This window comes from Papilio xuthus, unplaced genomic scaffold, assembly GCF_000836235.2.
Source record: "Papilio xuthus unplaced genomic scaffold, Pxut_1.1 DF825946.1, whole genome shotgun sequence".
NCBI classification, from domain to species: Eukaryota; Metazoa; Arthropoda; class Insecta; order Lepidoptera; family Papilionidae; genus Papilio; species Papilio xuthus.
Genome location: NW_013532703.1, coordinates 6,229,661 through 6,351,997, shown reverse-complemented (window position 1 = coordinate 6,351,997; position 122,337 = coordinate 6,229,661). Strand labels below are relative to the sequence as shown.

The following is a 122,337-nucleotide window of genomic DNA, read 5'->3' as shown; positions in this document are numbered from 1 at the left end:
TGCAGTTTATTGAAACAATATATACTAGTGTAAAAATAAAACAATATAAATATTAAAATATTTATTAATTGATAGCAACACTATATCACAAGTACAGCGACAATAGGACAATACAATATTTTATAATAATTTCTCTTAGTACCCTCCTTTTTATCGCCTAACATAGTAACTATATTTTACTAAACAAATAATTATATATATTTATAATTGACACTATGATTACAAATTCGCTAAACAAATGCCTCGGGCAAATCACTGATGTGGACATAATATAAAAAGGGCCGATTCAAAAAAATACACACGACAAAATCGACATAAATGCTTCTCTGTAAATTAAAGTATATAATGCTATATCTTATCAATTTTATTATATTTGTATTGAATCGCCAATATTTTTTAAGTTAGCCGATTCGAAAAAATTGTGCCTATACAAGCAAAAATATAGCCGATTAAGTACATTTGCCCAATCAAATATGTCCATGATCTCTAAATTATAATCAATCAAATTAAATTGCTTTTAAAAGCGATCACCAAAAAAAATACTGGCAAATAATATATCACAATTTTACTTAAGAACAAATTAAGTCGTCACCGAATAAAGAAAAAAAAAATAAGTACAAACATAAAAAAATCAAAGGTCTTTTAAATGTATATTCGAGTGTGGATTGCAAAAAAAGATTCTTTTAAAAAGATCTGTTGAAGGACTAAAAAAAAATTGCATAGATTGTTAAAATTATTAGACATGTCAAAAACAATTATTGTATATACATTTATACATATGCTACAAAAATAAAATAAAAACTTGACAACGTTGCATACAATTAATACGTAGTGAATTTATTATTTAACTATTTTTTTTCTAGTTTAGTCATTTTTCTATGAGAATTCTGAACACATAAATCATTGGTAATTTATATAAGTACAATAATTTTATTCAAAAATATACTAAATTGTGAACACTTAAAGTCGATTTTAGCTCAGCAGTTCTTGTTTTAGAAAATTTAAAAATAACAAAAAAATTAGCACCTTTCCAACGTACAGTTTCCACTGACGATACATTCATATAAAAAAGAGACAAAAATATGCTTATATTCAAAAGCCCGCAGTTATAAATTCACAATTTTAATTTCAAGCAAAATATCACAATGTTAAAATCCTTCATATTCTTTCAATTGACAAATCTCAATGAAATGTAACAATTTAAATTTTCATATTAACTCGAGTAGTCATTTTTAACATGAAATTAGTTTTTTACTTGTTTGCTGCGATAATAGTTTTTAATTTAAAATATATATTTAAGTATATAATACAGTTTATTAAACGTATGTGACAAAGTTTAAGTCTTAGCAAGGCAAGTTATACTAATTTGATATACAGGATGTTCCAAAATAACGTGTAAACATGACACATGTATAATAAATATATATATAGTGTTAAGGTCCAGCCTTATACTTATATCTCACAATATAAACAACTCCTCTCTCTACTCACTCGAAGGAACATTGTTAAAAGCACTTGGTGATGTTTTTCAATAGGTTAAGTTTTTGTTTTGTTTTTAAAACGTTTAGGACGTCTTCTTTTTTTCTTGTAGTTTTTTATAGCTCTGAAATAAAAATGTTTACATTTAAAGCTTTATTTTTTTACTTAGTTTTTCGTTTACTATCCGGTCTTAATATTGGTTGAATACGAACCAAATCCTTCAAAATATTAAAAACAACCTGGATAAACAAAAACGTTTTCCTATCGAATATTGATTAAGGGCGTCAGTTATAATAATAAGTCATAAATGGTGTTACCTCCTCGGCCATGCGGTGCAGCATGGCGGACGTCTCGGGGCCGGTCTGCTCCACCAGGGATTTGAAGTAACCTGTCTCCTGGTCGTTCGCCTCGGACCTGCGGCCCACAATAGAACTGAACAGAAGATATATTAAACTGCCAACATAAACCATTATAGAGTGACGAGACTAAACGGGTACCCGTTGCTGAGTTGGTACGTCAGTCACGAGAGCACTCGAGCTGTCGACGTGCCAACTCAAATGTCGGGTATGACGCGTGTAACAATGGCTTGTACCTGTTGGAATAGGTCCTGATCCTGTCGCGGGAGAGCACGAAGGTCTCGTTGAGGTCTGTGTCCGCGGGCCGCTCCGCCTCGAACGGGAAGTTCTCGGGTATCGCGAGCGGCGCCTGCAACATTACCACATCACTCGGTGCTCGCTCTCCTCCTCTCCTGTTACTTAATCTAACATGCAGAGTACCGACTTGGCTCTTAGTCAGCAGCGTCCTTCGGGGCGGCAGCTCTGGCCGGCCCGCCGCGCTCGTCAGCAGCTCGAACGGATGCCCCGACTCCACCACGCGCCCCCTGTACATACAAATATGGTATATTTTATATTTACTTTTTCTCACGTACAAAAAAATGTGTTCGTCACGTAGACGACTATAATAAATAAGTTGATGTCGCATAAAAGTGAATGTATTGTCCTAACTTGTCCATAACGATGACGCGGTCGTAGTCCATGACGGTGTTGAGGCGGTGCGCGATGGTGAGCACCGTGGCCTGCGCGAAGGTGGTGCGCAGCGTCGCCTGGATGTGCTCGTCCGTCCTGCAAGAGCGCGAGCGCGGTGTGAGTGCGGGTTCGGGTGAGCGTGCGCGTGCTCGAGCGCGACTAGACTCACTCCGTGTCCACGTTGGCCGTGGCCTCGTCCAGCACGAGCACCTTGCGGCCGGCGAGCGCGGCGCGCGCCAGGCACAGCAGCTGGCGCTGGCCGGCCGAGAGCGTGCCGCCCGCGTCGCCCACGCGCGCCGCCAGCCCGCCCGGCAGGCCCGCGGCCGCCGCGCGCAGCCGCACGCGCTCCAGCGCCGCCCACAGCTGCGCGTCGCCGTACCGCCGCTCGGGGTCGAGGTTGTCGCGCAGCGTGGCGGCGAACAGCGCGGCCCGCTGCGGCAGCGCGCACAGCCGCGACCGCCACGCGCGCAGCCCGCACGCCTCCGCGCGCACGCCGTCCACCGTCACGCGCCCCGACACCCGCGCCAGCCGGAACAGCGCCGCCACCAGCGAGCTCTTGCCGGCGCCGGTGCGCCCCACCACCGCCACCTTCTCGCCCGCCGCCACTGAGAAGCTCACGCCGCGCACCGCGTACTGCACCTCCTCCGCCACCTCCCCCACAACACCCACACCACCCGCACCCCCTTCCTTTCTGGGCGGCTTCTCGTACTCCACCGACACGTCCTCGAATACTATTTCACCTGAGGAAAGAGGTGATTTTTAAATTCCTTCGACGAGACGAGATCAAATTAGATTTACATCTTCCTATTTTTACCTTTGTTCGGCCACGTATCAAAATCTAGATTAGGATTTTCTGCCTTCAATAAGTTTTCGTCGACATCTACGGGATGTTCCGCCGGCAGGTTCGTGTATTCCAATATTCTTTCCACCTTAAAAACGTTTCAAATTGAATTGATTTATTGAAAGCGATTAAAAATATCGCAAGTCGTATAGAGAACTCACCGATGTCATCTGGTTCTCGACCTCGGCTGTCTGTCGCATGCCGTACTGGCACATGCCCACCAGGCCGATCACCTGCGTGATGGCCAGCCCCACGTTGCCGCCCATCGCGTCTGCAACCACACACCGCACTCCTCATTATACGCGCCACACTCTATTCTATTGCTCTTTTACAAATCAGTAAAAGAACAAAACAAGAATACTTGCACACGTGCGACTCACCGCCTCCAACAAACAGGAAGAAACTGAAGGTGACGAAGGCGAGGTAGAGGCAGCAGACCATGTCCATCCAGAAGCCGAAGGCGCGGTTGGTGTTGAGGACGAGGGTCCAGGCGCAGCTGTGCAGGTCCTGTAGTTTGTCGAACTCCCGCGCCAGCACCCTCTGCCGCGACCCGCACGACCTGATCGTCGTCAGCCCCGACACCGTCGCCGCCGCCTGGTTCAAGCTCTGACTGCGAGCTGCCGGACCACAAACATTTATAACACCTGTCCTCGGAAAAAAACCTAAATTTGGCAATCATAACCGAAACTCACCGATTGCCTCTATCCTCTTGAGCTCTCGACTGGTGTTGAGGAAGAGGTTCCTCAGCAGATGCAGGAGGAAGGCCACCACCGCGGTGGGCAGCAGCAGCCACCAGTTCACCAGACAAACCACCACCAAGATCGACACCACTTCTAAGAAGAACTGACGACAGAAAACACCTCGTTAAGTGAAATCCGATAAAGTTACCTCATGTTAGAAATTTTCATCACAGACTTACCCCGAGACAGTCGACCAGCGCGACTGGCAGCAGGGTATCCACCTGACCCATGTCCTTGGAGAAGCGGTTCAGGATTCGGCCCGAGGGGTTGTGGTGGAAGAACCACATCGGGGCGTTGGTAACTCCTCTGAAAACAAATGTATCTTTAAAAGTAAGAACAAACTGTTAATTGTGTCATAATTTTGTGGTAATGTGTAACTTCTCCACCTGAACATATTGTCGTGCAGAGTGATGGAGGCCTTTATGCAGGTGTTGTAGAAGACGATGAGCTTGTTGCCAGTGAAGAAGATGCAGATGGCGATCAGACTGCCGTAGATGTACACGCACTCGTTGCGCGTCAGGTGGAAGTAGTTGTCAGGTATATCCTGGAAATCTACAATAAACACATAAGACAGAGTTAAAACACTAAAAGAGAAGACAAGCAGATATTTAATAAGTGTTCAAAAGCAAAACATGTTTACCTGGAGGCGGTGCGGCGGAGGAGGCGTTCGTGTAATTCCTTCTCACGGAGTTATACGCGCTGTTTTTTTCTTCCAAATTTACCCTGAAATGTTATCTTACTATAAAACTTAAGACTAATATTATAAATACGAATGTATGGATGTTTGTTAGAAGGTATCTCCAGAACGGCTGTATGGATCTCGCTAAAATTTGTCATAGAACATAGTTTGGAAGAACACATAGGCTACTAATTAAGCCTTTCTTTTAATTCCGCGCAGACAAAGTCGAGGTTAACAGCTAGTAAAAATATATAACTGAGAATTTGAAATGTTACCATTACTATTTCTGATTAATCTTATCTTTTCGTAGTTAATTCAAGGGTTTTATATTGAACAATATGAACACTGACCACTCTTTGAGCCAGACGTCGCAGGAGGAGTAGAAGACCTGGGCCAGCAGGAAGAGAGCGAACAGCAGCAGCATGGAGGCGACGCTGCCGCCGCTCTTGATGTACGCCAGGTACACGCTGCTGTCCACTGAACCCTTGTTCTGACTCTCACCTGAAAAACACAACTAGATATTGAATGACTGAATGAAATTATAACCAATCATTCTTATACCGTTCAATTAGTTCAATGAATGAACTATTTCAGTCTTTCGTTTATTCATTAATTGTTAAATTCATTTGTTAATTGGTTGTTTATTAAACGAGTTATTTTGACGTCAAAATGAAGGAGTATATTATTATTAATACGTCTGTCTTGTTTTTATTATCCTTTTTTCCATTGAACGAATGAACGAATGAAAGATAGAATGACACAGTAAAAATGATCTCTCAGTCAAGTTCGTAGTAATTCTATAAACAGTAAATACTGACCTTCATACTTGGGGTCCATGTGGTTGTCGAGGTCCATGTTGAAGGAGAGTTGTGATGCTTCGGACATAGATCTCTGGGAGCGCAGCTTGTGGATGTTGTCCTGGTAACAAATAAAACAACATAGTAAAAAATATATAATTGAAAAGGTTTTTAATCGAATATACTACTTAATTTAGCAAAAGACAAATTTAATTTATATCTTTAACAAGTAAAAACTAATGGTACAACAAAACATTTTTATTTAATTTATCTATCCTAAACACAAACTACATGCAACATTAAAACAACGCAACAAAAAACATAAACCAAATTAGTAAATCTCCTAACTAATATAATTAATTACGATTTTGAACTAAAATATTGTGTACATTTTTACTTATATCCACTTGCTCGACTATCGCTGCAGCTGGGTACACCTAAAATATATAAACATATAAAATCTCTGTCTCAAAGTCATTCATTCACTCATTCACTATCGCAAAGATTTTTATTCAATCATTCATGTATACAGTTTCCCATCACTAAGCTAGTAGTAACTCTGTGACAGTAATCGTGTACATTAATAAATTATAGTTATCTCTATTTTTTCAAAGTGAGTGAAAGAGATAGCAAGTGTATTGTCTGTCTGTTAAATGCTCAATATAATTATTGTACATGTTTGCAGTAAAACTTACAATGCTTTCGTGCTTCTCGTACCCAGCCTTCTGCTTCTGTTTCTGTTCTTCGACGCGCTCCCCCATCTCTTTCAGCTTCTCAAACTCTGCTACACCAGATTTCAGTTCTTGGTACGTCCCTTGTGCTACTATCTGTTCCACATAAAAATCAAATTATTTAATCGTATATAATTAAAAAATAAACAGTACATTTTGTTAATATTTTTGTTTCGACGAAGCAAAATAAGCGGATAATTCAGGAGTGACAATTACTCTCTTAACTACTCTTAATACATAGTAATATACTTGTGACATTTCACTTAAGGTTGCCATTATCGATTATGAAGTGAGACAGCATCATATCGGTGTCTCGCTCAGTCCTACGTGTACGTACCCTGGCGTCGCGCATGACGCACACGTTGTCAGCGTGTCGTGCGTACTGCACGTGATGCGTCACCAGCACCACCGCCCGGTCCCGCAGGAACCCGCGCACGCACTCCTCGTAGATCGCCTGCGCCACCTACACAACACAAACAAAATTCATTATAGTACATTTTCATACTAAACATTTGGTGATATATGTGTGAAAGAAAATGCAAATTATTTAATTACCTTTGCATCTACAGCCGCCAGCGGGTCGTCCAGTAGATAGAGATCAGCCTGCTGGTAGACGCAGCGAGCCAGCGACACGCGCGCCCTCTGCCCGCCTGACAGGGTCGAACCTATGACAAGTCATTTAACTTGTAAACTTACTGTAATATTATAAACTGGAACTTTAGAAGATTATCTGCTAATTCTAATTACGTAGACAGTGTGAGAAAGAGATAACGCTCTACAAATTATATTTTAATATAATAACAATGTATTCAGTGACCTCTCTCGCCGACGACGGTCTTGTCCCCGTGCGGCAGGATGTCGAGGTCACTCTTCAGCTGGCAGCACTTGATCACCTGCTTGTAGCGGCGCAGGTCCAGCTCCTGACCGAACAGTATGTTCTGCCGTACCTGAAACACCGACACAATACTAGTATTAAAGCGTACAGTACAAATTTTTATTACTACTTGAACACTGTAATTAAACATCTTATCTACCAATATTATGAAGAGAAAACATTTTCGTATGTTTGTTACTAGAAAACTCAAAAACTATTGGACCAATTACAAAAATTCTTTGGACATTAGAATTCCACATTATTTATAAGTATGGTATAGCCACGATATTCAGAGTTAAGGAGCGTCTAAGTGAAACATACGGAAGCATCGAAGAGCCAGGGATCCTGTGCGGCGTAGGCGATGTTGGCGCGCACGTGCAGAGTGCCGGAGCTGGGCACCAGCTCGCGCAGCATCGCCTGCAGCAGCGTAGACTTGCCCGCGCCCACCACACCCACCACCGTCGTCAGGCTCTCCGGCTTTATCTATAGAGCGGGATACGTGATCATCGTCAAAAATATCAGGATATTATTTAAAATACGTTACTATGGTAACCGATATAATTGGATGGATTATATCCATTTTCATGCTTAGTATCCCTTTTTATCCCTTTATATCTATTGCTTTGTCCATTTTGATGTGTTCACTTACGTCCAAGTCGATATCGGCGAGGGCGAGTTGCTTGCCATCGGCCGTCTCATCGTCGACGTTCCTCCAGTGCGCCGTGTACTGCTTGAAGCTGACCAACACGTTCGCCTTCACGTGCTCCAGGTTCGATTCAGACTTTATGTACGTTTGCCCGCTGGATATATACATTTTCCAAATTATAATCAACATTTTACATTAAAAAGTGTAAAAAAACGTATTTCAAGTAGGTCTACTGATCATTGGACGCTCTTCTTTTTATAATTACGAATATTTTCATATCGTAGACAATAGATAACAAAAAGGAATAAAAAGTCACAAACGAATTATCATACAAGTAAAAAAGACTCACCCATTGCCAATCTTCTCAAAAACTCCATTGCTAAGAGCGGGAACCTTACTCTCTTCTATATTTATCAGATTAACATTATCCTGATTATCAACTTCTGGCAGCAGCAGGAACTCCTGCATCCTTTTCACGCTGACGTACGCCTCCAGGGTGAAGGTAATAGCCAGCGGCAGGAAGTCGACCAGAGTATACTTGAGGATGTCGTAGTAGGAGAAGATGACGAACACCTTGGAGGCGGTCAACTCGTTTTGGAAGGAGAGGAAGGAGATGATGCTGAGGAATATTGCGACTTTCGTGTTCAGCTTGACGCAGGATATCATCACGGCGCGCAGCCACGACATCTTCTTTATTACATTCATCTCTTTCCTGTGGAACAAAAACTTGCATAAAAAATAACAGAAAAATTTTACATGGATATTTAAGCATAAAGACAAAATTTGACAAAAAAAAGCCTGGGTACATCTTCTTGGTTACTCTTGATCTTCTATAGTAAGAAAAATCGTGTGTCTTTTGTAATGAACCGTTCTGTATATAACTTACTTCCTCGCCTGTCCAATGATCCTGACGAAGGCGTTCTCCCAGGCGTACATCTTGATAGCCTCAATGCTCTGTATCACCTCGTTCATCAGACGGATGCGGTTGTCTGTCCGCACGGCAGTTTGTCGTCGCAACTTGCTCGAGATCTTGCCTAGGTAACCTGCGAACGGCATACGGCGATATATACACATCCCTTTCCTTCGGTAAAAAGAAAAGAATAGAAGATCTGCTTTTTCAAACCAAACTAGTAAATCTTCGGAAATTTTGTTAGTGTAGCAGCCTTTTTGCAACAAACAAAAGTTGAAATAAACTACATATATAGGCAAAGTTGCACACGGATTAGAAATCCTTTAATTACAAATATCATGTTATCGTGCACGCATAGTACCTTGCAGTGGTATAAACAACAGGAGGAAGGAAACTCCGATGAGCGTGGCGACACCTATCTGCCGGTACATGAGGTAGATGATGAGTACGCTCTCTATGGGTGTGCGCACCAGGTCCACCATGAACAGGCTGGCCATGTCGAAGCGCTGCGCGTCAGTAGTCAGCAAGTTGACCACGTGACCAGCTAGACCCTCGGAAGCTTTGCCCCCGGTCGTTAAATCTAATCGTAGTAGCTGAAAGAGTTTTACTGTTAGCCTAACGAAAGAGGGCGCTGTAACCAATTATCAAAATATACGTGTTTCCAGGTCCAGCGTTAGGGTATGGCGCTGGTAGGCGACCGCCCAGGGCGCTAGGCAGAAAGGGGCGCCATGGGTCATTCTCACATAAATGAATTCACACCCCTTAGCATGGTAAAAAAGGGGGCGTTATAGAAGCGCCCAGGGCGCTAGTAAAGTTAAAGCCGCTGATGCATGTTTGTGTTACCTACCTTTCTGTATATGAGTGAGCAGCAGGCGACCCTGATCTTCATGCTCATGGTGAGTAACCACAGCAGCATGGGGTGAATCATGCTGGCGCTCATCGCCATGAACCTGCAACACACAATTCATAGAGTTCTACAATACTTGATTTGTACTACGGATTCACGCCTGATTATATGAATTAAAAAGTACAAGTTAATTTGCAAAAATATGTAATAATTTAACTATGTTGTCTTATTCCAATATCCGATCCAGAAAACATACACCTTATTATTTTGTTTATTACAAAAATGTTTCAATAGATTAGTCACGAAACATCGCTACAACCGTGCCTATTGTAAATGAAAAGAACAAATCGTGTAAATCTTTATTCAAATTCAAATGTTTTGTATAGATTTCCCAAAGCAACATGCTTCAAATTAAATTCAACTTTACTGTAAGGGAATAAAGTCGAGTTTTTATTGAAAAAGATAATAGAAAATATTTCCATTTTATGTTTTTACTCGATTCTGCGAAATTTTCTGTCTCTACACTCATTTATAAAATAACCAAGCGGAATTTTGATGTTGTTTTCGTATACTTTCCGGAACTTTTGTTTAATTCAGACATTCTTTGAGATTCGGTTTTTAGTCATGTTTGTTGAAGCTACTCACCCCACAACACCTAGGGCGTACAGATACGCTTCATTGGTGGTGACGCCCGCGTGCGACGGCGAAAAGTAATTAATAAGCCCCTCCAGGCACATTGGTATTGATAACCTGAAAACATTACCTGGAAACTTAATTACTAACCTAACCTAACAAATTCTATTAACTAATTCAGAATTAGCCGACAAATAATAGAGAGTAGAGTTAAAACCTCAATTTAGTTCTAATTTCTATCAACAGTAACGCCTTATACCGCTTCAAAATAGTGAAAATCAAATACGCACAAAATAGCACAACTTATAGCCTGTCCAGTGAAATATAGAGGTCAGGAGTTACGCAACAAGCTCCAGTTCCAAGTCTAATGTAAGAATATCCTTCAAGAATTTCAAAATAGCTATTTATGATTACATTCATACGTAAACTGTATTCAGGTTTACTTTTGAACACTGAGAACTAAGTGTAGATTTAGTTAAAGGATTCTCGATTAAGGTCTTAGTGACCAATTAATGGTTCTGCGTGAGGAATTAAAAATTAATTTATAAATAAAATTACTTACCTAATACTAGCATCTATAAATGCAAATATTAAATTTCCTATGATGAACTTTGTACCGTATATTTTCACTATAGTTCTTAGCAACGACGGCTTTTTATTTTTATCTGAAAATGTATAATAAAATATTATTTATCTTACTATAGTATTATCTAGCTAATGTTTGAATAGATGGATGGATAGTTTAGAAGGTATCTTCAAAACGGCTGCATGAATTTCATTGAAATTTGGCATAGACGTAGAATATAAGAACACATTTATTTATTTTATTTTAACAGTGGTAGAGCCTGCTTTAACATCTTCGCACGAATTGGCCCGGCTCGCCCGGTGAAATACCACGACCACGCAGAAGACAGGAGTGAAGTGGAAGCAGGTCCGCGTTTCGTCTGATGAGTGTGCGTCCCGGAGGCCTAATTTAGTCCTCTTTCTCTTCCCACCGTTTTTCTTATAAGGAAACGATGGGAAGTGGAAGTGGACTTTCCGGATGAGAGGATGCATGGAAAGGGAAAATATTTTCTTTCTGTGCATCGTCTCCTTCGTCGATTAAAGGTAGGCAACGCATATGCAATTGCGTGTGTCTATGGGCAGCGGTCACTTCGCTATTTTAGCGATTTCAGGTGGCCTGTCGCTCGTTTGCCACCTTATATAATAATATAAAAAAACATAGTTTATTAATTAAGTTAAACAGCTAGTTAATAAATAAATAGGAAAAAATTACACTGTACGTTACATAATAATTACTATGATTCATTACATCTATTACAATTAGATACTATCACACTATGACAATGCAAACATCTGCCCACTACTAAGAGACAGATGTAATTTCAATTGCAGTTACCTTGTTTTTGTTTTTCGTGTTTCCATTGCTCCGCCATAACATCCCCCCGCGGCGCCGCTCTGTGCCCTGGTGTACATCTAATAACCATATATTAATTAAATTGCTACATAATTAAAGCTCCGTAAATTAATCTCAAATAATAAATTGAAGTTATTACCTATAAAGGTCTGATATGCTTAATTGTCCTTTACGGCCCTTTTCAAATACAGGTCGAGTGTACCTGGAATTATATATATATTAATGTATTACTATCATATTATAAATATGAGGAAATATTGAGTAAGTAAAGTGTCAAAAATGTCTTGAATGCATGGATAACATAGGGTGACGTGTCATTGCTATTCAACAAACCTTCAGATGCTCTAATTGTAAAAAGTAACAAACTCGGCTCACCAGTAACATAGTTTAGAGAAGATGTTAGCAGTTTCCCTCGGGTTTTGCTTCCTCTCTATATCAAAATATCCGGGATCCATTTTGGTATCTTATAATTAAGTACAGTTACTGTGTGTTCACGGTTCGATTCGAATATTCAATTGATTTCTTGCTAACTCGCTGACATTTCAATCTGAAAAAATATTAAATAAAATTAGGAAAATTTAAACATAATTAAAATTTAGAAACTTCCTGTACAACTCAATATGTATTACTATAATACGTTATATAGAAATTGCAATACTTAAAATAAGACACATTAAATAAAAAAATAATTATTAGTTTTTTTTTTATTTATTACAAAACATCTCCTCTATCTATCTCTTTCTTTACGATATTATCTCGCTCATGTAACGAAATATTTCAGTATTAATTAGTTCCACTATAACGTGTATTTAAATTATAAAATCAATAAAATGTACTCTAAAACCCAATATAACCTTATAATCTTAAAATAATGCGACCTTAAATATACGATTGAATATTAATTGCCTCAGACTAGTGTGAGAAAGTAAGGATAAAAACATGTTTCTAAGAAAAAAAACATACAGACGAATTGAGAACTCCTTTTTCGAAGTTGGTTAAAAAGCGACGCATCACAATATGAATAGTAATTGAATGAATAATAAAACTATTCAGTTAATATATACGCAATTAAAAATTATTTGATGTGTTTTGGACAAATAAATGTGTAAAATTCACTAACACTGGCAATTTATGATAAAAAAAGGTTGTGGAAAAATTTCAGTTTTTATTTATCCGATGCCGGAATAAAGGTCAATCAACTTTAGTAAAGATTAATATCTCATGAAATGCTGCTAATGAAAAAAAGAAATTTAAAAAAATCTAGTTCATTAAGCCAACCGGTCTTATACAATTTACATAACCGTATTTTTTATCTACATTTTGTACTCTTGACCCTATAATAAGTGTAACAATTGTAAATGTCAATACACGCAAAGGTCATCATTTCATACAGGTAGGACGAGACCAAGGTTATGTTGAAATGTCAAAACTACGTTATAAAATTCAGACATGCAAAGGGACTGAATGGATCATCGCGTCCCATTCCAGAGACTACAGCTCACCCACACTAGAGCGGGCTACACTTTACATAATTTCAATATTGTATTAAATAAATTAATCATTAATTAAAAACTATGTTATATACTATCTAGAGAGACTAAAATTCCCGATTAAAACATAGTTATCTCTGTATTGTCGAAGATAATGACGGGGATGACAATATATTATATTTTATACAAAGATGTTGGTCTCAGAAACCCATTAGTTGGATATAAGCAGCTTTTGTACAAAAGAACATAGAACTTGGTTAAAATTATAAAGCTAATTCTAATCAAACAAAAGATAAGCGACACATGCAAACCTAAAGTCATTGACCTATATGTAACAAATGACCAGTTTACCCTGACCCATTATACAAAGACATTATCTCAGTGTATAGGATCAGGTGCACTGGATGGCTGTTAATCAGGCAATTAACCAGTACTTTGAGAATTGATAACGTTGAGAGATCGTAATGGATCTGAACGAGCACTTACATATGTAAACAAATTAATTGACCATACATTAAACACATTATAGGGGCTAAAGAACAATTAGTTATTTTATCTTTTAGCTTTTAAAAAGATACATCGAAAGCTTCACGGCTATTTGGCAAAAAATTACTTAAATTATATTAAAAGTTTAAATCTAATTATAATCTGTATAATATTTTCATACTATTTTAAATTATAGTATGCATACAAAAGTATTATTAAATTTTATGTAACGATTAAAGAAAATGTTGAGTATTAGCTATGGTCTTGTCTGTCTTAAGCGCCAAAGTCATGTGTCATTCGTGACAGCTGTCACTTGACAGCGCGCGAAGCAGTTGTGTGATACGATTGTATACGGGGTGTGGTGTTGGTGAACCGTAAAACTTACCAAAGACTGGGACGTTACACTATCTTCATTAAATTAATTGTTTAATCATTAACAAATAATATATATCATATCTTTATTTCGTAGCACAGTTGCATGAAACATATACACAGTACACTATCATTAAATCATTTGTAAACTAGCAACAATTTACTCTTTGATTGTAGCAAATCCTTACATTTTCCTCTTGCACAAAATAATAAAATGGTTTTCCCCTCTGTGGTTACCACATATTACCACGTTGTACTCAAGGTTCATAGTAAATGTTGACATAAACATTTGGTGGTTAAGTTACCATTTTTAGAACAACAATTTCTAGAGGTAGCTTTACTCTTGCTTACATTGTACATTTGTATGTAAACCTAGCTGTCGCACGCGGCTCCTTACAGAAAAGAGAAACATCGTGACGCAATCTGCATATATTTGCGAAGTAATTCAAAGATATTTGTGAAGTCAACTCGGTCTTGACCAGCGTAGTTGACTATGGCCTAGTTACTTCTAATTTTAGGTAAGCTCAGATCCCCTCAGCATTGATCTATTTGCAAGAATAAGGTGTTATTCGAATTGTATATGTCCTTATAAGTATTTTTTTTTATTTATTATTGTTTGGTTACTTAAATGAGAGATATGGTACCATACGAAGTAAATATCATAAATGTTTTTATCTCTTATCTCAATAAAGGTATCGTCTGTTATTCAAACTTGAAGTTATTTTAGTTATAACAAATTCCTTGAATTCACGGCGCTCATTTTCCTCTTTCTTAATATGTTTCACAAATTTCCATGTTATTTTGTTAAATAACATGGAAATTATTGAATAACTAAAAATAACTTCGAGTTTGAGTAACAGAAGATACCTTTATGCATATAAATAATGAATAATCGCTTCCAAAAAAAAAACAAGAAGGGCGCGTTATAATAGCAAGCGTCATGCAAACACGTCATGACGGAAATTGTGACGTCAGAGATGGATTGAGCAGAAAGTGAAATTTGACATAAAATCGTTCTACTCTAGTAAATGACCCTGCGTACGGATTAATACGTCAGAATTGAAATAATTTTATGTATCTTGCCTCTTATCTCAATCTTACTAATATTATAAAAAGAATGTATGTATGTATCTTGCTGAATTTTGGCATAGATGTAGAACATAGCCTGGAACACATAGGCTACTTATTAAGTTTTTTTTTCAATTCAACGCGGACGGAGTCTCGGGCGCCAGTAGTACTAAATATTTATAATGTAGAAATGTACAGATATTTATTTTACAGTATGTATGTACGTATAGTATCGAGCAAATGTTTGTCTAATGGAAGGTCTATAGGTCGTTTGGCGAAGCTTACCCTTGGGGTGCGGTCTCATTTCACCCCACGAGGCGACTCTTAGTTTACGACACTTGATATTTTTAGCGAAACTAGGTTTTGCAAACATAAGACTAAGCTTACAACATAATGTAAATAATGACATACCAAGTCATATATATTTTCAATTCTATAAATAGAACGAATTATAATTTTGCACGACAAAACAATACATAAAAAAGTATATAAGAAGGTAACAGTAACAACAATTATGTACATAGGTACATTATAGAACTTCGATGATTTCCGCGTACACATTGACACGGATTTCCCCGAGCACGCGTGCCTTTGATAGTAACAACCTTCCCAATAACTACACCTAGTAACACAACTAACGTCTAATAATGTGACGTCATCAATGCACAGTTTAATTGCCAGTTAGTGGTCAGGAAATTAAATGGCACATGCAATGAAAATTAAGACGAATCAGACATGTCCTACCTCGAATCGATAAGGGGGGAAGGAAATAAATTTCCTTGACTGCACGAACAGCTTTGAACGTTTCTATTAAAAGCAGCTGTTGCCTTTCTTTGCTTTAATTATTTACGGTTTAATTAACTTTCTATAAGTACGAGTGTTAAGTACACACAGACCTACCTACAAAGGGAAAGTTATTCTCACAATAAAAACGTGAACAATGTATCAAAGATTACACACAATATAAACGCTATTACGACCTCGGCTGTCAATACTTATCTCTAATATGAACTATCCTTATCGTATTGATTTTGAATAGCATCTCATATGAGGACCCTACACTGATATTATCAAATATGTTAATATTAGGACTAAAATTAAACCAAATCACAAAACCGGAACTTTCCCGTCTCTCCTAATTATATTATATTAGCAGTCGCCTGCTACTCGACTAAAAATAAAAAAGAACTTAATTAGTAGCCTACGTGTCCTTCCAGTCTATGTTCTACATGTACTAAATTTCAACGTGTTCCATGCAAGAAATCTGTAGATACCTTCTAATCAGTGGGGCGTCGCGGTGGTAAGTTAACACGATCCCGTGGCGTCCCACATTATGACTATGAGGGAACAGAGGGGTTTAGTGGGTATGCTCCCATTCGGGGAGAGATACCTTCTAACAAACATCCATACATCTACATTTATAATATTAATAAGAAGTAAGGTACTAAATACAGTTTAGTCTAAAACTCAAACAAATAAAAAAGTTCCTACTTAAAATAAAACAAAGTTTGACGACCTTATAAACAAAACAAACGCAAAAACAATTTTATATGAATGCATTGAAATTATTAATTGTTTTATAATTTTGCTGTTTTGCTTATTTTACCCACGGCTAACAATATACATACTGAACCCTTCGATTACACGTACTTTTTAATTAATATAATATAATAATTACAACATAATTTAAATATCACAATTTATCATGATATTATATAATAACGTGGACCCTCGGAGCGAAAACATAATCACTATTACATAAGTAACCAGCTATTTGTACATGGCTTCAACGTAAATAGTAAAATTATAAACAAAATAACTGTCGCCCGCGACTCCGTACGCGCGGAATTAATCATAATTAGCAGCCTATGTATTATTCCAGTCTATGCTCTATATGTATGCCAAATTCATTGAGATTCCTTCAGCAGTTCTGTAGATACCTTTAAACAAACATCCATCCATCAAAACATTCGCATTTATAATATTATGACCTACAAAGCTCTCAAAAGGTTAAGAAAATAACCAAGTCCAGCTATGTCGATCATTTAAAAAAAAACTTTCCTCGTCAGTATAAAGTTGTAAATTAACTTGACGTCAAATATTTCCTTGGATACGCCAATGTCACAATAAAACATCATTTCTATTTACGTACAGCCATTGTCTCCTAAACTGTTAATTTCTCAGCAAACATTATGCTACTTATTTGAGAACGATTAAACAAATGTTTGATCAAACATGTGAGTGTTGGGTAAACATATTTATCGTACGATTACATTATGTTACGAAGCACAACTATTTCTTATATTGTGCAATCTTCCAGTACACGAGTATGGAGCCATAGAACAAGCAATTTGTCGTTTTCATCTTATAATATTATATAATTATTGTAAAATTTCTTAGGTTATTATTAGGTTAAATATGTCTCATTACAAAAATGTGTTTTTTACACATTGTATAATCTTCTACGCTACCCAAAATAAAGAAGCTCATATGCTTTTCTTCTTTCTTTTTGCTTTTCATGTGCGCTTCAAATAATAACTACCAATGTCTTGGGTAATTACTAGAACGGAAAATAAATTCATACTAATGATTACTTTATAAGCCGTGTATCGAATATTTAAGATATTTAACATATCAGTAAGGTAGGTTCGTCATGGCCATCGCCCAATTAACCTGGTAATAACACGCCGCTATTTTCGTGGCCACACACGATCGATCAATGGAAACAAACTACTAGCTTCAATAAATTTGTGATTCATCTCACGACACGTCACGACATTTCGACATGTTACGTGATACCAATTGACATATTTCAGGGACTTCCGGCTATGATAATAACTTCTATATATTATACGCAACTATTAAATTATTTTAAGTAATAGTGAATTTAAAAAATCGAAAAATTTGACTAACTTATGAGTTATAGTTAGGTTAACAGCAAACCTAATTGAAATTTGATTGTTGCAGTTACCTAAGTTTACATGGGGACCGTCAATATTATAGACTACTAGCTGTCGCTCTCGACACCGTCCACGCGGAATCACAAAAAAATAATTAGTACTCTATGTGTTCTTCCAGACTATTTTCTATGTATGTCAAATTTCATCCAGATCCGTGCAGGCGTTCTGGAGATACCTTCAAACAAACATATATCCATCTAAATATTCGCATTTATACTATTAGCAAGATAGATGCAATGTAACACACATCCGTACCCTATCGTCAGCAAAAGATCATGTACAGCATAACATGTATGTAGCTATATGTGCTTCTAAACATGTGGGCAAATTCATGATGAAATTGTAGTAAAAACATTGATATCACGCGGATAAAACGAGTGTTTCAGAGAAATGTAATCGATAGCATAACATACGCACAACGGACGGTGGGGGTCGTGCAAACATCGTATAGGATAGCAGCTCGTCAGCTCGCCAACTACCAGGATGTTAGAAGTGACGTACGTTTGTTGTGACTTAACCGTGGAAGTGCGTTGTACATGGTTTATGAAACACGATTACATAGCAACAGTATGTTGGAGACAATTGAACAGTCGTACTTTGATTTGTCTGATTTAAAAGGTTACGGAAAATTCCATCGGCTTTAAAAAGCGTTTGATACCATCTTGTGAGCGAAATTTGGATTTTTTTATTTAGCTCAAGTACATTCGTGATGCCGATGCGGGAATGACAAGGTTTTTGCTGCAATTTGTATTTTGTAAGTGCTTTCTTATTAACATTTAAACAAGTAAATCTTTGAAATATTAAAGAAAAATACAGACATAAATTGTCGGTTTTTTATTTATTATAACCCAGGATAAAGCACAGACTACGTGATAATTATTGAATATCAGGAAACATGGAAATACTACAGTATCTATATTGAACAACATTGTATAATATAAGAACTCGAAACAAAGGCGAGTGATTCACCAAATAAGATGCTTGCCAGAAGTGACATGCACGAGGTACAAACATGTACAATCTTCGTTAGTAACAATAACATTGTCACCTAAAGAGATGAACAGAGAACGTGAAAGTTTGTGAAAAATGTTTTCAGTATGTACACATTATACCGAGTAAAGTGTCATGAATCACAATGATCTATGCACTTTTGTTATTAAATCGTACTAATATTATAAATGCGACTGTTTGAATGTATGGATGAAAGTATATTAGGTGATATCTCTAGAATGGCTAAAAAAATCTCGGTAAAATTTAGTATAGATGTGGAAGACATTCTAGAAGAACACATAGACGATTTTTTTTTAATGCCGCGTGGAGGGGTCGTGTGCGACAGCCAGTTCTACATAGAAACGCTTTGCAGCACGCATGATATATATCGTATCAACATATAAACGGCAAAACGATTTAAAACATCACCAGTACGTACAGACATAAAAGTTGCGGTTTATTTTATAAATGCATTAAATGTTTTCATTTCCACTTTCGTTGCGCTGTTTATTATGGTTGCGGTGATGACGTCAGAGACAGATATACTTGAGTCATGGAAATGTGGAAACGCAAAATCTTTCCCAAAGATGAGGATAAAGAAAAAATAAATCAAGTTTGGTTATCACAATATAAAAAAATGTATAAGGTTGTAAAACGAAATAAGGAATCAACGTAGTTTCTACTAACGGTAATCTTGTTTCTATAAATACATATTGTCATCTCTGTTATTCTCTTTAAAAAGATAGAGATAACCAAACGGTTTTAATACAAGTATTAGGACAGTGGAGTTCGAAACACAATTATAAATTCTACATGTAAATTACATTGATTTATTACAATAACTTTAAGGAGAAGCAGTATATTGGTACTCCAAAATAATTACCTTATAAAACACGAACCTCGTTGTGTCAATCACATATCACAAGGTCATTTAAGAGGCAAATATTTACTCGATGTTTATAACAATTCAATGTTCTCATTTAACTATTTAATTGTAGTTAATAATTGTTAATACCCCAAGGTCTTGTGTAATTATATTCTGTTTATCTTGTACTTTCATTTAGTTTCTATCAGACATCGCAGATATAAATATATTTATAAGAAACGTTCGAGAAGTTTTGCAAGTTTACCTGTGTTTTTTTTTCTAACCCGAAAATGTCTTGTGGCCAGGATTAGAGCTACCTTTTGGCTTCTATTGTGTAAGGGTAAGAGACATAGCACTAGGCCTCCAGCAAACACTCTTAGGACGAAACGCGCTATTACTTATACTTTACGCCCGTCTTCTATTTGTCGTAGTATTGCGTCGGGATAACTGTTCATGCGTGCAACTAATGCTGCTACGGACTTTACCACAAAGTTGATAAATAAAATAGAATTTGCGAGGACATTATTAAAACGAACAGTAGTCTTTACACATAATGTAGTTTGATATTTCAACGAGTTCGTAACACACAATGAAGACAATGCGCTGCCAATTGTAAGATAATTGACCGCCATACTATTGTCTTTTACTAGGAACCGACAAGAATAACTTAGAAGTTTATTATGTCATTTTACATTTTCGCTACAAACATATTTTAACATGTTAATAATAGTGAAAACGAAGTCGCATGTGGATAAAAATCCCTAATATCTGCTTAAAACTTTGATGAGTGTGCGTCCCGGAGGCCTAATTTAGTCCACTTTCCTTTCCCACCCTTTTTCTTATAAGGAAAGGATGGGTGGTAGAAGTGGACTTTCCGGATGAGAGGATGCATGGAAAGGGAAAAAATTTTGGCCGCTCGCTCGTTTGCCCCCTTATGACATAAAAAAAAGACCTGGTGTTTGTGACTTCAAATTGGAGTTCTATACACTTTAACATAATCTAAGTTGGAGAAAAATCTAGGTCAGAAATTTCTGTTACTAAAGCGCGCAAGTTGTCGAGTGACCGTTAAAAGCGTCTGCAACAGACTAATGTGCAGTTGTGCAACTATGCCAAATTGACCTTTTGCGCTTATTTGAATTGTTTGATGGATATCATGATTAAACGATTTTGACAAACAATCTATAACTTTAAACTTTCATGGTTTTAACTATAATAAGTGATTATGGCGCATGCAAGTGTGCCGAAATATCGGGATCTCAAACAACTTAATCGTGGTAAGAATCCCGTTTCTTACGAATGTTAACAATATGATAATTTACTGGACGTTTAAGAAATACAATTAACATCTTTTCTAATATATATTAATACGAAATATGGTTCCCTTTATACTGGTTTATGTTTTTAAGAGATTCCTTACTATGTGGTATCCCTTATAAAAATAGACATAAACAAAACAAGTCGTGTAGTGTGAAATCGCGTACGGTGGTCAGGTCGATTAAAACAGGTATTCACGTCACAACACAAGTTATTCACCTTAAGTTCCTTTTAAGTATGGAGCTGTACAGTCGAGGACATTCATTTCCTACCCATTCAGGTGAAATGTTATTTGACCATCATTGTAATTAGATCGAAAACTTTCCGTGGCATGAAGAATTAAGTGGCAGTTTTCTCATAAATAGAATATCGCCATTCGAGTTTTCTAATAAAGATATAAAACCAAGGAAATTCATTATTCTCTATAAAAAAAATTGCTATAATTCGCGAACAATAGTATTCTTTGTGATGAGAAAATGAAATGGATTCCTAGAAATCTATCCCAGTCGCACCTAAAATATTAATATAATAAAACCTTTGTAAAATTACTTTAGTATTTCGTAAGCATATATAATAATGTGACTTTAATCATGTGAACGGATACGAGATGGTAATTAAACAAAAAAAAAAACTATAAAATATTCAAGAAATTTGTACAAATGTCAATGACATCTCAGAAACTGGGAGTTTTGTTATTTCCCTCTTCTTTTCTATAATAATTACCTTATAATATATTCAAAGGTTGAGTGCAAAACGTAAAGTAGGGACTATAAAATTAAGAAAGATTAAGAACATAATTACAATTTATATCAACGCTTTCTTTTTAAAGAATACGATGTAAGTTTTGTTTTTTTTTTTCTTAATTCCTCGCAGGATCACAAAGGGAAAACTTAAGAAATCGATTGTAGGTACTCGTACCACGATAAAATTGCATGCATTTTCTTTTAAATAAAAAGGTTTCGTTGCGGAAACTTCTTAATGTGTTCTATAGGCACATGTTGAATACAATCGCGGTAAAATCACAGGAAAATCTGAATATAGTAAGTAAATAACGGAGTTTACAAGGGCGAAACCTTACAATACATTTAATAAAGGTTACCGTAAACTATATATTGGAAGCAGAATATTTAAATATAAATTGAACTTACCGAAAACAATTTTATTTTTTAACGGACGATCAAATCAGCTGATCAGAAAATCACAATATTATCACAACACAAAACTTCACAACGATTGGAAACGAATATTTAGGAAATATTGTATTTAATTCGGCTATATTTGTTAGTAAAGATCATTTAAAATCACCCGCACATTCATAAATTCAAATAAATTGTCAATAATTTGACACTATTTACAGATGTGACTGAACCGTGTACGAAGAATGGAATTCTGACAATGATACGCGAGATGTTATAAATTGACAGATGAATGATCAGGCTTGGTGATACCAACGTTAAAAAAATGCTTCTTTGGTAAAAAAGTTCTACAATTAAACTTTGTCTTAAATTGTTAACTTGATATTTCAATGTAAGTGGTAGGATCATATTTATTTTTCTTGTACAACATAATTTGACTTGCCCAAGTTTTCAAAGTTGGTTAGAAGGAACTGTAACTTATGGTAGCATCATTTATTTATTGTTGCTTCGATAATCAAATTAAGAACTTAGCAAACACTAAATTGTTAAATTCAATAATAGATATATTTCTTATTTCTGTAAAGCAAAATTGTAGTAACCTACCAAAGTGTGCAAATCACGAGTTGCATATTGCAACATTTATACAGTGTCACTGACCTCTATAAATGGACTGGATAAGGGACGTAGTATTTTGTGTCTATTTGATTTTCACAATTTGTCGCTTTTCTACCATAAGTGTTTGTGGTAGTGGCGTGGATGCATTAGAATTTGGAATTTACTACCACGTAATAAATCGTAAATGGAAATGAATATTATTAAATCAAAACGAAGCAAGAGCTGTCATTTCAAGGCGATCGCCTATCCATTTAAAGTGAATATTGCACTGACATTGCTCGAGGTTTTGGATTTACACCGTCATGTGAATGGTGTCGCCACTATCGCTAATGTATTTGAATGTTGTTGTTTTGGCTGTTGTGACACAATGTTTGAGATATTCGGTAAAAAGAACTTTCAAATAGTCCCAGTGAGTTAAGAATGGGATTTTCGTAATTCCTGGTCATAGGTTTAAACCCACTTTTCAACATTAAAGATGTTGAAATGCATTAAGCAAAATCAGTTAAATCAAATGTATTTTATCGTAAATCATATTTATTATCATTACAATAATTGGTTATAATATAAAATACAGCAACGCATAAACATTAAAAACTATTTACAAAAGAATAACTAGCAATTGTTCGCATCTAGCAAACATTGTCTTATATAGAACATTCACATAATTTTTCATTCTTTGCACATACAAAAATAAACACGAATATATTAAAATGAAATATGCAATTTATAGAATACAAATTAAATAGAAAATAATCAAAAGAAAAGAAAATAATCAAGAGAAAGACTAACACTAAGCTTTTTTGGATACTACAGGATGTTTCAATTTGTGCCAAAGTATACAGCGGCGGCTCTAGGGTACAGCAAAAGCACCATAGAAAAAAGGTGTTAAAATGCCAAGTAAAATTAAATTTTATCAGATCTTAAAGAATACAGCCCTACAATTAATGAAAATGACAAATTAAGTGTCATTTTTTTAAAGATTATGTGACTTATAGTGTAGGAAAAAGGCACTAAAAGAAAATATCGCTCTACCTAAGCTAGAGCCGTCGCTGACACTGTTACGTGTTGTTTATGGTGTTCCATTGAGTTGGTCGTTGGGCACGAAGACCACAGGATGTCCCAGGTTCGAAGCCTGACTGATTGTGGTGCACTCCTGCAGCGGCGTGCGCCTCGCGCTGCCGTAGTGCATGCTTAGCCGCGCGCTGCGACGCACCGGAGTCACCATGTACTTGGCCGGCTCAGGATTTGATGAATTACGACTGAAAACAATGTAAAAATAACAAATTATATGATAAATTACATTTAAATTATTGTCGGCGTATAAAATTACAGTAATAAGGAACGTATAAATGGGTTAACTTACATCTTCGCTTTGTGCACCGCGAATCTAATGATGGTACTCTTCAAGACATTTTTTACGTCCACCATCTTGGGGTCCACCTTGGGCTCGTGGCGATTGCTGGGGCTGATCTTCAGTTGCATAAACTTATCTAGCAGTTGGTCCAAGTTCTCCTCCACTACGGATCTCTGTAGATATGTAAAGGTTGCACAATTATAGTAGATGTTTCTGTCACATTATCCTACGTTTCTACTGCCCAAACCCTCATACAACAATACATTGTTATTTTTCAGTTTAAACAAGTAAATTTTGCAAACACGTTTTACAGTGCATAGTATGTATTTAGGCAGTGGAAATTCATGATAAGTATAGTATTTAATGTTATGATTTTTTTGAATACATTAGATAAAATTGAAACAGGCTGACTGAATTGAAATCTTTTATTCTTACAAAGTAATTAACCACTCCTGTGCCATTTTGAAATTGATAATGTAACAACATACCTCGGTGCCCATAACGATAGCCTCCTCCCAGCACTGCATGGATGCGGGCAGGTCGCCGCGGCGCTCCTCCAGCGCGGCGCGGCACTCCCAGTAGGCCGCCGTCTGCGTCACCGCGGGGAACCGCCCGCGGATGGAGCGCAGCCAGCACGCACACTGGCCCCACTCGAAACCCTGCATCACAACACATACGCTCATAATTATAATTTCCTGATACACCAAGGAAAATAAAAAATACAAATTTATTAGCATGTCAGTTTTAATTTATGGTCATACTTAATTTTTAAGTGTCTTTTTCATGGTTAGGTAGAATAAAATTAAATAGCGAATACAAAAGTTGCTTATAAAATAGTGAGAAAGTTTACCTCTCGTAGCAACTCAGTAAGGTCAGTAAGAGCGCCGTGCAGCAACACGTCCAGATGATTAAAGTCCACAGAAGGTGTCAACGTTGTATCATTTATCTCATTCATACTGACGCTTTCACTGACAAAACTCGCACTACGCCACTGGTCCTTGCCGAAATCCTCTTTGCCTTTAGGGAAGTCAGTATCATGGTGATTCAAATTATCAGTATAAGATTGATTGTCACTGTCTGTCTCTGCGGCAACATTTTCTTTGTTTTCATCCTCATCATCAAATAATGGCAAACTTGGCAATTCTAATGGTTTCTTAGATAAGTGACGTATACCAAAGCATTGCAGATGATGATAGGAGTCCATAGATTTGCCACGTTTCTGTAACCACTTCTGCAATCTTGACTGCAATTCTTCTGTACTAGGAGTGTTGTACTTCATTGTAACAGGGGTCATAAATTTCACTTTCTTCCTTTCACTTTTAACAGCAGACACAACTTTCTCATAACTAATGCAATCATCTTCATCTATTTCATTAACATTTACTTTATCGAGCTTCTCCCCAACAGATGCCCAGTTTTGGATACATTTTGCTTGCTCACTTTTACTAATTCTCCTTAAATGCACAGCCGATATCGACCTTCTGACCGGTTTAGTTTGTGGAATTGGGCGCTTCACACCTGTAGTCAGTTGTGAATCTTCAATTACTTTTTTCAAATAGCTAGGATCTGTCCTCAATCTTTGTGCATCATCAACAACACGTTTAGTAACTGTTTTGGGTTTATATAATCGTTCAAACACACTTTCCCGTCTCGGAGAGAATTTTTTTATGTCTTTAGTTTTAAAAGCAGGTAGGCTTTTCCGGCTATCAGTTTTGGTAGTTGTAAATAATTTTAACGCAACCCTGGGCTTCGTAGAAATTGGCGCCAGAGTTTCACGGTGGTTGGTAACAGTGGCTTTGGTATTCATAGTAATTGTTTTTGTGTTAGCATTTTGTTCCGTACTATTACTTGTATGGGGCAAGTTATCAGAAATATTTTCCACTGGCTCCTGTTTTACATCATTTGCTTTATTTAATGGTTGATCACTTTCAGTACAGTTATTAAGTGCATTATCCTTTGAATCAACTGTGTTATTATTCTGATTAAGAGCAGCAGTGGTTGATTGACCATTATTGGACACTGGAGGTTTTTTTATAGGTTTTGGAACCGTAGAAAGTCTTGCATTTAAGTTTTTAACATGTACATTATTAGATTTAGCCTTTTGTTTAGTTTCAAAATGGTTTCCACTGCTTGTGCTGTTTTTTGGTTTAATTTCAGTACTTTTTTGTCGTGTTATATTCAATGCTTCTTGTCTATGTAAAGTCACATATTTACTAGTGGAAGGTTTACTTGCCAGACTTGAAACAGATCCTCTAGCTGCAGATAAAACACGGGGTTTATTCTTAACTGAATTAGACACACCATTTTTAGTCTCCGAATCTGAATTCAAGTCAAAATTGTTATATTTCTTCAAATTAAGCTCCCTTAGCTGAAATTAAATTAAAAAGAAAAATTATTAAATTCCAAACTAAAGTTAACTACCAACAAAAACACTTATTGTAGCATGTTGGAGATATGAACCATTATATCAGGTCACAGGTCAATTAATATGGTGTTACAAGTACATAGTATGTACCATGTGTGCCACCAGTGTTCCACCAATAAAAAGATACTTACCTTCCTTATTCTCTCCTCCTCTCTTGCTTTTCTCTCCTCCCTCAATTTGGCAAGTCTTTCATTAACCGAAGACATGTCTTCCTGTAACATTTCAATAAAAACTGTATGAAACATTGTCCCACATGAGAACGGTCAGTTGAAATAGCAAGATGCATTCAACAAAGTTAAAAATGTTAAAGCCACTGAAATTTAAATTAGTTAAGATTTTGAAAATATCTAAAATTACAGAATTACAACTTAAACATTATTTATTTATTGCAATGTTATCCACAGAATATCACTAGAAAAGTACTATAAACTGATGAGATTATATCTTAAATTCCGTAGAAAATTAAATAAATTGCAACGAACAAAACATTGTTTGGTGATGCAGTTTGGCGCCAAAAGTCACGGGATGGTAAAGGACAGGCAATCTGGCTAAGGTTGTTGCTAGGTTGATCTTAAAATCTTGGTGGCAGCGTTGGGAAGTTTTTTGTTAAGCAGATTTACAATTGGCTTGTTAATTTAAATGAGATTGTGTACTCATTGTACTACGCATGAAGTGTTGAAGTTAAAAGCAGAATAAAATCGTATTATAAACAAATGTTATTAGAAATCTAATCAGAGTTATATAAAAATAAGTGCAATATATGTCATCATGCTAAACAAAATCAGTGTTTTATTCCAACGCTAGTGCACAATGAAATATATTTGAGGAAGTATTCAAATTTAAAGTAAAATATCAGTAGCTATACTTACGGTAAATAATATTCACAATAAATATCAAGATAATATCGCTGTACACTATGCACATAAAATATCAATCCATCGAATAACGTTTTCTTTCTTATCCAATATTTTATTGCGTACAAATTCAGCACAATTGCAGTTAAATTAATCAGCCAAGAGCAACGGTTAAAAAATAAAACGGCTGAATTTTAAATGCAATGAGCGTACCATCTACAGGGATGCCATATAAAAACCAAAGATTATTATGTCGAACTGTAAACAGTAGTGCCACAAGCGCCACCAGGCAAGGATCTTATGACAGATTTTTGACATTGACATGGGTGCGCTGACAATTTAAAGGGTTACCATGAAGTAATAATTTCCTAACTTCTTCCGAAAGTCGCCCGTGTTGCAGCTCCAAACAATTAATTAATTTGTATTTTACGACCTGAGTTCTCGTAATGGCTCCTTACTATTTAAATTGATACAACCTAATACATCAGCAAATTAACCTAAATGTTGTAAAACCATGCATGTTATAATATTTTTGCGGAATTTAAAAATTGAGAACGGAAACATTAAACCTTTCTGCTACCACTCCCGCGTTTGTTAAAATATGATGATGTTACGATGATATTAGTAGTTCACATATTTTCCGACAGCCAAAGATCCTTGTCGTCGAAATATGTGGGATTGGAAAAATCACTTTAATCAATGATTTTAAACGGCTTACCTTATTGTGAAGCTAAACTTAATAGATCGAAAACTTTTATATTTTTTATTAAAGTGTTCAGTTTTTTTATTATAGTTACACAAGTTACAAATTAAATAAAAGATTTTTAGAACTCTTGGGGAAAAAATTATGTTTGAGGAAAAAGTTGAAAAAGGTAAAAGTTGCACTGCAACACTTTACAGCATACCAACATTCTACCAACAATCAACTACACCGACACATATTTTTAGGCGCTGGAAGGCATCGGCCACCGCCACCAACATTGGTAATCCAATCTCCAATCCAAGATCGGTTCATTGGTTGGCTGTTGGCTGCACTGCGAGTGCTAATGCCCGCTAGGTCACGAGTGCGCTAGCGAATCGTGTGTTCAAATTGCTGTGAATTTAAACAGAGATTAGTAAATTTGTGTCATTGAATTGCGTACAGGTGAGTGGCGTAAATTTTTGTAATTACTGTAATTCTTAATTAGTCTAGAATAAGATTATAGTGCTCTTTCGTGTTGAATGAAGAATAAAAAAGTTGCATTGCCGGCCGCGCGAAATCGTGAAATTTTTACAAACAGGTTTGCTTTGATGCTTTTGTTTTTTATTTTTAAGTTTTTGATTTTTAGTGCATCATTGTTTGCTTAACTTATTATAAATGCGTCTTTTGAATCCGGTCTCGAATAAGAAATCTATATTTGCTTAATTTCATATAACAGTTACCTATTTATAAAAACGACATTTATTATTTTATTATGATTCAAGTAAATTATTTCAATTAATTTGTGCCGCAACACAAATTAAAAGTAGGGTTAAGTAGGTAGTTTTACAATAAATTTTATTGACATACAATATTATTTAGTAATCGTTAAAAACTTGTTATTCAAGGTGTAGTGTACGCCTTATGGATATTTTTATACGTGATTGCACAGCAGTACATTAAGTTGGATTTATTTACACTAATATTATTTTGGTTGTGATAACGATAGAAGATTTAATTTTTAATCAATGTTTATTTCACACCGCAACTTTGATTTTTGATATGTAATTACTAAAATTGTACGAAATCTTCCTAAAATCGAAATATATAAATTTAAATTCTACGTGTGAGATTGTACATATTCCTTGTGTATTATCCAATGAGTAAATTCGACTTGACCAAGTGCCTATATTTCTATAAATTCTTAATCTTAATTTGCAACAAGCCCCAGGGTGTAAAAATTATTTCAGCAGTGTATCCGAAACAATCTATTCTCCTCCTCCTCACTGCAGTTAGTTTTATGTTTTTATTAAAATTAAATTCTCGCAACTATGGCGCCTTGTTCAAACTCGTTTTGTGCCTCCACTTGACCGACATTCTTGATATAAGTGAATCCTGCTGAAAAAACATGTTTAATTACGGTTATTAGAACAATATGGCATATTTATTGTTACAATTTTAATCATATACGTTTACAAAAATATTGTTATTTCAGTTTTTTGAAGCTGAATGAGAGGGACGTATGTAGTCACAAGATGCCTAAACGATTTTCTAATTAAGTTGTCGTTAAAAAGACATACAACCTTTTAGGGATTAGATAAGATAATTCTCACTTATGTAGTAGTTTGTTAATACCTAGTTAACATTATTAGTGTTTATCGATGTAATGTTTAGGGTTCTAGGAGTTATTTGGAGTCAAAGGAGTGAAAGAACATATCTCCTACCTATATCTTCCTTTTCAAAAAAGATGAGAGAGATGACTGCTTTATATTTGTTTCGGTATGTATGGGTGCGTATGGGAAAATTCATGACGTCATTCAATATTGACCTTGACATCGCCCGACGCACAGGTCATTACACCAGTTGTCTGCAATCTTTTTAACCGACTTCAAATAGGAGGAGGTTCTCAATTCGTCTGTATGTTTTTTTTACGTAACTCCGCTCCTGGTTGTTCGATTTTTACAATTATTTTATCATTCGAAAGGTATTGCGCGTCATTAAAACCCATTTTTTGAAAAATTAAAAATTGTGCAGTAGTTTTTCAACAGTGTTGCCAACAGTAAAAGTTGATGCTTGAATAGTACTGCGGCTAACCTACCAATAGATTGTCGTATGTTCCGTTTATGACTTTTCTACGTACGAAATACCTAATAAAGAGAGCATTTCCCCAAATATTTTTCTTATGATTTTCTTTATGATCTATGGTGTAAATATTAAGTAAATTTATAATTATTAAGTAACTTTCTCATTCCAAACACTTGCAAATTTGGATGGATGGATAGATCTTTGCTTAAAGGCATCTCGAGAACGGCTGTATGGATCTCACTGAAATTTAGCATAGATATAGAACATAGCCTAAAAGGACACGTAGCCTGATATATAAGTTTTTAGATCCAAGCGGACGGAATCGCGGGCGTCAGCTTGTATAAACATACAAACAGGCGTTCATTTGGTGAGATCCGCCATTGAAATGTGATTGCTACGTACCACAAATAAGATTAATATTATATGACTTCATGTGTTCCCACTATAGCTGGAACATGTTATATGCCAATATTGCCATATATAATATACTAACTCTTGTCCCTGACTTCGTCTGTACGGAATTAGATATTTCGCGTAGGTCAATCAAAACAATGACAATTAATATGATAAATAGAAACTGTCTGGTAACTTTTTCATTTTAATTTAATATGATATTTATTTTAATATTTTCTCAATCATGTTTATTTAACATATTAAGATATTATCTAAAATACAATTGTGTCTCATCTTTATATATTTTTATAATTTTACGTATGTATTATTATTATTCATTTCAATTGTATAACCGACTTTAAAACTTTCCTTTGTGCAATTTAATTTCGTCGCGTAACATTTTGTTTTCACTTTTAAAACTTGCACTGTGATATTAAAAATAGTAGGGTTATAAATTAAAATGTACGTTAATCAATGAAGATTTGGCGTCTGTATTAAATACTGTAGTATGTATGTATGGATGAATATGGGGGTCTTTTAAGTTAAATTTGTATCCAGCATTCCTCCCACGTTTATCGACTAGAGGAATTATGTTAGTCCAGACTAGACGTCCTTGAAACTCAGACACGTTTACTATGTTTTCTTTAACTTAATATCAATGTGAAACGTATTAAAATATAGTGTTCTCTTTCTTTACAAAGATAATGAGAGAGATGGTTAGAATTGTAAGATAAGAGTAAAGAACTCCTTTACCGAGAGTAATTTTGTAACTAGCTAGTCTGAGCGGAATTAAAAAACCTAATTAGTATCCTATATATGTTTCAGCGAGATCCATGCTGCCGTTGTGGTGAAACATCCATCCATCCAAACATTTGCATTTATTATATTAGTAATATTTTTGAAGACGTATTTGAGTTTGTAGCAAGAGGAATGCGCGGAGTATTGTTCCCAGTATGACGTCATCGGGGTGATAAATCGCTGGCAGATAGGCAGAGCGATCCGCTGCAAAGCCTTTACTTATCTCAAGGTCTGCCTCTCTACAAATAATTCACTCTCATACTATCAACAAGAAAACATAGTGTAAATGGAACGCAGTTGCTCTATGTTATATTCGGTTTCGCGTAATGAGCCTGTCTGAAAAACTTCACTTCGCTTCGGTTTCGGTTCGTTTTGTTGTCACGCGGTAAATAGGCTTTACAGGAAACTAAACGGACTAATTGATAACTTTTTTTTATGTCGGCTAAAAATGACAGAGAAAGGAATCTTGCAACTACAATTAGCAATGTGGCCAGTAAACCATACAGGCAAAAGTTCGGCTTTTTGCACTTTTGTCTGTATTTGTGGTATTCCCTGTCCGCCAAGTTATTGGATTAGTTGATGGAAAGAAAATATTTGTTTAATTATTGTATAAGATATTAGCATCATGCAGCAGCATCAGCTCACTATATGTCCCCACCAAGGGGCTCGGAGCCTACCCTAAGTTAAGGGTGATTAGGCCATAGTCAACCACGCGGCCAAGTGCGGGTTGGTTGACTTCACACATATCTTTGAATTTCATCTAAGATATGTGCAGGCTGCATCACGATGTTTTCCTTCATCGTAAGAACGTGGGATAAATGTACATATGTAAATCGGAAATGGAAAAACTCATTGGTACATGGCGGGATTCGAACCCAGGACCTGCAGATTGCAAGTCAAGTGCTTAACCCCTGAGCCACCGACGCTCTGTATAAGATATAAAATTCTAAATTTAAACGGTAGGGCGATGTATTCAATAATACAATGATTCACATAAATGACGCAATGCTAAGTTTTTGTATTAAATGTCATACACTTGACAAATCAAATAAGTTACTGTGTTACAAATAATATGGTTGTTATATTTCAATTGGTATGTAGCGTGTTTATCTAATTCCCCATTTTCCTGGTAAGCTTTAGTTAATACACGACTATTTATTCTTCCTGTTATTTGTGTTTATAACCATTATACCAAATATCAAGGAATGGATGAATTACCAGCGTGGAACATTTATTTTGCGTAGCACAACACTGACGACCAACTTCCATTAAATGGAGAGGAACTTTGTGAGAGAGACGAATTATAGTACAATTCTTAAATAAGTTTAATTAAAATTTGAGTCGTTGAACAAAAGTTAAACTACGATTTAACCAAATGAATTCCAGCTTGATGCCTTCACGCGTTTTTGATAAAAAGGGTCTTGACAGTAGACCTAACAATACTGTTCACTCTTCATGTCATTCAAAATAGTGAATATTATAAGGATAAGTATGAATTAAATTAATAACGATCGTGTGACTAACTTATATTTACATAATGTCTCTGTGAAAAATGTGTGAAATTGTACTGTACTGGAAATATGCAAAACAAAATTGCATGACTGCATAACTCTTGTATCAAGGTCGTTCAGACTATTTACGCGTTTGTTCTATTAGGTACTTATTTATTAATTATATTTACACACTAGCTGTCGTCAGCGACTCCGTCTGCGTGAAATTAAAAAAAATCTTAATAAGTAGTCTATGTGTTTCAGAATATGTTCAACATCAAATTTTCATCCATGTAAACTTTCGCATTGATAATATTAGTAGAATTATCGTGTCAAGTAATCAAATATCTCTAGAACAGTTTAACTGTAAAAATCTAGCCGATGTGTTAGTCTAGATTTAATCTAAATATCTTACGCGTTATGAAATTGGCTAAGTGTCAAGGAGGTATCGATTGCGCGTGCCCTCCGCAAGGTGAAGCCTCTCAGTCTTTCAACCTTGCTCCCTTCAAAGGACTAATGTACCCTTGCCCTTGTAGCATCTCACCTGCCGTGACTCACACTTGCTTAAATACAGTCGAGGGCGTTAATTCCCTACCCGTACACAAGTATGAAATTTTTACTGCAAGCAAAATTCTTTGTATCGATACATAGAAATGTGACTCATAGATTTTTATGTCGACTATACTAACGTGACTACCCTTGAATACTATGCTTTTTGAATATATTATTATAGTATTGTATACATTTCATGTTTATCCTCCATTATAATAAACCTTAGTAGTTGTCGGTGTCAATGTTTCCGTCCGGTTAAAACATTAACTTTGAGATGAGTCAAAAGTTACTCACTACTTTGATTATAGTGATAAAGTTTTCATTATAAGTTAAACTTTTTACATCTTATATATAAAATTCTCGTGTCACAATTTTCGTTTCCATACTACTCCGAAACGGCTTGACCGTATCTCATGAAATTTAGTGAGCATATTAAGCAGGTCTGAGAATCGGCCAACATGTATTTTTAATCCCGCGCGGATGGAGTCGCGGGCGACAGCTAGTAGTACTGTAAACATTAAGATTCATTCGTCAGACTGTCACTTAGCTACACAATATACAAATATGTATAACATCAAGTTACTATTTATATGTCGATAACAATACGACGGAAGTCGTTGACTTTCCTTTAGTTTATTAGTTAGCAATTTAATATTATAAAGATAAGGTTTCCTAACTAATAGTAATATCAAGCAATCACACCCACGCAACAAATTACCACCAAACATTTAAGTTTTTCTGTCCATGATGTACCATATAATTCATCTATGGAGGTTGACATTAGAAAATGAGCGCCAAGAATCGAATCCGAAACCAAACTCCCCATATAGAACATATTGTTATCTCTGTTTTTATCAAAGATAATGACAGGGATGACGATATGTTATATACAGAAATTTTTATGCCAGAAACTCACGGTTAGAAATATATTAGCAGAAATGATGCTAAACATAGTGACAAGACATGTCAGTAACTTGAGTCACAGGCCATACCGCCTTCCTCCGATTGTTTTGAATAAGGTAACACGCGACCATTGTCGACCACTCCTGACGTGCAACACTCGTAAAAACATCGCTTTATTGAAGAATGAACGGACCAAAGTGCATGCATGGTACAACAGGTTTTCGAAGACCTTAAAATTATTTCGAGGCCTAAAAATTATGTCGATGCTCATCAAAACTTGTTAACGAAATTTTGGTTGCTGTAGTTTTCTGTAGAACCTTTGGATTGGTAGAACCTCAGCTTAAGATAAAAGTTAACGGCATAAACATAAAGTTTGTAATTTAGTATTCGTTTTTTAAATGTCCCAAAAAATACAATCCTAACCTTGGGTTTCTTAGACCAAAATCCCTGTTTAAAACATATTGTTCTCTGTTTTGTCAAAGATATATTTTAACCAGACATTTTGGTCTCAGAAACCAACAGTAAATGACTCTTAACATAGCTTGGACATACAGACCGTTTCATATAAAACACCATAAATTAATAAAGTCACAGTTTAGTTAAGGCACAGTTTAGTACACAATTAAGTTAAACACGTCATTAAGTGAGCGGTATTCGTGAAGGTGTGTCCTTCACGAAATACTGACCAGATATAATTTATGTTAAACAAAAGTTAATCCACATTCAAACTTTATATAGAAAATAACTTTACAGTTACAACATTTATATTATGTGATTCTTTTATGCAATTTCGTCTTATATTTCCTTTACATTTCTTTTAAGACAAACAGCTTGCCTCCGATTTAGTTTGTAGGAGTGGTTTTTTGATGCAGAGATATAATAATATACAACAATTCCGCTTTGAAAGCGTATATACTTTCCATTTCTTTCGTTTGAGACAGTCGACCACTATACGTCCCCGCATACATTTATAGTTACCAGATGTCATCAATCCTCATAAAATACTTGTTCGGTGTAGCATGAGTCAGCGTCAAACCATTCCACTTTGGCGACTGTCATAATTAACATGCTCCCATCTGGTCGTCATTAAGAGACGTTCACTGACTTGCAGATAAAACGGTGCACACTTTCTCGTAAACAATGCAGTGAGTGTTCCCAGGACGTAAGTAATAAAAGCTTATAATAATTTATGTCTCACAGTATCCAGTGAAAGTGTAAAAGCGATCGCATTTAAAATTGACCATGTTGTTGCTACTCAAGTTTAAAATATTTAATTTTAAAGACAAGTCTTGATTCGTGTAAAGCTGGAAAGTATTACACGTTAATTGATATGTCGCAAAGATCCGATCACTTCATTGGTTATCAGCGTATTTAATTTGTTCTTACAAAAGCTTGCTATCCGATTACTACCTTTAATTTGTCATTTAGTGTATGGGATACGGTATTATATCTGCTTGCCGTAAAAAAATAAGGAATATCCAATGTTCAGACATTTACAGCCAAGTGTTAGTCGACTTAACGCCGTGTTTTACAGTATATTTGGAAAATATAACACATTATTTGGATTACTTGAAATTGTTGATCATGTTCGAAATCCGTGCTTTGATATTCACGATATCCTTTATTAATGTCTAGTTTATTTTATTTCTTACATGTATGACAACATACACTATATTGTACATACATACAAGGCTGGCATGTTGATTTGCACATTTCTTTTGCAAGGACGGATGTCTTCGCCGGTGTACTTTGATAATAGCACGATTTGCGATTGTTCTACGAACATATGTGACGAAAGATACGTTTAGTGACGTCCGGATGACGTCATACTAAACAGACTTCGATGTCTCTGTATAATGAATGAACAAGACTTTTAACAGAAAAATCACATTTGAAAATGAACTGTCCGGTTCTATTTCTTCATAGGTATATATTTAATTCATACAATAACGATAGACCAATTATTTAGATTTAAAATATTTTGTACTTCAGTAAGACACGTGTATATAGGTAACATTTGTCGCATCACACAAATCTATGTTTCCCCACATACAGGGGAACATAAACCGTATCGTATTAAAGCAATTATCTTATTAATACGTAATCGTAACGAGAACTGGGATTAGAAAGGTGATACGAGTTAGCGTGAGCGGGGAAGCCTGCCGACAGGGATGAACAACCCTTTAATGTAGCGATTGAGACACGTCTCTCACAAGTGGATTTATACATAGTACATTGTTTTATCTATAGCTTCTTTTAGATAATATTATTTACAATCATTTGGAGCGAATTGCACGCTTTTATTACTAAGTCAGGTGTCAGATCGATTAGTGAAGGAACATAAGCGTTGATATTTTAATAAGGCTAGTGTTGCACCGGCACAGTGTCGGATTTTCTTACTACCTATACATATTATTTAATAAAATTGGAGTGTCTGTATGTAATATCTATGAAAAATATATTTCATACATATGATGTATTTGCGCCGCTGATTGTCTGTTTGTCTGACCTCAAGGCCACTTTTGTTCCTGAGTAACTTGACGGGAAGGTAACTGAAGTCATGTGGGGATATTATAGGCTACTTTTATTTTAAATTCTGCGCTGATGAAGTCGCGGGCTACTGCGAATAGCAAATATAGTGTTCGTAGATTCCAAAAAATTAAAAAAAAAGTACATTGTTTTATGTAGCTTTTTCTTAAAAAGGTTAATGACCTCTGGTATTTCCTAACGTATAGACTTTTTACTTGTTCGATTTTCATTACATTGGCTAGTAAGAAAATATGCTTAATCTTATTGCGGTGCTCAAAACAAATTGATGCAATATCACATAAAAAACTTAAGTTGTAATGGCGCTCCACCGTATTTTAGTCACGAATTTTTTTATAAGTAGGAAAATAAATAGACAACTATTGGTTACACTTTAAGCCTCGCAGTGGGAGTTTCAGCCGGTTTTCACCAATAACTTTGGCGGCCAATGATCCGTTCCGCTCATGTTTTATGTATTTACATTATAAAAAAAACTTTTACATTCTCAAGTATATTGAGAGTGTGAAGCTAGATTGCGATCTGCGAACAATTTCCCGCACTCTCTCTCACCCATTAGGTATTGTATGCCATTTAAAAGATTTATCTTATATATTTATATCTAGACATGTCCGAATTTTATCTACGTATTGAAATTTGTGATGCGTAAATTTGCGTTTATTTTTAACGAAAGTATTGTTACTATGCTGTAATTTATATTTTTACCGGTTATTATTCTGCTCTTTGTAAAATATACAACAGTGGTAGGGTCAGCAACTGTTGCACTTAAGCGGAGCTTTGAGTCCTCTTCTGTTTCCTGATAAGATAATGGGAAGGGAAGGTGGATTTGGCGAAGAGAAGAACGCAAAGGAACGGGAAATATCCTCTCTTTTGTGCGTTCCCCTGTTGATTAAATGCAGGCAACGCAGCTGCTAAATGCGGATGTCTTTGCGCAGCAGTCACTTCACTATTTGGGCAAATCCAATTAACTGCGTACTCGATTACCACTTTATCCTATAAAAAAGAATAAAGAGTAATATAAAAAGTTAATGTCAAGTATCGTCAAAATATTATCACAAATTTTCTAGCGTCGCTATAAATTTATTAAAAATTCTACAGACTAGCAATGCGACGTCAGTCGGCTTTTAAACAAATATTTTAATTTAAAAGAAATATAAACGCTGAATTCCATTCGCAGTATGTAAGCGGTGAAAGTAAATTTAACATCAACAGATCTCGGTCGGGGAATTATTATTTAAACATTTATCATGGTATTAAGAAAACATAATTAATATCCAACAATCTCTTACATATCACTGACTGACATATACCACAGTTACTAAGAGCTAAGTTACTAAGGCACCTCGTACACAAGGCTACGTAAATCTGTTGTCTGTCTTCTTTGCCAAAGGCAGTCGCTCGCTACCTATTTGTCAACATCGTCGTGAGAGTCGCTGCAATATTTCAGGATGACGGAGCTATAGTTGACATTTTATTTTTTTGTCTTAGCCGTGTATTCGTAATGCTATCTAATTAGACGACGACTGTTGTGTTTACGGAGCGCGCGTAACACGATACTCGCGACGCAAATACAATATTCGTTTCGAAGATTTTACATTTCCTTGGGCTTAAAGTTACTAAAAGTTATTGACAATGATCTTAGTTAAATAGTTTCTTGTAGCTTGTGTTATTTTCCTGTAACAACCATTTACTTCGTGACTAATTTCTAAATCTTAGTGAATAACAGTTTGTTAATTTTTAACAAAGTAAAAAATGATTTAATAGCAAATTTTGTAAAACTTTTTATTGGTAAGGTAAACTTTCGTTAATAATTATTAAAACGTATCGTGCTATAACAAAATGCATGTAAATCAAGAGTTCAAATAATAATTAAATTTATCACACTGCACTCGATGTTTACTCGTCCTTAATTACTTGTTGATAGTATTTTTTTCTTTTGATAACTTATGGTTACTGAGTAAACATATTAATAAACGTATTATCTATATATGTCGTAATAATATATATTGCAGCAGATTTATTGTGGTCACATAAAGTACGGGTGATAGGTACAAAACAGGATAAGAACAATGTCAATACAACGCACCAAGAATTCCAGATTCACATCACATCGTTTACTTGTTTTTTTATTAAAAGTACAAATACATTATATCACCGATTATTTACTGATTGAAAGTCATTTAAAGTTGTATAATCTGACAATTTTCGATAAAATTACCGTTTAAAAATTTACCGTGGGTTTCCACTGTCGAAACGTACAAAACATATCGCTATCCCTTTCATTGTCTGTGAACAAGACAGAGATTCCATTACGTTTTACAGCTGCTTTAACCGTAGATTTGTGCAGTCAATTGAATTAGTGAAGATAACTTATTTTAACTATTCTCTCTTTAAAGTAATGCACAATACTCGTGATGCGGCACGTATCTGGAATCGACTGACGTCATACTCGCAATCCGTCGTGTCACCCAGATAGTGATAAACAAACGGACGGAGCGCCTTCACAGATATCTGATAACATCTCTTTCAACGCAAAAACTGAGATATTCCCTGAAAAGTCTCTAAAGATGATATTAAATTCATTTTAAATGTTTTTTAGATGTGAGGTTAAGATCATAAAATAATATGCACAGTGCATATTTGTCTCGTTCTAACACAAAGGTATTAATTGGAAAATCAAAATACTAAATCCCTTAGACACATAACTGATATTGTAGAACTTCTTTAAAACGTTCGACAAAGGTTGAGAACCTCTGAGCCGGCGATCGGAAACATTACGATAAGTGAAATGCATATATCTTGTTTACACATATCGTTAACTCACTTGTTTAAAGGAATTTCATTTAAATTAAGGCGAGATACGAAACCGGTCGACGTGGCCCAAAAGGTGTCGACAACTTGCGACAACTCCACTGTGGTTGCTAGTGAAAGTATATGCAAGTGACGAGGTAAAGCTCCGGACACACAGTAAAATTGAACACAATTCGCACTCGTTCGTAGTCTGGAATGTTGACTTTAACTTTTGAGAAAAAATTTATAGTTAACACTACGTTTTAAACTTACATAAATATTCTGGAAACTTTAGATTCCCATAATAAGATAAGGATAATTAAATAAAATACAGCCAAACCTGGATAAGCGAGACATCTTATGCGAGTGTTGTTTTAGGGCAAAACCTTTATAAGCCAGAAAAATAATACGGTCTCTGGGGCTCTGGCTTATCAAGGTTGAACTGTACTTACACTAAGAACATCTTGGAATGAAAGTTATCGAATATTTAACGATGTCTGATGAGACTTTAATGATATTTGTTGTCGACCACCCAACTGTCCGACTGTTACGTCACTCAACTTATTAGTATTAATGTATAAACAATAGAATAACAAAGCAAGTTACATTTTAGTCGAATGAACGTTAATTTACATATACTAAGATAATGTTCAAGGGAATATTTTGGAACAAAGTAACCGTTTGACTGTTTTATAATGATTAGAGACTTGTCATATTCGCAAAAGGAAATAAATCTTGCGGAGTCAATATAAAATAAATAATTTTGATTAACAAAAGTGTAAGACAGTTCTATTCAAGATAGAAAATATTTTTATGAAATCTTCGATGTTTTTGTGAATTTAGTTTTAATATGATCGCAATGGATGTATTATATATTCTATTTCTTGAACTTTCATTCGATAAATTGATATGTTTTATGTTTGCAGTATAAACACGGAGAAATGATAGCGGCGGTGAATGACTTTTTAGATGACCTGCGGTGAGTGAGTGACTCAGTACTGAGCCTTGCAGATAGCATTAACTGCATTGCTAACTATTACTAACATTAAATAATAACTATCGTATAACTAACTAATATAAATAATCAAAACTAAACTGCTTTTAGAGGCTTACGTATTAACACGTTTAGTAACGGTTCTAATGCCCTAAGCTAGCTACGCTCTTCGGAGGATTTCTGCAACCGTCTCTTTGTTTACCATGCCTTTGGGAGATTTAAGGGTTATGTGAGACTGTGTAACTCGCAGATTTGTGGTGCTCCTATCTGACAAGTGCCCTGGGCGGTCGCACAGGTGCACTCCGCGCTAACGCCGACTCTGACCACGTGCAATATCGCTGACTAGTGTTACTAGTGTTAAAGTTTGTACTTATGCTCACTTAGCCATGATTTTTTTTGACTATAACTATGATGTTCCGGCGACTTCGATCACGTCGAGTTTGGTTTGATTAGCATATTACGCAGATAAGTAAGAAATAAGCAAAAAAATGTTTACTTACTTTGTATTGTACGTAATTTATACAATAGACCAACCATTTACAAACTTTGTACACGCTGTATTTACAAGAATTAAAATCACTTGAGCATTTGCGTGGATAATTAACAATAGATATATTGGTAACACAATCATAAGTTTTTTACAACACGACTACTAATAATATTAGTAAGTTTAATAAGTAATAATAAATAATCGTGACGTCCGTAATAGTATCGTATTTATTATTCATCTATTGTGAGTATAATTCGCGTCATTAGTAGGCCCGCGGGGCACTAAACATCCTCCCAATTCGGCAAACATCGCTCAAATATGTAGATTACATTTGCCAAACATTTGACAATGGCACATTGAAGGTTGTGCCTCCGGGCGCCTATTGTCCAATATTTGCACAATTATTTTTAACCTAAGTACATGTGTCTGTTTGTCATGTTTATAGAAATAAACCGCTATATACAGAAATACTTATTTAATGTCGCTTTGTAGTAATATATAATATTTTGACCAATAATCAATGTTTTCGACTACGGATCTTACAGCAGAATGCCCCTTATTAAAATAAGTTAAAAGAAATAAAAAATAAAAATTAAAAAAATTGAAACGCGATTGTTATAATCATTTACAATTCTTATCGTGCTAGAAACAAATAGTAAAATTACGATTAGCTTGCATTGTAAGTACTAAATAACCGTTGGTTTACATTGTCGTAGTACAGAAACAAAGATAAAAATTTGTATATAAATTGTTATCTCCCTTTACTTTACAAAGAGAAAAAGATACGACAATATGTTTTATACTTTTTACAGTGGATTCCTAGGTTTGAAATTCTTTAAGTGATTAGGATTTAAATTAATCATTACCGGAAGTAACAACGATGTTAACGTAATGATAAGCGAATTCTTTAATCGTAAATATTTTATGATTGTTGCTATCAATTCTGCAAACATTATCATTTCATTAGTGTCGGCGTCGCGACAAAATTAGTAATCGCCTTACTCATTTGCGGTCAAAACTGAATGCATGAATCAGTCTGACACATGGTCATAGAATGTGTAGTCAACATACAGTATGTCACTATATTTTTGGAATATTGTTATTAGCAAAAAGAAAAAATACAAATATAAATTCTTAGAGGAAGAGTTACCGTTGGTTTCTGACATCAAAATATTAGTAAAACATATCTTTATCCCTGTTATTATCTTTTGACAAAACAGAGATAATATATTTTGAACGGGGATTTTGGTTTCAGAATACCCCGGTTAGTCGACTTAAGCTGACTTAAATATTATATTCGACATCAGAAATCTTATTACGATAGTATACTAAAGGTACATCTATGATAGTTTGCTTATGAACCTTATGAATAAATGATATAAGTTCATACGTAACATGCGTCATCAAGTCTAAAACTCATTATGTAAGAGATACGCGGCCCACCTTGAACCTGCTCCCATTTACCTAACCTTACATTGTTTACTTGGTTTAGTAACTTGTAGCTTAGTTTTCTAGTTACTAAGAAGGCTCCAAAGACTATAAAATAATTAAAAAAAGCAGTACCAAGGTCAATTTTCGTCAAAAATCGTGTAAATTCAGTTGAAATGACGTCATAATGATGTCAAAAAAGAGGCCTATATTGTGAGGAGAAGTGAAACTAACGCTACATATCACGATCTGAAAACGTGGTAATTGATCATGTTTGCATAAGCATGGAGAACAATTTGTTATACATATTACTAATGCATGGACCGATGTTGTGTTGGTGTGTTTAAAAAGTAAATTATTAGGTAGTGCTGTGTTTTTATGGCTAGAAATCTGGAAGAATTGATTATATTGAAAAGAACTGCGCTTAGATATGTTCTAGCGAGAGAATCTCGTCTGTTAACTTTAGGGAAGAAGCCGGCAAATAAGAAGATATCAAATTTCGTGCAGAATCATGAAAGCAATTTGTGGACAGATTTTTTGGATACTTTCAATGAAGATCTTACAAGAAATTTGAATGTATACGAATTAAAATTCAAAGATGGCGCCAATCGATGCTGTCCGCATACTCGTAGAAAGTGTCTAGAATCTAGCTGCGTCGATGTTTTTAGTTATAGCAATATACGGTTTAGGTAAGATTATGATGTTCATTTGTTTCGATGAAAATAAAACAATTCTTACTTATGTAAGTTTGTTCATATCGTATTAATATCTAACATTAATAAAGGACTAGCTGTCACCTGGGACTCCGTCCGCGCAGAATTTAAAAAAAAAAAACTTAATTAGTAGCCTATGTGCTCTATGCCAAAATTTAGCGAGATCCATGTAGCCCTTCTACCTCGTAATAAACATCCATCTAAACATTCACATTTATTATATTAGTAAGATTTAAGTAACGCAACTATGTCACCGTTTTAATACATTTTAGAGTTAATAAAAAGGAAAATACATTTTACGTAAATTCTCCGACTATAACACTAAAATAGTTTAAAGCAACTAGTAGTATTAAATGCTTTGGGTTAGAAGAGGGAGTCCTGGGACCGGCGAGTGGACAAAACAACTTATTTGGTATTCAGTTCCCTACATCAGATCAAGTTCAGTACAAGTACGCGACTAGTAGTAAACACGCTTACAAAATAATCTCTGTTTTCATAGACAATGAGAGGGATGATAAGATTGTTTGTACATGTACATCGCTCCGTGGCAACTGACGATTAGTTTGCCAAGAACTGTACCACACAATGCGGTATTTAACACTGCTTACATCATATTTATAAAATGTTGCGGTTTTGTGGACATATACAATTGATGGGAATGTGTACCTACAAATTATATTTAGTAGGTTAATATTTCAAACAAAACAGTTGACGAGAAACTATGTGATATTGAAGTAATTAAAATAAGCATTATTTTGAAATATATATTAAGGGATTCAAATGCCTGTATATAATGTCTGTATACAGTTTTGTATAATTATATAATAGACCTTTTTTAGATTAAAAAATGAACAAATGTTCGAAGCTATCAGGGTGAACACGAAACATACTAGTCGTCGCCCCCGAATCCGTCTGCAATCAGTAAAAAAAAATTATTACTGGCCTATGTGTTCTTCCAGGCTATGTTGTACATCTATGCTAAATTTCAGTCATATCCATGCAGCCGATATGGAGATGCTTTCTAACAAACATTCACACATCCAAACATTCGCATTTATAATATTAGTGAGATATTCATAAGTATTTATAGAAACACCAACAGTGCGATTTTTTTATTACAATAATCGACATCTTCACATGTGAAAATGATAACGTAAGAAATGGATTGAAAAAATATTTTCAACAGATAAGTCATTGTGAAGTACAAATGATACGTTATCTTGATACAACTGAACACTGAAACGGTTATTCTGTCCGTCTGTCGCAATCACTTTTAAAATCAATTTGCAGAATATTTTTTTTTTAATTAATATTGGGTACAGGATACTTAAATATGCAACATGAAAAATATAATAAATATAAATAAACATAATTCTTTAAAATAAATAATTATTTTTAAAAAGATTATTCAATTAATTAAAATTATTTATACAAATAAAAAACAAACGCACAAATATCTTATAAAGTAGAATTTACTTGCATTTTATATTACATAATTTCATTTCAATAATAATGTTTTTTTTTTAAATATTAATTTTATATTTAACATTAAAAAAAGTGTTGTTATATTGTTGCGAAACATCTTGTATCGTGTAATCTTATCGTGGTGTTATGTGCGTGGCACTCGAGGCCTGTAGTTTGTCTCTGAGTGTGTCGTTTCCCAGACGTGCAGCGGTGGGACACTGGGATTGGGCAAGTGAATCGGTGAGTCACTGCTACATGTCCCATTTTTTTAACATCCCAAGTTCAATGATTTCAAACAGTTATACTCAAAAGTATATATTACTTAAACCTTACTTAAATTGGGCATTAAATGCAGAAAGTTAATTAGTTGTAAATCAATTAAAATAATTAAAAAGGCATTTATTTAGGCTGTTATATTTAAAGGCTCGTTACTTTTGATTTGATTTAAAATAAATCGTAACAATCACCGTAATTTTTAATTCAATAATCCAATGTTAACATTGCTCGATTTTAGATAAGAAGATTTGCATTAATCCTTTTACATGACCTAATACAAAACTATAATTTAGTGCACAAATAAGTTCAATTTAATGTTTCCTTGGACGTTAAAACTATATTTCAAAGTAAACCGGGCAATTTGGCACAAAACATGTTTACGTGTTTCCTCTTCCCGGCTACCGTATATCAAATAAGAGGAGAAATATAAAAATGTAAGGAAAATTCATAAGTTGACCTAAAAACGACTACTTACATAACATTTTGGCATGAAATACGAATTTTATTACCCAAGAGAATTTGCTCTCAAGTTTCCTGTTATTTAAACTTATTCGGGACTTAAAAATTTGATAAGTTTAAAGATGCATGTAAGGAAATATTTTTTGATAAGCGTAAAGATATAAAAACGTATCATGTGATAAAATGATAAAGTTACTACATTTGCTAGGCCTAGCTATTGAAGAGATTATCCACAATTCATACAATTATAAGTTTTTTTTAATGTAATATCAAATATGTAGACTTTTTTCACCTCAAATTTTGACCGTGGTTAAAATTTATATTGAAAACTTGACAAAGTTTAGCATATAGCGTATATAACGGCAAATAGTAAAAAACCTAATCTGCCGACAACAGTGTATACTAAAACTTCACGAACTGTGAGTTTCTAAAAACAAAATCTCTGGAAAAAAAAATATAGTCATCTTTGACAAAACATAGACAACAATGTTTACCAAAATCCCTATTGGATTTTGGTTTCAGAATCCCAAGGTAAGGATCTCTCGTAGCGATTAATCGATCCCTGCGTGTAGCAGATAATTGTAAGCTATCGATGCTTAGAACTGCAGCAAATATGAGTACATCTCGTTGCAGTATTGTGTTGTATTGTACCTGGAATCAATACGCGACGTTACGCAAGCCGCTTATCGTAATTTCACGCCATATTTATTAATATGCACACACCATTGAGTTGCACTGTTACAATCTTTACAAAAGCATTCAAAATTATATTTTAACAAGTAATGAAAATATAATTATTGTTATAAAATGCTAGTATTAAACGTATGGCTCGGTGAAGCAACAATGTTTTAGTTCATCAAAACTTGAGTATGTTGCGTGACTTCTACATAGTATAAATGTTGTTAGGAATACAAGCATTGCTTCTGCACCGATGAAAAACTTGCTGGAGACTTAAACTATTGTTATCTAAATCTGTTATCGTCTCTTATCACATCGTGACGAATCTACAATTTATCTTTCTGTTTAAAATAACTTTGAATAGCTTGTTCTTTTATGTATGCTTTCCATATTATATTCTTAAGATGATATTTTATGTTTAATCTTACTAATGAAATCCTCAGATTTTTGAATGCTTGTTGTATAAACTAATTATTTATGTTTATTGTGTTCCAGTGGCGGCAGAATGAGCGAGGCACCTATAGTGAGGGTGGCGCAGGGTGCGCTGCAGGGCCGTATTGCCAACGCGCCCTCCGGCAAGGCCTACTACAGTTTCCAGGGCATCCCCTACGCGAAACCACCCCTAGGCTCGCTCAGGTTTAAAGTAAGGCTATCTAAACATTATCATGCCTATTAATATTATTTGTTAATCCTGTAAATATTGAAATGTTATTAATTATATGTCTTGCAAGATAGAAAAGGATAACATAGTAAAAATGTGTGATATGATGCTGCGAGTTGTGGTAACTTTATCATCGGCACTGCGGTATCGAAATGTTTGCGGAGACTCGCCGCTATCGCACTGTACACAAACTTACCAGGATATTGCGGCTACAATTGTCAGCGATAGCAAATACTGATGTACATTTCTTTTTGGATTTTCCAAACTCATCAGATTTACGTAATGTCTGCAATCTCAAGTGGTCATAAATCTTGCAATAAGAACAATTATTTTCAAGTAATAGTATTCAGAAAGATCGCCAGTACGAGTAACGTAAATTTTAAGTTATTGTCGTCACAAACAAGTGCCAATGTCACATGATATAAGTTTGTATACGTACGTTGCAGGCTCCGCAGCCCCCGGAGCCCTGGGAGGATGTGCGCGACGCCACCGTGGAGGGGAACGTCAGCGCGCAGGTGGATCAAATGGCGGGCCGGCAGTACGTCGGCGACGAGAACTGCCTCTTCCTGAATGTGTACACGCCGCGCCTCGAGGGACCTCCCCTGCCCGTCATGGTGTTCATACACGGCGGCGGCTTCTCCTTCGGCTCCGGAAACACCTCCCTGTACGGCCCCGACTACCTCGTGGAGAAGGACGTCGTCGTCGTCACCGTCAACTACAGGCTGGGACCGCTCGGCTTCCTCTGCCTGCACACGCCGGAGGTGCCCGGCAACGCCGGCCTCAAGGACATGGCGCAGGCGCTGCGCTGGATCCGGGATAACGTGCAAGGCTTCGGCGGCGACCCCGCCAACCTGACCGTGTTCGGCGAGAGCGCGGGCGGCGTCGCTACTTCGCTGCTCACCGCCAGCCCCCTCACCAGGAACCTGGTCAGCAAGGCCGTCATCCAGTCGGGCACGGCGCTCCACAGCTGGGCCTTCCAGAGCGACCCGCTGTACAACGCGCGGCAACTAGCGCGCTCGCTCGGCTGCGACGCGGAGGACATCGACGGCATCCTCGAGTTCCTCTCCACGACGCCCGTGAAGGACATCGTGGAGGCAGCCTCGCAGACCACCGAGGAGGACTTCATCCAAAAGGGTGCGATCACATTCGCGCCGGTGGTGGAGCGCGAGTTCCCGGGCGTGGAGGCGGCGCTCTCGGAGTCCTTTATCGACCTGCTGACGTCGGGTCGCGTGGCGCAGGTGCCCGTCATGATCGGCAGCACCGCCCTCGAGTTCACCGAACAGCGGCGCGCGGAGGACCTGCAGGCGTTCCTGCCGACCGCGCTGGGGCTGACGCGCGGCGGGCCCGAGGCGCTCGCGGCTGAACAGCGCCTTCACCAGCTCTACCTTAGCGGGGAGGAGCGCCTCGGCCGCGCCCAGCTGCTCTCCGACCTCCTCATCAACGTGGACACGCACAGATACGTGCAGTACCTAGTCAAGGCCACCAACAGACCTATATACTACTACAGATTCGAATACGTCGGCGAACTCAATATTTCCAAGAAATTGTTCCCGAAGCTGGAGGAAGAGCTGAAGGGCGCGCTGCACGCGGACGAGCTCGGCTACCTGTTCAATATGGAGCTGCTGCGGGACGTGGAGCCCACGCCGCAGGATGTCAAGATGCGAGAGAGGATGGTCAGGCTCTGGACGAACTTCGCAAAAGTCGGGTGAGTTTCACGAATTGTAATGTTTGAAATGTTTGCCTGATGTTAATGCTTGTCGCGATCCTACGACAGGTACACCTCTAGTGTCGTCACTCTGTCTAATAATTTAAAAAAAAACATCACATATTGTTTTACCATATCACGTCAATGCAAAATCTCTTAAAGGATGTACCTTTCTCTGCAAAATATCAACATTTAATTAACTTGCATCATCATATTGTTTGCAGCAACCCCACTCCGGACGAGAGCCACTACCTGACGGTGCGGTGGCAGCCGGTGTCGGAAGGTACGGGCGAGGAGCTGCCCTGCATGCGGCTGGCCTCCGAGCTGGCGCTTCTCCCCGAACCCGACGGCGACAGGATGGCCTTCTGGGACGACCTCTACAGCAAGCACTTCAAGATCTGGAACCTGTCCGACCAGACGACCACCACCCTGCCCTCCACCATAGAGATCGTCAGCTACGTTCAGCACCAGCACTCCGGCTCTCTCGTCGTAGAAGAGACCATCGAAACTCTCGTGCAGACCATGCACGAGACGCAGCAACAAGTACAGACCGACCCCGAGCCAGAAGTCGTCCCCGAACCTTCCGTACCGGAGCTTCCTTCTGAGCCCGCATCCCAACCCGAGCCTGAACCTGTCGCGGCGCCGACCGTCGTGGACGCGCCACACGCACCTGAGCCCGCACCGCTCAACGGTGTAAAGGAGAGCCAAGTGAACGGCACCCACGACAGGAAGCCCAGGACCTCCAACGAAATCAAAATGGTGCAGAACAGCAACGGCCACCCCAAGGACGTCATCCGCGCCAACGACCCCCCGGAGGACGACCTGCCCAAGAACATAGGCGTCAACAAATTCGTCAACTTCTTCGAGTCGCTCGGCGGCAAGAAGTGAACGCGAGACGTACAATTTAGTCTTAACAGTATTTATATAAAACATTCCTTTTAAATATTAAGTGGTATTGTTGTACATTTCGGCAAAAAAAAAGGTTTTCGTTGTAAATGAACGGTTCTAGTTGCCAACATAACAAACCTGAGATAAAAATTTGTAAAAAATTTAATCAGACTTCGTGACTAAATTATTTAATTAAATTGTAAAAACTATAAAAAAGATATAGTGATGTTTAGTGCCTTATTATTTTATTGCAATTATTATTATTTTATGCTATATTATGAATAGACATTTGATTATTTTACTGATGACGGAAAAATGTTTAGCTATCAAATATTTAAATACATAGATATTTCTTATATAAAATAATAAAACAGTTTGTTTTTTGCTTTATGTATGTATTTAAATGTTTGAGAGCGTGTTGTATAGAGTGCGGCGCGTGTACACAGTCACTGGCAGCAGCCGCGCGGACACAACCTGCCTAGTTGTTATTACTGCTAACTTGTAACTGCTTAGTCAATGATGAGAATATGTGTATTTTTATATAATTATAATGAACCACAAATAAATCATGTAAAATATTTGACATCTCTTTTATTTTTCATGACCTAAGATGTGTTATCATTGGTTCGAGTATATTTTGATTATGCTTAGTTTAACCTGGTATCTTTATATTCAACAAGTGGTTGTCAGCGGCATAAGTTACCTTCCAGTAAAATCAGTCTCGCTGTTTCTGAGATTACAAAGAACGAACGCGGACAGACAAGGCAAACATTTTTATTATTGAATTTTCGTTAAAAGAACGCAACAGTTTCCGATTCAATTAATTGTATAGATACTATGAATGAATGGGGGATGTGATAAAAGGTATTTTTCAAATCTTTACTACGTTAAAATCAGTCTTCGATCTTTCTCCTTAATGACGTTTTCAAAAGATAAATATGAAAGTAAATACTTACATGAAAACAGGTGATGATGAAACATAAACAACTTTTTACCTTCCTCTTGATCGTTCTAGTTAACTGCTTTTTCATATTTTATTTCTTGTTGCTGAAAAAAAAACCTTCACGACCGAGGCCGCGTCTGACGTTGTGACGTTCTACTCATATAGAAACTTAGAAATATTTTTTTTTTATTTTGGCGGTTGCAATCTTTTTTTTTAACAGCCATTTTTTTACAAAAAACAAACTCAAATCACAAGCCACTTTTTTCTTGTGTTACAATATCTATTTCTTTCATTTAAAAACCAGCAACCGCCATTAAAAATATGCACTGACTCCTTCAAAAAATATCTTTTACAGCCGCATTTCGCTTCTATTTTTTTAAGCGGCCTAACGTTCTCTTTTTTTTAAACCTTTTTATACAAGATTTACATCAATGTCAGTAACACATCACTAAACATAATGTACAAACTTCTTAACTAATAAAAAAAAATCAAAGTATATACATAACGGGTCGTATAACTACATCAAAACGAGCTGGACATTAGTTACATTTGAAGAAACAAACATATTCAAATTGAAAGCGATAAAGCAAAAAGCTTTGCCGGTTTTAATGCAGTCAAAATGACAAATCGACCCAAACTTAATATTTAAAAATAATAACAAGGAATACATAAAATATCTTCGACACACACACAAATAAAATGTAAAATATAGAATTTAGCTTGTACTGATATAAGACCTGTTCACACGTGCGTTTGTTAACCAGCGCTAATGTGAGTAAGCCTTATATGTCCTAAATTATCAAATTACATGTATGAACAATTACAATTTTTAACATATGGGAAAAATAAATAAGTTCTCACAATGTTACAGTAAAACTAGCGAAAATTATATCTTCACAGATTATGCAAACGATTGAGATGGCATATATTTTTTGAATACTTTCAAATTTTGATTTTGACCGTTAGTTTTTCTTGTAGATTTAAAAACACTATTCGTGTTAAGAAAACTTATTTATATTTCCCCTACAATCTCACTATTTACATACATAAAAAGTAAAGTATATATGATTATAAAAATCGAATCAAAACTTTTTATATCTAAGAATTTGCATTATTTATTGCCAAAAATGTATTTATAATTTTGTACAAGACGTATATTAATTAATTTATGTTCACACATCACTCCATTACAAGCCTTACAAAGTATTCAACAAATTTTTATACTGTTTCCATTATTTTATTTTCAACATTCGACTTCAAGTTTAAAAATAGTTTTTTTGTCCTATATACACTAACTTATGTATTTGTAACTTTAACAATTTGGACATAATCACTTGACTTATTTATGCTGTAAATACTATTTTGATTTTTTCGCGTAAAAACAAACATCAATTTGATTTTGAAAACTATTGGAATAATAAAAAAACCGTAATTAAGAAAATAACACATTGGAAAGAGTATAAATTGACGAAAAATTTAATTTAATTTGAAAAATGAAGTATTTCTTAGAAAATAATAAAAAAAAACTATTATATTAAATTTAAATTTCGCATCATAACGCTTTCAGTATCGATGTACGCAGAGAAATAAAAAACTAAATAAACGTTTCTTAAGATGTTATTCAAAAATATTTATCGCCTATTTCTCTCTTTACGTATATTAACATGACCTGGATTCGAACCTACTGACCATCTAAGAGATATGAAATTGCCAACCACTGAGCTAATGTATCCAAGTTCTTTCTAAAACTTAAAGGTTAAGTTATCGATTTTCCAAGTGGTGTCAGTCACAACGTATATCAAATAAGGAACGCGTCAACAACTCCTACATACATTTTGTACTTATATAATCTTAAGGCTTAAATACATCAGAGTCTTAAACCAGTTGGACAGAAATCTCACTCGTTATATACCGCCATTATTCTATATAAAAGATTTGAAGATATTTATAAGCAATATGGTTAGTACTTGATACACTTATTTGGGTTACCGTGGCTTTCTGAAACCAAAATATCCGTTTAAAACATATTGTTATCTCTTTTTTGTCAAAGATAATGACAGGGATAACTGTATCTTTTATATAAAGATTTTGGTTTTAGAAACCCAAGGTAAATCGTAAAATGATTTGGCGATATTTGTAAATTAAATCACATAAATGTATAAAGCTATATGTTAATGTTTAGTTATTTAACTATTCCTAATAAAGTAAAGTTTAAGATATTATTTGATGCATTCAAATTTACCTTGTTTATTGACCAACTTATAGATTTAAGTCTAACATAGCAAGTTATACTAGATTCCGTTAAATACCTAGATTTATAGTTTATTTATACTTCAGACCTAAACTTTATCTAGAATATTACAGACTGAATAGAAGGTAGTCATTTACTGTGCAAATTAACGGAATTAAAATTGTTTAACTTGGATAGTTAAAGAGAAAAAGTTGGATGTAATTTTGGTCTTACAAAAAGCGTACGTGTAAAAATATTTTTTATATTGGAAAGACATACGGAATCATGTCAACTTTAGCTTAGGTTTTTAGTTGAAATAAACTATATATTTATATGTTTGTTGGTTTCAACTATCACTCGTAGATATGGGTGTGATGTGAAGGCACTTCTTCATTAGGTTTAGCTATCAGAGTTGAAGTTTAAGATTTGATTTTGAAATTTTAGAAGAAAGTTTTAGGAATTCGAAAGAAGACAGAAAAGGGATAGATTTTCAAGTAGATATTAAACGAGCAAGGTAAAGATGTATAGATAAAGGGCAGAAAAAAGTTTTTAGCAAATATTTATGTATGAATTGTTTGTTTTAAACTTTGCCTTTTTGATATTACCGTATGATTAAAACCTAACCTAATAAGAAAATAATACGAATGAAATAAATAAATAATATGTTAAATTTTAGTTATAAATTTCACTTACAATTTGTGATGTTATTGGAGAAGTACCAAAAGTATAATATCAGAGGGAAATGAGAAACTTTTGCAATGAGTTTTCATTGCTAAAGAAACTTGCCAAAAAAACATCTTGTCATATTCACTAATTCTGCTGAAAAATGAGACAATAATGTTTCTTTACTAGTATATGCAATGAAAACTCATTTAAATACTAAGATGTTACCGTTTTGTTGGATTTACGATGTTTACGCATATATTTGGGGATAATTAAGGACCGATCAAAGTAGGGGAACGCCTTTACTTATAGTTAAATCTTACCTACAAACACTAATTAACTTTAATTTGATTTAATTAAGAATTTTGTACATCTATCAGTCTATATCCAATTACAAGAAACCTTTGACGCGACGTTGCTCCATACAATAGTAAAAATTACAAATTGCAATACAAAGCGGACTAATTAACGATATAACGGTATTAGAGACACTGACGACAAATATAACTTACGACTATTCTTATATGAGCAGATAAATGCCAAAAAATTCTAAAAATTTCCCATCTTTCACAATAAAATAGCAAAATGTATATTTCACGCGTTATTTTTATGTTTTCAAACATATAGTTATTTAATTTTTCTAATCACTGCTTCAGAAATCACGAATTAAGGTCAAATTTAATATTTGTTACTTAAGGAGTTCCTTAGTGTAGATTTCTAGTTTAAGTGACAATTTAGCGACTGAGTTGGCAGTAAGCTATCAAATTTAAATATTAATATTTTAATATGACAATATAAATAAAAGTATATCGAAAATATTCACACAATTATCTAGGAAATAGTCAAAATGATCTATTCAACGTCAGTATATCTATGTCGCAGTAAAACTATTGAATATGTTTAAGGCAACATGTCTAATGCCGTTGTCGAACGCAATACCTTGTCTGTGACACGAAATTAACTAGCGATAACTTCCTAAGTTACTCTATACTTAACCGTCAGTAACTTATGCACCTAAGTTGCTAAGTACGTGTACAATACGTTACTTTGCTAACACATATTTATTGCTTCAAATGAGGTAATGTTCAACGAACAGCGTATCTAACCTTACATTCATTTATATTTACAATTTTATTAGCTCTTTACAGTTCAGAATCAATACATACATATACATATAGTAAACAATATTATTATTTTACTTTAAAGGCACTTTATAAAAAATCTAATTTTATAGTTTTTTCTTTTACAATTTACTATTTTCACTGCCAATAACTAGCAAAAAAGCATTAGTTTTCTGTTTTTTTAGTTTAGGACAATATTGTATTACCAGATAGTAAATGAAGTGGCTAATAAACATATATGTATTAATTCTGAACATATAAATAAAGCCTAAGCTACACAAGTCAACAACTACATGTATCAGACACGTATGATATAAGACAACATTGTAAAGGCTCCCAGCGCGACCTCCTCCCCCTACACCCCCTCCCCCCACACTGAGGACACGGTCCCCCCCCCACACAACGCTACTTGACTATAAGTCGTAACTTAACACATCTAAGTGATCAAAACCCAAAAAACCGTAAAACCTTTATATATTTTAAAATATGTAAAAATTGTAAAGACGATATATGAATGAATAAATTGAATAATTTCTTATTATAATAGATAAAAGTTACTTATATAGTTTAGTTATAGTTGTATAGATAATTGGTGTTATACGACAGCACTTTAGAATAAAAACTTATCATAGTTATTCTCGAGAGTTTGCATTGAGAAAACATTCACGTGAAACATGTTTTGTTATGTCAGTGCGAACTCACGCCGCAGCACTGTTCATTTATATAGATATGTTAAATAATAACAAGTTGTATTGCTATAGAACGCTACGCTGGTGTACGAGTACAAAGCTACGTGTATATACAAGTGTCACGCGTGACGCAGCGTGACGCGACGTGCCCGCGGCGTGACGCGACGTGCCCGCAGCGTGATGCAACGTGCCCGCAGCGTGAGGCGGCGCGAGGCGACGTGACGCGGGAGCCGCCGCTAGCGGCCGGCGCGACGTCAACGTCTCCAGGAGCGGTCCTCCTCTGCGTCCTCCTCCTCCTCCTCGTCGAAGCGCAGCAACGTCTCTTCGCTCTGCTTCTACAAGTCACAAAATATGCTCTTAGTAATGTTCATTAACATGTGTAGATTAACTATATCGTATTGTTGATGAAATAGCACATACCTCGTTCTCCTTGGGTTCATCTACTGTCGTGTCTCCATTCTGCACCTGCGGTGGCGGCTGACTCGCGCCTATCGGCTTGTTGTTCGTCACCCACGTTATCTGACAATGCAAACATATATTATTCATATTCACTCAGTGAGTTAATTTTTAACAATAAGTTAATACTAGAGAGATAGTTCAAATAATGTAAATCGAGAGTTAAGAGATATATATATAGGCATCTGGGCGGAGAGTACTCACAGAGAGGGTGCGGTCGTTGTAATGTCGCGCACGCTGCATGGCGAGCTCTGCCATGGCGCGGGCACGGTACTGCAGCACCAGCTCCGGCACCGCCAGGTTCACCTCCTTGCCCGTCACCTCGCCAAATTGCTGCAAACACATTTAATTTATTTTAGCTACATAATAATACAAGAAAAAATTGTATTGTTTACACAAAAACACGTGTTAATAACACTAATATTGGTAATTAATTCGTTAATTCAAGTAATAAATGTGATATGATTGTATGATATACCGCGAAGTGTGCCAGCAGTGTGTCGAGCTCTTCAGGCTCGAAGCCGGATACGAGTAGTGCGCGGGGGCGGTGGTCGATGCTCTGGTTGACGCTAAAGGCCTTGCCGGGGCCAGCACCGGTAGCGCCGGCCAGACCGCCGCGCACGAACCTGCTGCTGGTGAACCTACCTCCCCTACACACACACACACACACAACATACAATAATTATAATAGGGAAAATAATATTCAAATCATTCATTGTCTATACCAATTAACATTGACACCAGTAAAAACATCAAATATTTCCATCTTACCGTAGTTTTCTTTTCACGATACGATAGCTTGAAAAAAGTATTAAAATGTTAAACTTATTCACCCATAGACAACACTAATCATTATTTAATTACACACAAGTTTACATTAATAAATAAATTTTGAACTTACGACTACGTGTTACTATTAATACATACGTAATAAATAAAATAAAAATAAAACTAACCTGGAATGTCCTCTCCTGATGATGGGATGTGTGGGGAACTGCTGCGCCATCTGCCTCCGCAGCTCAGCTATCTTCTTCAGCAGCTCGGTCACGTCCTGACCCTCCTACACAACACAATAAACAATTTAGTATAAATTATTTTATTTTCCGTATTATAAGTGACTGTTATAACAACATTGCCATCAAAAGTACGTTTTTCCAAGTGTTTCCCTTTGGACCGATGGACCTAACAATCGGCAAAATGAGAAGTTTTTCCCATTGGACCGTTTAAATTGGACACAGACAATTTTCAACCGCCGAAACATATTCTAGTCTCAATTTTTCCCAAGCAAATAAGAAACACGATGACATGTTTTTGTAATTTACGACAGAGGATAACTATAGAAAGAGTGAAGAAGCAAAATATTTCTATTATAACACTAACCTGTTGTTTGGTGAACATATCTAGTTCAGCATCCAGGATCTCCTTCTGCGCCTCCTCCCGCGTCTTCGGTTTCTTAACCTGCTGACACACCACATTATGTACTACAGCGTATATACAAAGCTTATATACAACCTTGTTACATTCAGCGTTTCATATGAATTTTTCGTGGTTAAAAAATATGATAATTTATGATGAATGTTTTTAAGTAACTTAATATGTTTCAAATTAAAAAAACAACAGATATATGTTAGAATCGTGAACATTAATTTACATCACAGATGTTATAAGAAAATTTCACAAAACTTTAGTGTTCTTACCACCCGTGATTAAATTATTTTATTATTCATGTGTTAACTTTTAATATTGCAAATAATATTATTTACTGTAGTGTGCAGTATATTTTTGCATAAACCCACTAATATTAAGCTAATCTTCAATGTTTATTAAATGACATAGTACTATAACTCTCAGTGTCAAATATATTTCAAAATTTTATAGTCAATATGAAGTATTCTAAAACAAACTTTCAGGTTTTTTTTTTATATATTTCTACTAATACTATAAAACCTAACTATACTTATATTTACCTAAACTATACTACATAGTGATATATAAGTACAAATTAGTACATAATATAGTTATAGAATAGTTCAACTAATTACATATTCTATTCTATAGTTACTTAGTTACAAAGAGTATATTGTATGTAATACATATATACATAGTATGAGTGATGTTACATACAAGGTTATATGCTGAACACTGTACTGATAGTATATGTGCCTTTGTGCGCATGCGACGTGCTATCTTGTGATTACTAAGAGACATCTAGTCAGGGATACTTTGTCTAAATGTTTCGATGGATTGTTTTAAAAACTGGCTAAGATGTAATAATATTTTTTAATTAATTCTGTAGTTTTTAAAAATGTTTTCTTCTACCTATGTAAGAATATATAGTGATAGTAGTTATTTTATCATTAATTTTGTTAATTTACTTATTATAATATATTAAGTTTACTTTAAGAAAATAACTAAAAAAATGAGAAATGAACGTTTTACTAAGCTAGTTCATTAGTTGTGTGTGTATGTTTAATTTTAATTTTATTTATAAGCAGTTTTGAATGTTTGATCTGTTTATGTTTGATGGTTATAACTTTTTTGTCGCTTTATCTTAGTCTAACAAAAACACACAAAAACAAAATAAGACACAAACACAACAAAACTTTCAAAGAGATGTGTAAAGCATTCAAAAAGTAAAAAGCAACTATCACATAAAGAAAGATATCTTGAAATAGGAGCAGAAGGAAACAATAAAAGCAAAAACATGTATTCAAACACTTGGATACATTTTACATACATACATCATACAATGCATAAGTTTTCATACAAATTTGTATGAGTTTGTGTGTGGCATTTATATAGGGTATGGTTGTACTTTAATGACGAGTTACGCGTTTTTTGAAAATTAAGATACTTTTTTTTCTAACTTTTTTTCATTTGTGTAATTTTTTTTAATTCCAGAACAACTTCTATTAACAATACATGTTTTTGGATGAATGATTTTCGTGTTTTTTTTTTTAAATAAATTTTGTTACTCTTAATTTGACATAAGAAATGAATATATGAGAAAACGTTAGAATGTTTATGCTGCGACAGATCGACAAATGCTCAAAAATGACACATGGATAAACCCAATGACCAGAATGTCTCGTGAGTTAACAACCAGGGATAGCGAACCTTTTTATAAAATAAAAGTTTTTTATATAATTATTCAACATTACACGAAGGGAATGTCTCTTTTATTTTCGATTACAAATCCCAGTAGAGTTATGGCTAACAAGCACTCATCAACTCCTCGACCACCCGGCATAGCCCTGCCTCGCGATCAACAATTAGGCAGGATAAAAGAAAAACTATGTCGCACAACAATACCTCGTGTTTATACGGGGCGAGGTGTTATTGGCGATTGTTTTTTGTATTTAGTTAATAATTATTACGAGTTAGATTCGCCACCCCTGTCTGTGTGTACAATGCACAAGATGCACGGGGCATAGGGACGTGGGGGCTTGGGGCAGGAGGCATGGGGCGGGGGTCATGGGGCGGGGGCATGGGGGCACGCGCACGCGCACGCGGCGGTACCTGTGCGAGCTGCAGCCGCGACATCGACCGCGCGACGCTCTCTTCCTGCCGTCCACAACACCACGTTATATTCAACATTTCTTTATTTAACTATACTATCATCCTCACACTCTCCTACCAATAATAACTGCTGACTTAGTTTCCTGCTTTAAATTTTTTATACATTCGTATTACGATATAAATGTCAAATATTGTAATAAAAATAATATTAAGTTTTTAAAATAATGCAACGAATAAAATTAACGTTACTCAAATCATTGTAAACCAAAAAAATTAAACTTAGGTGATCAAATCATAGAAAAAATCAACAGAAATAAAAAAAAAATTCATATATTTTGTCTGAGCTGTTTTGTTTTATTTGTGATGTGAAATAGGTGATGCATGTAGTAGATATAATACCTGTAACTGCTTCATTGTGTAGTTGAGTTCATTACGCAACTTCTCTATCGCCTCCTGCGCTGAGTTGATGGCCTCCAGCAGCACCGGCTTCTGCACCGCGCTCACGTTGCCTACATATTGTACTGAATTTTATTAACAATTTATGCTATTTTTATTAGTTTTAAATTATAATAAACAATGTTTCAAGTCAAGATTTTTGTAATGTTGTCCGAAAATGTGTAAACACACAAGATCTTAGTATCTTTTTAAATAATTAACATCACAATAACAACATTTTCATAAGAAAACATGCCGATTTAAGTACTAGTTGGTGGCATAAATACGTTAGTCGACTATATTATGATCTGTTCTGACATAGTGATTTAGTGCCACCCTGTATATGATAACATAGTATTCTGACCGGTCTCCAAGCGCTGTATAAGCAGCCTCTGCTGCTGCAGCTGTGTCTGCAGCAGCGCCTGGCAACGTTTCTGGACGTCTAGCAGCTGCTTGTTCTTCTCAATCGGCTTCACTGCCTCCTTCTTAGGTTCCTGGCCGTTTGTTATCTCTTTAGCCTGGAATTATACAAGTTTTATGTTATAAAAAAAGGTTCGATCAAAAGATTTAGAAATAATTTAGTTCTATCTTACCTTTTCAGCTTGTATGGACTGTTTGTTGTCCGCTGTGGCCTTTATGTTGTCCCTGTTGATGAGCACCTTGTTGTGTGACATTGGATGGTGCGCGTTCTGTCTGTCCGCCTGCTTGTTAGCCTGCTGCCCGCCCGGCGCCATGTTCTCCTGTTTGTTCTGAATATAAACATTGTTTTAATACATCTGAAGTATATATACATTAAATCAATGTAATTATGAATTTACCTCTGGGTTGTGCCAGAAGACCTTGATGAATCTGTTGTTGAGCACCGCCTCCGTGCTCTTGTATGCCACGTTGGCCTCTGTCGGGTTGGAGAACGTTATCAGCGCCGCCTCGGGATCACCTTCGAAACTCACCTGGAAAACAATAATAATTCAATGTACAAAAATAATCTTATGGTGTACCTAATGTTTCCCTAAGGGTGCCGTTTAGTATAGATTATACAACTGAGCATGGCAATGATCACGACCAAGCTTTTGCAGTGTGTTTTCGCAACAAAAACAGACATAACCGTATCTTACTTGTATGTTAACAATCTTGCCGAACTTGCTGAAGTGGTTGTTGAGATGAGTGATATCGTTGAGTCCACGCGGCACTTTCTTCACCTCCAGCGAGCAGTTGCCAGCATTGGCCGGTAGGGGCGCTCGGTTGCCTGCGCGAATATTCATTAAAAAATATGTAAAAACGAATAGATGGATTATATAGTTTTAAGTTGTCAAATTTTGAGTGTTGGCCATATTATCTGAATCAAAAAGCAGAGAAAAAAATTAAAAGGTACCCAAGCGGTGGTAATCAAAGTTCTTCTTGGGCGGTGGTCGGTCGTGTCGTGGCGCAGAGGGCACCTCCGCCCTCGCGTCGTTGCGGGGCTCCGTCCTCGCCTCTGCACGATTCTCATGACGCACTCTGACAACATCAATGCAACATTGTAGATTAAAAAAAATTGCTAAGAAAATGTGGTGAAAGTAACTTAGAACTCTTTTTACACTTGTAAATTAAAAAGAGAGAGATGAATTTAATAGTGAAATTACCGATGATTAGCACTGTTGAAATTCTTATATACACATTATATTATCTCATGTTTTCAAAGATAATGAGACAAATGGCAATATGTTTTGTTACAGATGTTTCTTTGTGAGATGTATTTGATGTACCTGGGTATGGGCACGAGCTCCCTGGGCGGATGCGGTGCGTGCGGCGGGAGCTGGGCGTGCGGCGGGGGCGGCAGGGCGTGGTGCGGCAACGCGTGCGGGTGCGCACCGAACGCAGGGAACCCCGCCCCGCACCAGATGTCCGGCGTCAGCGGGTTGTACTCTAAAACACATATGCATTATTATAAAATTATCATTGTCAAATTTTGATGAGTTCGTTTCCAAATACTGCATTCTAAAAGAGATTAGCACTTACAGAAGTACAGATTTAAGATTTTTCGATCATTATAAAATTTACTTTTTCCCCTAATAAAAATAACCTATAAATAGATGAAGTATTCCTCGTACATTTGTACTTCATATTTACTTCGTGATATAATAGTATTATCTAGTTACCAGGCACGGGCGGCTGTATGGGCAACACTCTGGAGAGCGTGGCGTCCTCCAACACCAGCGGGTCAGTGCCGTGATCCCACTCACAAAAGTCACCGCGCATGCAGTAACCTTTTTCTGTAAACAATTATAACTTAGTACACTAATGACCTACAAGAACACACACAGGATCAAATAAAATACTGAACAGAGTTTTTTTCTGTATGTGTGTCAATGACAAATGCACAATAAACTGTAACTGACCGTCATAGTCCCTGCAGCGTCGCTTGTAGGCGTCAGGAACCTCTAACCGAGGTGAAGTGGAGCCGCGAGACCTGTCACGGGACCTATCGCGTGACCTGTACAACAAAACATTACTTAATTAACTTATGTATTAAGAAAATGTTATAATACTAATGTGCCAAAATATAAAAATACATGACAATTCTTGTACAAACGCTTCTTACCGATCTCTATCCCTAGATCTGGACACTCTATCCCTGTGCTCGCGGTCCCTCGACATTCTGTCTCTCTCCATCTCGCGGGGGATACGCAGCCTTTCTCTTTCCCGGTCGTAATCTCTGTCTCTCAGCGGTACTGGTGACCGCGATCTGTTGATACATTAAAATGTAATAAATATGAAATAATACCGATTTTCTCATCACATATTTTTTCTTTTTTTCTGTGTGACTTACCTAGACCTGCTAGCTTGTCTCTCAATGACAGCCGGAGGGGGACTCCTGTTCCTGTATCGGCCGCGCGGTGACGGCGACCGGGAGAGGGGACGTCTGCAAATATTTACATTATTACAAACTATGTGAACCAAAACATATCCTTCTTCTAGCTGGATCGACATTGAATGTTAATTTCGATAGGAGGAACATGTGAAATATATGTTTGATGATAATTATTTCAGACTATTACATACGACAAAACATGAAAAGCTTAAGATATAGATAGCATATTGATAAAGCATTCTTAAAAATGGCGAAAAGCAGATGTGAGAAGCTTATCTTAGTTTAAATATTAAATGTTAGAAGATTTGGTTTTTAGATGAAACTTAGAGCAATCGTAAATGAGTAAAATTTAAGCAACTTGATTAATAGAATTTTGTTAGCTAGGTTAACAGAGTGGTGATAGCATTGTTAGTAGTTGTTAGTGATGTTACCTCTTGTCGTACCTCCGTGCGTCATTGGCGTGTGCGGGGTGTGCGGGGTGCGCGGCGTGCGGCGCGTGTGCGGCGTGCTCGGGCTCGCGTGCGTGACGTCGCGGCCGCGCACGTCGCTCCCACGAGCGAGAACGTCGCCGGCGACGCTCCTCCTTGTCACGGAGCTGCAAATTACATATCAAGTCCCTTTAGTCAAAATACAATTTATTACAGTTAACTCTATATGCAGTAACCAAATGATGAATAATTATATCAAAGTGTTAATACAAAATTCGTTCTCATGACAACTAAATACGTGAGCGTCGTGTATAATAAAACTAAATTTACTTACAGAATCACTTCTGCGATCTCGTCTGCGCGGCGGTTGATCCAATGGTTCTTCAAGTAACTCCGTCAAAGGCATAACCTGGAATACAAAAGTATAGAAATTATGTGATTGTAAATATTGTAAATTATTTGAAATATTAATGTTGAACAATATAAAAGGCTAACAAATTTTTGTGGTTACCTTGACAAGTGTCTGCTCCTGATGAGGCGTGGTGCGTGTCCGCGGCAGGACGAGGCGATGACGTGGTGCCTCCGCGGCCAGCGCGGGCGCAGCAGCCACAGCGCTCGCGCCCGCTGGGGACTTGGCCCCCGGCGCGGAAGCACTGGTAGCACAAGCCGCTACAAAATATCACAGTTTGTTATAATAACTATCACACTGATAAGAATAATTGATAATTTTGCAACCTTAATACGACAAACATAAAAGATATCAGTTTAATACCGCAACTTTGTATAAGAAATTTAAATTTGCACAATTTCGTACCCATGTTAACTGGGTTTAAGGAAAAATTATTTTTAATCACTAAATCCTGCAGTTCTCAGTGGGAGAACTGACGCAATATAAAACGAAAATATCTTCGAATGTCTCCTGTGAATGTTAAAAATAACTTTTTGTAGCATTTATATAAATAAATTCAGATGCTTTGTACAAAGAAAGTATGTAATAAATATAACTTACGTTGCTCTTCAACATCTAACTGTTTATCATTTTCTTTAGGGATATGTGCAGGACTGGGGGGCTTCTCAGGTTCACCTTTCAAGTACTCCAAGCTCTCCAGAGACTTGAATAACATGTCTACAAACGGCTTCGTCTCTGTTGATACAATACATACAAATTATTATATTATATTGCAATTTGCAAAGCAACGAAAGGTAATTAATTCAAAAAACTAGTCAGTGCCACCACCGGGTGAATATACGTGAGTGTTTTGCCGTTTTTATATAAGTTTATGAAAGGCTATAATTTGTTCAACAACTCACAAAATTTATTATTTAAATAGTCTTTGTGAAAACAGATATTATTGCAATAATTTTAGTTATATATTTAATCTTATAAGACTTAACAAGTAAAAAGTACAAGTCACACTTGTAAATTACCATTTTTAACGTCATTTTTTCCCATTTATGGCTTTGTTATCTTTGTTGCAATTGTAGTTTTTATATGCATATCAGTCTCTAGTCACGCAAATTATACGTTAATTGAAAAGAACCGTATACTTTTATATTACAATGTATTTTTTCCATACTCTACTAAGTATACTGACGCTATGCAGAAAAAAAAATTGTACTTTTTGTCTGCTTTAAAAAAAGAGATATTATTCCATGTTGTAACTTACCCTGTTGCAAGAAAACATCTAGTTGGTCCAGCATGCCATCTCGAAGCTCATCCAATGGCTTATCCTTCTTCACCAATGCATACACATACTTTGCCAATGCTGCGGGATCCGCATCGCAACTGGAAAATGGTTAAATTCAGTGAGAAGTTGTAATTATCATTAAAACTAAATTTTATAATAACTCAAAACTTCCATTTCATCACCTCTTGTGGACCATTATTTGAATATTTGATAATAAGAATTAAGATATTTTGTTAAGTTAGTCAACTTTGGTTGTCACCACCAAGCAGTGTCCACTGAGCTACTAAAGCCTACCCAGTGTTAGAGAGCACTAGACTTATGTAAACAACACTGGTTTTGTACTGTAATATCTAGACCTTACATCTAACTAATATTATAAACGCAACAAGTGAGATGGATGTTTCTTAGAAAGTATTTCAGGAGCAGCTGGATAGATCTCGCTGAAATTAGGCATAGATGTCAAACATAGTCTGGAAGAAAACATAGGCTACTAATCTTTTTTTTAAATTCCGCATGGACAGAGTCGCAGGCAACAGCTAGTAACTGATACAAAGAACCAACTCTATTATACATTAAGTTTAATATTTAATATAAAACACAAAAGATTACTGCAGTAAGAAAACAAGTTTATTAGCAGTATGTATAATAGTTACATAAAATGATAACCATATCAGCATTGCATACGTCATACTGGCCACTATATGTTTTAGTTATCTTTGTGTGACAGTAATATATGAAGTAATTAGTACAGACAACATAATAGGGGCATAATTATCAACTAAACTAGTTGTTATCCGCGACTTCATCTATGGGGGAAAAAAATAAAACTTGCTATGATCTACAAATATGCCAAATTTCAGCAAGATCCATGAAGCCTTTCTAGAGATTTCTTCTAGCAAACATCTCGTTATCCATCTAACATTATAAAGATTAGTGCTATATTAACAAAGGAGATTTAGTCGAACTTATCAGATGGGAAATTACAAACATATGACATTGTATGAAATTATTCAAATCTAACTAAAGATGGAGCTCGCAATTTCCTTGTAATATCAAATAAATTTGAACAGTTTAAACTGGCCCATAACACCCATGAATTAGATAAGAATATCAAGTAGTTATAAGTATTTGATCATGTCTTTACCAGTATTCTTATGTATGTTATATGAGTTTTGAGAAACAAAACATTTAGTTTACAGTTGTACACACATATCACTTTTCCTTTGCAATCTAGGGATTCGTTTTTCTGCACATTTGTTGACAGAAAATCCATATCAAAAATATATTTGAAATATTCAGTTATTGCGCCTGATCTTCATAATGCAATTATTCAATAAAAGTTTTCACAGTCAAAACGAATATTTCAATGTGAGTCATGAATCGATTTAAAATTTAGAATAGATTAACCGTGGAGGTCTATTATAAATAGATGTTTACAAAAATCACATCGCTACCTGTGAGTCTAGTTACTATTTTAAGAAACAAATGAGTATATGCAGTATATAATGGGAATTTTGAATAACAGTGGGTTTAAATATGTAGTTTCAGTGTTTAAATTAATGATGCTAACATGTATGTACTAATAGCCATTATTAAAGTGTTATAAAGATTTAATTTTTCAGATGTTTGTTAGTTGTTATATTTGGAATGGAACATGAGCATAGATTTAAACTGCTATAATATTACCAATTTTTAATATCAAGTGTGTTCATCTTATTACTTTAAAATTACCTGATTGAAACCACTACTACTAATTGTGTTATAAAAAAATCATCCAGTTAAGAGAATTGTTTACACTAAACACTACTTTAAGTTAATCTTGTAGGTCATCTTTTCTTATAACAACCTATCTTACAGCACAAACTTTTAACACTACTTTACCCATCAAAATAATGAAATGTAACCTATTAGGGATACATAAGCATGCTTTAATTTAAGTTTATGATGGTGATTAGTTAAATTGGCTACAATAATTACTACTCATTCATTGCTTTATAAATAATAGATTTATCGTTATCTGTTTAGGTATTTTGGTAAAATAATATAAAGTGTAATAGTAAATTTATCCAATACTTTTAACTTGTTTTAGTACTCCAAAGTCATATTTTTAGAATATACGCAATTTTACTTTCACATTTCTTTTAAATTTAACTTTCCTGTAAATTCGTATACAAATTGACAACTGTGTCATTGCACCACGCTAGTGGAGCCAATTGCGATAAAACTTATTACGAAACCGTAACTTGACACCTAATCACTTTTCAATATAACTTTAATTATTTCAGGTTTAAACATGGTCAGATATCTAACAAAATACAAATTTAATTCAAAACATAACTTTTTATTCATTTAGATGAGTGTTTTTGAAAAAGATGGCTTCGAAACTACTTACAGGGGTTCCAATATGGACGTCAACCATGATTTGAAAGCGTCTGGATTTTCAATAATCATTTCGCGTACAATGTATTTTCGCTATAAACGACAATCCATACAATACAAACTTTCTTAAACTCGCAAAATAAAACAGTTTTTACAATCACAAAACCCTGATAAATTCGACAATATCGAAACACTTCACGTCTCTTTTCGCTCTTTTCTAGACTAATTTTTTATGGTATTGCTATTTTTGATTGCTATGCGAACCAAAGAGTAAGAGTACAGAGTATACAAACGACAAACGAGAAGTTTTCTACAAAAAATATTCTATGTCTATGAATAATGTTGCCTCAACCAATATTGAAATTTCCAATTAAATTGGGTACTTTTATAGTAATATTCGATATTCGGTATTATTCGAACAATAGCAGTTACGTATTTATGTGAAATATTTTTTGTTACTTAAATGTATTTTTTATTTGTGATCATGTTATCGTCGGAGGAAGGTGATGCTTTTATGGGAAGTGGCAAGATGCATCCAGATAATGAATTAACTTGAATATATTAGTTTTAAAATTCCTAAAACAATATTTTTTTATCGCTATTATATTATTCAGTTACCCCTAATTTAGGGTAGGCTCCGAACTCCTAAGTGGGCACGTATAGTGAGCTGATAATGATGATGATGATTATTAAATATGATAATTTAAGCGTAGTGTGTTTGGTTATTTTACATAATTGCGTCGTTATTATTTAATTAATTAATAATTTCATGGTAAACAATTATAAAGTCATGAAAGCATAATTTGTGAAATAACACAGCATACTGAAGGAGTTGGTTAAGTATCAATAATTGAAAAAATGCTACTTATTTCACTTTTCAGTAATTTTTCGATGAAATGTACAAGTATTTCATCAACAAATTTTAATTTCTCCCATCTTATTCCCCAACTAGATCTCCAAAGGACCCTGGTTGTCCATCTGGATACTTTAGGAATCACTGAGAAAAAACTTCATGGATCATAAGATAGACGTGTTATTATTCGTTTCATATATCTTCCCAAAGGCAAAAGTGTGTTGAACAGAGCCTTCTCCCTGCTAGTTTCTACGCCCCTGTAAACCTTAAATTGTGTTTTGCATATTAACGATACTTGAAAACTATAATGCTATACTTGATTCTGATCAAGTGTGTGAATATTATATTCCGGCTGAGAACATTGACATTTTTGATCCAATCATTTTCAGTTATACTCTTCTTTCCCGTCGTTTTGAGATAGGGAATTTGCCTAAAAATTGCGAAATGTTTAGCAAGATACTTTCTAAGGATTCTTAAAAAAATGATAGTAAAAGTAAATAATATCTTGAATACTTGTGAAGATCTACAAACGTAATCACAACGCGATTTCATACTATTTATGTAGTAGCTGTACGTGCAGTATACAATTTTTTTTTCAATGCAGTTCGATTCCCTGTTCAAACCTTCGAAGAAAGAAATATGTTTATTGCTGAGTTAGGCGGGAACATTATATACTTACAGTATGATATAAAAAAACGGCGATTAGAGTTTTCTTTGTTCATAACTTAAAACAAAAATGAATTTTTGACAATCATTCTTCCGCATTTATTAGAACCAAAACCAGAATACACATTTGATTTCAGTGCTATAGACATAACAGCTGGTAGTTTTAACTTTACGATACTGTGAGGTTGAGGACATTGACCCACTCGATCGATCATACAACAATCGTCTAACAATGCAAGAAGTTTCAACAATGCACAGTGATGTAAATAAGACAAATCCATTTTTTATTTAAGGTCAACGTTGATCCTTGAATCTTACGACACATAACATGAGACTATAATTAAAACAAATTATATAAATGATTACTTATTCAGTTTTCATTTAAGGGCTTTTATTTCGTTAAATAGCAGAAGATACTAATTGTGATTATGCACGATGCTTAAACATTTATAAGCGTATTTTGTTAAATATTAGTTGGTATAGTAAGTTTATATGTGTAGGTACAAACTTGTCCTTCGTGAATTATTCATAAGCCGTGATTCTGCTAGGCAAAAATGTTTTTATTTTTTTCGCCAAAACCGGTTGTACCGTAGAGTTTATATTACATCTAATGTCCATTTTAGTTGGCGTAATTGCAATAGGTAACTACAATCGTCCACGACGGTATCAATAAGAGTTCATTGGGATCATACGATAAAGTTGCACGATGTAGCGAAAAAGCGCTCCACATTTTTCGATACGTTTGCTTTACATCTAGACGTCTAATTATATAGCAAGGACAGGTTCGCTTGACGTTGGTGGCGTGATACAAGCCATAGTTGCGTGAATGAAGCATGTCGTCCCTCGTGCACATTTTATAATCACATTAAAAAACACTCCTCCGCCGGTTTTGTAAATATATTACAAGTGATCGGGTTTAGTTTACATGCTGTGTGATTACAGCTTATAGCGCTGATATCGTTTCGATTTACAAAACGAACAATTCGACAACCAGTCGCATTATAATACGTTGGCGGGAAGACGTTTTTTTTTATTTTTTTTTTAATAAATCGCTGTGAATAGTGTTGTGATGTGATTGAATACGTAGAACTTATAAATAATTAATGTTAATTCTGTCATTTTGTCTGGGGATAGTTTTTATTTATTTCATTAGGTTATTAATTCAAACAATATATAAAGAGGATAATCGGTCAGGTAAGTTTAAACATCTTTTTATATTCGATCACTATAATTTTTTTTAAAATTCGCTTATTTTTACTGGTTGAGGGTCTCGAGGTTTATATGTACCAACGGTTTGTATTATTACGAAGTGTGTTTAAATTATATTTTTTTTTTATTATAATTAAACAAATTGTTAATAATAAACATTATTTATATTGAAAGTTAAATATTTCTATAACAGACAAATAGTATACTGAAATAAAATACTTGTTATCTGCAACAAAAAAATAATAGAGATTGTCACTGCAAAATGTCATTACTGCCCGATTTGTATGTCTGTGTGTGACTTAGCACATGTCTTGATAGCACCACTATGGCTCGACATTATTTACATTGAATGGTTTTTAATTAAAAGAAAGGTATCAGGATCATTATAACGCGTAATATCTTTATTTGATTTGTATGTCGTAAACTTTAGGGCGGCGTGACTATGAAATAAAAGAGTAATGTAGAGTAGATCTGATAAAAAATATCTGGTTTTTTAGTTAACCACATTTAATTCGGATTACTTTAAATCTTTGTATTTAATTTATTTAAATTACCTACAGTAAATCAAGTGGAATTCTTGATTTCTATATATTTAAGCTAAACGATATTTCAGTTTTTCGACAGGCTGGCACAACACTACGCAAGTAATCGAGCGAGTGAACTTAAAACTTTAAAATGAGGTACGCTGCCAACAAATAGGGAATTTCCAGATCGAATCCCAAAGGTCTCAAGCAAACAATTAGTAAGCAAATAACAAGTTTGTGTTAAAATATTGTCATTTTAAGTAAAACTCTTAAAAGGCGAAAAGTAGTACTAAAGCAATAAAACAACAACGGTCCAGGAATTGCCCAACACATTGGCTAGTGCTTACGAATACTGCCTTTTCTTCTATTATACATATTGGGACGTAAACACTGTTCGCGGCCTCGTGGTGGAATTGACGAAATTTTCGCATAACTTTGACCCATATCCGAGTGGCTTCCATTGATAAGATAACTGTACGTCGTCATCGTAGTCTCGTGTTCCGAGTAGTTATCATGTCGACATGAAATCGGTATTCAGATTAAGATAAGTTAAAAATCGCTTTATTTATGTACACGAGAAAATAACATCGTAGCACCAAGGTCTAAGTCATATGTCGAGCTTGTTCATTTAAACTTTCTCTTATATGAAATTTACTTATTGTAATTTAAAAAGGTACAATCATAAAACTATCTATTCTAAATTCTATGACAATAACAATTAAAAACCGAAATTATTCTTAACCGGTTATATGCTTAAGTACACATCCCTATTGTGAGATGTCAAATTAATCGAAGTTATATTACAAGAGGTAAAAAAAAAATTCTCAAGTTTCGGTTTCCGTCATTTGCACCAGCTTTTTTCCCATTTTTTAATCGGTAATGCTTACCTATAATATACACTAAGGGTGCCTTTAGTGACCGGCAATAAGTCTTAAAATTTGAAGCATTGATGCAACTAATTAATGGCTCAAGAACGGAAGCAACATGTCTGCTTTATCAATCAAGGACTTTCCGAATTCATCTGATTGTAAATTACTTTATTATAGTTTTTTTTCGAAATTACAACAAAAAAATATTGAGTCCACAGCAACATTACAGGATGCAGTAAAATTTTTACCTGACACTTCTTGTGTACTATAAAGATTAACCTTTTCGGGACCGTAACTTAATTACCAACATATTGGGATATGGCGTTTCTCAGGTTTTGTACACACCACATAACATTGATTTGCTGTACCAAGTTTGCTCCGTAATATAATAAAAACTACGCATAACGAGTTATACTTCGATGTGGGTTTTTTGGTTGTTGACTTGTATTTAAAAGTTCCCATTTTATTTAGTCTTTTAAAAAACAATATACAATATTTTCAAGACAAATATATCGGTAGTGGAATTACACCGTACTTTTGAATGTTTGAACATAACTAAAGACGGATTTTAGCATCAGTAAAGATATATTTTAGTATTCCTAAAGCCATCACAAAACGGTTTTGAGCATTGAACGTTTAACCCGTGAATTCAATGGCTTTATTTTTAATCTTCATTGTTAACGACTTTAGAGATTCTGCATAGATAAAAAAATAACTTACCATAAATTTCAAATTGCGTGGCACTTTAGACGTACTGTAGTGAAGTATAGTTTTCTCTGTTTTTTTTTCAAGAGAGAAAGAGAGATAGTGAATACCTACTAATCTAATAACATACATGAGTTGTCAAGGTGTTATTAACAATATTTGACACAATGACGCTATAGAAAATTTGAATAATCGATACAATGAAAAACATTAGATATACTTACCGGGAACTACTTCATGAACCTTCGTATTCATTACGTTAGCATGCAATCGTATTACGTTCTTTGTTTTTATTTATTAATATCTTAGGGTTGTAATTAAATATTGATACAATTGATAATAAGAAAATAGATGTTGCAAAAAATTATTATGACTAAATCGTGCCATTGTGTTTCTTATATACTTTTAATGGATAAACAACGTAAAAAAGTATGAATACCATTCTGTAGTGTTTCTACTACGGATTATGTTTATCATTAAACGCATATCGTCGAAAAATATCTGGTTAATAATAAGCCTATTTACCCCTTTTTTAAGGAAAGTTAAAGCTGGCAACTAGGTTAAATCCTGTGCCGTACGCATTATTCATAAAGGACTAGTCCTAAAAGAACGAAAACTCGTCGTATACTTAACAGAGTATAGAAAGTTTGGTCATAAGCAAATTCGCATCATAGTTATAAAGCACAGTTGTCCCAAACGTCCTCTATTTAACTTCTTAAGTTGTATCGCGTCCTTTTTCACCTCCAAACGCACGCGCCTCTCGGATGCTCCTGTCATTTGAGCTTTGACACAAGATAACCACAGATAACCTAGAATTAATTATGAAGTGGAAACTTCACTTCACGGACTATTAATATACTGAGCTTGTTTTGCTTTCGACGGATTATCTTTTAGCTAATAATAAACAAATGAAAGATAATTCAAGACAAATAAAACCACGTTAAAATTTTACTTGAATCTTAGGGTCGATCTCATCGTAAATGAAAAACTACATGAATTTTACCAAACTCGTGAGTCTAGACTCGTGTAAAAAAATATTGCCCTCGGTACAATTAGAAAATTACATGCAGCAATTATCTCTAAGTTAAATCATTAAATACCTAAGAAATAAGTATTAGGTAAGATAGATTTAGAAATTCACTACAATGAATTTATTTGATAAATATTTTCAAGTTACATAGATATTTATACGATTAATAATTCACAAACTGTCCATTTTCCTTGAACTTAATCGTACATTACATTTTACAAATTGAATGTATTGATAAATTACGTTAAACAACAGCAGGATATAAAATTGATAATTCTTATTTATTACGGCTGTGAAATTAATGTATTGTTTGCTCAATATCAATATAAAAAAGTATGTACATACATACATAATAAAATTTGCTTCTTTAGAAGAATTCGAATAAAAATCCCAAGCGCTCAATCTCACTAATTACGGTAAAGATTTAAAAGAAGATAAAAAAACAACTCGAATTTTAATATTATATTATAGGAAAAGTTTTTAAACATTACTACAAATTAATCGTCAGTAAAGAATGAAATTTTATTAAATAACATGCGCAGTATATAAGAAACAATGTAAGATAAGTTGTTATTTAAACGTTTATATACCTTAGTGTTATTTTATCTCCTAACTGATGTGTAAGGCATATCTTATCGTAAACAATATAAACAAAACATTCGTAAAGTCGTTCTATCAATATCACCTGATTTTCCTATATCCTTTTCAAAATTTAAACAAATAACCTAGAAACACTATAAAGTATAGATGCTACACCAATAACTAAGATGGTGCTGATTGACAGATGAAAGAGACTTACGTCTTACGTATATTCGTATTTGACAATAATAAAGTAGGAGTTTATAGAGAACTTTATTTGAACATCTTAAGGAATTTTCCTTCGTTATAAGATATTCGATCGATTCCAATAAAGGCATTCCGACCTGTGAGCCCCAAGACGTAGGAATGAAGTCAATGTAGAGCGCCTGGTAATAAAAATTCTACTTCTTAATTACTTTCTACGATAAGTAATTTTGCTATTATATTCTATGTAGATAATGAATATTGTTTACAGTTTTAGATTAGAATATCATTGATAATTTAAAGACAAAAAAAAGTAAACTCAATTAGCTGCCTAAACTCAATGATTTCAATAAAAACTTGACCGTTTGCGTTGCTTTCGTTTCTTTGCTTCTAATCCCCTCATTCCATATTCTCTACGTACGTGTCATTTTACTCCTTATTCCTACGTAATTATATGGAGTAATGTAACTCTTTCAAATTTTCAAGTATAACAATACAAACCGGAACGAGTGGTAAAATAACTCTACCTTGCACGTCACCGTAGTGTTAAGGGTCACGGGTTCAGAGACCAATAATAATTATAATACTAATTATAAATTGAAATGAACATACCGGTCGAAAAATTAAATAACGGTACATTTACAAAGTTAATTAAAACCATTACCCACGGTGTAAAATTTTTTTATTTATTTTAAAGGTCTGGATTTTATAAAAGATTTCAATTTTTTTGTAATATTCTGCATACAAACACAGAAAGCAGTGTTAATCCACACACCATCCATAAAATTATATCGGATGATAGTCGAATAAATAAATTTTATATTTGACTTAAATTATTAAATAACTGAACAGGCTGTGGTTTTGATACATGCTGATAGATGTTGAAAGTGGCTTTTTATTAAGTTCTACTTAATCCACACGATGTACTATTTGCTATGACAAAAGTGACAGGCGCATTAAATATTAAGCGCTCAAGTCGTAAAACGGAATTTGTAACTTGATATAGCATACACTACCACAAACTACCTTTATATGACTATATTTGTACGTTTTAATTTATTCAAGAAACAAATTAAAATCAATATAATTGATTAGAGTAGTTTGACGACGCACGTCACTGGTTTACGTGATACGTTGCGTATGCAAGTACAAAGTTACAATCAACTAAACAAATGTTTATAACAGATGTATTTCTTTAAGATATAGAGAAGAATTGTCATTGACACAATCACAAACCAAATGTCAAACGCCAACTGACCAGTACACATAAGTTATAATAGATACTAGAATTAGTTACAGACCTGTGCAACAAAAACTTTTTTATTCTTCTCTGCTCTTTTAAAATATTTACCGTGAAAAATTCACAATTAATATAAGTAATGTTCGTTGCAGACGGCATGGCGGAGCGGGAGCAGGCGGGGCAAGAGGAGCAGCAGGCGCGCTGCTCGTCTAGCGAGAGCGACAACTTTGAGAAGATCGACTCAACAGATGTCGCTGACACTAATGTGAGTTGATAATACCATACTATTTAGCCATCAATATTTACTAATTTTTACAGGTCGCACTGCCGAAATCTTCGCAAAAATATTGCAGTTTCCTTTTTTTAGAGAGAGAGAAAGGAAAATATAAGAACTGTTTTTTTTTATTTCTACGTTTTAACAAAAAGCTTATGTCATTCATTTAGCTTGTTTTAAAATATAGTTTAGTATAGTTTCTCGGTGTTTCCTTAGGGCGAGCCAAAGTTCATAGTTGGAGACGAGGTGGTGGAGGAGACAGAAGATGAAGGTCCTTCCCATGAAGGCAGGGACTCGTTTCCTAATGCACCGCCGCCCAACATCAGGAGAATGCTGACTCCAGCACAGCAGCTCGCGCTAGCAGAGAAAAGAAGCCAATTAAGGTATAGTTTTTACCAGAGAGTCGCGAAGTTTTTTTAATTTCAGTGAAGCAGGGGTTGATACATTTCTTATTAAGTTTATGAAGCGTGTACTTAATTTCCCGCCAACGTACACCTCCGGCGCGTCTTCCATAGACCCCAGAGAGTCCACCTCTGGATCTCTAGGTTTCCGTTGTTAAAAAATATTTTCTCTTGCCGTAAGACACGTTATCTTTGCTAGTTTCATTTTTTTGATGATATGTATTTGATATATAAAGTTAAAAATATTCAACAGTATACCAAATGCCCTTTAATCTGTGAAGTTAAACGAAGCGAGGTCTGTTACCGGTCGACCTCAGCCACCAAACAAAGAAAATTACGACAGATATAATTAGCATTTTCCATCTACTAATTATTATACTTTCATAGTTTCCACTTTGATTATAATGTTGGTATATACTTATTGTTACTGATATTAGAAAAAATAGCTATCTAAATATTAATCGGTGTAAAACGTTCGCAAAAAACGAACAAGGAACAAAGCCTTAAGGGCGTCGACAGCCGATGGTCTAGACTAGATATAGAACTCTCGTCTACATATGTTGCAATTTTTTTATGAAATAATGACTAGTTTTTATGTTATGTATAGGGATTGTAGACATTTTTATATTATATAGCTATACATTCTCTGGGTATGGTAGTTGTCTCCCCTAGGCGACGCATATGTATCGTCTTATAGGCAGTAAAAATGCGTATTTATATGTTATAGTTCGTGGTGTCGTTAAATGCGTCGTGCAGGCAAAGTCTAGATTATTTTTACTGTCACGATAAGGAGCAATTACTTTCCCAGCCCTAGCGATTATAAAGAAGCTTTATAACACCACACACTTGTATAAGAAAATTGATAAATTGTGTGAAATTTGATAGAATAATACGGTGACTAAATTTATAGTTAAAATATTTGGTCAAATAAAATTTGTCTCTGAGATGTAAACTTTATCTGTTTAGCATATACCTACTTTGTCTTATTATACGCATATGCGTATTTATTTTTTCGATACTACAAAGTGTAAGGAACTACATAAGTTGCTCAATTGAATTCGTTCAGTGAATTTGAATTATCATTGCAATGCAATTGACAAGACGTAACATCGCGTCACGATCGCCCGATGTTAGGTACCATGCACACTGTACATAACACATTTTTTTTAATATGATGTGAGAAATTGATAGTTTAATTAAAGGTTTACTTGTGTACGCTAGGTAAACTTTGTAATTCTGAACCTAAAATTCAGGGATAACCTTGCTTGTTACTATATTATAAATGTGGAAGTTTGTGAAGTGGATGGTTTTGATTTTGATATGATGGAATTTGGCACACATGAACATAGTCTGGAACACTAATAATATGTCTACTAATAAAGTTTTTTTTTTAATTTTGCGCAGACGGAGTCACGGGCGAAAGCTAGTGTATTTATATAACTCATATGCAATACACAATTTTAATAATGGTATAGATTAAAAAATGGGACAACTTACAAGTGTACATGTTTCTTAATAATGTTTATGGCTGTGTCTGCCAGAAATGGCGGCAAAACTAAGCCTCAGCTGTCAGTTGTCGAATAACCTTTGCGCGCGTACCGCGTACTCTACGCACATCGTATTTATTAAGAAAAAAAATTGTCTTTGATAAGTGAATTAAAAGTTTTTCCATTTCTGGTAAGATTACTAAATACGTGATGATAAAGTGCAGTGAATTTATTGCAACTCTATTGCGCGCTAATTATAAAGTTCTATTTTAATACATTGTTTAGTTGGGAAGTTGTTTTTTATTTACATTGATGTGGTTAAGAAATAAAAATGCTATAATTATATTATGATTCATTGTATATATAATTGTACAAATACTAATTTTGTAATTTTTTAACTTAAATATATATTCATCTCTTTTCTTAAATTAATTCTATATCAAGCTAATACATTGTAACAAAAGACGATTTTCTAAATGTCTTTAGTATGCGTGACGCAAATAATACCAGTGTAATGAAAATTTTCCCCAAATTCGGGGAAAATGCAATTTACAAAAAATTGTTAAAACGTTAATTACTGTTACTTTACAACAACATTATTAAGGTTTTAGCGCTGACCCCGCGTATGTGGGATAAGGGCAGGCAGACGATGTCAAATTTAGTTAATGAAAAATTAAAATAAATTATTATGTTTTTGTTTAATTATATTATTAAAGTTAAGTAAAAACAAAAACAGAACAAGTAAATTTAATAAAATCAAGTAAATTGCCTAAATGTAAGAGATAAATGACAATACTGGGGAAATACAAAAAAGAAGAAGAAAAGAAGAAAGCCTTCAGAGGGTTTTCTGTCTTACTTTTGTGCTCCAGGTTAGGTATTTATAGGCATATGTCTATATAAATACTAAAAAAAAAACATAAATCCCGACCGACTACAACGTCGCACTTAAAATCGGTTTAACGTTGGTTTCTCCCATGATGAAACATATTGTTATTATTTCTGTCATGTCAAAGATAATGAGTGGCAGGACGATATGTTATATTTAGGGATTCTAGTCTCAGAAACCCACAATAAGTGGTCTAGGGCAGAGATGGCAAACCAATGGCACGTGTTGTATTTTGGACACGTTATGTATGTCAAGGATCTTATTACACACGCACGTTTTTAATATCATTTTTGACCTTTATATTGTTTATGAAAACAAACAAATTGGCTGTAAAATAATTAAGATAAATTAAAAGGGCAAATTTTAAATGTTAACATGGCAAGCTAAATTAAAAAAAAAATCGTTAAGTATTTAATTAGGTAGGTCTAGACTTCGTAGTTAAAGTTTTAAGATAAATACTAAAGTAGTAAAACGTCATAATAAAGATATAACATTATAATTTTAAAACAATGGAATTTTCTCGTAACATTTTGCATTACTTTGTTTTAATTGACTTGATTTAAGTTGTAACTAAGTACGAATCTTTGTTAAGTTTTAAGTTATTGATATTTTATATTAGTATAATAATAATATCATTCTTTTCAAAAGCACTGAATAAATAGAGTTATTCATTAAGAGCTTCAATCAGTTGAGTTTTTTTTGTTTTTTAATCAAGGTTAAGTAACATAAGTTATTAGGTAAACTTATATAACACGTGCTTATGGAGTATGTTTTTTTTTATTTGCTATTTCATTTAATCTTGTTATAAATACAATTATTTGAGTAATAAAAGTGAATTAAACGACAGTTAATTTTAATGTTAAAAATCTAACATCATATGGAATCAAATCTTACTTATATAATAAATGCGAATGTTTGGATGGATGGATGTTTGTTTCAAGGTATCTCCGGAACAGTTGCATGAATCTCGCTGATATTTGGCATGGATGTAAAACGATGTCTGAAAGTACACATAGGCTACTAAGTACGTTTTATTTTTCATTTCGCGCGAATGGAGTCGCGGGTGACAGCTAGTTATATAATAAGCGTATTTTTTTAACCCTGAGAAACCGGTTTAAGTGTGTCGGCCACTGGTGTCTGATGACGTTAAACATCTCCTGTCATGACTTAACTAAATTAAGTAATTGATATACATAAGAATTTTATCTTATAATAATAACAAGTGACTTTACTCTCTCTAGTTAAATGGATGGATTATTTTGTATCAATTACCATAAATTTGTTACAAACGTAATACGTTACGATATTCCAGAAAAAACACAATTTTTTTTAAGTTTCATAAGCCAGCGCTTGACCACGATCGCACCTTGTGTTTGTGGAGATTTGGTCGAAAGATGGTACGCGCTAGCTTAGTAAGTGCCTATTCACTCTACTTTTAAAGGTCCCAACATCATATTTGGACGGAAAAACAGAGGCTGGCAACTTGTTCCAATCCCTTGCGGTACGCACAAGGAACAATGCTTCGAATCGCTTCGTTCGAAAGCGCGGTACCTCTACCACAAAAAAAAAACAAAATATTTAGCAAATGAAACATCGCACTACAAAAACGGTCTAACCTTTGATTTCCGAGACCAAAATCTCCGTTTAAAACATATTATCTCTGTTTTGTAATGACAGGGATGATGATATGTTTTATACAGAGATTTTGGTCTAAGAAACCCACGGTAAACCGAACTATCGGAGCTAACTAATAACTAATAACATTACCCTACATTTAGGTAGACAATAATAAGGAAATAATCCTGTTTTAAATACAAGATGAGTTCAGATTTCTTACATAACAGGATAATTATAAATGGTAAAGGAGTTAGCACACAGGAAACCGCATCTAACGCTACTATTGTTGTTTTCCTCCTGATCTGTGGAAACATTCATTGTAGCCGAGGTAAAACCGAGGTTCATCTAATAAATGTTCGGTCTAATGTCGTAAATATGACCCAAAGACGAACTTTGAATATTTCACGTAGTATATTTGTGAGAGAAAAGACGTTCAAAATAATGATTGTTAAAAACTGCATACCTATATAACTTCATAGCTAACGAGTTCGCTGGCTACAAAGGGACAAGGTTTACTACCTCCCTGACAGCCCCGTGTCACGTAGTCGAGTGGTCGCGGAGGGTAGAGTATGACACCGCTATGACAAGAGGAAGGTTGCTCGTCAAGTCTTTCAATATCACGCATCCAAGACACATTAGAGTCCAACACGAGCGACCACGTAGCTTGCTATCAGCCTCACCAAAACCACGGCTACTAAGCTTCATCGTCACAAGTCGGGGAATCTTTGAACCCGGTTGGTAAATTAATGAAATCGAGTTCGAATTTTCGTGTGTATATTTTAAAAATATATGTTTTGAAATGCAGCCAATAGATGGCGCTATTTCATCCATTAGCCACTCGTCGGTCGATCGGCGTTTTTTTAAAAATTAATTTCCATTTAGAGGATAATAAAATATTTTTTATAGACAATATCTTATGTGCGTATCATGAGATTATGATGAATGTCATATTAACTCTAAATAAACAGAGTCCGGTGCGACTTCCACACATCGCCGAAGGTCGAGATTAACGCGTCACTTGAATGTTTACTAATGAAATGCAAATAACACAGTTAAAAATGTTTTGATACAAGTGTTGAATGCGTTTGCCTTTGTTGTTTACTTTTAATATTTGCTACTTTTAAAATAGCTCTGTTGTTTTTTACTTAAGTAGTTATAACCTTAACAAAAGAAATACATGAATTGTATTATAAAAATGAAAATAAAAGAATCTGACCATCGATGTATTGGTCAAAGTTAGAGAGTTTATAGAATTTTCAAAGTTCTTAGTAGTTTCCTAATTTACGTTTAAAACGTTACTAATTAAAAGTTGCACATTTATAGTCACATGTTTTTATTGAATTTACTAATGTATTCTCTTGCTTTTTTCTAAATAATTGAAAAAAGTCTAAAATAATTTAAAATGACACAGTAAATCGAGATTGTAATCTATTGAAATAAAGTACATGTTTATACATGAGGCAAACCCAACTGGTTCTAGTTTTTGATGTCGTAACTTCATATAGAAATTCTACCAGTCTACCTCAAACTATCGGCCTCATGAATAGGACGAATATTAAAACACAATTGTTATTACCATTGAAAAACTGATAACAATTTTTTTTTATAAAATAGTCACGATTTATATTAAACAAAAAAAAACTTCTCAACCAAACTTTCAGACAACATATCGCGCGTAAAATAGTGATGTTACCCAAATAGTGACGTTTATGAATTTTTCTGATATAATATCGACATTTGTGACTTTTGTAAATAACGTTCGGAATTTCGTAACAATGTTGAAGAGAAGGACGTCTAAACGGTTTGTGCTCGGTGATACGACAGCGGAAGATCCAAGCACATGGGAACAAGATGAGGCTACGGATGTCATGCCCAGCGATTTGGTGCAAAAGTTCCAGATGACTCTGCAAACTGAACCTGTACTTGACGGAGAAGATAGTAGCCATGGAGCGAATCAAGACACTAAACTATTGCGTCCGCCTAATACAGCGACTTTGCAGTAAGTTTGTTTTTTCAATAATGTAAATAAAAATATTAGGATTCGTTAGTAATTGTTGTTAGTATTAACTTTATAGGTTATTTGCAATAAGATCCTTTATATTTCATATAGCTATATGAAGTTCGATTCCAAACTATCATAATATTAATCAGTGTCTGTAAATTCCGAATCTTTTTGTATCGAAATATATATTTATATGTAAGAAACCACGTCCTACAATAGCATGTTTCAATCATTAAGTGTATACTTAAATAGACAAAAGCTTTTGAAGTGTCATCCTGCAATTGTAGTGTTAACAAACACTTAATTGTGCACGTTTACGTAATGTTTGCTATTTAAATTTTTACAGGTCTGACCAGGATTCTAAAGTTGACGTTGTTAAGTGGTATAAACAAAAAGATTTTTTAATAACGCTTTGTAAATTTTTAATCTATATTGCAATATTTAGTTATGGTTTAATTTTACTATTATAATAGCTAGAATGTATGAAAATTACTTCTTCACATGGCTCAATCCTTACTTGCATTGTATTACTATATTAACTTGCCATTTCTTGTCTCTCGTGCAGATTTCGATTAAGAATAAGAAAGTACTTATCCATAAGCGGTTATGACGATCTCCGCTAAACAATCTTAATAGGAGTATATTTATTAATTTAGGTACTTGGGTACATAAGTACATAGGTAATTTAGGTACATAATTACTAGTCAACTATAATGATTGACCTAGAACATCAGTCATGAACCTCACCGTAAGAAGCATCGATTCAAGGTTATCCATTGCAAAGTTAGAAGTCTTTTGAATAAAGACAAAAAACGTTAAAACAAAGAAATTCGTCATAACCAAAGTTCAAAGATCGTATGTTGTGTATTTGTTGTTTTATACTTGTTGGTAGCATAAATTTTCTTGGAAAAATAATAATTTTAAAAACAATTACTCCGTATCGATTGATCTTGGTTATAAAGGTACATTCAACTTACATTGTAGTTAAGAATTAATATTTTATACATAAATTATGATAAAGTTTTTACCTGTATTGTAGAGAGGCTCGCACAAAAATAAATACTGCTTCATTAATTAAGTTTCATGGTAATTGTTAATAGATGCTAACAATGATTACCAATGACCTTTCATCGGTTGAACTTGAATAAACAATTTGTTACATTAATCAGGATAAAACTAACGGTATTTTTTGGTTGTTCTTGTGATAAAAATTGTTATTTGAAAAGCCCTTAATAGAATTACTTTGAATAAATATTATTTATGTCAATTGTGTTTTGCATAAATATCGATATTATTGACCCCCCGGTCATCTCTAAGTAAACAATGCGGAAAAACATTTTCTATTGCATCAATTTTGTAATGACGGCAACTCGGAATTTAATTCATATCTATCTCTGTCGCACTTTGGATTTGGTAAGCGTGCAAGCGAGACACAACGATCGTATGATTCCGTCATGATTATACTATTGGCGATTGGCGAGTCAAACGTCAGTGGATGAAAACAAAACTTTAGGCCGAGAAATGTTAGATTTTAGTTGTTTTTACATTAAAATAAACATAAAACGGCCTTGTTTTTTGTGATTATTTTTTTTACACTGCCTTGACGACTATAATGTATCCTGCGATGAATGGATTATATTCGGAAGGACCATACAGGTTAGAATTTAACATTGTATTTTGGTTATTTTTTATATCGCTTTATGAATATCCTAGAAAAATAAGGGAATCATAATTTAAGTTCTTAAACTTATCTGTGTATAGTTAAAATGTAAAATTTATTAAGTAATTTCGTTGTTTTAATTTTACCAAGTATTTTGTGGAGCAGTGATTTCACTCGATTTCTCTAACGGTATGCGAGTGTTAATTTATTTATTCATTTCTTTTATTTGTATAACTTAAGTAATCCCTCTTGTTATGTAAATCGTAATTCAGCTATATAGTCTAAGGTTTTATTTTTATAAAACTTGGTCAGTGATTAAACTTTAAGCATGCCTTATTACATTTACCATTTTCCTTTCTTGATGCCTATAAATATTTAAACGTGTCAATATCAATGATGCTTGTTTGATTTATTACGATTAATTTTCGATTCTGTACTACAATTACTGACAAAATAATAATATGACATAAAAATCTATAATTTCCTCAATTACAAAAATGATTGTATTAATAGCTTTAATTTAAGAATTAGTTAATTTAGTCTAGATCCTTTTTCCAGTCCATGCAATAAATAGAAATTCAGAACTTGTTCCAATGTTACTTTTGATTAAATCAATGCTTTATTTGCATAGGCCGTCAATGTCCCAGGGCACCGTTATTCACAGCCATCGTTTCCAAGAGAAGGACTTCACTGTTGCCACACCTGAGGAGTTTGTGAGGAGATTCCAAGGCACCAAGCCTATAAACAAGGTATTTTTTTTTAAATATTAAGGAGGTTTTATTGACATGTTTTTTAAGACAGGTTGTGATACAGTGACATGTGGACATTTGGTTGGAGTTGTTAGTTATCTAATTACTACATTCTTCTTTGCCATTTTTGAATATTGAAGTAACCAATACTTTACTTTTTTTTACTTCTTGAAGTAATAATACTGAGTTTTTTTTTTTTACCATCAATTGGTTCATAGTTTTTTTTACCGTATTCAGTATTATTCTAATGATGTAGATTTTGTTTCTATGAATTAGAAATCTTATATAATTGTTTATTTTGATAGAATTAATCTTAATACTAAATTATATAAGACACATGTTTGAATTATTCAACTTTAGATAATGTCAAGAGTACTCAAGATATGTGATATCTATATATATATATATTTATTAAACAGATAATTGATAACATATTGATGATATGTAATTAATGTTAACATGACTAATGAACTAAGAAAGCTTTTTCATTACGCAAAAGCAAAAATGTATGTTTTATGAAGACCTTAGATGTAGGGAAAATAACATGAGAAATGACTATACTTGTCCAAACTTGATGTTAAGCTTTAGTATATTTTGATGTTATTAGCTAAATTAACTTAGTTTATGCCAACTCTTTGAAAGAGTAATGATTTGTTTCAGGTGTTGATAGCGAACAATGGTATTGGAGCGGTGAAATGCATGCGTTCAATCAGAAGATGGTCCTACGAGATGTTCCGCAACGAACGCGCTGTGCGCTTCGTTGTTATGGTCAGTTGCATTTATATACAAACAACAAGTAATTGTGGGTTACTGAGACCGGTGTAAAACATATCATCATCTCTGTCATTATGTTTGACATAACTAACCTAATAATATATCTTAAACTAGCATATTGGTCTCAGAAACCAATGATAAATCATGTAAACATATATGGTGGTTTGTGTTTTCTTTATTTTTACAATTTGCAGTATCTGAGATAACTATATTTTTAAGTTCTTGTATGGTTTATCATTGTTTTATTATGTAAATGTTGGTATTTAGGTGACTCCGGAGGACTTGAAGGCGAATGCGGAATACATAAAGATGGCGGATCACTACGTGCCCGTGCCCGGTGGTTCTAACAACAACAACTATGCCAATGTTGAATTGATTGTTGACATCGCTGTCAGGACACAAGTACAGGTATGTCATTTTCATTATGGTAACTTTCACACATTATTTTTGATAAATGTATATGGTTTTGTGATAACACAATAGTGACCTACTCTCTCTACTATCTCACTTAAATAAGAATAATTTTAATAAACAGCATTGTTCTAAATAACAACCATACTCAGAGTCATTAAGTGGTCTCCCATTAATAGAGAAATGTACTCTAAATGTCTCCCTTAGCGACAAATAATGTCTGTGAGTGCTTAATGATTTTTCTTATGTAGGCGGTGTGGGCGGGCTGGGGCCACGCGTCAGAGAACCCAAAGCTGCCGGAGTTGCTGCACCGTGCTGGTGTGGTCTTCATAGGTCCCCCGGAGAAGGCGATGTGGGCGCTGGGCGACAAGATCGCATCCTCTATTGTCGCCCAGACCGCGGATATACCAACGCTGCCCTGGAGTGGGAGCGGTCAGTAGACATGTTAATCACTTTTGTTGTCTCTCCGATGTTTAGTAAAAATTACCACATAAATAAATAAAATTTGTCTATGATTAATATATTTTTGCGTCAAAAAATATATATCAAATCTGAATAACTCAAATATAACTCTTTTCAAATATCTTGACGGCTCAAGATCGTCCCAACGGAATACAATGTTAAATTGTATTCTGCGCTCTTACTCATTGATTATCCTCCAAGATATGTGAAACCATTTATATTATAAGTAACAGGTAGTATATTAAGTATCAATATATTGTGTAGATCTGAAAGCTCAGTACAACAGTAAGAAGATCAAGATATCATCTGAGTTGTTCGGCAAGGGCTGCGTCTCCACTCCGGAGCAGGGTCTGCAGGCCGCTAACAAGATTGGTAAGTACATTACTTTGTTTAATCTTAACAGTTTTCATTGCTGAAACATACACATATACAATGACATATGTATAAACAAGCTATCTCCCGCGACTTGGTCAGCTATAAGGAGCGTATGATATGGCCGCATGCATTAGCTACTTTCCCGTCCAAGTCAAAATCAGTCCAGCCGTTTCAGAGATGACCCGGAACAAACGTGATTTTATAGACAGACAGACAAGCAAAACAAAAAAATTGAGTTTTTGTTATCAGCTACGCAAATAAATTACTTGTAAGAAGTATGAAATTTTTTTGATATTACATACAGACAGCCATTTTATAAATATTTATAGAATAATATTAACTCAGAAATATGGTAATTTGTTTATTTTTATAACAATAGTATGTTTTTCATCATCATATATGAGTAAAATGTATTTATTTGAGTTTACACATATGAATTTGTATCCCAACAGGTTTCCCTGTGATGATCAAGGCGTCGGAGGGTGGAGGAGGGAAGGGGATTCGGAAAGTGGAAAATCCCGATGACTTCGGCAACATGTTCCGACAGGTAATAACTATCTTAAATAAATAATTTAAATTTTCTATGTTTCAAAAAATATTCAACGTAAATTATCTTATGTTTGAAATAAAAATATTTTCCAAAACGAAACTTTAACTTTACTATCTTACTAATATTATAAATGCCAATGTTTGGATGGATAGATGGTTGGATGTTTGTTAGAAGGTATCTCCAAAACTGAAAAAAAGACCATACTGAAATTTGGCACAGATGTATAACATATTGAAATTTTGAAATACATAGGCCACTTACTAAGTTTGTTTTATTACACAGCTGGTTTTAATTAGGTTGGGTACGAAATAAATTTCTTCGACTGTATATTGATTTGTAAACTGTATGTTGCAGGTGCAAGCAGAGGTGCCGGGCTCTCCTATCTTCGTGATGAAGCTGGCCAAGTCCGCGCGACATTTAGAGGTGCAGCTCCTGGCTGATCAATATGGTATATTACTGTATTTAAGACTTTTTTAACAGTTTGTTACAAAAAAAAACTGAAAAGAAAATAAGTAAAAGAGAGATATCTATTAGGAGGTAGATTTCTCTATGTATATTTTCCATAGTGTTTCTGTTTTTCAGACTATGTTCTACATCTATGCCAAATTTCAGCAAGATCAGCTCAGCTGTTCTGGAGATAACTTCCAACAAACATCCATCTATCCATCTTATGTTTTGCATTTATAATATTAGTAATAAATAAGATGTTTTGTTCAGGCAATGCGATATCTCTGTTCGGACGCGACTGCTCCATCCAGCGCCGGCACCAGAAGATCATTGAGGAGGCGCCAGCAGCCGTCGCCAGGCCTGAGGTCTTCATTGAAATGGAGAAGGTAAATTATACCCAATAACTTAGTTTTTAGGTCAGTATTTATGTAGTTATGTTTTGCTTAGAACACTTGTGGTTGTTATTTTAAAATAACAATTCGTGTTTATATCCTTAAGTAATTGCGTATTTATTGCTATGAGTGTGTTCGAACCATGTCTCAAGAGATCTTATAAAAAATACATGACTGGGTTGAACTTATTAGTTTAGGGGCGGGGCACACAGATGACACACCCCTGTGTACAAAAACGTTGGTAGCTTAGCACGAGTTATCGTAAAGTATAGTCTATTTCAAATATGTTGCCAGCTTGGAACATCGTATATGTTGCTGCATACAAAGATGCAGAAGTGCAGCTGCCAAAAATATTGAATTGGGCTGTATGTAATATGTTTATTTTGTCAGGCTGCAGTACGTCTGGCCAAGATGGTGGGATACGTGAGTGCTGGCACTGTGGAGTACCTGTACGAGCAGGCGACTGGCGCCTACTACTTCCTGGAGCTGAACCCTCGGCTGCAGGTGGAGCATCCCTGTACAGAGATGGTCGCCGACGTCAACCTGCCCGCCGCTCAGCTGCAGGTGAACTTTGACAAAACTACACTAAGTTACTATCTAATTAAAAATTAAATGACTTTGAGTGAGGCGGATAGAAGTGAAGTAATTGATAAGATTGGACAATTGTGAACTTGTGGCACCATTAGTTTGTAGAGTTTGTTTTAAGAATGCTTGGGTAATTGGTTGCCTTTTCTCTTATGAAAAATTACATTAATTAATAAAAGCAAAGTTTTAGTACCTATACTAATGATGATCAAATATTATGAAGTTTTCTCTTGGTAACAGATAGCCATGGGCCTGCCGCTGTATCAGATCAAGGACATCAGGCTGCTCTACGGAGAGTCGCCGTGGGGTATGTCCCAGATCAGCTTCGATGAGCCCAAGCAGCGGCCCTCGCCTTGGGGGCACGTCATCGCCGCCAGGATCACTTCGGAGAACCCTGATGAAGGTATGCTATTACATCCACTAATTTTTCTTTTAATTATATGGATAAATAACTTTTATAATTAATATTTTCATACATTTATCGTCCTTCATAATATTTTTTTCTAATTTGTTTACTATACAAATGTGTGATATCTGACAGGTTTCAAGCCGTCATCTGGCACGGTGCAGGAGCTGAACTTCAGGTCTTCTAAGAATGTGTGGGGGTACTTCAGTGTGGCAGCTTCAGGCGGGCTGCACGAGTTCGCAGACTCACAGTTCGGACACTGCTTCTCCTGGGGCGAGACCAGGGAGCAGGCCAGGGAGTTAGTACAATACCATGTTACTATCCTGATAGTAATCAATTAGTACAACAACTCATTTTCTTTTTTATTTCAAATTTAGATCATATAAGCAAAAAACATAATTTATTGTTCAAAAATTGATTCGAAATGATGAATGATATAAATTATGTAGTTAACTTCTTAATGTGGTGTTCAGGAACCTGGTGATAGCTCTCAAAGAGTTGAGCATCCGAGGAGACTTCCGCACGACAGTGGAGTACCTCATCACACTGCTGGAGACACCCGCATTCCAGGAGAACTACATAGACACCAGCTGGCTTGATGCCCTCATCGCCGAGAGGGTAAATATTGTCCTACCACACCACGTCATAGGGCGTAACGCCTTATTAAAAAGTACACCCCCAAAGTCGTTAAATGATCACTAATTGGTGCACTCAGAGTACTAAAATCCACACTAAGTAAACAATTTATAATCGAGTGAGGCAGTAAGCAAGTCTTTTAACAGGCGGTTTAAATAACTAGTCAACAACTTTTTGTGATTGTTAGACTCTGTTTCCATCAAAGCATATAGTATCAGCGGGTGCTAATTGTTTAGTGAGAAAAGTGTTTGAATAACTTAGTAATTTACTTAATGATATTATTCACAGGTTCAGTCCGAGAAGCCGGATGTGATGCTGGGCGTCATCTGCGGTTCCATACTTATTGCTGACAGCATCATCACCACGCACTTCCAGGAGTTTAAGAGTGCCCTGGAAAAGTACGTAACTATCCATGCAATTTGCTTATTATACTTTTGTTGTGTTAAAAACGTAATTCATTTAAACCTATACTTATAAGAAGACAATACGTAGCTCTCTCTTATAAATCAGTAACTCTTGTTATAGGTAAAATTAATAGTATAAAAATAACAGCGCCATCTGTTAGAGAGTTTTTGACGTCATATTTTATTTACGTGTGCAGAGGTCAGATCCAGGCATCGGGTCAGCTTTCTAACTGCGTGGAGGTGGAGCTGATCCACTCGGGACACAAGTACCGCGTGCAGGCCACCAAGTCAGGGCCCACGTCCTACTTCCTCGCAATGAACGGCAGCTTCAAGGAGCTAGAGGTCCACAAACTTACTGACGGAGGTACAGGACAACTCAATATCACAATCGGTTATAGCGACTGAAGCCTTAAATTCCGTTTGAATACGTATAATATCGCTTATTACGACTAAAAATTATTGAACTTAGATAAGCTAGGAAATATAGAACCGCCATGATCGTCAAACTCGAGTTAGAGAGAGAACCTGTATAAGCGAGGAAAATATCTGGACTCTCCCTGGTTCGATTGTATTGCCAGTCTCTTCGATGTCCTTTAAATATATTTAATTTATAGTTTTTAGATCCCAATTGACTATAAATATTAAGTAATAAAAAAGATGGGTCGATTATTAATTATCTCTATGTATTCACAAAATAAAAAAGTGAAAGAAAATACGGTAATTTTTAACGTAAGTAAACAGTTGTTAATTTCAATAATTTTAATGCAACAGGAACATTATTATCAATGGACGGAGCGTCATACACCACATATTTAAAAGACGAGGTGGACAAATACCGTATAGTGATCGGCAACCAGACCGTGGTCTTCGAGAAGGAGAAGGACCCCTCCAAGCTGCGCGCGCCCTCTGCCGGCAAACTCATCAATACACTGGTAGAAGATGGCGGACATGTTGATAAGGGACAGCCGTATGCTGAAATTGAGGTGAGTGAGTGAAACAACAGTATAAACAAACAATAAAAGCAAAAACAAACTAATAACAAAGTAAGTTACATAGAGGGCGCTGTATGCTTTTGTTTAATAAGAGAATTAAAAAAATATTGATTTTTTTATATGTTGTATTAATTAGTATGTTGCTCGAAAATTTGAGGTTATATAGCAAAGTAGCAGTTATGTAAGTGTGATGTGATATTGTGCAGGTGATGAAGATGGTGATGACACTAATGGCACCGGAGGCGGGCAAGGTGACATGGACGCTGCGCCCCGGCGCCGTGCTCGACATGGGCGCCCTCATCGGCACTCTAGGTAACTACATTTTTACGTCACATGAAATACAACTTAATAGTTATCCTTACAAAAAATATATAATTAGTAAGTACGTACTAATATTTTTTACAATTTGTTTAGAGCTGGACGACCCATCCCTGGTGACAACAGCGCAGCCCTACAAGGGGCAGTTCCCCCTGGAGGACAACCCCCAGCTCTCGGAGAAACCTCACCACGCCCACACCAAGTTCAGGGCCATACTAGAAAACACGCTGTCCGGTTAGTTAACTTGCTGAATCTATCATTATTTTTATATACTAAATATACACTAAGGGACTTTCTTGGATGCCATTCCGAGTTCGGCAGTTAGTATTAAACTTTGCCTTATCTTTCGTCTAACTTAAATCCTTATATAAAGTGTTTTCAACTAATTTTATTTTTGAGATAATCGATAAAAATAAAAACATAAGGTTACTGCCTACCCGAGCCGTACAACACGCCGCGACTGCGTGAGGTCGTGGAGAAGTTCATGCAGAGTTTGCGAGATCCTTCGCTGCCCTTGTTGGAATTGCAAGAGGTGAGTAATGTTTGTATTTCTAGACTGAAATCAAATTAATAGGCAACTTTTATCGGATTTCAGAACAAAATCTGTAGCTACCCTTTTCGCAAAAGCCCAATTGATTTTTACCTGTACAAAAACAGAGGGTTTACGTGTTTTTGTATACATGTTTCGTCAATGAAAACATGATGTTATGTGTCAGGTGCTGTCGTCTACTTCTGGTCGCATCCCGGTGGCGGTGGAGAAGAAGGTGCGCAAGCTGATGGCGCTGTACGAGAGAAACATTACCAGCGTGCTGGCGCAGTTCCCCAGTCAGCAGATCGCCAGCGTCATTGACCAGTTAGTTATAATACTGCACTTATGGCTATAGCTCACAGAGTACTTAATTAGACAATAAGTGAGCATTTACCGCTGGTTTCCGAGTCTAATATCTCTGTTTAAAATATATCGACAAATCTGTCATTACCTTTTATAAAACAGAGATGACAATATATATTTTAAACAAAGTTTTGGGTCTCAGAAACCTACCGTTAGTTGTATATTATGAAAGCTGCACTAAGGGGCTGCTTAAGCAGCAACAATAACCTGTGTGACGTCACAAATACCTACGCACGTATACGTACTCGTCTTTGCGTATGTGCACGTTCGAGTACAACCTATTAACACAACATAATACTAGAGGGCGCTAGTATTGCATAAAATTTCGACATTTTCTCAATTTCTAATATTATTTACATGTCATCTGATATGAAATATAAATAGAGTAGGAAGTAATCGTATGTATTATATTCTGCAGTCACGCAGCCTCGTTGGCGAAGCGAGCGGACAGAGACGTGTTCTTCATGAGCACGCAGGCGCTGGTCGTGTTGGTGCAACGGTACAGGTATGTTGCCATTCTCAATATGAAGATATATGACCTTGAAGGATTAATTGCGGGTAGAATAAAACTTATATGCCTTTAATATTGAGTTATTTTATACTTAGAGCATTTTTTTTCGTTTATTTGATTATGATAATTTGGTTGTCAGGAATGGTATTCGTGGCAGAATGAAGGCAGCAGTACATGACCTGCTGAAACAATACTATCAAGTGGAGAGTAACTTCCAGCTTGGTAAGTAAATGTTGGAATTATTTTACTTTATATACAGTGTTATGTACTCTAGTATACTTTAATAGAATATAAGATACTGATGTATACTATATTTCATTTGTATATTTATCAAGGTTCCTACGACAAGTGTGTGATGGCGCTGCGTGATCGCTACAAGGATGACATGCAGGCGGTTGCCAATATCATATTCTCGCACAACCAAGTCGCCAAGAAAAACCTCCTGGTAAGTATACGTACTTGTAAATTCTAATAATTGTGTATTGAGATTTGGAATTAACTAAACCAGGTTTATGTTATGCCAGTGCAGTAGGAAAGCGCTGGCTTGATTTGCCACATTTTGCCAGTTGTATCCTACTGTACTGACATAACACCGCTTCGTCCGTCATTATAAGATATTTTTATTAAAATAGTATGTTTAGGTGACATTACTGATAGACCACTTATGGTCGAACGAGCCTGGTCTGACGGACGAGCTGGCGGCCACACTGAACGAGCTGACCTCGCTGCACCGCGCCGAGCACAGCCGCGTCGCGCTACGTGCACGACAGGTACGTACATACATGCGCGTGCACCCGCACCCTTACGTACGCATACGTTATGACCGACTTTCTTGGAACAATTTATTATTTCCTATCTATAAACCAATAAGGATGTATGGCCCGATGGACTTAAGTATGACTGAACTAGCTGTCGACCGCAGAGTCGCGGTGCGGGATTAAAAAAAAAACTCAATAGCAGATGTTCTTCTAGATTACGTTCTACATCTATGTCAAATTTTAGCGAGATCTATGCAACCAAACATTATCATTTATAATATTAGTAAGATAGGTGTTGTGTTGCGTTGTGTAGGTGCTGATAGCGGCGCACCAGCCCGCGTACGAGCTGCGACACAACCAGATGGAGTCTATCTTCCTCTCCGCGGTGGACATGTACGGACACGACTTCCATCCTGAGAACCTGCAGAAGCTCATCCTCTCCGAGACTTCTATCTTTGATATCCTGCACGACTTCTTCTATCACACCAATGCTGCGGTTTGTATCTCACATATCTTACAACACTTGTTTAATACTACTTTTTGGTAAAAAAAAAACAAAAAAAAGTGGCTCATATTAAATTTACTTATACACTTTCTTGATTTATTTATCGCTTTTATTACTTACATAAGTAATATAGTTCAAGCTTATAATCTAAATAAAAATTAAGAAAACGTAAAAGCTAGTAAATTAAATTCGATAAAATTAAACAAAAGGTCAATTTCATATTATATTAAATTGAATATGATTTGACTATAAATGTTCTTTAAGATCGCAACAACGTGTATAATGAGTAGGATGACTTCAGTATCTGGAAAAAAAACATATTTAGTAACTAGCTGTCGCCCGCGACTCCGTCTGCGCGGAAAAAAAAACTATTGGTCGCAGCGTAATGTTATACAGCCTTTAGCCTTCCTCTATAAATGGACTATACAACAAAAAAAAAATTAAAAAAAAAAGATTAGCGCGTTTAAACAAACAAACTCTTCCGCTTTATAATATTAGTATAAATTACTTACTAACATAATAGAAAAATTAAATTAAACTTACGGCAACGAATCGTTCCATATCAAAGACGAACATATTGAAGGCGATTATTTCTTTGGGACGTTGCGCACGTAGGATCATATAGAGCAGTGCTTTACGCGGCCACAGGTCCGGTACTGCCTCCCAGCCGCAGCAGTACAACAACGTCGCCGTCTCAGAACTCTGTACATATACACTACTCTGTTCAGAGACATTAGGGTAAACACCCTGATAATGGACCTCTCTAAATATCCGAAATTTGTCTTCGCTCAAACTAGACTATCGCTTTTAACTTAATAGCGTGTCATAAATTTTCATGGTTCGTTACAGTAAGTTTCCAGTGTTATAATTTTTTAATTTGCAATTTTAGCATTGAAAAGTACATAATATATTACCACATCTTTCAACTTAGACGAGTATCGGCAGGGTATGTAGATGTAAGCAATAGTTCCGAGTGTATACACGATGTATTTGGGATCTAGCTCGTAGCCCTGTTAACAAATATACCCATTGAAATCGAAGACTATAAAAAAATAAGATATACATCCACGTACAGGTTTTTTCGTTAATTGAAAGCTGGTCAATAATGATAGCGTTTACCTCAGTGACGTGGTACATACAGGTACAAATTTGTATCATGGTGGCGAACAGAATGATGCCGATGTACACGTTGAACACTTCTTGTATTGTGTCCACGTAACTGAAACAATATTGTCGACGACTGTACCAAAGACTTGATACTTCTTTTATAGAATATGGCAAAAGATCGAGCGCGTAACTCCACGTTAAGTTAACGTAGGGATCTGCAAACTTATAATTTGATAATCCTTCGTACCTTTAACATTGTTCTAGAGTTAGTATTGTTTCCATTGTGACTGTAACCTAATGGCTTGACAGATTTCGAAGTATAGAATAGTGATAAAATGGTAAATTCAATCGGTCTTCTCGGTTTTTTGAATGACCAGTGGATGGAGGAAATTTATAGTAGTAATTTGTACCTGAATGCTTTACATTGACTTTGTATAACACGAGAGACACGCTCGCGCATTTGTTCACTCGTCTGTGCTTTCATCGCGTCCTCCATGGCCGCGCAAAATAGCCTCATCTTGAGACAGGCGTGGTTAATACACAGGCCGAAGAAAGCATCGTATCCCATGAAATTAACCAAATACAAGAAAGCGCAGTACGCGGTATACACTGTCATTATTTCAAAGTATGGCGATATAAAAACGGCTTCCGGCTTCAAGAATGGTATGGCGACGTCGTGTGCGAAGTATTTCGGTGATTCAGATTTGGCAAGGAAGATGTAGGCGTTCATAACGGATGCGAGGAAGGGGAAGTTGAGGACGCAAAAGGAGATGAAGGCGATGTAGCCGCGCTCAGCGTACACGCGGCTCGTCCTGATGCCCTCGGCCACGATGACCTGGTGGTGTGCTGGTAGTCTGCTGTACATCGCATAGTCTGCGTTCATCTCCTCTATGAGACTTAAAGCGCTCTCCTCGTGGTAGTTCATCATGATTACCTGCAGAAATAAGAAAAAAAGAGACAATGTAGAAAGACCAAGTCAACCACGGTCTTTGCGTGTCGTAGTTTGTAAAGAACGTAAACCTTTAAAAATCCTCCAAGAAATGGTCCGCCCACGGTGCTTTGTTTTATAACGTTAACCACATCCCCGACCATCCAGAACCTGTATATAGCTATCATAATAAATATAGCGAACGGTGCCGCCGACAGAGCGACCATCACTGTAATAGAATAAAAAATAAGATATTCAAACTGCTTTGTGTATAGGAATCCTTACATACCATGGGTTTCTAAGACCAAAATCTACGTATAAAACTTATCGTCATCCCTGTCACAATCTTTGACATAACAGAAATAACAATGATTTAAACGTAGATCTTGGTCTCAGAAACCCACTATTATTCTTTAAATAGAATTAATACTTACTACCATAAAACCAACGTATCTTACGTTTGTCCGGGTTAGGGTATATAGCGGCTATAATCATTGCGTATGTAGCGAGCCTATACGTCTTGTGAAATGGTTTATAGTGAACCTCCTCCATTGCTTTAACTATAATACAGACAAGTTAAAAAAGAAAATTAATTTCTCCTTTAAATAAGAAATGCATTGCTGACTGTTAACTACGTCTGTTGTTTTATATAGTGTTATTTCAACCGCAGGCCCTCGGGCGATAAATTACACTAATTAAGGGCCTTATGAAGTTAAAGTGGATTCTTAATTATGCTCTACGACGATATTAAAGTCTGCGATTTTATATCAAAGGATATTTGTGATTAATTAATTAATTAATAGATTAAGTTATAAAGTATTGATTTAGATTCATGCCTTTTTCTTTTATAAAAGTATAATAACGCAATACATTTTTAATGTTTCCAATCTATATCTTCTGTCAATCAGTATTTATAATAACCTTGTAAAAACGATAAATATATAAGTAATAATTAAAATGAATTAACAGTCCAAAGGATATAGTATATGTTTAGACAAATTTATTTGTGCAGCCAAATCAGTTACGGTTCGCTTTAGTCTACCACATTTTATTAAAAGTATGAGTTTACGTATGTATATATTCTATGCTATAACCCCTTTCAAATATCTTGGCGGCTCACGGTGATCGCCATAACACACCTTGCATTGTGTTCTGCGCAGCGACTCTCGCGTACTTGAGAGCCGCCAAGATATCTAAAAATATTTATACTTGTAGGTATGTAATGCGGCACTGGAGGTGTACGTGCGGCGCGCTTACACTTCCTACGAGATCACCTGTCTGCAGCATCTCGCGCTCTCCGGCGAGCTGGGAGTTGTGCACTTCCAGTTTGTGCTGCCCACCGGACATCCCAACAGGTACCCACCAAAAAAATAAACATAAGTCTGTCATTATTTACAGCGGAAGGGTTTTACTGTTGACTGAAAATGTGCTGGTGTTACCCTATTTGTCACTTAATCTAAGAACTACGTTCTAATCTTTAATCGTGTAACTTCCCTTTACCAGGATCCCGATCAGTCAGTCAGAGATAGAATTGTCTGCGGCGCAGGACGCGGAGGGTGTGCCGGCCGAGCTGAGCACGGCGGCCATGCGCAAGTGCCACCACCGCACCGGCGCGCTGGCTGCATTCCTCTCATTTGAGCAGTTCGCCCAGTATGCTGATGAGCTGCTAGACCTAGTGCACGACTTCGCTAGCTCAGCTACTGTAAGAAAGGAGGTAATGTCCAAAAATATGTCCTAACACATTTGCAACATGGCGCTCATAATTGTCCAAAGCCCATATATGCAATAAAACCCAGCAATGGTGTTCTTTTGGTCGTATAAGAGTTATATGTGTTTTCTGCAGGACCTGCAAGCGCTGCAAGAGGGTAGCGAGAGTCGAGAGAGCACCAGCATCAATGTTGGAATGGATTACAAGCAGATTGTTGACGCAACTGATGTGGTCAGTATTATGTCAAAAAGAACGTTTAGTACACAGAACTTCTTGAATAACACTTAGTCTTGTCTTTACAGCCGCTGGAGCCTATCCATATCCTGATGATCGGTGTACGTGACAACGGAGAAATCGACGATGTTGCCGCGTCGCGTCGCTTCGGCAGCTTCTGCCGCGCGCACAGACACGACCTACATGCCAAGAGGATACGTCGCATTACGTTCATGCTGCTCATCAAGTAATATTTTTGTACACGTTTACGTATACGCGCACGTACCAACGTATACGCACATGCGAATGCACTATGTCAATGAATATTCTTAGACAGCAAAAAACTTCTTTAACACGTTCAGTTCCTTTAACTGACAAATACACTTAAATACTATAAATGTTTTTTTAGAGTCTTATTAGGTATAGAATTCGTTATATTTCCATGGTTTTAAATGATAATGGTTTGGTTACAGACGTCAGTTCCCGAAGTTTTTCACATACCGGGCACGTAACGACTTCACCGAGGACACAATCTACCGGCACCTGGAGCCGGCCAGTGCCTTCCAGCTGGAGCTGTACCGCATGCGCAGCTACGACCTGGAGGCGCTGCCCACCAGCAACCAGAAGATGCATCTGTATCTCGGCAAGGCCAAGGTAGAACCCTTACCATGGAAAACTACACACTTCTCTACAATTAAGAAATTAAAAATGTTTCTGGTAAAATTTTAATTCCATTCTTAATTGTCAGGTGAAGAAAGGTCAGGAGGTGACCGACTACAGGTTCTTCATCCGCTCCATCATCAGGCATCAGGACCTTATCACTAAAGAGGCCAGCTTCGAGTACCTGCAGAATGAGGGTGAAAGGTATAATCTAGATTTTAATAATTTCTTTTTTAATGTACAAAACTTGTCGGGTTACATAAGTGGGTATTACTACATTCCAGGGTGCTACTGGAAGCCATGGACGAGCTGGAGGTGGCGTACTCGCACCATCTGGCCAAACGCACCGACTGCAACCACATATTCCTAAACTTCGGACCCACTGTCATCATGGACCCTGCTAAGGTACAGTGCGTCAATCCTTTTGACCTGGAACTGCTCTGCGCAGTGCCCACATCCCCGCCTCGTCCCACTATGTCTAACATTGTGCTCTGCCCAGAGAGGGTGGACTTGTGCTTGTAATGTTTATTTTTTTATTTTCCCTTAGATCGAAGAATCAGTCCTGGGCATGGTGATGAGGTACGGTCCTCGCCTGTGGAAGCTCAGGGTGTTGCAAGCAGAAATACGCTTTACATTAAGAATAGGTAATTCGTATTTATGTACAAAAATATTAAATACCTTAAAAATTAGTCATATTTATGAAAAAAAACCTTGCATTATATTGATAAATCAATTTTTAACTTTATTGCCTATGGCTTTAAGGTACAAATTTCTTTGCAGGTCCCGGAGCGCCGACCAAGAACGTACGTCTTTGTCTCTCCAATGGGTCCGGCTACTCGCTAGATATTTACACTTATGAAGAGGTCTCAGACCCGAGGACTGGTGTGGTGAGTTGCATATAATTTTTCTTTAGTGTTTTATAAAAAAAAGAAATTAAAACCTATTTATTGGTTTGGTAGATAATGTTCCAATCGTACGGCGCTCGTCAAGGGCCAATGCACGGCTTGCCAATCTCCACGCCCTACGTCACCAAGGATTACTTGCAGCAAAAGAGGTTCCTGGTAAGTACATATTACAGAAAAATGTCGTATATAATAATTTTAATATATATATATACCTATGTATAATAACTTAAACTTAAAAGTAAATAAATTAATAGTAATAATGAATTATAAAAAAATAAAATGATGCGATCCATTCTTTTTTGTCTTGTTTTAAAATACATTGTTTTTTTTGTTGGTAGGCGACATCACAAGGCACAACATACGTGTACGACATCCCGGACATGTTCCGGCAGACCATAGAGAAGCGCTGGCGGGAGTGCATAGAGGAGGGCAGCGTTGATGGTGAGTCGCCATCTTGTTACTTCACAATATAGTCCGATTGTTACGATTTTCAAAGGCTGAAATGTTTATCAGCATCATTAAATGTGTTGTTGAATATTTGTGTCAGGTCCGGTGCCGGACAACGTGATGACGTCAGTGGAGCTGGTGGTGGAACCGGACGGAGAGCGGCACGTTGTCGAAGTGACACGTCTGCCCGGACAGAACACTGTGAGTTTTCATATATTACTCAAGTTAAAATAATTTATTGGTGACAAAAAAGCGATCAAAGAACACGTCAACTGACATTGAGAGATATTAAAACTAATAGTTAATACTATGTTTTCTGTCTGTATATATAAAAGTAGGTACTTATTATTGTGTCATATAAAACACATTTTTTCCTAGGTGGGTATGGTGGCGTGGCGCCTAACTCTGTTGACTCCAGAATGCCCGCGGGGGCGCGATGTTGTGCTGATCGCCAACGACCTGACGCATTACATGGGCTCCTTCGGGCCCCATGAGGACTGGCTCTTCTATCGCGCATCACACTACGCACGACAACATAATATACCCAGGGTCAGTATACAAGCACGTACACGTACGTATGTGCATACGTATACACGTACGTATACGCGTACGTATACGCTAACGTAGGCAGTTTTTACACAAGGCAATGTAAACTGTCAACTCTAATTTTGTATGGTGTCGTTGTTATACACAATGTTGACTCGTCATCGCATTTCGTTTTCTCGCTGACAGTTGTGTTTCCGCTTTTTTTAGTAGTATTTAATAAAATTCCTTGTATTTTCACCATTTAAAGACAAATTTGTTATTATTTGTAGATCTACGTGAGCGTGAACTCTGGCGCGCGTATTGGTGTTGCGGAGGAGGTCAAGTCCGAGTTCAACGTGGCCTGGCTCGACGCTGAACGTCCTGAGAGGGGATTCAAGTTTGTATTTTATATTTGTAATATTATATTGTATTGTTTAAAAGAAATATGTAATTAAATATGATTTTGTTTATTTAGGTATTTATATTTAACTCCGGAGTCGTACTCTCGGCTGGGTCCGCTCGGCTCAGTGAAGACACAGCTCATAGACGACGAGGGAGAGGCAAGATACAAGATCACCGATATCATAGGTATGTAAAAACATTATAAATTCAAACTTATGTAAGTTTGACAAACAAAAATCGACGAATTTCCGATTCTATCAATGAAGACTATTATAATATCATCTACAACATCCTCACGTTTTTTTGGCAAATTGTTAGTAAAAATAAACAAAATCAAAATAAAGTTTCTTTATAATTACGTTTGTTAATGTTTGTTCGTGTGTTAGGCAAAGAAGACGGTCTGGGTGTGGAGTGTCTGCGTGACGCGGGCCTAATCGCGGGGGAGACGGCGCAGGCCTACGAGGACATCGTCACCATCTCCATTGTCACCTGCAGGGCCATCGGCATCGGATCTTATGTTGTCAGGTGAGCGTGTACAATAAATAATTGTCATTTTAGAATAAATTAAATAACCTGATTAATTTTTTAAACTATTTATGTATATTGAACTGCTTCCTTGTCCTCAGACTGGGTCATCGAGTCATCCAGGTGGAGTCATCGTACATAATCCTGACCGGGTACGCGGCGCTGAACAAGGTGCTGGGGCGCGCGGTGTACGCCAGCAACAACCAGCTCGGTGGTGTGCAGATCATGCACAACAACGGAGTCACACATGCTGTAGCGCCCACAGACCTGGATGCTGTCAGGACTGCGCTTCGGTGGCTCTCTTACGTACCCAAGGTATGATGGACATAGACAACTATCTAGAGACCATCTTCCAGCCATAGACTACTTGTCCTGGAAACACAACTTGGAACCCATAGACCATCTATGTACATAGACGATTTTATTAATGTCTTAATATTTTGTACATTCGTATGCTTTAGGACAAGCTGAGTATGGTGCCGATAATGCGTTGCGCGGACCCTATAGACCGGCCAGTGGAGTGGGTGCCGCCGCGCTCAGCTCATGACCCGCGCCTCATGCTCACTGGAGACGCGCACCGCGCTGGCTTTTTCGACGCCGGCTCCTTCGACGAGATCATGAGACCCTGGGCACAGACAGTCATTGCTGGTCAGTTTACATTAATAAAGCCCCTAAGTCTTAGACTTTAACACTGACGCCGATAGCTATTTTTCTTTTGCATCTATCAAATTGTAATTTAAAACTGAAGAAGGTTGAAATTTCTATTGAAATTTGATCTATTCAGGTCGAGCAAGGCTGGGCGGTATCCCGGTGGGCGTGATCGCAGTGGAGACGCGTACGGTGGAGTTCACGTTGCCAGCAGACCCCGCCAACCTCGATTCCGAGGCTAAAACTATGCAGCAAGCTGGACAGGTATACCCTTGCTTCTCTCACTTCCTCTCTTGCCTATCTCTCTATCTCGCTCTACAATTATGTTTTGTCTTTTATAGGTATGGTTCCCCGACTCAGCGTACAAGACATCGCAGGCTATAAACGACTTCTCGCGTGAGAATCTGCCCATCATCATCTTTGCCAACTGGCGAGGGTTCAGCGGTGGACAGAAAGGTAAATTCTGTTTATTATTGTATTAAATATAGAAAATATTGTAATTATGGATAGAATATATGAAGTAATATTGTTTTTAGACATGTACGAGCAGATATTGAAGTTCGGTGCGGAGATAGTGCGTGCGCTGCGCGGGGCGACGGCGCCAGTGCTGGTGTACATACCGCCGGGCGCGGAGGTACGCGGCGGTGCCTGGGCCGTCATAGACCCCAGCGTCAACTCACAGCGCATGGAGATGTACGCCGACCCTGACGCCAGGTACGTACCCACGTAGACACGAACACGCAAATAACGTACACATGTACGCACCTACGTGTAAATGACGTACGCACGTGCATTAAGCCCAGGATAATAATGTTCTAGTTCAAAACTTTATTTATATGTAATTTATCGTTCAAGTTGACCTTGATACTTTTAGACATTATTAATTAAAATCCTTCGGCGCGAATGACGTGCTTTCGTTACAAAGTCAAGTGTCAGAATGATTAGTAAGGGGACACAAACGTCGACATTTTAGTAAGACTAGCGTTGTTTTCCGGATTTTCTTCCTAACAATACTTTGAATATATTTTCATATTTTTCCTTGAAAATGTCTTGATAGAGAGTTGTTTAGATTTTTATATGACTGTTCATATTATAATTGTAGTTATAAATAAATGTTGTTTGTGTTAGGGGTGGTGTGCTGGAGGCGGAGGGCATAGTGGAGGTGAAGTTCAAGCAGCGCGACATACTCAAGACAATGCACCGCCTTGACCCCGAACTGCTGCGACTCGGAGCTAGAATCTCAGGTATAAATACCGCATAGACATTGTCTTTTTAAATTTTATAAAACAAAATTGTAGTATGTTTAAGTAATAAATATGTAATGTTTATAGAAATGAAGGAGCAAATGAAAGAAATATCAAAGAATTTAGATAGAAGAGGGTCTATAGATGATGTACTGGTGAGAACTGACGCCGGCAAGCAAGGTACGTTTATTCAACACTAGAACATTATTGGATACATTTTACGATGTACTCCTTCAAGTGAGTTGAAATTATTGATATTGGTCAATATTTCAGCCGAGTGCAAAGTGCGTGAGTTGGAGGCAGATCTGCTCGCGGCGGAGAAGACTGTTAAAGCAAGAGAAAAGGAATTAAGTCCTATATATCACGAGGTGAGTACATACAACTAGTTAACGTAGGATATATATTTTTTTTACATTTTATTATTAAATGTTGAATTTTTGCGATTTCAGATCGCCGTACAATTTGCAGAGTTGCACGACACAGCGGAAAGAATGTTAGAAAAGGGCTGTATATTTGTAAGTATTGTTTTTACTTAAATACTAACTGTTGCCCATGACTATATGTTGTTTCAGACTATGCTGTACATTTATGCCAAATCTCAGCAAGGTATATGTAGCAATTTTGGAGTTATCTTCGACCAAACATCCATCCATCCGATTTGTACTTATAATATTATATATGTTAGATGAAGTTTAAATTGAAAAGTAATATTATGAAATGTGGTCCTTCGAGTCGGATTTAAAGTTTGTTTCATATGTAAGTTGTATGTGTATTGTAGGACATAATCCCGTGGCGGTGGTCGCGGCGGCTGCTGTACTGGCGGCTGGCGCGGCTGCTGCGTCAGAACGCGCAGGAGCGGCGCGTGCAGGCGGCCGTGCAGCCCGCCACACACATGGACCAGGGCGCCGCCGCCGCCACGCTGCGCCGCTGGTTCACTGAGGACCAGGGCGAGACTCAGGTCAGCAACATCATACAATCTATGTCCCTCGCCACCCTCTAATATACACAACGTCTGGTCTGGGAGGGACACCTACCATTAATATGATCACATTCAAAATACTTTTAAATCTATTTTATATTTTTCAATTCTTTACGGGTCTTGTATGTTATACCATAAGTATGATAAATCTAAACTGAGGGATAGTTTAATTGGCCATTAAATAACTGTCTTGTGTGATGCTCAGTCCCACCAGTGGGAGCACGACAACGAGGCGGTGTGCAAGTGGCTGGAGACGCAGGCGGGCGCGGAGGACTCGCTGCTGGAGCGCAACCTGCGCGCCATCAAGCAGGACGCGGTGCTGCAGGCCTGCAACACCCTCGTCATGGTACGTACATCTGCACACACGCACGCATAGCCACGTATACGTATACGTACATACGCACGTACATGTACCTAAACATGCACGTACGCACGCTATGCGTACGTGTGAGTGCGTATACGTACACGAACGCATTTGTACCTAGTTAAAGTAATTGTTCTAGCTCTGCCAACACCTAGGGCTATTGTCTTTCTCTTTCCTCGTTTTTACATCTCCAAAGGAAAATAACGGAACCCTTATAGGATCACTTTGTTTAAAATACTAAGTAAAACATCAAGACCAAGACCAAGAGTAGAAGAACTAGAAGGAATTAATCGAATAAGATCTCAAATTATAAAAAAATTGTGCTTTGTTGTAAAAATCTTTATTGCATTGTATCGTATTTAATTGCAGGAGCTGACGCCATCTCAACGCGCGGAGTTCGTACGAAAACTGACTGCTTTAGAAATGGAACAATAGACAATTTAGTGATTAAATGGAGAACATTTGGAACAAATTATTTACGCGTACGTATATTTATATTTGATTTTGTATGTTCGCTCGGCTGTGTCATTGTTATTGCATTCAGTTTGAATATTTTGTACTTTGATATCTGTTGAAGATACTTTAAAAATGTTTTACATTTTTTGAAAGCAAAAGTGTTTGAAAATAATATCGTATCTTTGGTTTCGCCAAATAGTTGAATTTGTATGTTATATTTGAAAATAAAAGAATAAGAAAGATTTTGGTTAAAAAAAACCGTTGTTACAAAAATTGGATTATTTACACAAAAAGCTTGCATTTTTATATAAAAAGCATTTTATTTCACAAGCCATAGTAATTATTATAATTTTTTTTTGATAAAATAACCATTCTTTTGGAGCATAAAGTTCCATCATGTAGTAACTTTTAGTAAAATTATTTAATTTATTGGGCAATAGCTTTGCCTATTCTTTTAAATAGCTGTAAAAGACTTGATTAAACTTTGTTTTTCTTTTTAAACCTTTTGCCAACACTTTAGTTCACATTTTTCTCGCAAAACGATAAAAATATTGCAAAAAAATAATTAAAAAAAAACTTTAACATTGTTATTCTTATAATGTAATACATCAGTTTGATTTGCTATTATACCGAAACAGTTATAAATTTAACACGTTAAATGCTACCATTTTCACGGATTGAAATTAACTCGGTAAGTCGAGTTGGTAGCACTGGAATTAAATGATCCTTTTTTTTTAAACAATTCTAATAATAAATTTTAGCCTACAATATACAGTGATATGTAGCTTTTTAATGAAGAAGAATTACAGAAGTAGTTTTTGAGTTAATACGTTACACGAATAAAAATCTTTTTAATATTAAAAAAATATTTGAAATGATTTTCCCACTAACTCATATATTATTTAACGTGTAACAGTTTAGTTAGTTCACAAAACTGGTGTATTATATTTTGAGAAAAGTTCTTATTTTAATAAGTTCTGTGGTATAACAATTTTATATATAAGTAGGGACAATTGTGTTGTAGATATTTCAAGGGTCATGGCATTCAAAGTGTTAGTGTCACATATCACGTCACATTCGTATTTTGGATAAATGTACTGCCAATGTTGCTAACTAATTGTGGTAAAAATTATATTTTATTTTTGCATATCTTAAGAATGAAAATATTACTTGTTTAGTAAAATAAATACTCGATGTAATATACTGGTAACACTGAAACATTGGTAGTATTTTCTTTACTAATTATTCGCTACATAATATTTGATAAACTTAGTACATTCCTATTGTTTATAATCAATATTGTTCTAGACATTCTCGGTTTGTGTTCTAACGAAGCTCTCTTCTAGAAGGTTCCATGATTGTATTTAGTCAATGTAATGGCCGTTTGACTTCATTAGATCATGAACCGCTTGTGAAATGGGTCCGGTGAGATAACTCCTTTGTATAAAATGTATTTAATAAATTATTCAATGATTTTTATTTTGACTTTTATTTCTAAAGTTCACATAACCTTGACGTATTCCCACAATACTGTTATGTCATCTGATTTTGTGTACGAGGCTGGAGATACTTTGAAGGAAAAGTTTGGCACGATCTGGACATATATGACCTTGAGAGTCTAGATTTTAGATGATAGGAAAATAAATAGTAATGAAATGTGAATGATTATAGACGTAGAGAAAGATTGAAGAATGGATTGTATATGCGTAAGAGAGCGAAAAAATTACATTTTCTAAATATCAAACGAATGAGAATTCAAAAGGTTCCAATTTTATTTATATTTAACACTACGATAACTTAAATGTTCAGTTTACAATGTATAAGTCTTGCGATTGTCGACAAACCACACGACGAATGTGCGGATTTGCGAAGGTCGGAGCGTAACCACAAACTCTGACTCGTTGCTCTCCTGAGAGTCGGAACTGCTTTCCACCATCTCCTCGTCCTTGCTCGCCGTCCTGTAAAAAAATAAAGGTTATGAAAGAAAATATTGAAAATAACTCAGAACGACGAAATTGTAAAAAAATCTAGTTTTATCCCTTCTTTGAAACATCTGCAAATGACCAATACATTACTGTTTTACAAATATAATGTGAAAGTGTTGAAAATTTATTTGTAAAAGTTCCGAGAATTCAAGCCCATTGTTGTAAGTACACTAGTTACCTCTTCCTCCTGGTATTCTCCCACTTGTCCGCTTCCTCCCGACTCTCTTCCTCAGCGCCATCTGACGTGTCGGCCTCGTAGTCCTGGTAACTCCTCATAGCCTCTTTACGTCGCTTCGCTCTTAAGTGAGCCAGCTCAGTCTTAGGTGCCATGTGAGTGAATTGTGCTAAAAGTTAACAAGATACATTTATGTTAATACAACTTTAATGGATGTTCAAAATGACTCTTTTACAACTTCCTAGTTTAAAAATAAAACAACGCGTAAAATACGGTTACGAATAAAGGTGTAATAACTTTATCAGATGTTAACCATATTTTTTGTCTTTACATCAAAAACCCTTTATTTACCAAGTAAAACATCTTTGATGATTTTTTTCCATCATACCTTTACGCAATTGCGACAATGTTTTCGTATTTTCCGCTTCACTGTCATTATCTTGTCCACTGTCTGCATTTTGTCGTTGTTTTTCTCTTGTGATCCTCTTCTTAGTGTTATAAACCTCCAAGGGAATACTTGTTGTAGCGTAAGTCTTCCCTTTTCTCTTATTTCTATTCCTTCTAGATTTCCTCGTCGTGCGTTCTATTCTTGATAATTCTTCGTGCTTGTCTATTCTTATCTTTTTACCCTTTATCTTCTTGAATCTTCTGGGCGCTGGTGTCTGTGGTTCGGGCCGTGGTTTGAGATTGTTGGCTGGTTTCATTTTGTAGTACATCTCGTACATCGATCGCGTTATGCCGTCATCGGGTTCATTGGAAAAGTAATCTGCAAATGACTTTAATTTTATTCTAACTACTTTAGTAAGATTGATTATTGTTTTGTCGTAAGAATTAAATACGTAAATTTTGTTTTTTTTTTATTGTTACATTATGTTTTTAAATATTGAAAAAAGTTAAATTTGTTCCATACCGCCATTACGTCTGTTGCTTTTCACGCTGTGGCTTCCGTTTCTCCTTTTTGCTGATCTTTTTTTCAGATTCGATGAGAAATCCTCATCCTCAGTGGAGCCCACCTCCTCCGAGCAGTTGCCCCATTCCACGAAGAACTTCATTGGTTTCACTCTACTTCGATTGTAGTTTATTTTTGGAGTCTTTTTAGAGTCTGCACGAAATCTGGTCCTCAGTAGATCACCACTCAGATCTGGTTTAGGTGCAAACGCTATATGTCTGAAATCCGTTGGTATTATAGAGTTATTCTTTGTTTCTTCTTCGTATGGTGTTGTTTCATTGTACGGTTTCGTTGTAGTTTCCACGTAAGTGATAAACGCGTTGGGTTCAGATGCGTTGGCTTCGTTCAATGTATCAATCATGTTCTCGGTAATGTTGAGAGACCTCTTGCGGCGTTCATCGTACTTATATCTGGACTTATATGTTTTTTGCTTTGGTGTTACATTTATTTTCTTCCGCGGCTGTTTCCTTACGAAGTATGTATCTTCTTGTGTAAACTCTGAAAGGGTAGACAGTTTTGAACCAGTATTATTATAAGTTAATATGCAAGTGTTTGTTTAGACAGAGTATTGTACCGGAGTCTTTCCTCTCTGTACGCTCGAGCTTGTCGTCTGTGTAGTCGACGTTGTCCTCGGGCAGGATACCATCGTCTCCGCCTGAGTACACGTACCTGAAATGGCGGACGGTTTAAAAAATCTGATAAGCAGGTACGACAATAATTATTACGACACTTTTGTGAAACATAGACATATTTCTTTTTTTATTTAATCCAATTTTTTTCCTCTAATGTGCTGTGTGTCACCTTGTGCTCCAGTCCATCTGGCGCGCCTCCTCCAGCCATTGGTTGGCGGCGAGCGTTGTTTCCCGTACCATCCGCACCTCGTGTTGTCCGAAGATCTTGCGTAAGTCCACCACAATGTGCGTCGTGCGCGGGCTCTCGTCCGTCGTGTCCTTTTCCATTTTGAATATTTCTATAACATTTTTTAAATTTCATATTAGAAATTTACGCCACTTTTTCTGCAACGGATCCGCAAAGATTGTAAGTTGTAGTCTTTAAACTTCCACGGATGTACATAATACCTTTGTCAGAATTTTCCAGCGTGTTTTCAAGTCGAAGCAGCACGGAGCCAGCCTTCCAGGGCTCCAAGGTGATGATGTGGATATGACGCGGTAGCCCGTGCAGGCGCACCGCCGAGTACTGCAGAATTTACAACATTTTTAAATGCTTTTTACTGGTTTAAAATCGGTACCTAAGGCACTTCAAAGCCATGATAAGTCGATTATGAGGTACATACCCTTTTGTTCCGAACATTCTGCCACTTTCTTCTGTTGATCTTTTCCCCTGGTGCCAGGAACAACCAGGGCTCCATCAGCCACTTTCGAGCCGTGTACGACACGCGCTCCGAGAACGTCTGTTCGTCCACTGGAGAAGAACGAAAGAAATTAGAAATTTAGAAATAAATCTTCTACATAATCATTACCAAATTTGGAGTTAGGCTTACTCTCTTGCCGGTAATTGCCGAACATAATCCTGTGCTTCCCCTTCACCACCAGCCCCACTCCGTAAGCCTCCTCGTTCAAAGTTTCTTCCAGACCGAAACCGTCATCCGTGAGAAGTCTTCTGTGAACCTTGAAAAACGACAAATATAGTAAAGCAACAATAGTGCCTGTGTAAGAAGAATTGGGAACCAGTTCTTGCATTGCGGTAGTCTCAGTATTAGATTAGAGCTTTTTATTAGTTTGTACGTATTACCATGAGCTCAATCTCGCCCTCGCTGTAAGAAGTGCCGCCCTGCGCACGGTCTGTCAGCACACACAGCTCCACACTGGCATTGTTGGCTCTCACGCAGATGCGAGACGTCACCGGGTAGTAGCAAGCCGCCACTGGCTTCTTCACCTGGTGACCTGCAACACGACCATGTTGTGTACTTAATAACATATCGAGGTTTTTTTCAATTCTCGCGTGATATAAACTTACTGGTGCTCTCATTCCAGCAGTTGCGCTTCATCATTTGTCGGCTGTTGGCGTCTGTGTAGAACTCGCCGCCATTGCTGATGTTTGTCTTCAGGATGCTTACCACCTCCTTGCCGAGGTCGTTTCTACAAATCATAGTTAATGTAAATAAGCAATTGTTATGCATCAAGTCACTTCCGTTTATTTAATTTCATCGATTCTCTTTACTTACTATATAACAATTTTGAGTCATCCTTCAAACATTGTGATACGTACCCTACGGGTATTGGACCGATGATCCATTCCAGCTCAATAAACTCCTCGCCGCGATAGAGCCGGATGACCTGCGTCACCCAGTCGCTGAACCTCTGACGTATCTCTTTGATCAATGACCCTCGGACTGCGTGGTAGATCACTTTCTCAGCAACCTACAGAAAAATGTTGGACCACGACTAGACATTGATTGTTTCAGACCCTGTTTTTCTTGAGCTAAGTGTGGCAGATAGGAATAGAGAGTGTTTTTGTGCTTTGTGAGTTGTCAAGGTGTGTGGGGATGTTGGTGCAGCTTACAGGCGTGGGCCGGTTCCTGGAGGGCCGGAAGCTGTAGGCGCCGGACTGCAGCGGCTGCTGCACCTGGCTGTAGTAGTAGAAGTTCTGGGAGATTTGCACCTTCACGCCGTCCACGTGCTGGATCGACTCTAGCAGGCCAGTCTCCTTATCTATCGTTACTTTTAAATACTGGAAAGAGTTATGATTTATTAAGACTAATTATGATCGCCAAGATTTATTATTAAGCTGCAATATAAATACCTCATTAGATATATTTGGTGTCAATTCTTGATCAGCTTCAGGACTATGGTGTGACTTCTTAACAAAAGAAGACTCTTCCTGAAAACAGCAATAAATAACACTTTTTATACATATTACATTAAAATTGACTATCGACTTATGTTAAAATATGGAAAACAAGTTTTAAAGCATTTACAAAAAGTCAGGAAATTAAAATAAAGATTTTTTGTTTCACTAAATAGGTCATTGTGATCTTTTTGACTAAATATTTCATCATAACCTGGAAGTTAAATTAATCATTGACAGATTTTTTGAGTCGTTGTTTTACTGAGCCATTGTTGTAATGAAAAAAAACGTCAAGTCATTTGGGAAGTGAAGCGAATCTGTAACTGAATAAGTATTAACACGGATAATCTTGTTACATAGCTACAATTAATGGCACAAAATATATTGATTTAGGATAAGTCAAATTTGAGAACCGGCATTGACAATAGAACACTTTTCCTTCATTCTAAACTCAGAAAATTATGTCTTACATCAATGATAAGATATCGCCACCTTTATTGGTTGTTTAGTCAAAGATATCTGTCCCATTTGTACAAAGGTTGTCAGTAGTTTACCAATGGATCCCTGATAGGTGCGAGGTAGTAGGCTGTGTAGCCGAGTGGCGGTATATTCTCCGCCTCGAAGCACAGCTCTTGGATAGCACTGGAGCTGCGCCCCGGTAGGTTGATGACGGACGCGGGCAGCGGGATCAACTGGTATTCCACCTCCTCATCTGTATAACGAGCAGTTAAATATTAAGTCTTTATATCCTCTCTCGTCTTCTGAATTCAAATATTGATGCAATAATAAGCAGTACACTGGTGGTGTATTTGCTCTGCTGCTGTAAGGAGGGTGCTACTCACCATTGTAGTCCCGGATGGAGTAGTGCATGGCGATGGCGGGCAGGCGCACATGGAAATATGTTTTGATGCTGGACGGGTTGTACACCAGCAGCAGCATTGTGTCCTGACTCTCGGAGAACTGAACACACAAATATGTATTGATTTCTAAACACTCTCAAGAGAAAGAGGAACTGACTAGTTTAGTATTTTAAGGTTCCGTCGATGGAGATTACTGAACTAACCCTGCACTGGCTCATGTTGAGCTGGTGACAGATGATGAACTGTTGGTTATTTTTGGACCGTCGGCTGCCGCCCCACGTCGGTGTCAGTGAACTAGGAAAGGGTGAATGAGACCAAATTATGCTAAAGCGACATACTGCTTTAACTGTTCATTGTTATGTAGTAAAAAAAAGGAAAAGAATACCTTAGATATTGGGAAACTTTCTTAGAGCAAGACTCAACAGCATCTGTCAATGTTCGTATGAAGTCTAACGTTACGTGTTGTTGACTGGTGCCTGGGAACGAGAGAGAGGAACACTTGAATGAAGTTGATGATGTGGGCAAATATTCACATGAAAAAATAATAATAAGTAAGCGTAATCTAATAATTTTATAGTCAAAAGACTATCGGGTTCACGTAAGTTGATACTAAACGCAGCATCAGTCTTAGGTCGGCTGATCAATTTGGTGCCATATGCACCGGAAGAATTTTGGCTGGACCTGTGATGGCGTCATGATGCAACAATAGGCTGACGGCGTGGCGCAGCAGGTGAAGCTCGTACGAGTCTCCCATACGAGATATCACGGTCAACTGCTTCACCACCTGAAACAATGCGTAAAAGTACAGAAGTTACAACAAATCGGACAGACCATATCAATAAAAAAAATAAAACCAGTTCATTTTACAAGATTTACTGGTAAGAAGTTAACTAGAAATTAACCAGAAATTAAAGTATTTACCTGTAGGAAAATGTGTGATTTCCTCGCTAGATATTTGAGACTTGGTCGGGAGGTGTAGAATCCAGTCCAATACGTCGTGGAGTCACTGCCGTATGGCAAGTAATCACTCTAAAAAATAAAACTAATTGAATAGCTAATTAAAATACTACAATACTCTTATAACTATACTTATTGAATTACAAACATACAGAACCAAATTTTGACCTAACATGACATGAATTTACTGTATACTTTTAACGATTTTTTAAACCGTGATACTTTTAAATTACCTTCTCAGTGAAGACTGACTTGTCTCGCCTGCCATACATGTAGATAGCCTTCAGATAGCAGGATGGCGTTGAGTAAAACACGTTGACGTCGGACAGGTTCGCAGGATGGGTTGTCACGTGGCTGCAAAAATATGCAGCCTTACGAAAAGTTCATAGTAACTTTAATCAGATTACTCTTCAGGTCGATGTGTCAAGTGCTTAAAATAACAAAAGGTAAAAAGCATATTTTACTTGATAAGTTTGTCGATGTTCATGAACCAGTTGGCAGCGCTCTGGTAGGTGAAGTCCCCGCCCATTGTCACCATGATGTTATCGTGGTCGTAGTACTTCGCCTGACGTTCTATCTGAGCTATGAAGTCGTTCACCTGTACATAATAGGAAGGTCGGTAAGAATTAAATTAATGTTGCAAACTGGAGAAGCTATGTTAGAAGGGCCTAAGAAACAGATAAACCGAAAATAATTTTGAAAGACCAAAGAGAGGCGGTTAAGAACATGCTGTACGCGGTGCACATTTATGTGTGCTTGTAAAAGCTGGGTTGAACGTACTTAATTAAAAAGTTACTGTTTAGCAGGATTTATTCATTTACCGTGGGATTCCGAGATCCGTGTATAAAACATATAAAACCTATCCAAAACATATAATATATTTAATATATCTTAAAAAAATAAAGATATGTTTGAAATGGGAATTTTGGTTTTAGAAACTCACGGTTGGAAAAGTACCTTTAGTATCATTAAGAGTGGTAGAACCCGCTTTAACATCTTCGCACGAATTGGCCAGGTTCGCCCGGTGAAATACCACCACCACACAGAAAACAGGCGTGAAGTGGAAGCAATTCCGCGTTTCGTCTGATGAGTGTGCGTCCCGGAGGCCCAATTTAGTCCTCTTTCCCTTCCCACCCTTTTCTTGTAAGGAAGGGATGGGAAGTGGAAGTGGACTTTCCGGATGAGAGGATGCGTGGAAAGGTAAAATGTTTTCTTTCTGTGCATCCTCTCCTCCGTCGATTAAAGGTGTGCAACGCATATGCAATTGCGTATGTCTATGGGCAACGGTCACTTCGCTATTTCAGCGATTTCGGGTGGCCACTCGCTCGTTTGCCACCTTATGATATAAAAAAATACGTTTTTTCATTTAATTAATGTAAATCTTTCTTCAAAATCCGTTGTAACGATGTCCTGGATACGTTTAATGCTCTGGCGCGCTTACGAGTTGACTGTGTCGGATTTTCGCGAATAGACTGTGTCACTGTGTCTATGTTTTGTTCCGTATGTGACGTCCTTGGAGGACCCAACCGCGGTTTATCTAACGTCGAACCGGTCTCCTCGAACTTAGCAACCCAGTTCTTAATCGTTTGAAGAGTTGGAGTGTCGTCAAAGTTGTGTAAACCTTTGTGTTCTCAAAATTTACGTCGCGCAACGGTTGCCGAATTGTCGTTTTTATAAAACTCGCGCACACAAAACGCACGGTCCGCTCCAGTAAAACGCTCCATCGCGACTGCTCCCTGTTCGTTTTATTCAAATGTTACTTTTCAAAGGACTTATGGGCCACCCTGTAGTAAAATAAAAATAATTGGACAATTCAATCTTCTACAAGGATTTCTCGAAATTTTTAATGAAATTGGCTACTTAATTTAAAAATATTTAACATTTTTTATTGTTTCATTCAGTTGTTAGCATTAAGTTGTTAGTAAAAATTGCTTCAAAGAAAATCGCGGTCATGGTTCTATTTATTGTTTTTCCTGCGACCTGATAAATTAGTTTTTCTTTACTTTTTATTGTCTTTTCCAAATAAAGCGATGGAATTTTTTACGTTTGAATTGAATTTATGATTAATAATATCAACCTAATTGGCTTCAAAAAGACTGTATTTTTTGATTAATTACTCTGTTGTTTTTATTAAATAAACGATATTATTTATGCTTCAAGATATATTTAGTTAACAAATAGAAAAGAAAACATGTAATCATATATTTAACTAATATTATTAATGCGAAAGTTTGGATGCATGGATGTTTGTTAGAAGGTCACTCTTGAGTACATAAATCTCGGTGAAATTTGTCTTTAAAATAATTTGTCTTTGAATGTATAGAACATAGTCTGGAAGAACAAATAGACTTCTAATAAAGATTTTATTACGAGAACGGGGTCTGGCAACAGTTATATATGTTTTGTCGCAAATATGAAAGATATAAGAGATGCAAGTATCTAAAGTTCTAGCTTGTTACCCTAGCGTCTGCGTTGTAGACATGGCTGTCAGGGTCATCGATGATAGGCTCGTCGCTGCAGAGGAAATCGAAGCAGAAGCCATCAGGCGCGTTGTACAGATTGAACAGGTTGTGCGTCATTATGTCAGACATTTTACCTGATGCAACAAAAAGTACATAAGACTATACCTGAATGTTAATATAATTACTTTAGATAAAGATAACGTTATACGTATCTTACGTACCTAGAACATTGCTTCCTCGCCACATAAATTCCATTCTGTCCTCTTCTATCATGGATTCTCTTTCTTTATGATCTACTCGGCCTAAAATTACAATGAAATCATAAAAGAAATTGATATGATACCTAAAATGTGTTCTCGGGTATTTTCAAATTTGATCCCTAGTCTTAGTTTGAGCTAAATTACTTTTTTATTAATCAAACATACCAATGAATAGTCCATCATATCCCATCTGTGCGAGGAGCGAGGCCTGCTCGCGTGTGTGTCCGTACGTGTCGACTTGCCAAGCTGCCTTCGGCTTGCCGCACGGGCCCAGCGTGTCGTTCAGCTTTCTAAAATTATCAAATGTGACTAATCAATGTTGATTATAAATATCATTCATTAAAATTTTATAGCAGTTTCATTCATCTCAAAGCATATGAACTAGGAGACAGTGGCCCGCTGCGTTTCCGAGATTTGTTAGTACTTGATTCCTTGTAAATGACCGCTGGTATTCTTAAGTATAATATAACGACTCATTTTACTAGCAGTCGCAAAGAAGATAAAGGATTAATCCGTTAAAGATGGCGGTCATATCTGGGTTAATATTTACTAAACCAGTTTGTCTTGAACCTTTGTAAATGTTGGCCACTTTTATAACAATCAACTGACCTAAGTCCCCAAGTATATTGGTCGATAATCTGTAGGTAGTCAGTTGTGGCCTCGTCATTCTGCACCCAACCGCCGCCTGCGAACTCGACGCGGCCCTCCGCCACCAAAGCACGGAATGTAGCGCGTGTTGCCGGCCGCTGCTCCTTCCACCAGCGCCAGAAGTACACCGTCTCCGAGAACGTGAACCTGAAGTTCAACGTTGTAACCAACACATCATCTTTCTGCCATTTTACTTCCATACCTCTCTATCAGTCACCGTTTCTTCAGTCTTCTGCTAAACTCAAATAAGCCTGGCATATTCTCATAGCCGCCAGAAACAACTAAAATACCAAAGCTGTAGATGTTTTTGTACTATTTGTAACACAAGAGAAGAGACATTGATAAAATCAAGTTCCTAATGCTACAATAACGAACAAATAACTTAAAAAGAAGGAAGTAAAAATATCACCACGACTTTCTTCGAATAATCGATGTTGTTATGTTCTAGGATTGAGTTTGAATATCAGTTTCCAGGTAACTACTAACTTGTCTGGTTGCTTTCATTAACATCAGCAGTGAGCTAATTACTTATTGTTTCACGACAGCATTCATAGAATTATGAACCTTTCTCGAAACATAATTTTGAAGTAGCGCAAAAATCAACATAAGTAAGCCTAGAATACATATACAAAACTGTAAATTCCCGTTTAAGCCCTTTTGGTTAGATCACTCATATCAAATCTACACTAAGGGAGGATACTCAAAGTCTCTATGTACGACAGATACAAGTTAAACTGGTGAAAGTGAGGTAGAATTGTCTTACTTTCGTCGCTTATCATGGAGTAGCTCCGACAGGACTGAGTGGTATATCAGTTGGACATTCGCTGTGCTCACGGATGTCCGCGCTGAAATACAATGAATTACACATTTACAGCCTCTATACACTAAAGACTTTTAGTCGCCCGTTAGTTCGATCGTGCGACATTACAACGACTACTTGCTCATACTGATTAAGAGCACCATTAAACTATCGGGCGACTAAAAGATTCTAGTATGTGGGGGCCCTTAAATAAATTTGAAGATTCTTAAAAATTTTTCTCCTATCAGATTTAATTTGTTTTTGATTTCAAGTAACAAAGATTTACTTACTTCCATAGTAATATTCATCGTATGTTTTGACCCATCCAGCGTCCATGTGCGAATGAGGAATGAGGTGCACATTCAGAGCACCGTCTCGGGTTTGCGGACATTGCTATACAAGAATAAAGATTAACAATATATGTTATAAAAAATTTTACACTTTTTGAATATAAAAAATATTCCATAACTAATAATTCAATAATGATACTTCATTATTCGTTAGCCTAAAAAGTCCTTTTGATGATTCTTTTGATTTATCATTAACTAAAATCATCAATTTGTAAATAATTTTTCAAAATCACACGGACCTAAGTTCGCACCTTGGGGTACTCCTGATCGCATTAAGACAATAATGGATTTAGCACGTTAAAGCCTGTTCTTAATGTATAGCTGGTAACATAAAAAGGTTGCTGCCAAAGAAATAAATGTGCAATTCTGCTATATAAGATAGCTTTGAATTTAATAGTTGATATTAGAGTATCAAAGGCTTATCACTATTGTATTGGAAGGGGACTGCAAAAAGACCAATAATTATGGTTATCGGGAAATTCTACGTCCAGGAGTTAATGACCATAGATTTAAAATTCAAAATACTTTGACCACAGATAGTGATGCTTACCTTATATCCACATTCTGTCTTTTGCTTTACATTCAAACTTTGACTTCCGTGCACGAAACTAAGCAATAATAAAAAAGTTCTATACATCTTTTTACAGTTTATAAAGGCGTTAACGTTTGTAAATGAACACTTGTGTACATGATTAAAAATCTATGTTTTTTTATTTTTAAAGTTAGTTATCATTTCAGCATTCTTGATATTAAGATTGTCACAATTATTTTTCATTAAAATGAGTTGATTTAGTTGAGCACGGGATCATTTTCTTAAAGTAATGCTGATCCGGAAACCGACAAACTGATTGTGGTATACGATTTGGTACTGAAGTGAGATACGTATGAAGTCGTGTAATGTTCAGTTTGTTTATGATAAGGAAGCGTTCACAATGGTATTGTTAATTGAACATTGATCATAGCTATTGCAAAACTTTGTATGTTGTCTTTCTCAAGCGAATCTAATGTTATTATTTCTATATCTGCTATATTCTATATTGCATTACTTTATCTATACCAGTTGAATAAAGATTTATATTTTGTCTTACTTATTTAATTTTTAAAAACCCAATTTTTTCAGTTTTTGGTTACTTTTGTTCTGTTTTGCTTTATTTGGTATTCATTTAAACGAAAATAATTATTGATTAAAAAGTGTGTTTACTGCTGATTAATTTGTTGGTTAAGTAAATAAGAATTGTTTTTTTCCTGTTTTTTTTTTGGCATCATTATGACCGATGCCTAAGTCACCTTATGGTTAACCGCGAAGTTCATGCTACCAATAACATATGTGTCAAATTCACGAAAACATTCAACAATCAGAAGTGTTTTCACATGAATTGTCTTAAACTGTTATAATAATATAAGCCTCTCCATTGTGTAATGTATATTAACGAAAATATTGTTACGACTGATGACTATATTATCTTTAAAATAAACATCAAATACTTGATGTTCACTAAGGGCTGCTGTAAATGGAAAGCTTTACGCAGACTTCGCGTGTTTACAGCATTCTGGTTGTAACAGAAAATTGCAGTCCGTGTACAGCGAACGTAAGCCGACTGCTTGAAGACTTGTGTCGACCCTAAATATTAAATTTGTAGACAACACTAATCTTACTAATATTATGAATGCGAATGTTTGGATGGATATCTGTTTGAATGTATCTCCAAAATAGCTTTGTGCAACTCGATGGAATTTGACATAGAACGTATTCTGGAAGAATGCATGGGCGCGGATGGAGTCGCGGGCTACAGCTTGTTAATAATAATAATAGTCTGTCTTGAGAGACCAACATTTGCAAAACAAGGGAGTGTTTTGTATTCATATTATTGGAGCTTCCATTCATAATCTATTAAAAAGTAATTGTTACGTTAACAATAGATTAAATATAAATCTGTAGATTCAACAATATTGTAGTAGACATAATATTTATACAGACATATTATGTAATTTTTTATGCTTGTTGAATGCTGTAAATACTTTGTCAGAAGTAGATAATTAGTAGTAATTTTGATTTACGATGCATCATTCTTTCAGGGAGTCTGTGAGAGTTGACAATACGTTCTCCCACATTTCGGCAATGGAAACACAGTAATAAATGGATAGATTTAGGCTTAACAGTGGTAGAGCCCGCTTTAACATCTTCGCACGAATCGGCCCGGCTCGCCCGGTGAAATACTACGACCACACAGAAGACAGGCGTGAAGTGGAAGCAATTCCGCGTTTCGTCTGATGAGTGTACGTCCTAATTTAGCCCTCTTTACCTTCCCATCCTTTTCTTTATAAGGAAAGGATGGGAAGTGAAAGTGGACTTTACGGATAAGAGGATGCATGGAAAGGGAAGATATTTTCTTTCTGTGCATCCTCTCCTCCGTCGATTAAAGGTAGGCAGCGCATATGCAATTGCGTATGTCTGTGGGCAGCAGTCACTTCGCTATTTCAGCGATTTCAGGTGGCCACCTTTTGATATAAAAAAAAGATTTCGCATTTATTTTCAAAGCGAAATACAGCTCTGCATCGAGCGTAAAGTAAATTAAAAAATTTATATTAATTTTGACATAATTGACGATGATAATACGAAGGCGGTTGTCGCAAATATTTGTGCCCATAAACCAGATAAGCTTGTCGTTATAAACAACATTGACTTCCGGTTTTTGATAAAATAATAATAAAAGAAATATCATTGAGTTTCCAAAACTGTATTTGTACAATAAGCAACGAGGAACCAAAATTTCGAAAAAAAAAACTGGTTTAATTTTATGTGTTTTTTTATGCACATACTTTAAGATCCTGTTTGTAAAGGTTGTTGTTTCGATGTCCACTTCCTTACATTGCAAATTAATTAACAAATAAAATTAATTAGGTAATAAAGATGAAAATTCAAAGGTTCTTTCAGGCTTTTATGGAGAAGATTCAAAATGCAAAAAGAAATATAGTAAAATGAACGTTAGTGATTAGTTCTGATAAAGTGGCTTAAATAAAATAATTGAGACATATAATTCTAATAGATCGTGAGAAAATGTTAAACAAGGTTAACTTAAGCCTTCCGGTCATAGATGTCCGGGACATTGGACACTTGATAATTGGTGTAATTAGATATTTGAATAAACTTACTAATAATTTGAGATCAAATCTATAACGTATTTTAACAAAAGGTATCTTTTTCACATTTGTCTGTGTTAATTTATTTTTAAAGTTAAGCATAACTTAAAATATAACTGCTTGGATTTTTATACAACTACCAGCTGTCGCCCGCGACTACGTCCGCGTGTATATATAAAAAACTTAATATATAGATAAGTTAAATAAAAAGCAGCACTTCAAGGCATAAATTCGAAAAAAAAATGAATAAATAGTATCCTATGTCCGTCTCCTGGCTTTAAGCTGCCTCCTCACAAATTTTCAACCATATCGGTAAAGCCCTTCTTGAGTTATAAATAGTGTAACTAACACGACTTTTTTATATATATAGATTTCATTGGATAATAGGTTAAGTTTTGTGAAAACGCACGAACAGTTTCAAAGCGAAAATCCTGATTAGAAATTACGAAATACGGCAGCAGCGATCTCGTATCATAATATATGTTCTCATAATGGTGTTTGGATTTTATGACAAGTCGTATGTTTTGTTTTGTAACTAATTGTAAAGGTAAACAAACTGCATTGAATCTTGTCAACAATATAGCATAAACCAATCTAGATAGAGGATAACATGTCTTCAAAAAAGGATATTGATAATCGATTTAAAAAAAACGTAAATAAAAAGTGTGATTTTTAAATTCATTTTTCTCGTTTTAAAAAAAAACGATAACCTGATTCTTATAATTTTTGCTTAAATCTTAGTATTGACTTCTTAGTTCGTGCTATCATCGATTAAATCAATTAATCGTTGGTTTCTGAGACCAAAATGTTTTTGATTAAAATACGAATATCTCTTCTTTGTCATAAATAATGTGAGGCATGACGATATGTTTTAAACAGGAATTTTGGTCTGAGAAACTAACGATAAAAGATCTCAAAGATCAACTCTTTTCGTCAAGAATATTAATAGAAACTGACAGATTTATAATGAATTTAATTACTTCATAAAAAATTCAGGGATTTAATTAAAGAGATATGTTGGGCCAACCTCAGTTGAGGTATCTTTAAAAATCTTACTTCTTATATATAAAATTCTCGTGTCACAATTTTCGTTCCCATACTCCTCCAAAACGGCTTGACCGATTCTCATGAAATTTTCTGAGCATATTGAGTAGGTCTGAGAATCGGCCGACATCTATTTTTCATCCCCCTAAATGTTAAGTTTTTTTAATTCCGCGCGGACGAAGCTGCGGGCGACAGCTAGTAATATTATAAATGTCTAGATGGATGGATACAAGGATGGATGTTCTTTTAAGGGAAATTTGATAGATGTCTAGAAGTCTGGATGAACACATAGGCTACTAATAAAGTTTTTTTTTTAAATTCCGCAGGCGGAAGCTAGTTTTATATATAATGCTTGATTCCCAAAGTACGATTAATGACCTTCAAACTCAAAATTTGGTAAATGACCTTACAAATTCGAATGCCAAAGTAGAACGTATTTTTTTTTACATAGACAGCAAGTTTTCGAACTGCATTATTGAGAAAAATGTCGCTGACATTGACAAGTCTGTGAGTTGAGCAAATATTTTGTACTTGATCAATATAACCGGAAGTTAATTATTGATAGTTGATAGTTTATAGTAAAAATACTTTAATGTAACAAAGTTTATGACGTAGCCTACGTGTTCCTTCAGACAATGTTCTATATCTATGACAAATTTCAGCGAGATCCGTCGAGCCTCTAAAGATGCCTCGAAAAATATCCATCTAGACATTTGCATTTATAATATTAGTAAGATTTTTAAAGGTAAACTGGGGTTGGCCCAACATATCTCTTTGTTTTAAATCCCAGATTTTTTTATGAAGTAAGAAAATTCATTATAAATCTGTGAATAATTTAACTGATTTTTTTTGTACGGTATTGAATTTCCTTATATATGTCGCAGGGTAAAATGCCATAAAATAAATCCATAAAATCCATAAAATGAAGCCAATTGAATCAGTTTAAAACTATTAGTTTTTAAGACAGTTTATAAACTGACGAAGTCCACAATCGATCGGTGACATAAAATGTAGTTCTAATCATTTAATCCGCGACGATAACTCCTTATATTGCTTAAGGCATGTTGCGAACAACCTTGGTACATTTTTGCAGCGCCCACGCTATTTGAAGCCTTTTCAAAATACATTCCCTATCAGTAAATGCTTACAATATTGTTTTTTGCCTGACTGACAAGAGGAACTTAAAGGTCATAATAGAACGGATATGTCCACATACAAACCGACAAAAACAACCTAAGAGATCTGTTACTAACAGAATTTAATATGTTCAATGCGTTTCGTTTCCCCATTTACTTTTAGTAATGTATTTTTCGATTGTTTATATACCATATAAAAACAATGTTAAGTGAAGTTCTTATAGAAAAGGAATCTTGATGCAACCTGCACATATTTACTACGAAATTCAAAGATATGTGTGAAGTCAACCAACTCGCACTGGGCCAGGTAGTTGAATATATCTTAATCACCCCTAACAT

At 35.9% G+C, this 122,337-nt stretch overlaps 7 protein-coding genes across 16 annotated transcripts; 2 read left to right on the top strand and 5 right to left on the bottom strand.

Moving 5' to 3' along the window:
• Positions 1 to 828: 828 nt before the first annotated feature.
• Positions 829 to 22,537, bottom strand: LOC106124749 (probable multidrug resistance-associated protein lethal(2)03659). 3 transcript variants are annotated; one of them, XM_013321703.1, is made up of 32 exons: positions 22,313 to 22,537; positions 11,995 to 12,166; positions 11,759 to 11,821; positions 11,602 to 11,678; positions 10,765 to 10,867; positions 10,215 to 10,319; positions 9,570 to 9,672; positions 9,084 to 9,315; positions 8,699 to 8,855; positions 8,162 to 8,524; positions 7,816 to 7,966; positions 7,488 to 7,649; positions 7,110 to 7,239; positions 6,848 to 6,957; positions 6,630 to 6,755; positions 6,257 to 6,388; positions 5,951 to 5,998; positions 5,583 to 5,682; positions 5,115 to 5,265; positions 4,726 to 4,808; positions 4,472 to 4,637; positions 4,265 to 4,391; positions 4,038 to 4,188; positions 3,726 to 3,962; positions 3,507 to 3,616; positions 3,319 to 3,433; positions 2,674 to 3,244; positions 2,484 to 2,600; positions 2,260 to 2,359; positions 2,072 to 2,184; positions 1,797 to 1,911; positions 829 to 1,603 (listed from the first exon to the last, which is right to left on the bottom strand). In XM_013321703.1, the coding sequence occupies exons 2-32, from the start codon at positions 12,072 to 12,074 to the stop codon at positions 1,565 to 1,567; spliced, it is 4,437 nt and encodes a 1,478-aa protein (XP_013177157.1). In that variant the 5' UTR covers positions 12,075 to 12,166; positions 22,313 to 22,537; the 3' UTR covers positions 829 to 1,564. The 3 variants fall into 3 exon arrangements, with proteins under 3 accessions (XP_013177157.1, XP_013177158.1, XP_013177159.1); XM_013321704.1 differs by having other exon boundaries at positions 830 to 1,603; positions 1,797 to 1,893; XM_013321705.1 differs by lacking the exon at positions 5,951 to 5,998 and having other exon boundaries at positions 830 to 1,603.
• Positions 22,538 to 23,702: 1,165 nt separating this feature from the next.
• On the bottom strand, positions 23,703 to 27,772 carry LOC106124842 (uncharacterized). Its single transcript, XM_013321838.1, has 6 exons — positions 27,564 to 27,772; positions 26,826 to 26,906; positions 25,120 to 26,637; positions 24,758 to 24,928; positions 24,279 to 24,442; positions 23,703 to 24,174 (listed from the first exon to the last, which is right to left on the bottom strand). Exons 2-6 carry the CDS (start codon positions 26,898 to 26,900, stop codon positions 23,985 to 23,987), a joined length of 2,118 nt encoding a protein of 705 aa, XP_013177292.1. The 5' UTR covers positions 26,901 to 26,906; positions 27,564 to 27,772; the 3' UTR covers positions 23,703 to 23,984.
• A 711-nt stretch (positions 27,773 to 28,483) lies between these two features.
• Positions 28,484 to 50,118, top strand: ae48 (alpha-esterase 48). 4 transcript variants are annotated; one of them, XM_013321034.1, is made up of 5 exons: positions 28,484 to 28,692; positions 40,709 to 40,761; positions 46,780 to 46,927; positions 47,392 to 48,650; positions 48,875 to 50,118. In XM_013321034.1, the coding sequence occupies exons 2-5, from the start codon at positions 40,724 to 40,726 to the stop codon at positions 49,536 to 49,538; spliced, it is 2,109 nt and encodes a 702-aa protein (XP_013176488.1). In that variant the 5' UTR covers positions 28,484 to 28,692; positions 40,709 to 40,723; the 3' UTR covers positions 49,539 to 50,118. The 4 variants fall into 4 exon arrangements, with proteins under 4 accessions (XP_013176488.1, XP_013176491.1, XP_013176489.1 ...); XM_013321035.1 differs by lacking the exon at positions 28,484 to 28,692 and adding an exon at positions 28,715 to 28,828; XM_013321037.1 differs by lacking the exon at positions 40,709 to 40,761.
• A 4,562-nt stretch (positions 50,119 to 54,680) lies between these two features.
• Positions 54,681 to 67,191, bottom strand: swm (Zinc finger protein swm). 5 transcript variants are annotated; one of them, XM_013321377.1, is made up of 24 exons: positions 66,954 to 67,191; positions 64,541 to 64,659; positions 63,883 to 64,017; positions 63,385 to 63,542; positions 63,208 to 63,282; positions 62,877 to 63,040; positions 62,404 to 62,496; positions 62,176 to 62,319; positions 61,973 to 62,067; positions 61,733 to 61,846; positions 61,340 to 61,499; positions 60,967 to 61,091; positions 60,710 to 60,840; positions 60,413 to 60,544; positions 60,188 to 60,343; positions 59,959 to 60,112; positions 59,559 to 59,668; positions 59,160 to 59,204; positions 57,021 to 57,101; positions 56,597 to 56,700; positions 56,119 to 56,290; positions 55,845 to 55,973; positions 55,605 to 55,703; positions 54,681 to 55,519 (listed from the first exon to the last, which is right to left on the bottom strand). In XM_013321377.1, exons 1-24 carry the CDS (start codon positions 67,010 to 67,012, stop codon positions 55,439 to 55,441), a joined length of 2,835 nt encoding a protein of 944 aa, XP_013176831.1. In that variant the 5' UTR covers positions 67,013 to 67,191; the 3' UTR covers positions 54,681 to 55,438. The 5 variants fall into 5 exon arrangements, with proteins under 5 accessions (XP_013176831.1, XP_013176832.1, XP_013176833.1 ...); XM_013321378.1 differs by having other exon boundaries at positions 57,021 to 57,098; XM_013321379.1 differs by having other exon boundaries at positions 62,889 to 63,040.
• Positions 67,192 to 69,442: 2,251 nt separating this feature from the next.
• On the top strand, positions 69,443 to 104,613 carry ACC (acetyl-CoA carboxylase). Its single transcript, XM_013320735.1, has 55 exons — positions 69,443 to 69,653; positions 74,972 to 75,084; positions 75,310 to 75,476; positions 83,778 to 83,895; positions 84,556 to 84,663; positions 84,937 to 85,077; positions 85,332 to 85,512; positions 85,807 to 85,914; positions 86,370 to 86,464; positions 86,822 to 86,915; positions 87,185 to 87,300; positions 87,697 to 87,870; positions 88,132 to 88,294; positions 88,433 to 88,595; positions 88,771 to 88,915; positions 89,222 to 89,331; positions 89,535 to 89,701; positions 90,109 to 90,320; positions 90,536 to 90,641; positions 90,744 to 90,881; positions 91,073 to 91,179; positions 91,364 to 91,500; positions 91,958 to 92,044; positions 92,190 to 92,272; positions 92,386 to 92,495; positions 92,692 to 92,820; positions 93,122 to 93,304; positions 96,564 to 96,703; positions 96,852 to 97,062; positions 97,192 to 97,287; positions 97,359 to 97,516; positions 97,743 to 97,923; positions 98,018 to 98,133; positions 98,214 to 98,334; positions 98,477 to 98,573; positions 98,710 to 98,816; positions 98,889 to 98,990; positions 99,173 to 99,275; positions 99,382 to 99,482; positions 99,660 to 99,830; positions 100,097 to 100,203; positions 100,282 to 100,394; positions 100,595 to 100,733; positions 100,835 to 101,048; positions 101,195 to 101,381; positions 101,518 to 101,645; positions 101,723 to 101,837; positions 101,918 to 102,095; positions 102,510 to 102,625; positions 102,713 to 102,805; positions 102,899 to 102,993; positions 103,075 to 103,140; positions 103,404 to 103,583; positions 103,810 to 103,950; positions 104,338 to 104,613. The coding sequence occupies exons 1-55, from the start codon at positions 69,563 to 69,565 to the stop codon at positions 104,401 to 104,403; spliced, it is 7,188 nt and encodes a 2,395-aa protein (XP_013176189.1). The 5' UTR covers positions 69,443 to 69,562; the 3' UTR covers positions 104,404 to 104,613.
• On the bottom strand, positions 93,798 to 95,431 carry Or-14 (candidate olfactory receptor). The gene is made up of 4 exons (XM_013320736.1): positions 94,831 to 95,431; positions 94,433 to 94,532; positions 94,228 to 94,323; positions 93,798 to 94,015 (listed from the first exon to the last, which is right to left on the bottom strand). Exons 1-4 carry the CDS (start codon positions 95,346 to 95,348, stop codon positions 93,842 to 93,844), a joined length of 888 nt encoding a protein of 295 aa, XP_013176190.1. The 5' UTR covers positions 95,349 to 95,431; the 3' UTR covers positions 93,798 to 93,841.
• A 1,565-nt stretch (positions 104,614 to 106,178) lies between the features above and the next one.
• LOC106124858 (lysosomal alpha-mannosidase) lies at positions 106,179 to 117,525 on the bottom strand. Its single transcript, XM_013321857.1, has 29 exons — positions 117,228 to 117,525; positions 116,618 to 116,720; positions 116,292 to 116,373; positions 115,490 to 115,675; positions 115,046 to 115,170; positions 114,842 to 114,922; positions 114,618 to 114,754; positions 112,623 to 112,756; positions 112,392 to 112,512; positions 112,123 to 112,230; positions 111,883 to 111,985; positions 111,587 to 111,677; positions 111,405 to 111,495; positions 111,184 to 111,301; positions 110,896 to 111,053; positions 110,297 to 110,374; positions 110,057 to 110,224; positions 109,763 to 109,914; positions 109,511 to 109,632; positions 109,286 to 109,437; positions 109,035 to 109,161; positions 108,828 to 108,955; positions 108,613 to 108,730; positions 108,335 to 108,503; positions 108,108 to 108,202; positions 107,495 to 108,031; positions 106,973 to 107,350; positions 106,588 to 106,753; positions 106,179 to 106,382 (listed from the first exon to the last, which is right to left on the bottom strand). Exons 1-29 carry the CDS (start codon positions 117,312 to 117,314, stop codon positions 106,235 to 106,237), a joined length of 4,263 nt encoding a protein of 1,420 aa, XP_013177311.1. The 5' UTR covers positions 117,315 to 117,525; the 3' UTR covers positions 106,179 to 106,234.
• Positions 117,526 to 122,337: the final 4,812 nt, after the last annotated feature.

What these genes read in the sequence shown, in the direction of transcription:
- LOC106124749 (XM_013321703.1), bottom strand. Translation starts at nt 12,074, where the DNA reads ATGGATCCCGGATATTTTGATATAGAGAGGAAGCAAAACCCGAGGGAA. An exon ending in GTTGTTTATACCACTGCAAG is followed by an intron (nt 8,856 to 9,083) that starts GTACTATGCGTG and finishes TGCCGTTCGCAG; the next exon opens with GTTACCTAGGCAAGATCTCG. An exon ending in CTCCGCCGCACCGCCTCCAG is followed by an intron (nt 4,638 to 4,725) that starts GTAAACATGTTT and finishes TGTTTATTGTAG; the next exon opens with ATTTCCAGGATATACCTGAC.
- LOC106124842 (XM_013321838.1), bottom strand. Translation starts at nt 26,900, where the DNA reads ATGTCTTCGGTTAATGAAAGACTTGCCAAATTGAGGGAGGAGAGAAAA. An exon ending in TTACTGAGTTGCTACGAGAG is followed by an intron (nt 24,929 to 25,119) that starts GTAAACTTTCTC and finishes GTTGTGATGCAG; the next exon opens with GGTTTCGAGTGGGGCCAGTG. An exon ending in CTATCGTTATGGGCACCGAG is followed by an intron (nt 24,443 to 24,757) that starts GTATGTTGTTAC and finishes ACATATCTACAG; the next exon opens with AGATCCGTAGTGGAGGAGAA.
- ae48 (XM_013321034.1), top strand. Translation starts at nt 40,724, where the DNA reads ATGATAGCGGCGGTGAATGACTTTTTAGATGACCTGCG. An exon ending in GACTTTTTAGATGACCTGCG is followed by an intron (nt 40,762 to 46,779) that starts GTGAGTGAGTGA and finishes ATTGTGTTCCAG; the next exon opens with TGGCGGCAGAATGAGCGAGG. An exon ending in TAGGCTCGCTCAGGTTTAAA is followed by an intron (nt 46,928 to 47,391) that starts GTAAGGCTATCT and finishes CGTACGTTGCAG; the next exon opens with GCTCCGCAGCCCCCGGAGCC.
- swm (XM_013321377.1), bottom strand. Translation starts at nt 67,012, where the DNA reads ATGATTATTGAAAATCCAGACGCTTTCAAATCATGGTTGACGTCCATA. An exon ending in TCTTCTGGCACAACCCAGAG is followed by an intron (nt 60,344 to 60,412) that starts GTAAATTCATAA and finishes GTTTATATTCAG; the next exon opens with AACAAACAGGAGAACATGGC. An exon ending in ATCAGGAGAGGACATTCCAG is followed by an intron (nt 56,291 to 56,596) that starts GTTAGTTTTATT and finishes GTGTGTGTGTAG; the next exon opens with GGGAGGTAGGTTCACCAGCA.
- ACC (XM_013320735.1), top strand. Translation starts at nt 69,563, where the DNA reads ATGTTAATTCTGTCATTTTGTCTGGGGATAGTTTTTATTTATTTCATT. An exon ending in CTGTGCGCTTCGTTGTTATG is followed by an intron (nt 84,664 to 84,936) that starts GTCAGTTGCATT and finishes GTTGGTATTTAG; the next exon opens with GTGACTCCGGAGGACTTGAA. An exon ending in CTATGCAGCAAGCTGGACAG is followed by an intron (nt 101,646 to 101,722) that starts GTATACCCTTGC and finishes TGTCTTTTATAG; the next exon opens with GTATGGTTCCCCGACTCAGC.
- Or-14 (XM_013320736.1), bottom strand. Translation starts at nt 95,348, where the DNA reads ATGATGAACTACCACGAGGAGAGCGCTTTAAGTCTCATAGAGGAGATG. An exon ending in AGTCAATGTAAAGCATTCAG is followed by an intron (nt 94,533 to 94,830) that starts GTACAAATTACT and finishes ATATTGTTTCAG; the next exon opens with TTACGTGGACACAATACAAG. An exon ending in CGTCTAAGTTGAAAGATGTG is followed by an intron (nt 94,016 to 94,227) that starts GTAATATATTAT and finishes GTATATGTACAG; the next exon opens with AGTTCTGAGACGGCGACGTT.
- LOC106124858 (XM_013321857.1), bottom strand. Translation starts at nt 117,314, where the DNA reads ATGTATAGAACTTTTTTATTATTGCTTAGTTTCGTGCACGGAAGTCAA. An exon ending in AGACAGAATGTGGATATAAG is followed by an intron (nt 116,721 to 117,227) that starts GTAAGCATCACT and finishes ATTCTTGTATAG; the next exon opens with CAATGTCCGCAAACCCGAGA. An exon ending in CTGCTGGAATGAGAGCACCA is followed by an intron (nt 109,438 to 109,510) that starts GTAAGTTTATAT and finishes GTCGTGTTGCAG; the next exon opens with GTCACCAGGTGAAGAAGCCA.